Source organism: Aethalodelphis obliquidens, unplaced genomic scaffold (assembly GCF_003676395.1).
Source record: "Aethalodelphis obliquidens isolate GAN/ISIS:26980383/991018 unplaced genomic scaffold, ASM367639v1 scaffold43, whole genome shotgun sequence".
Lineage (NCBI taxonomy): Eukaryota > Metazoa > Chordata > Mammalia > Artiodactyla > Delphinidae > Aethalodelphis > Aethalodelphis obliquidens.
In genome coordinates, this window is record NW_020837987.1 from 7,131,290 (window position 1) to 7,275,468 (window position 144,179).

The 144,179-nt window shown below is 39.0% G+C and overlaps 2 protein-coding genes, 2 long non-coding RNA genes and 4 pseudogenes across 23 annotated transcripts; 4 read left to right on the forward strand and 4 right to left on the reverse strand.

The window, feature by feature from the left end:
• Window positions 1-6,223: 6,223 nt before the first annotated feature.
• ZNF571 (zinc finger protein 571) lies at window positions 6,224-19,855 on the reverse strand. Of its 6 annotated transcripts, none has more exons than XM_027078877.1 (5): window positions 19,187-19,855; window positions 16,036-16,123; window positions 14,171-14,297; window positions 13,801-13,896; window positions 6,224-8,319 (listed from the first exon to the last, which is right to left on the reverse strand). In XM_027078877.1, the coding sequence occupies exons 2-5, from the start codon at window positions 16,042-16,044 to the stop codon at window positions 6,626-6,628; spliced, it is 1,926 nt and encodes a 641-aa protein (XP_026934678.1). In that variant the 5' UTR covers window positions 16,045-16,123; window positions 19,187-19,855; the 3' UTR covers window positions 6,224-6,625. The 6 variants fall into 6 exon arrangements, with proteins under 6 accessions (XP_026934678.1, XP_026934680.1, XP_026934679.1 ...); XM_027078879.1 differs by having other exon boundaries at window positions 14,171-14,280; window positions 19,187-19,854; XM_027078878.1 differs by lacking the exon at window positions 19,187-19,855 and adding an exon at window positions 18,618-18,635.
• A 5,867-nt stretch (window positions 19,856-25,722) lies between these two features.
• On the reverse strand, window positions 25,723-26,092 carry LOC113605594 (60S ribosomal protein L35a pseudogene; annotated as a pseudogene).
• Window positions 26,093-31,611: 5,519 nt separating this feature from the next.
• Window positions 31,612-66,797, forward strand: LOC113605616 (uncharacterized). Its single transcript, XR_003427278.1, has 3 exons — window positions 31,612-31,798; window positions 33,547-33,600; window positions 66,681-66,797. It is a non-coding gene; the product is annotated as an uncharacterized LOC113605616 (long non-coding RNA).
• On the forward strand, window positions 36,076-36,628 carry LOC113605582 (glycine cleavage system H protein, mitochondrial-like; annotated as a pseudogene).
• Window positions 66,798-67,393: 596 nt separating the features above from the next.
• LOC113605618 (uncharacterized) lies at window positions 67,394-69,749 on the forward strand. The gene is made up of 2 exons (XR_003427281.1): window positions 67,394-67,574; window positions 68,483-69,749. It is a non-coding gene; the product is annotated as an uncharacterized LOC113605618 (long non-coding RNA).
• A 20,938-nt stretch (window positions 69,750-90,687) lies between these two features.
• Window positions 90,688-93,796, reverse strand: LOC113605593 (60S acidic ribosomal protein P1 pseudogene; annotated as a pseudogene).
• A 1,817-nt stretch (window positions 93,797-95,613) lies between these two features.
• On the forward strand, window positions 95,614-96,321 carry LOC113605591 (eukaryotic translation initiation factor 1 pseudogene; annotated as a pseudogene).
• A 5,689-nt stretch (window positions 96,322-102,010) lies between these two features.
• LOC113605534 (zinc finger protein 30 homolog) lies at window positions 102,011-122,646 on the reverse strand. 15 transcript variants are annotated; one of them, XM_027078972.1, is made up of 8 exons: window positions 122,490-122,646; window positions 121,979-122,049; window positions 120,563-120,702; window positions 119,990-120,150; window positions 116,719-116,806; window positions 113,349-113,475; window positions 112,264-112,362; window positions 102,011-106,353 (listed from the first exon to the last, which is right to left on the reverse strand). In XM_027078972.1, exons 5-8 carry the CDS (start codon window positions 116,725-116,727, stop codon window positions 104,984-104,986), a joined length of 1,605 nt encoding a protein of 534 aa, XP_026934773.1. In that variant the 5' UTR covers window positions 116,728-116,806; window positions 119,990-120,150; window positions 120,563-120,702; window positions 121,979-122,049; window positions 122,490-122,646; the 3' UTR covers window positions 102,011-104,983. The 15 variants fall into 15 exon arrangements, with proteins under 15 accessions (XP_026934773.1, XP_026934769.1, XP_026934771.1 ...); XM_027078968.1 differs by having other exon boundaries at window positions 120,563-120,847; XM_027078970.1 differs by having other exon boundaries at window positions 121,979-122,140.
• Window positions 122,647-144,179: the final 21,533 nt, after the last annotated feature.

A 144,179-nucleotide genomic window follows, 5' to 3' on the forward strand; every position in this document is an offset into this window, starting at 1 on the left:
ATTGTCTGTTTTCCCCCAGTTGGATAGATTGTGTCATACCTGTCAGACTTCTAAGACTGTTATGTAAGATGCCAGTTCTTTGGGTAGCCCCAGCAAAGTTGGAGTATTGAACACATGGATCAACTCTTTCCTTCCCCACAGTGAAGTTGAGGGCTGGGATTTCTCATCTGCTCACTTTGCTGAACAGAGGCAAGGATCTATGGTGTCTACCAGCCAAAGCCACCGTCTCCATTTTCCACTGGGTGACTAGACTTTGCTGGACCTGTCGGAGCTCCATGACTGGCGAGACAGTAGCCAGTATTTTGGAAAGCTCCCTAGAGTGCAGGATGTATGAACTATCTGCTTTCTTCCCCTGTGTGAGGCTGGTAGCTAGGGGGTTTCTCACTGATCATTTGGTATTGCACCAGGGACTGAGACTTTAGGGGGAGGATGTCCCATAGCTCCCTACAAGTTTTGGTCAGTTGGGTTTTGCATTTTCTTGGTGTGCAGAAGCCTGTCAATTAGTTTCTAGATTTCTCACAAAGAGAATTTTTCCATGAATTGCAGAATCAGTGGGTTTGTTGGGGAAAAGAGGGTCCAGGACATCCTGTTCCACCATATTGCTGACATTCCATTTATATGTATTTTTTTTTTTTTTTTTTTTTTTTTTGTTATGCAGGCCTCTCACTGTTGTGGCCTCTCCCGTTGTGGAGCACAGGCTCCGGACGCACAGGCTTAGCGGCCATGGCTCACGGGCCCAGCTGCTACACGTCATGTGGGATCTTCCCAGACCGGGGCACGAACCCATGTCCCCTGCATCGGCAGGCGGACTCTCAGCCACTGCGCCACTAGGGAAGCCCCATTTATATGTATCTTAAACTTCTTTATATTTTCCCAAGGTCACTGGGGATCTCTTCTTTCAGTCTTTTTCTCTCTGTGCTTCATTTTTCCTGGCATGTTTTTAAGTTCACTGATTATTTTCTTCTATTGTGTTTAGTCTCCCAATAAAATTTTCTTCTTGGATAGTTTTCTCTTCTAGAAGTTCCATCTTGTTCTCTTATATATCTTCCATTTCTGTTCTCATTATGTTTATGGTTTAAAAAGTCTTCAGTATATCGAGTATAACAGCTTCTTTAATAATGTTATACTAATACCATTTTCCCTGCCATTTCAGTCTGGGCCAACTGGTTGATTTTTCCTGGTCTTTTGTCACATTTTTCTACTTCATCATATAGATACTGGACATTGTGAAATTTACATTGTTAAATGGTGGTTATTGTTATTCTTTTAAAGTGTTGAGCTTTGCTCTGCAGGCAGTTACATTACTTGAAGTTGGCTTGATTCTTTTGAAGCTTTTAAAAAGCAGTTTAGGATAGGTCTGAAATGTTTGCTTTACAGATAGTTTAGCTCTACTCCTAATACAAAACTCTTCTGGGCTACCTAATAAATAGTATGGGTGACCATCCCATCAGGGTCAGAATTAGAACATATCTTTGCTCTGTATCAGCTCTGGGCATTTTCCAACTAGCAGCTCCTTAATTACTCTTTGCCTGGTCTTGTAGGATCACACCCTACTTCTTTTAGGAAAGATTAAAATGTACTCTTTTGTACATTTCTGAAACTCTTCTCTGTATAGCTCCCTCCTCAACATAACTACCCTGCAACTTGCAGGCATGTCAGTCTCATGATCCTCATCTTCTCAACACAGTAACAGCAGGATGCTCTGTCTATTTGGGGCCACCTTTCTCATTACCCAGAATGTGTCTCTAGGTGGAAAGTTGGTGTGATCATGTTGCTCACTTCATTTGTTTCTCTCTGTCAGGGATCAGGTCCTGTCCAAACCTGTTATTCCATCATGACTCCAAAGGAATTCCATATTTTTTGCCCCTGCTGATGTTATGGGGAATGGATACTCTCATACATTAATGATGAGAATGTAAATTTACTTTATCAAAATTTGGCATAATCTGTTAATATAAAAAAGTACACATAATTTGATTTAGCAGTCTAATCTGTAGGAATATAGTCTATGGAAATAAAAAACCAACATGCAAAAATAAGCATATAAGGATATTTATTGCACTGGTTTGCAGCAACAAAGAAATAACCTGAAAGGAATGGATAAAGAAGATGTGGTACATATATACAGTGGAATATTACTCAGCCATAAAAAAGAAAAAAATTGTGTCATTTGCAGAGATGGGAATGGACCTAGAGACTGTAATACTGAGTGGTTAAGTCAGAAAAACAAATATGGTATATTAATGCATATATGTGGAATCTAGAAAGATGGTAAAGATGATCTTATTTGCAAAGCAGAAATAGAGACACAGACGTAGAGAACAAATGTATGGATACCAAGGGGGAAGTGCAGGTGGGATGAATTGGGAGATTGGGATTGATATATATACACTACTATGTATAAAATAGATAACTAATGAGAACCTATTGTATAGCACAGGGAATACTACTCGGTGCTCTGTGGTGAACTAGAAATGGGAAGGAAATCCAAAAAAGAGGGGATGTATGTATATGCATGGCTGATTCACTTTGCTGTATAGCAGAAACTGACACAGCAGTGTAAAGCAACTATACTGCAATAAACACACACACACACACACACATACCATAAAACAAAAAACAAACAAAAAACCCCACAAATGACCATGAATTTTAAAATCTCCTGGTTGTACCCTGCAAACAAACAAACAAAAAAGAAAAAGAAAGAAATTACCTGAATACCCAGCTTGGGGGGAATGGGTGGGATATATCATGGCATTGCTGTTACAATGTTCCTGTTTTATTGTAGGCATTTTTAATAAGAAAAGCAAGGTGCACAAGAGACATACCAACCAAATGCAATGTGCAGACCTCATTTAAATCCTACTCAAATAAACCAACTATAATTAATAAAATTTGTAAAATAAGTCAGCTGTTCAAGATACACACTGAAATATGTAGAGGGCAAATGACATAATATACTGGCTTGACTTTAAAATATCCTAGCCAAAAATATTTGGAAGATGAAACAAGAAAGGCAAAAAATGGGTGATTATTAAAAATATGTGGTAAGTTCATGGCTGTTCATTTTACTATTCTATTTTTGTATACATTTGAAATTTTCTACAATAAAAAGTTAAAAGAGGGACTTCCCTGGTGGTGCAGTGGATAAGACTCTGTGCTCCTAATGCAGGGGCCCGGGTTCAATCCCTGGTCAGGGAACTAGATCCCACATGCATGCTACAACTAAGAGTTTGCATGCCGCAACTAAGGAGCCCATGTGCCACAACTAAGGAGCCAGTGAGCTGCAACTAAGGAGCCCACCTGCTGCAACTAAGACCTGGTGCAACTAACTATATATATATATATATTTTTTTAAAGTTTACACAAAATAAAGCAAGTTACAGATAAATGGGTACTTATCCCATTACTTATTACATTCAGATGTGGGCCATATTTGGAAAAAGAAGGAAACAACAAAAAATAAAAACCAAAGTTTTAACAGTAGATGGTTGGGAGATAGTGAAGGTGATTTATTTTTTAATTTTTTTGCACTATTTCTCTGGTATGGCATAAACTTTAATATGGAATGTTGTAAGAGGAATGTAATGGCTTTTGAAAATAATTATATGCATGTAAGGGAAACAAAGCTTAATTTTGAACAGTTATGATGGTATCAATATATCTTAAAGTAGCAACTAAACCAGTATTGCAGCCATGGCTTCCATTTGTCTTTAATAATCCTTTGATTAGTGTACATTCCTATCCCCTCCCACTACCTTAAAAGGTAAACCCTAAGTTTTAAAATTTGATTTATGAAATAAACATAACAGTGCTGAGATAATTAGCATTCATTCAAGTTTCTCCTGTTAAACAATCTTGTAACAACAGCATCAAGAATAAAAACCTTACTAAATTGATCTAGATGACAGAGTAGGGAAACGATTGTGAAAATTTAAGCTAGAAGGATTGTCCCTGTATAGTTTAGTGACTGATTGTAGAACAGAAAAGCATTATGCCACCCACTAAATTTAAATAACTGCAATTATGCCTTAAATTTCCTCTTATAATTATGCCTTTTGGTCAAGAATAGATTTCTTGAAGTGCCTTCACAACACAAAATATTAAGTATTATGGAATAGAAGGGATTCATGGTCAGGACTGGGAAACAATGGGTTAAACAAAGGTAATATTTTCTTTATTGTGAGACTTCTTACAATTTTTTTTTTTTTTTTTTTGCGGTACGCGGGCCTCCCACTGCTGCGGCCTCCCCCGCCGCGGAGCACAGGCTCCGGACGCGCAGGCCCAGCGGCCATGGCCCACGGGCCCAGCCGCTCCACGGCACGTGGGACCTTCCCGGACCGGGGCACGAACCCACATCCCCCGCATCGGCAGGCGGACCCTCAACCACTGCGCCACCAGGGAAGCCCTTCTTACAATTTTTTAATTTGGCTTGTTCAAAGTGGAATTCATTAAGCCAATAAGAAAATTTGGTTATGCATGGCCTTATATGCAATGAGGCAGAACACTTCTTCTCCAAAGGTATTTTGGAGATTTTTTTTTTTTTTTTTTTTTTTTTTTGCGGTACATGGGCCTCTCACTGTTGTGGCCTCTCCCGTTGCAGAGCACAGGCTCCGGATGCGCAGGCTCAGCGGCCATGCCTCACGGGCCCAGCTGCTCCACGGCATGTGGGATCTTCCCAGACCAGGGCACGAACCCATGTCCCCTGCATCGGCAGGCGGACGCTCAACCACTGCACCACCAGGGAAGCCCTGATTATTATTTCTTGAATGTATCTTAGGAAAATCTGGTTCTGGGTATTTTCTGCAAAAGGCTGCTAACATGCATATATATTACTTGTCAGAGGTATTATCAATAACCTATTATCATTGTAGCACATAACATTCTACTTACATTCCATTATTTACATTTTCTTTAAATTTAGTTGGGCAATAATGGTAGTCCCTGAATTGTAAACAACTGACCAATGATGGCATAGTTTGTCTAATCTGAGTGGAGAATGCATGACTGCACTGGCATCACCGTGGTTACACTAATGATTCAGAGTGTTCTAATGGTTCTCATTCACACTTATCTTTTCTGTTGTCGTTGTTTAAAAAATGGTGGATTAACATTTAGATTATAATTTTGTAATATATATGTAAAACCAGTGTTTTTTAGAGTGGGGATAATGAATATTAAGTTGTGAAGACAACTAAGTGGGCTGCAGTGTTCATTACAGACTATGTAATAGAAAACAGCAGAGTGCCTCACATATGGAAAAGTATTGTCTTGGGAAATTTTGTATCAATTCTTCTATCAATGTCTTTTATTTTACTTTTATTATTATTTTCTTTTATTTTACTAATTATTTATTTCCATTATGTACTAATACATTTCATTATATATCATCATAGTATCTGTTCCTTGAAGTGTAGAAGAAAAACATAATTCATACTTTATAATGTTCAAAATAATTGCATGCACAAACATGTCTGCTAACTAGTTACTTGTTAACTGGGTTTTAAATGTTTTATATTATTCAGAAATCCCTGAGAGAATTCATGTAAGTGGTTTAACTTGAATTTAAATTATGTTTGGGAAAATTGGTTAGGGTACTTGAATGCATTGGAAACATTATTTTTCCCATTTGAAGTAACAGGATGTAGGTAGGCTCTGAAGTTTGGGCATCTGAAAATTTACGTTCAACCTGTTATCAGGAATAGATTAGGTTCAGATAATGAGGAAAAAGTGTAGTTGGTAAATTTTGCTTTGATTTCTCATTTAAGACAATATTTTATAGGTTTTTTTTTTAATGGCGTTAACTTGGCTATCATTTTGTTGGTAAATTCTTTTATCCTTAAAGTAGTAATTAGAAAATGTGGAATAATGACTTCTGCTTTTGTAATTTGTTGTAGAAAAGTCACCTCTCCTTGATTTTATAAAAAAGCTCTACAACCGTAAAGAAATTTCTTCCATAGAGTTTCTTTCCAGTATGAATTTTCTGGTGCAGCAAAATTTATGAGCTCTAAAATAGAGGCCTTCATACTCTTATTATGTTCTAAAGCTCTTGTCATAGAATAAATTATTTGGGTTCAAAAGGGGATAGATGGTAATAGAATGTTTACATCTTTCTATGGTACTTATAAAATATTCCTACCATTTGACTTCTCTAATAGCATTAATAATGATGATAATAATAATGATGATGATAATAATAATGATAATAACACTGAGTATCAGATACTGTCCAAAGGGAGTTACATGTGTTTAATCACTTACAATTTGATCATTATTATACCATTATAGTATTTTACACATAAAGAAATGGAGGCACAGAGAAGTTAAGTAACCTATCCAATTTCACAGTTAGGAAATATTAAAATAGAGATGGTGCTCAATAAAGGATATAATTCAGCATTACATTCCAGGGTTATAGAGATTTTTAAAAATGTTTAATGGGTTCCAGAAGTCATTTATTTCTGCATTCATGAAGTTAATATAAGCTTTCTAAAAATGAGTTGATTTTGAACACAATCAAAAGGATGTCCTATTTCATTACAAACATAATATTAGTTCTCTAATATTCCAGAGCTGCTGAAGATGGGTGAAGACTTTCTTATATTAAATCATATATAAAGCTTTCTCAATTATGAAGCCTCATATGTTGAATAAGTTGTGAATGACGTCTAAAGTCTTTACCACACTGTATGCATGCATAGGGTTGCTCACCAGTATGGATCCTTTGATGTAGAGTAAGTTCTGAGCCACGACTGAAGGCCTTCCCACATTCCTTACATTCATAGGGTTTCTCACCATTATGAGTTCTTAGATGTTCAGTAAGGTGTGAGCCACGAATAAAGGCCTTCCCACATTGCTTACATTCATAGGGTTTTTCACCTCTATGAATTCTCTGGTGTTCACTAAGTTGTGAGCCATAAATAAAAGCTTTGTCACATTCCTTACATTTGTAGGGTTTTTCACCTGTATGAATTCTCTGATGATATGTAAGTTGTGTGGTACGAAAAAAGGTCTTCCCACATTCCTTACATTCATAATGCTTCTCACCATGAATTTTCTCATGTTGAGTAAGATATGCACCACGAATAAAGGTCTTTCCACATTCCTTACATTCAAAGGGTTTCTCACCTGTATGAATTCTATGATGTTCACTAAGTTGTTTGCCACAAATAAAGGCCTTTCCACATTCCTTACATTTGTAAGGTTTCTCACCTGTATGAATTCTCTGATGTTGAGTAAGATTAGAATTAGAAATAAAGGCTTTCCCACATTCTTTGCATTTATAGGGTCTCTCACCTGTATGAACTCTCAGATGATAAGTAAGTTGTGAGCCACGAGAAAAGGCCTTTCCACATTCTTTACATTCATAGGGTTTCTCACCTGTGTGAATTCTCTGATGTTCATTAAGTTGAGAGGCACATAAAAAGGCCTTCCCACATTCTTTACATCTGTAAGGCTTTTCACCAGTATGAACTCTTTGATGATAAGTAAGGTGTGAACCAAGAATAAAAGCCTTTCCACATTCCTTACACTCATAGGGTTTCTCACCACTATGAATTCTTTGATGGTAAGTAAGTTGAGAGCCAAGAATAAAGGCCTTCCCACATTCCTTACATTCATAAGGTTTTTCACCACTATGAATTCTCTGATGGAGTGTATATTGTGAACAATAACTAAAGGCTTTTCCACATTTCTTACATTCATATGGTTTCTCTCCTGTATGAACTCTCTGATGTTCAGTGAGTTGTGAACCACGAATAAAGGCATTCCCACATGCTTTACATTGATAAGGTTTTTCATTAGTATGAATTTTCTGATGTTGAATCAGATCAGAACTACGACCAAAGGCCTTTCCACATTCCATACACTCATAAGGTTTCTCACCATTCTGAATCCTCTGATGTTGAATATAGGTTGGCTTCTTGCTGAAGATCGTCCTACATTTCTTAACGTCAGAGTGTTTTTCTTTATTATGACTTTTCTCATGTTGAATAAGGCATGACAAGTAGCTGAAAGCTTGTTTACATTCCTTACATTTGTACAATTTTTCCTTGGTAGGATTTATCTGATGAAGAATAGGGGACATGGAATGGCTTTGAGTGGCCTCTTCTTTACAGGTAATTTTCATGTGCATGTATGGTCTTTCCTGACTTCTCTGTTGATCCTCAAACTTGCCTTTGCACTCTGTATTTTCTCCAAGATCATTGCACTCAAGGTTATGGCTTATAGGTTTCCTCATATTCTCCCATTGCAGTGATTCCATTTCATAAGTTCCCTTTTCTGGACATGACCTTTTGGTCTCACAGATGTATTCCAAGTCTGTAAAATAACAAGAAAGCAAATTCTTGCTGTTTTTGTTTGTAAGAAGAAATGAATTGTCTAAGGTAAAAATGGTAGATAAGGGCTTCCCTGGTGGCGCAGTGGTTGAGAGTCCGCCTGCCGATGCAGGGGACACGGGTTCATGCCCTGGTCCAGGAAGATCCCACATGCCGCGGAGCGGCTGGGCCCGTGACCCATGGCCACTGAGCCTGCGCGTCCGGAGCCTGTGCTCCGCAACAGGAGAGGCCACAACAGTGAGAGGCCCCCGGAACCGAAAAAAAAAAAAAAAAGGTAGATAAAATGATAATTCTCATAAGAACAGAATGGCTTAAACATTGCTAAAAATTTTGTGCAATTTAGAAAAAGGCACAAGGAGAGAACATAGAATGAGGGGAATTTATAGGGGGGAAATTAATTAAGAAAACAGATTAAGTAAGTGGTTCTCAAACTTTGGAGTGGATTAGAATCACCAAGGAAGCTTATAAAATTACAACAAAAACACCCCTGGAAATAAACAAACAAATGCCTGGGTGGATAGCCAATCTATCAACAAATCCTATTAGCTCTCCTGTCAAAATTTATCGAATATCTGACCACATCCACTACAACCACATTAGGCCAAACCACACATCTCTCACTGTAATAGCCTCTTATCAAATTCTTATGCATTTTAGACTCCCTCACATGCTGTTCCATCTGCCAGGAATGCTCTCTGCAAGGCCAGTTCCTTTTCGTCTAAAACGTACTAACTTAAATGCCAGCTGCTCAGAAAGACTATCACTGAAAACTCTAATTGGGTCCACGCCATGTCTTTATTCTCTATATCTGCACCTTCTTCTTCATTCTTGTTTCAATCTTTGCAATTCTAGAATTACATTTTCTTTATTTATGTTGATCCTTCTATTCCTCAAGCTTCACAAGCGTAGGAAAAATATTCCTCTTTATAGCTATTCCCCAGAACACAGAAAGCAAACACAGTGTTTTCTTCTTCCCTTCATGTATTTTTTCAGGTCTTTCTTTCCAGTGCCTTCTACTCAAGGCCAAATGTTCTCATATTTTCGAGAAAACCATAAGGTTCTATAATGTTCTAGAAATAGTGACAACTTTATACACTAAAGAAAATTTTATGTTATTCTGAACAAAGCTGGGAAATGGGTGTAATTTTAAAATGTAGAAGAACACTATCCACTGTGACTGGAGCCCCAGGCACACTCTGGCAACACTGCATATAGGCTGTAGAGTGTAATAGAGAATGGTAGTGGGAAAGAAAATAAATATATATTAGTAAATTCAAGTTCAAATGGTCTTTTAGAAATAAGAGTCAGAAATCTGAGGAAAACGTGCTTTTGCTAAAAAGTACAATGAAATTATAAACCGTAAAGTACAATGAAACTGCAAACTGTAAACAAAAACCCCCACACGGCTCAATTTAACACCAACTCGTCAGCAAAATGTACTGGGATGAGAGTATCTGGCTTTTACTTTCTGTCAGAGAAGCACAATATGGTTTACAAGACAGTAGGAAAGAAACCAACTGGAATATGGTGATTAACGGAACAGCGTAAGGGACCAGATAAATCCAGTTTAGATTCCAAACTGCTCTCCATGTTATAGTAACACGATAATAAAAATGGGAAGAAATATAAATCTAATGATTCTGGGGTGGGAAGCACTGTGAGACCACACAGGGTAAGGTGCTAAATGGCGACCTAGTGTGATAAAGAAAGTAAAGAATACCCAAGTCTTAAAACCAGGCTGAGGTTGAGGAATATGTATGAAATGTATTCAAATAAGTAGTTCTTTTTATTGTCATTAAATCAATGCAAGAATAACTGGGAAAACTGCAAAAGGGGTGATGACTAAAGACAACAAAATGGAGTCTGAAAAGCAGAAGGCATATTGAAAGGCCCCTTTGACTCTTACCCCCTTGAGTCCTACTGAGTCTATCTCCTAAATAGCTCTTGAATCTGTTTCCTTATCCCCAACACCACTGCCAACACTCCGAGGACGCCCAAAGCAACTCTCATTTGAGCCACGACAATAACCTACTCAGTAATGTCATGAGACCCTTCCTTCTCATCTCCATCTGGCAGTCAGAGTAATATATTAAATGTGTAAATCACATTATGTCACTGTCCTATATAAGATTCTTCATAAGCTTGCAAATGCTTTTGCGATAAAATTCGAACTTGTTAGTAGCATCTTTCAAACTGCTTTTGACTGCAACCTCACAATAAGAAATGCATGTTATATTATTATGCGTGTTATATTGTGAGTACACATGCACAAACGTAAACAAGACAAATAGGTCATGAAATTTTCTTTTTTACATGTGATGCATTCTGATATTTTATTTTCTCTTCTGTGTTATTTTATTTATGAAACAAAACCAAACCAAAAAATAAAAACAAATGCTGCTCACATTCAATAAAGATGTTAAAAAACAAACCAACCAAAAACAAATGCTGCTCACAGCCTACCAGGTCATTTCATAACACCTAGAAGGTGCTGCCTGGCCTGGCTTCTGCCAGCTTCTCCAAACTCACACCTGGTACCTCTCCCTTACTAGGCTCCAACTACAAGTGTCTTCTTTGAATATCTCATATACACCAGGCTCTATCCTCTTATAGCCTTCAGTGCATTGTTCCCTCTGCTAGGAATGCTCTTCCCTCTACCCTCAGCCTCCCTACTGGCTTTCCATCTTTTCAGGGCTCATCTGAAATTTCACAGACCTTTGCAATTCCTGAAAAGCCTTCCCCAAACCCAGACTTCTAGCAACACTGCACCTACAATTCTTTCTTCTATTAAGACAACCACTCTTAGTTTCTAACAGGAATAAGCACCCACCTTCCCCAAAGAGACCACTCAGGACCAATCCTGTAATGCTTGAAATCTCTGGGTATCCAGTTACCTCTGAAAAGCTCTGGATTCCTGGGTCCTTGGTCATCACTAGGACTCTCATCCCAATCCAGGTCTGGACATCCTCTTTTATGACCCAATGTTCTACTGCATGCTAACCAACAGATCTTCTGGAACTCATAGTGTACTTTCCAGAAGTACTCTAACCTCAGCCTCCCTTCTGATTCTGCTCTTCACCTTCTTGCTCTGATTGAAACCTTGAGCACACTGCTTCCCCTGAAACACTGTTTTCCTTCACTTCTTTCCACCTACCCTCTCCCACAGTAGATATAATAGACCTTGTTGTTACCAATAATCACAACACCTCTAAAAGTTCAGTTTCGAGCAATCATCATTTTGACCACTACCACACATATTTCATTTACTCTCTATTATTTATCTCCATCTTAAAGACTCTCCTTTGAAATCAAACAAAACAACCTCTCCTTTGATTCTTTGGTTCACTTTGCAGCTCCTATCCATTTACTGTACTCCTTCCTGGCAAAACTTCTCAAAAGAGTTGTTGTACTTCCTGTCTATACTTTTTATTTCCCTTTACTCCCACCCTCATAACTAACCTTTTGCTGTATTTACTTCCAGGTTTTTTCCCTGCACTTTTATGTAGTTACATATACAAACTTGAATCAAACTTCTTTTTCCTCATTATTATATCATACTTCTTTTTCCTTACTATTATAATACTGTTATTTAAAACTTCTAAAGCATTTAAAAACTCTGTTTGTACCTTTGAGAGCTCCTCAAATGGGCCTTCCACACTGCCTGGTGAGTTAACTCACTATCCCACTGTAGTTTTTACTGTTGACTTATTTCTTCTTCATTCTCTTTTTAATCCTCTACAATCAGGTTTTTGCTCCTCTCATTTCCAAACCTACTTTGTCAGTGTCACCAATATCCTTCATCTTGCCAAATCCAATAGTCAGTTCTTAGCCTTCATCTTACTTGAGCTCTTAGCAGTATCTTTCACAGTTAACCACTCTCTCCTTGTGTTTGTCATGGCTTCCAGTACACTGAATTCCCAATTACTTCCTAGATCACAGGTTAATCAGGAAGCTCCTCAATTTCCTTTGCTGCATCATTTTCCTCTTCCCAGCTAAATGTTGGAATGCCCCATGGTTTAACCCTTGGACTTTATTTACCTTGCTTTCCATCTAAACCAATCCCTCCATAATCTCATCTCATCCCATCATACAGAGATTAATCCTATATTTGTCTCTTCAGTCCTGACTACCCTCCTGCAGGCTTTCAAATGTGTGTCTAACTTCTCTATGGAGATATCTAATGGGCATCTCAAATGCGTAACTCTTAACTTCCATCTGCAGGCTTCCAAACTCTGATGCCTCTTTCTATTTCCAATCCTTCAGCAAGTCCTATTAATCCTACCATCAAAATACAACCAGAATATAACCCATTCTCATCACCTCTACATATTAAACCCCATTCCAAGCCACTATTATCCGTAATATAGACTCTTGAACCAGTCCTCTAACTGGTCTTTTGCTTCCATTCTTACCGTCTTCCTACACATAACACCCAGCGTGATCTTTAAACAATAATCCCCTATTCATCTGCACAAAAGTCTCCAAGGGCTCCCTATCATACCTAGGATAAAACCTCACTCCTTGAAATGGCCTACAAGGCCTCATATGATCTGATCTCTGCCTATTTCTCTGACCTCATCTCTAATTTCCACTTTCACTCACTCTGTTCTAGCCACATTGACCTTCTTGCTGATCCTCAAATAAAGGAAGCTCAGCCTCTCCTCAGGGCCTTTGCACTTCTGTTCTCTCTGCCTGAACACACACTTGCCTTATTTTTACACTGCTAATTTCTTTCCGGTCTCAGTTCAAACGTTACCTCCTCTGAGAGATCATCCCTGTCCATCCTAATCTAAGAACACAATAAGCTCTCAACAAACGTTTGCTGGTTGGAGATACCTAGCTAAATTAAAAAAAAAAACAACTGGAAAAAAACTCAATCAAGAAATAGAAAAAAGGATTGTCTTGGAAGAAACCAAAGGTGGTTTCCTCATTAAAGCAAAAGTGGGGGACATCCCTGGTGGCACAGTGGTTAAGAATCTGCCTACCAATGCACGGGACACGGGTTTGAGCCCTGGTCCAGGAAGATCCCACATGCCGCAGAGTAACTAAGCCAGGGCGCCACAACTACAGAAGCCTGGGCGCCTAGAGCACGTGCTCTGCAACAAGAGAAGCCACTGCAATGAGAAGCCCACACACCGCAATGAAGAGTAGCCCCCGCTCACCACAACTAGAGAAAGCCCGTGTGCAGCAACGAACACCCAACGCAGCCAAAAGTGATAAATAAATAAATTTTTTTAAAAGGGTGGGGTGAATGTAGGAGGAAGAGTGGTAAATGGGAGTTGGAAAGGAAGTTCCTTTGGGAACTCATGTCGATATCACCTTCCTGCTCTCCCTAGGTCTCAGGTCTTCTTTCCACAGGCCTTTGAAGGGAGCTTCACACAAACATCGCAAAGTGTTGTCACTTCATAAAGTAGCTGTATTATTATCAGCAATAGCTGATCCTGTGTGGCCAGCTCTTATTCACCTGAGCTCCATCTTGTCATGGCTCTCACCACCATCCAGGGCTCCTTCCCTCGCTCCAATAAGGAAAACACGTCTGGCTTAGGGATCGAACATCCAGCTTAAAAGAAAAGAAACGGGACATGGTCATGGGATGAAGAGTCCCAGATTCAAATCCAGTCCATTGGTCATCAAAGAAGAGAAACTAACAGGAAGTGATGGAGGAAGATGTGAAGGTCCGAAGGGTGAGAAATAAAAAGGTACACAGTGGGGCTGTCTACTTCTACTTTTAAAAAACTCAAACGTTTCCTTAGGGAATAGAAATCAGAAATTCACAATGAAGGAGGCAGAAAGTATGGGAGACAAATTCTGAAAACTGTGTAAAATGATCTTACCCAGTGAGATCAGGTGGCTGTAGTTCTCCACCATGACCTCCCTGTACAAATCCTGCTGAATGGGGTCAAGGCATTCCCATTCCTCCTGAGAGAAGTTGATGGCCACATCCCTGAAAGTTACCAACCACTGAAACAACAAATCCATTTATTATTTGTGAAAATACGATGATGATTTTGAGGTGAAATGAGATAAGAAGGAGGAGGGCATTGAAGGAAGGGGGTGATATAATAAACAATATCCCATGGCCGAACACCTGTAACATTGAAGGAAATTGGGTGCCTGAACTGTAGTGTCAACATGATCCTTGATCACTGCTATTGCCACAGACAAAACTTCCTATGTATACTAGGACAATTCCATTATCCCGAAAGGTCTGGGAATACAAAAGGCCAGAAGATTGCAGTTTCCCAATTGAATGAAATATTGTATGCAATCACACAGCACTTTAAGCTTTCTAATTCTCAATAAATAATAAATAAATTCTCAACTAATGGGTTCTTTCTGAAATTAACTTCTGTCTTTAAAGAAAAGGATAAACAAAATTGACAAAATCTTTCCAAACAATTTTTTAACAACTCTCTGGACTGGAACATAGAATTTGGATGTAACTTAGAATCTTTTTGAAGATTCAAGTTCATTAAGTCACTATATTATGTCACCAAATATAATGGACATACAGTATTTTCACTTTATGGATGTAATGATCTGCTTATTTGGGAGTACTTAAAACAAATTCTTTAATGTCTTTAGCTCTAGAAATCTAAAATTCTCAAAAGATTATACATCTGGCAGATTTTATTTGCTCCTACTTTCTGTGTTCCTAGGGTACAGCAGGCTGATGGATGCCAGTCTAGGTGCACACAGGCATCACTCTGACACATTCTGGCCAACTCCAAGGTAAGCCTTGCCTCTCACTGGTTTCTTGGCAAGAGGGATGTGGCAGGTAGACTAATGACCCCGCAAAGATGTCCATATCTTAACCCCCGGAACCTGTGAGTATGTTACCTTACATGGCAAATGGGACTTTGTAGATGTGATTAAATTAAGAATCTTGGGGAGATTATCCTGGATTTTCTGGTTGGGGCCAATGGGATCACAAGGGTATTTTAAGTGATAGAGGGAGGCAGAAGAGTCAAAGGAGATGTGATAATGAAAGCAGAGATCAGAATGATGTGATTGCTGGCTCTGAAAATGGAGGGGACTCTTGAGCCAAGGAATGTGAGCAGCCTCTAGCAGCTGGAAATGCAAGAAAATAGATATTCCTCTGGAGCCTCCAGAAGGAACACAGACCTACCAACACCTTGATTTTAGCCCTACAAGACTGATTTCAGATTCCAACCTCCAGAAGTATGACAGTAGGTTTGTGTTTCAGTCACTAAGTTTGTAGTAATTTGTTACAGCAGCAACATGAAACTGTACAAGAGGCAAGATCTCTTTCTTCTCAGGACTCAATTCCCCAACCAATTTCAAAGGCCTCACAAAAAAATCTCGCCACACACTGAGACTGGGAACAACCAGCAGAAATGCTGTCACTTCCAAGTGGAAAACCTAGGTTTGTAGAGATCAAAGTCTGTCATGTGTCTCATTTCACTACCTCACTAAACCACTGTGCTAATACTACTCTTAAGGGGAGATACTTCTGCTTCCTCAGGGCTCCTGGCAGAATACCATCTGGTGCAGAGAAAAACACTTAGAGAAGAATGAAGCTCTTTGCTACGATCACTCACTGGAATGGGAGAAATTTGGGAGCAGTTCCTTTACAGGACTAAGCAAGGCAGAAAATATGGGAATAAATATATCTGGTGTTCATATAACCCAACAAAATGATTGCACTTCAGGGAGGAAAGAAGAAACAGCAACTCACGTGAGGCATGGTTTTCAGAACTGTCAGAACTGATCAACTTTCTGGTTCCTCTCCTGGAGATGTGCAGAGTCCTAAGAGGAGAGCAGGGCTGGAGAAGGAAAACAAAGCCATGAGAACAAGCTTGCCTCAGAGCCCACAAAATGAGCACCTTGGAACTACCTTTATTTCCCCTCTTTGAGGGAAGTTTGGGAAAATCTCAGCCCTCTTACAAATCCAGTGGAATCCAGATAGAGCAGAGGGAATTCAGGCCAGACTTTTCCTTAATCCCCATGATGCTGAACAGGACCCCAGAGGGCGCCAGTTTCCATGGGCATCTTACATCTCTAGGATAGGGGAGTACCCAGGGAGCCCTGGGGAGAAGCGCTTCCCCAGGGCCCACATGCTAAGTGAGCTGCTTCACTCCCATGCTTAAAGGCTCAGGCCCACAAGACTGCTCCTGACTTCACAAGCCAATCGCAAATCCCAGGCCACTGTACTTCTGACCAACCAGCTATAAATTGGGGGCTCCTACAATCCCCTCCTAAGGTTCTATACTTTGCTAGGATGGCTCACAGAACTTAGGAAAACACTTCACTTATGTTTACCAATTTATTATAATGGATACAATTTAGGAGCAGATGCATGGAAAAGATGCATAGGGCAAGGTATGGTGGAGGGGGAGCTTGGAGTTTCCAATGCTCTCTTTGGGATTGCCACCTTCAAAGCACCTCAAGGTGTTCACTAACCCAGAAGCTCATCAAATCTAGTTCGAGAGTTTTTATAGGGCTTAACCTCCAGTCCCACCCTCCCCTTTCCTGGAGGTCAGGTCAGTGGGTGGGTTGGAAAGTTCCAACCCTCTAATCATTTGGTCTTTCTGGTGATCAGCTCCATCCTGAAGCTATCTAGGGGCCACTCCAAGCCACCTCATTAGCATAAATTCAGGTGTGATCAAAAGGGGTTCATTACGAATAATAAAAGACACTCCTATCACTCAGAAATTTGCTAAGTTAGGAAAACCAAATAGTTGATGAAAAGTTCTTATTTATAGAACTCCAGCTAAGAAATGCAGAAGGAATTGAGAGAATTTTTTTAAAAAATCACTATATGTAACCCTTAATAAAATAATAGATCTCAGCATCAATCATAAATGGATGTTATAACCTCTATGTCAGTGTTTCTTACCCTTTTTTTCATTATTAGTTCCCCCAAAGCCTTTTAAGACAACTTTTCTCCTGATACCACTTACCTATGAAATTTTAATACCACAGATATACTGTATATGTGTTTATGTACTGTGTCCACAAACCATTATAATATTTAGTAAGAGTTTGGTCCCCCTCCCTGCCAAGAACCAAGTTTCACCCTCGTGGGGGCAATACCCCTCCTTCTGCCATTGAGAATGCATGCTTTAGGTGAAAGAGGAAGAGGACATTTTATAAAGGAAGAATTAAGTGGACAGCACTTGAACACCAATCAACATGGCATCACCAGAAGTGGGACACCAGACTAAAAAACCTCAGGATGTGATGTCACAGGAAGTACACAACATAACCTATGAATTATTTTTGCCTGAAAATGTGATTTAGGCAAAATATGATCTGAATCTGATCAAGGCTCTAGATCTAACTACCCCTTAACAGAAATATGTAGCATAGGGGAACTAATTATATGACACCACAAGGAAGAAATTAGCCAAAAGGAGAATGCACAATATTCTGTAAACAAATAACCTAGTTTTTCTACAAATCAATGGCAACAATTAAAGTAAAAACAGAAAATAGAGAAAACTGTTATGGATTAAAGAAAGTTAAGAGATTTGACAGGGACTTCCCTGGCGGTCCAGTGATTAACACTCCACGATTCCAGTGCAGGGGGCCCAGGGTTCGATCCCTGGTTGGGGAACTAAGATCCCACATGCCGGTCATCCAGAATAAAAATTAAAAAAAAATTTAATAAGAAAAGAGATTTGACAACCAAATGTAATGTGTGGACCTATCTGAATCATGATTTGAACAGACCAATTGTAAAAAAATCTATCTTCCAAAGAATTGGGGAAGTTTGAATATATACTGGGTATATGATATTATGGAATGACTTAGTTTTTAAAGTTGAGATAGCATCATGGTTATTATTTAAAAATATGTCCTTTTGGTTACATAAGCATACATGTGATTAAAATAACACTTTGAAATACTAAAGGAAAAAGGGGGATGGCTAGGTATAAGGATATTTGCAAATGTGTTAAATTACGGCTGAGCGTTGGGCACACTGGGGTCGTATTATTTTCTACCCTGCTTGAAAATTTCCATACAAAGTTAAAACAAAAGTCCACATTTTCTCCAGAAAGTATAGTTATCTTTCATCAAAAATCTTAGACCAGAAAGGGCTGATTTGTCATCAGGTGGGAAAGGAGAGGTAAAGATGTGGTTGGTGAGTAGAGTAGACTGGTGAGGCCATCCCTGGAGCGCCAAGAGTCACAGGGATAGCAATGCCTAAGGACAGTCACTGGTTTCTCCTAAGGTTTCTCCTTAGGGAGATGTTGCAGGAGGTAGCAGCATCTTGAAAAGAAGAAACTCGAGAGAAGAAAGAAAATGGCAACATACTTTAGAAGAGACTTTTAGCTGTGCAATATTTTTTTCCTTTCCTCTGTATGCTTCTGTTGGAAAAAGTAGAACAGAGAAAAAAGAATCAAAGGATATCAAGCCTTTCCCAGAGCCGACCAAACAGTTTAGGACCAATTCCCACAACAACTTCAGGCTGAGAGAGGGATCAGTTTTTCCCCATAGGGTTCTCAAAGTAGAATGGGGCATCCTGTTAGGGTGGTCTTCTGCCTTCCTGGGGCATAAACTCTCATTGTAGGGGCATCTTCAGAATAGCCTCGTTCTCTGTAAAGTGAAGGAACTGCGGCACCTGGAACCGCGCGATTCTCAACTGGCGAGACTCTGTCCCTGTCTCACGGCGGGAGAGTACACAGTCACTAAAGGGGCACAGCAGCCAAGTGCGTTAGAAGGCGGCAGGTGAGCCCGTCACGCTGCCACAAAAGCGCGCGCACACTCACACACCCAGCACTGTGGAACGTTCATGATAACATCTCCCTGCTCCCGTTGGCCGGGAACCAAAGTCACAGCGCCGCTTTTGCCGGAGGAGAGCGACGCGAAGTGCACACTCATACCTGCGGCGCAGAGGAACACAGCTGATAGCACCACGCCTCTGCCGCTAGGAACCGAAGTGACAGGGCCGACGACCAGCGGAGAAGGGCACAGCCACTCCGCACTGGCAAGGCCGACTTCCGTAAGGAATTAACCTGAGTGCTACGAAGTTGGAGATACGTAGTCCAGAGCCAGGATCGTCTCGATTCCTGTCAGCACCGAGCCCCAGCCGGCACACCGGTATTCCCAGCACCTTACAGGAACTTCCTTCTGGATGCTCCAACCCAAAGGCAGCATGCGGGTCCCAGCGAGGTAGTGCACTCACCTACCGCTGCAGACTGGATCCTTAAACCAAGGAGTAACGGAGTAAGTGTACGAAATGGCGCAGGGACGCGGTGGCCTCCGGGAAATGTAGTCTTAAACATGAACCCGGCCCCATCCAACAGAATCCAGAGGCAGTTGGCCACGTCCTGTGGTCCGGAATCGGGCGCGCCTCGGGGCTCCCTTGCTTGAACCCGGGAACTCACGCTGCTGCGGTGTGAGCCGAACTATTTCATTTTACTCAAGTGACTTCCCAGAGGTTCTAGAAAATCGTAAAGAGGTTACCAGAGCTTGAGTCTTGCAGTGATGCCTTTAGAGAAATATAGTCCAGGGCTGAAAAACCTGCAGAAGTCTGGGAAGCAGGGTCCAGATTTCTTAGACAGAGCTCTGGTCCGGACGAGGTGACGGTGACTACCGGGTTGCTGCTCAAAGGGGTTCAGGGGTGTGATGCTTACTTCATGGTCGTGTGTGTGTGTGTGTGCGCGCGCGCGCGCGCGCGCGCTCGCGCAAGGGCAAATGTTCTCTACAGGAGAAGGGAAGACTGGGGAGTGTGATGTGTGTCAGATTGTGCTTGAGACTGTGAGGAATATTAGTGGATAAGCATGTGATCCATTTGGGACTGTGTTAAATGTCTGGGGTTGGTTGTAACTGTAGCTTTCAGGATGATGTATGGGATTAATCAGACAGTCTATGATTAAGTATTTTATAACTTGTAAGAAAATGCTTTTTCTTTGCATGGTTGTGAATTTAGAATAGATTCCATGGAATTATAGAAATGTTAAGTGAAAGATACCTTGAGAGTTCACCTGTAGTAGTGAATGTGGGAAAAGAAATGTGTGAGCATAGTATTGTGAGAGTGGGTATGATTGTCTCATGATGCAGCTCTGTGTAACAGTGGTATCTTTAAGCTTCAGTTTCCTCACCTGTAAAATGAGGTTAACATTCGTGTAACATTTGGAGCAGTGCTGTCCAATAGATATTTCTGCAGAACTGGATTCCATGTCCAATGTCTGTGCTGTCCAATACCATAGCCCTGGCCACATTTGGCTCTTGAGCACCTGAAATGAGACTAGTTTGACTGAGGAGCTAAATTTTTAATTTTGTTTAATTTTAATAAATTTATATTTAAATAGCTATACGTGGCTGGCTAAATTTGACAGCGCAGTCTGAAGTATCAATTTGCCTTCAAGATTTGGAGGGGGAGAAACTTAAGTAATCTCATCTAGCAAATAATTTGAAAAATGAGTTTTACATTGAAATGAAGAGAGATGAAAAATGCAAATTCAGCTTTAGTCTTTATTTTGGGGGGAATAATTTGCATAGAGTCCACAAATATTACTATATACCGCAATGATTTTTTTTACATACCACACACAGATCAACATAAAGAACATTTCGGGAATTCCCTGGTGGCGCAGCGGTTAAGAATCCGCCTTCCTTCCAATGCAGGGAACACGGGGAAGATCCCACATGCCACGGAGCAACTAAGCCCGTGTGCCACAACTACTGAGCCCGCAGTGCTACAACTACTAAAGCCCGGGCGCCTAGAGCCCATGCTCCGCAACAAAGAGAAGCCACCGCAATGAGAAGCCCGCACACAGCAACGAAGAGTAGTCCCAGCTCTCTGCAACTAGAGAAAGCCTGCGCGCAGCAACAAAGACCCAACTCAGCCAAAAATTAATTAATTAATTGATTAAAATAAATAAATAAAATAAAAGGTAAAGAACATTTCAAGGACGCCAGAGTGTTCCCTTGTGCCCCATCCTGGTCAGCTCTGACTCCACCTAGAAGTGACCACTTTTTGGACTTCTAGCACTGTAGATTAGTTTTGTGAATTCTTGAACTTCATTTAAATACAATCAGTGTAATGATATGTGTCCGGCATGTTTTTTAAAAAAAATATTTATGTATGCTGTGCCGGGTCTTAGTTGCGGCATATGGGATCTTTAGCTGCAGCATGCAAATCTTAGTTGCAGCATGCATGCAGGCTCTAGTTACCTGACCAAGGGATGAACCCCGGCCCCCTGCATTGGGAGCTCAGAGTCTTACCCACTGGACCACCAGGGAAGTCCTGTGTCTGGCATGTTTTTAATCAACATTATGGCTCTGAGATGAGTCCTTGTTATGGAGTATAGGAATAATACCTGTAGCCAGCTAGTAAATATTTTAGGTTTTGTGTGCCAGATGTTCTCTGTCACAACTGCTCAACTCTGCCAGTGTAGCATGAAAGCAACCATAGACAACATGTAAACAAATGAGTGTGGCTATATTCTGGTAAAACTTTACAGACACTGAAATTTGAATTTCATATAATTCTTACATGTTGCAAAACGCTATTCTTATTTTTTTTACATCATTTAAAAATGCAAAACCTTTTTTAGGTCATTGGCCATACAAAAATAGGTGAAAGGCCGTATTTTGTCCGTAGGCTGCAGTTTTTCAATTCTTACTATGATTTATTCATTCTATATTAACAGACATTTGTGTGATTTCCAGTTTTTTCTTAACTATGAATAAATCTGCCATGATCAATCTTAAAATATTTTTTGGTAGACATAGCATTCATTTCTATTAGGAATGCAAGAGTGGAATAGTTGGATCATAAAGTAGGTCTACATTTATATGTGTAGGTACTGTCAAACGATTTCCCAAAGTCTTTGTGTTAGTTTACACATACGTCAGCAATGTAAAGGATTCCAGTTGCTCCATATCCTCTTGAACACTTGGTATTGTTAGTCTTTTTAAATTTTTACAATGCTAGTAGGTGGGTAGTAGTATCTCAGTGTGATTTTAATCTGCATTTCCCTGATTAATACTCACTTTAGCATCCTTTCATATATCAACCATTTGGATAACCTCTCTGTTGAACTGCCTGTTTAACTCTTGACCATTTCATTAGAGTCAGTTTGTGGGGGTTTTTTTCTATATATTTATAGCTATTTGTATATGCTGGGATATGAGGCCTTTTGTAGGATATATTTATTGTAGATATCTTTCCCAGGATATGGCTTGCCTTTCACTCTGATAATGAAATCTTTTTTTTTAACATCTTTATTGGAGTATAATTGCTTTACAATGGTGTGTTAGTTTCTGCTTTATAACAAAGTAAATCAGCTATACATATACATATATCCCCATATCTCCTCCCTCTTGCATCTCCCTCTCACCCTACCTATCCCACCCCTCTGTGTGGTCACAAAGCACCAAGCTGATCTTCCTGTGCTATGCAGCTGCTTCCCACTAGCTATATATTTTACATTTGGTAGTATTTATAAGTCCATGCCACTCTCTCACTTCATCCCAGCTTACCCTTCCCCCTCCCTGTGTCCTCAAGTCCATTCTCTACGTGTGCATCTTTATTCCTGTCCTGCCCCTAGGTTCTTCAGAACCATTTTTTTTTTTTTTAGATTCCACATATATGTGTTAGCATACGGTATTTGTTTTTCTCTTTCTGACTTACTTCAGTCTGTATGACAGACTCTAGGTCCATCCACCTCACTACAAATAACCCAATTACGTTTCTTTTTATGGATGACTAATATGCCATTGTATATATGTGCCACATCTTCTTTATCTATTCATCTGTCGATGGACACTTAGGTTGCTTCCATGTCCTGGCTATTGCAAATAGTGCTGCAATGAACATTGGGGTACATGACTCTTTTTGAATTATGGTTCTCTCAGGGTGTATGTATGTCCAGTAGTGGGATTGCTGGGTCATATGGTAGTTCTATTTGTAGTTTTCTAAGGAACCTCCATACTGTTCTCCATAGTGGCTGTATCAATTTACATTCCCACCAACAGTGCAAGAGGGTTCCCTTTTCTCCACACCCTATCCAGCATTTATTGTTTCTAGATTTTTTGATGATGGCCATTCTGACTGGTATGAGGGGATACCTCACTGTAGTTTTGATTTGCGTTTCTCTAATGATTAGTGATGTTGAGCATCATGTGTTTGTTGGTAATCTGTATACCTTCTTTGAAGAGATGTCTATTTAGATCTTCTGCCCATTTTTGGATTGGGTTGTTTCTTTTTTTGATAGTGAGTTGCATGAGCTGCTTGGAAATTTTGGAGGTTGATCCTTTGTCAGTTGCTTCATTTGCAAATATTTTCTCCCATTCTCAGTGTTTCGTCTTGTTTATGGTTTCCTTTGTTGTGCAAAAGCTTTTAAGTTTCATTAGGTCCCATTTGTTTATTTTTGTTTTTATTTCCATTTCTCTAGGAGGTGGGTCAAAAAGGATGTTGCTGTGATTTATGTCATAGAGTGTTCTGCCTATGTTTTCCTCTAAGAGTTTTATAGTGTCTGGCCTTACATTTAGGTGTTTAATCCATTTTGAGTTTATTTTTGTGTATGGTGTTAGGGAGTGTTCTAATTTCATTCTTTTACATGTACCTGTCCAGTTTTCCCAGCACCACTTATTGAAGAGGCTGTCTTTTCTCCATTGTTATATTATTGCCTCCTTTATCAAAAATAAGATGACCATATGTGTGTGCGTTTATCTCTGGGCTTTCTATCCTGTTCCATTGATTTATATTTCTGGTTTTGTGCCAGTACAGGCCCAGCTGCTCCGCGGCATGTGGGACTCTCCCAGACCGGGGCATGAACCTGTATCCCCTGCATCGGCAGGCAGACTCTCAACCACTGAGCCACCAGGAAAGCCCTTTTTGGGTTTTTTTGGCTGCATTCGGTCTTCATTGCCGCGTGTGGGCTTTCTCCAGTTGCGGCGAGTGGGGGCTACTCTTTGTTGTGGTGCACGGGCTTCTCATTGCAGTGGTTTATCTTGTTGCAGAGCACGGGCTCTAGGTGCGCAGGCTTTAGTAGTTGCAGCACGCGTGCCCAGTAGCTGCGGTGCACAGGCTTCAGTAGCTGTGGCGCGGGCTCTAGGGTGTGCGGGCTTCAGTAGTTGTGGCTTGTGTGCTCTAGAGCACAGGCTCAGTAGTTGTGGTGCACGGGCTTAGTTGCTCCAAGGCATATGGGATCTTCCTGGAACAGGGATCGAACCTGTGTCCCCTGTGTTGGCAGGAAGATTCTTAACCACTGTGCCACCAGGGAAGTCCCTGATTTTTGCATGTTATACCAACCTTACATTCCTGGCATAAATACCATTTGGTCATGGTGTATAAATGTTTTTAAAAAATTTTCTACTGGATTCAGTTTGTTAGTATTTTGTTGAGGATTTTTGTGCCTTTTTGTTACTTTTGTGTTGTTGTTTGCTATGGTAAATATTTTGTTTTAAAATTTTACTGTTTAATTACTTGAAGCTAGTATATATGGACATAATTTATGTTTTTATAGTCACATATCCAGTAATCATGCTAAATTTATTTATTCAACTACTTTTATAATTCTTTTGAATTTTCTACATACAAATTATGTCATCTGCAAATATTGTTATATTTCTTCTTTTCCAATCTTTATACCTTTTCCTTCTTTCCTGTTTATTGTACTAGCTTGGGCCTCCAGTATGACGTTGAATGTGAGTATTGGTAGTAGATTTCCTTGTTTTGCTCTCTTGAAGAATCCAGCAAGTATGTTATCTGTAGGTTATTTAAAGATGCTCTTTATCAGATTGATAAAAGGCAATTTTCTTCTATACCACTTTTGTTGAGAGTTTTTATGAATTTGTACATGATTGATATTTTGTATTCCATCAAATATTTGGAAGAATTCACCAGTGAAAATGTTCAGGAGTAGAGTTTTCCTTGTGGGGAAATTTATAATTAAACATTTATTTTTCTTAATGGAATTACTCAAATTTTATATTTTTTCTCATGTCATTTTGGTAAGTTATATTTTTAGAGGAATTTTCCATTATTTGAAGTTGTCAAATTTATTGGTATAAAGTTGTCCCTAATGCCTTCTTATTTATCCTTCAAAACCTATAAAATCTTTTTCCATACCTGATATTTGTAGGGTTATTTTCCTCTTTCTTGGTCAGTCTTGCTAAGGCTTATCAATTTTGTTAAACTTTCAAAGAACTGGTTTTTGGCTTAGTTTATTTTCTCTATTACTACTTTGTTTTCTATTTTAGTGATATCAAACTTATCTTTATTACTTCCTTTTAAATACCTTCTTTGGGTTTAAATTGATGTTCTTTCTTTTAGTTTCTTACAGTGGAGGCTTATACCATTCATATTCAATATTTTTTACTTTTTGATATATGCATTTAGAGCTAGAAACATGCCTCAAATTACTGCTTTTACTACAGCCCAAGTGTTTTTTTTTTACAAGAGAACAAATCCTACACTTTTATTTATTTACTTTTCAATAAGTTTAAATCCTTGAAAGGTACAGCATCACACGGATTCTGTGTCCAATGGCCTTAGCAAGAAGATTGCTTTGGAATTTGGCATGAACCATGCCACTGTTTCCATGAACACCCATTATCTTTCCCCAGATTACTCTGGTTTTGTTAGGCTTTCCATAAGTAGTTACTGTGTTGTTCTTTGCTTTGTACACATAAGTACATCTCTTGCCTAGATAGAATTCAGTTTCATCTTGAGCATATATACCTTCAACTTTCAGGAGAGCTGTGTGCTCCCTCTGGTTCCACAGACCCCACCGATAGCCAGAAAAAGTGGCCTTGGACCATAGCCTTTCAGACATATCTGTCATTTTAGAAGTCCTCTTCCCAACAGGCCCCACTTATTTGCCCCCAAAGTTCAGCTGCGGGAGCTCCACACACCTCCACAGGGTCCAAGATGGTTGAAAAAGCCCAAGTGTTTTGGGTTTTTTTCATTATTATTAAGGTCAAAATATTTTAAAATTTCTATTCTGCCTTATTATTTGACCCATTGATTTTATAGAATTATATTGCTTAAGTTCAGATAACTTGGGAATTTTTCAATATTTTGTTTTGTTATTGTTGTTGATTTTTAGTTTAATTCCATTGTGATCACACAACATACTGCACATGATTTCAATCCTATGAAATGTATTAAATCTGCTTTATGGCCCAGTGTATAGACTATTTTGCTAAATGATCCATGTTCACTTGAAATGAATATATATTCTGTCATTGCTAGGTGTTGTATTCTGTATTTGTTAAGTTGGCTAATTGTGTCATTCTCATATTGTTACTGATTGTTTTGGGACTATTTATATATGAGTTAATAGGACTTGTGTGTTAAAATCATTTATTTATTAAAGTGGCTGTATCTTTTTCTCCATTTTAGTTCTGTCAATCTTTGTTTTCAGAGTAGAATTCTAAAAATTCTCCCACAATGAGATATTATCTCAGTAGCTGATTGGCAAAAAAAGTTTTAAAGTGTTACAAGTGTTGTCAAGGATGTGGAACAACTCTCAACTATGTGGCAGTAAGTGTCAGTTGAAATGATTCTGGAAACTCTTTGACATCACCTAGAGAAGCTGGGAAGCACATGCCCTAGAACAAAGCAAGTCTACCTGTAAGTATTATACTTTAGAGTTAATCTTACACAGACTTTTAAAGGTCTACAGAAATGTTCAAAACAGCACCACTTGAAATAGGAGTGGAAAATCTGGAAACAACTCAAGTATCCATCAAGAGGCTATATAAATAAAATTTGGCAGATGTACACAGTAGAGTGCTGCCCAACATTGAGAAAATGAACAAATTCCCAGAACATAATGTTGAGTTTTTTTTTAAGTGACAATACATAGAATGTCATTTCACTAAATTTCAAAACACATGCAAATCTAAACAATATGTTATTTGGGGATATGTACATATATGGCAAATCTATAAAGAAAACCATGGGAATGACTAAATTCAGGTGATGGTTAACTTTATGGGAGATGGGGGAGGAGCATCTAGGACACTTCAGGAACTTCCCTGGTGCTCCAGTGGGTAAGACTTTGAGTTCCCAATGCAGGGGGCCCAGGTTCGATCAATCGTTGGGGAAATAGATCCTGCATGCATGCCACAACTAAGAGACTGCATGCTGCAACTGAGAGTCTGCATGCCACAACTAAGAAGTCCACATGCCACAACTAAAAGATCCCACATGCCACTACTAAAGATCATGCACGTGGCAACGAAGATCCCACGTGCCGCAACTAAGACCCACAGCAGCCTAAATAATAAATAAATAAATATTTAGGATACTTCAAAGGAATTGATAATAACTTTTTCTTAAGCTGAGTGGTAGGCCCACAGAATTTATTTTCATTCATTCAACTGTACTTATGTTCATATATATATATGCTTGTGTGTGGAATTCTAGGTTAATAAATAGGCTCAAAATGAAACAGGATGAAAATATGAAATAGCTGAACAATTGTATTACTGAATTCAAGCCAAGGAATTCTCTGACACAACCCAAAGAATTAAAGGAATACAAGAAGCAAGAATATAAACCCAGAGAATGTATTCAGGAGAAGTTGATGAAGATAAAACTAGAAAATAATGACATAGAAAATTAAAAAAAAATACAGTTGACCCTTGAACAACACAGATTTGAACTATGCAGGTCCACTTATACATGGATTTTTTTCAATAAATACGTGCTATAGTACTACATTATTTGCAGTTGGTTGAATCCTCAGATATGGGACCTAGGATATGAATATGGAAGACCCACTGTAAAGTTATACACAAATTTTCAATTGCACAGAGGGTCAGGGCCCCAACCCCAGTGTATTTCAAGGGTCAACTGTACAACCAAAACTAGTTTTTTAAAAAATGACCAAAATCTTGTCATTTGAAAAGAGCAAGGGTAGACTTTTGCTTACATACAGTGAGTAGGTCACATGCATTTATTTCCCATCACTATCCAAAAAGAGATGAAAATAACAATGACAACAACAAATGTGAAGACAAAACTACAAAAAATAAGAAAATTCAAGGAACTCTGGTATGAAAGAGCTTATGACCAATTTACAAATTCCCTGAAGGGCCCAGGTTCCACAGAAAAGGACCTTGGTGAGGTATGGATCTGGAAGTAGAGGACTGGTTGAAAATTTATACACAAACTCATTGCCCTGATCTTCCCCCTCTACAGTTAACTTTTCTCCCTTGTCTAAGGTAAAAGTACATTTGATCTCTGGATAAATTGATTTTGAGAAGATGTAGAGGATGCACAAAGAAGGGCAGACAGACACAGTTAGAATGAGTAATAACCACAGTCTGAAATCTTACTTCTTTCCCTATCCTGGTACCAGTCTCCAGCAACTCAACACATAACCTTCACAAGCAGGAAACTGGAGGAGTCCTCTAAGGAGAACTAAAGAGCAAAGAGAATAGAATTCTGGGAGTGTCCCAAAGAAAAGATTGCTTCTGAAATCCATCAGTCGGCAGGCTCTAACTCATGACTCAAAGTAAGGATTACCACGTGGTTGAGAAAAGTACCTAAATGAAAGACAGAGAACAATTCAAACAGGAAAAGGGAATTTGGTCATAACAAAGACGATACATGTAGCTAAGAGAACTTTAAATAAATAATATTTACATAATTGACTATCCTACCTATCACATGCATAATATAATTATATATTATTCATATAATTATGAATCAAATATAATGAATATAATATATATACTATATATAACATTAATATATAATTTCATAAATATCAGAGAAGATATTGCATTCCTAAAGAACAGTATACTATATAGAAAAAAACCATGAGAGAGCTCTAGGAAATTAAAAATATGACTTATTAAAAATTAAATAGAAGTAGAAGATAAAATTCCTAGAGTTGAGTAAAAAGACAGAGAAAATAGGAAGAAAACATTTAGAAGCTTAAGCCATGTAAGTTCCATCAAATAATTCCAGTGAGAGCGAGGAAAGAAGGAAAGAAAGAAAATACAGAAAAATTTTCCAGCCCAGAAGTACATGAGTCTCTAGAATGAAAATATCCACCTGACACCCAGCGTTAAAAAATTTTAAAGAGGGACTTCCCTGGTGGTCCAGTGGTAAAGAATCCACCTTCCAATGCAGCAGGACGCTGGTTCGATCCCTGGTCAGTGAACTAAGATCCCACATGCTGCGGGGCAACTAAGACCGCATGCCACAACTACTGAGCCCATGCGCCGCAGCTAGAGAGCCCGCATGCTCTGGAGCCGACGTGCCACAACTAGAGAGAAGCCCATACGCTGCATGGAAAGATCCTGCATGTTGCAACTAAGACCCGACACAGCCAAAAATAAATTTTAAAATAAATTTAAAGATCCACACCAAGGAACAAAATTACAAAATTTTAGTACACTGTGTGATATATATCACCGTAAACGTTCCAGGAGGGTTGGGAACACAGATTACGCACAAAGAAATAGAAAACAGATGACAAGCCTTTACAAAAGCAACATTAGCTACTGTAAGATTTTATCTGATGTTATGCCTTCAAATTCTAATTTATAGTAGAATTCTCACCACAGGGAATAAGTGAGATTGCAATAAAGGTATTTTCAGACAGTAAGAACTTAAACATTTACCTCAAAGGCATGCATTTGAACGAAGTTGTTGGAGAGAGGCAATCAGCAAAAATGAGAAACATACAAAATTAACAAGACTTGGAACATAGGAATTCAATTCCGGAAAGGGGAGAAGGGAAGTCTTACAGAAACCCTGCAGTCCAGGCTGGAGCTACAAGATGATGGCTGTGAAAGAGATTCGGCAAGGGGGAGAAGAAGTATCAGATAAGTTTGAACATTTGGAAAAATCATTGCTTAGAGTTTGACACTTTGGAGGGGTGGGGGGAACATTTAGAAAAGTGTAGCAATAGGAGCAAGTACATATACATATAAACCAAGTCAGCTAAATCCACAATAAAAAAAATTGTGTAAAAAATATACTTGGCTCTGAAGCACAAAAATATATAATCAGTATATAAATACCAAATACTGCTTTAACCAATAACTGTGATATAGTCATATTTGGAAGTAGTAAAGGGAGAGGACAAGGTGGGAGGGTCTTGTTTTAAATGAGGTTTGAAGTTTTGATCATTAAACAGGACATTTTAATTATTTTAACCACTAAAATGAGACTTTTTTAAAAATAAATTTATTTACTTATTTTTGGCTGCATTGGGTCTTCGTTGCTGTGCGCGTCTTTCTCTAGTTGCAGCGAGTGGAGGCTACTGTTCGTTGCAGTACATGGGCTTCTCATTGCAGTAGATCTCTTGTTGCGGAACTCAGGCTCTAGCCTCGTGAGCTTCAGTAGTTGTGGCATGTGGGCTCAGTAGTTATGGCACACAGGCTTAGTTGCTACGCAGCATGTGGGATCTTCCTGGACCAGGGCTCAAACCCAGGTCGCCTGCATTGACAGGTGGATTCTTAACCACTGCGCCACCAGGGAAGCCCAAGACTGATCTTTTAACGAACAGTGGTAAAAGGAATTTTTTATTACCTAAGAGTGACTAAGGACGTTATTGGGCTCCTATACAAATATATAATTTTTACTCCCCTTCATGTTACTATGTAGTCCTCATTTCTACATTTTGGTATGGGTCCAGGAATACATTATTATGATCCTATCATAATAAAGGAGATAATTTTGTCTCCTTTTCCCCCCAGTATTTATGCCTGAAATTATTTTACTTAAGTGCCAGTCATAATTCTGAAGGCACACCTAACCACCATGTAATTAATCAAAATGCCACACATCCAGCCTCATACACAGAAACAGCGATGCACAAGCGCAGACCCCGTGGAAAACCATAACCAGAGGCGTTGGCCTATCAAAACCATTCCAGAAATGATACACTGTGGAGCACGGCCACATTCACGGATACACACAATCTCACGCACTTCACTAACCAACCGCGCAGACTTCCGGCTTCAGAGCTGGGCATAATCGTCCATTCTCTGCGGAGTCATCGCAGTACCCCATCCAAATAATTACACGCAAGAACAGCCCCACGCACAGAAACAACGCTGTCCAGATTACACACTCAGGCACACAGGCATCCAGCCGGCTCCGGAATCCTGGCCCCTAGCAGGTTTTACCGCCGCGTTCCAAACCCAACAGCTCCCTCTAGAAGAAGCGAAGGAGCACAAGCTCTCCTTTTTGCGCCTGCGCACTAGTGACTGTGCGGAGAATTCCCGGCAATCTCCGGGAGGGGCGGGTCGCGGAGACGATAGCCAATGAAAAAAAAGCCAGAGACCAAGACACTTCCCGCAGGGTAGCAGGCCGGAGTCGGTCTCAGCCCGTAATTCGAGGGTTAGTGTTCAGGATTCTGAGGTTTCCTGGAGCCTCCTCGGCCTTTCACCGCCTCCTACACGCTTGGAGGAGGCGTGGGACTTGCGTCTGACAGAGACAGGCACTTCCCAGAGCCCCAGCGTCACAGCCTTGGGAAAGAGCTGTTCTCCTATGCCTATTCCATTGGAGTGTGGTGAGATGGGAACCCGTGCAGCCGCAGCTTTTCTCGGACACCTGTGTTTGGGAGGGGACAGGCGGCACTCTGGAGACCCGACTGCGCATGGGAAGCAGAGGGTTGAGGGCATTTGGGGTCTAGAGTCTTCTGCCGCTCTATGTTTCCTCCCAGGGTTCCACCAGGTTGGTGCAGGTTGACCTCGTGTTAGGCTGCACCCTGCAGGTCTGCAAGCCTTGTAGTTGCCCAGCAGCGGGTTGCAAGAAAGAGCATGGAGACAGCGGTAGAGACATCAAGGGTTTATTGGACAGGAAATCTTTCAGCTCTGAAGCAAAGGCCCTGGGGTGATACCCCACTGTGTATGGCAGACATCAGGCAGGACACAGGCAGTAGTCTTCCTCTGGGAGAGGAGAAGGAGGAGGAGGTTACCAATTATTGGGGAATTGATGTCAGGTGGGCTCATTAGTTTCCAGGGAAACCAGTAGAAGAGTGTGTCCCTCATTGCCCCTTTGGTTAACAACCATCACTGGGGCAGGTGTTCCCCCTTGATAAACTAGCATGGTGTAGCCATTCTGGTCTTGATCTCAGACAGCAGTGAGCAGTGGCTTGAAGTGAGATTTTAATTCCCTGCCCAGGATTTGGACCTGGGTAGCCCAAAAGAAAACCAGGAATCCTAGCTGCTAGACCACCAAAGGCTAGGGGCTAGAAGCAAAGTTCCCCTGGCTCTTGCCTCATTTGAAAAATGAATTTCTCAAGGAGGCAGAAGCTGCAAAAACAGGTACAAAGTTTATTGTTAGAGACACAACACAACAAGTGGGAGAGCACACGGAGAAACTGTTTATTTAAGACAGAAGCAAGATAGAGATACGCACCCGGAGAGAAAGGGTGTGGGTGTCCTCCCTAATGAGGAAAAGCGCAGTAGAGAGGAGGTCAAATCTTTGGGGCTCGTGCTGTAGCACAAGGGAGCAAAGACGAGGAACAGGCACCCTTGCTCACTCCCTGAGAGGAGCTGCTTTGGTCCTTAAATGGGGTAACAATGGGAGCAGATCCATGGGTTGGGTAGGAGGCGTAGCCTAGGTGGTCAGCCCACCCCCTTGGTGGCGCTGTGTATCACGCTTTTGCTCCCAGCCCCTCAGAAACGGCAGTTGGTTTGTGGCTTTTTGTATTTTTGTTCATAATTGCCCCAACTGCGTGTGTGTGCAGTTATTTTTAGTCCCTTATAGTTTCATTGTATTCCGTTGCTCAAGGAGATGTCTGTCCAGGTGCACGCACTCTGGTAGAGGGTCCCAGGTCCCAGCCTATCTCAGAAGGACCCATAGGACATTTCTGGAGAAACGAAGGCAGTGAACAGCCTCAGGGGTGACCAGCTGCAGTGTCAGAACTGCAGCGTATCCAGAGCTGTGAACCCAGACATTCTAGTCTTCTACTTTCTTTGCGTGCATGTAAAGTGAGGGGCAGAGATGGTAGTGGAGACTGGGTTTTGCCCAATCTTCAAAAAGACCAGATACCGGGCTTCCCTGGTGGCGCAGTGGTTGAGAGTCCGCCTGCCGATGCAGGGGACACGGGTTCGTGCCCCGGTCCGGGAAGATCCCACATGCCGCGGGGCGGCTGGGCCCGTGAGCCATGGCCGCTGAGTTTGCATGTCCGGAGCCTCTGCTCCACAACGGGAGAGGCCACAACAGTGAGAGGCCCGCGTACCACAAAAAAAAAAAAAAAAAAGACCAGGTATCTCAGGCAACCCTTTCCCTGGCTACTGCCATTCTCCACAGAAGTCATGTGAGAAGGAGAGAATTGCTGCTGTACATCAAAAAATCAAATTCAAGGTGAGTTTGTGCTTCCTCTTTGTTCCATGAAACGCATTTCGTTTTTCAGTATGTGGAAACATCTGGTGTCCTCCTGAAACATTTTCATTGATTTACCCTTAAGTCTTCCTTCCACAGGGAAAGTCACAGGTCCTGGGGATAGATTCCATTCCCCAGTGCACCCAGATGTCCTTCTGGTTAATTATTTGCATTTTGCAAATAATTTAATTCTTCCTGTTGACTCTCTTTTATTAAACATTTCTTAGGCTGTAGAAATGCAACTCTGGAGGATAATAGACTATTATTTTAGACAGTGATTTATTAATGAAGAGAATATACCTGCTTGGAATCACACACTGGATATTCTTAATCTTCTACAAAGGCTTGAGATCAAAAGCAAATAGGGTAGGAGATGGTTTGACTCATTTCAATCAGTGACAAGGACCTTGCTTTGTGAAACTTTTAAGAGTACAAATGTAATTGGTGGTTTGAGAGGTCTGTTTCAACTAGGGTGTAGATCCCACCACCACTCTACTCCAGAATACCTAATGGTATTTTTTGTAGTACTGGCCAGGTCTGCTTCCTGGTTTGTCAGCGTAACTTTGTTTCAGGTCACATTTTTGTGTGATGTGTGAGCAGTATGGTATAATGGCTAAGAGTGTGGGTCTAATACCTGGGTTAAAATCCTAGCTCTAACGCTTGCTAGGTGTGTGAGCTGCTTGGGTAGTTTATTCAACCTCTCCTTGCCATAGTTTCTTTTTTTTCTCCAAAATATTTTGTAAAGACTGTTTTTTTTTAAGAGCAGTTTTAGGTTTACAACAAAATTGAGAGGAAAGTACCGACATTTCCTATATATCCCCCGTCCCAATACATACATAGCTTACCCCATTATTAATAACCCCCACCAGAGTGGTACCTTTTTTTTTTTTTTAAACCAAGGATGAACGTACATCAACGCATAAGTCACCCAAAGTCCATAATTTACCTTACTGTTGTACCTTCGTGTTGTACATTCTGTGGTTTGGGACAAATGTATAATGACATATATCCATCATTCCAACGTCATAGAGTGTTTTCATTACCTGAAAAGTCCTCTGTGCTCTGCTGATTCATCTCCACCCACCCCCCACAAACACTGATCTTTTTATTGTCTCCATGGATTTCCTTTTTCCAGAATGTCATATAGTTGGAAGCAGACAGTATGTAACCTCTTCAGATCAGCTTCTTTCACTTAGTACTGTGCATTTAAGTCTCCTTCCTGTGTTTTCATGGCTTGATGGCTTATTTCTTTTTTAGCACTGAATAATAGTCCATTGTCTGGAGGGACCACAGTTTATCCATTCACCTACTGAAAGTCATCTTGGTTGTTTCTGAGTTTTGGCAATTATAAGAAAGCTGCTGTAAACACCTGTGTGCAGGTTTTTGTGTGAATATGTTTTCATCTACTTAGGGTAAATACCAAAGATCTTTATTACTGGGTTGTATGGTAAGAAAGAGTATGTTTAGTTTTGTAAAAAACCACCAAACTTTCTTCCAAGGTGGCTATGCCATTGTTTCTTAACTGGAAAATACCTACCGTGTAGCATTATTATGAGGGTTAGATGAGTTACTAGTGTAAAGTCCTTAGAATAGCCCCTGGCACATACTAAAAGCTCAGAAAACATTGCCTGTTATGATGTGGTAATTCTGGGTCATTCCCCTTCAGCTTTCTGCAGATCAGGAACAATGACAGTGTAAACTTAAATTTCTTGGCACTTGTAGGTAAGAAAATGAAGCAAATGCCAAAGTCCTGTAGAGTGGCATTTAACTCTATGCCATTTACCTTCCTTTATGGGATTCCAGGCAAAAACTGAATCCTTCATTTCCCCCCACACACATTTATTGAGATATACTTGGCATATAACATTGTGTAAGTTTATGGTGTACAGTGTGAAGATTTGGTAAATGTATACATGGTGAAATGATTACTACATAGTTAGCTCTGTGCGTGTGTGTGTGGTGAGAACGTTTAAAATCTACTCTTTTAGCAACTTTCAAGTGTACAATACAGAATTGTTAACTATAGTCACCAAGCTGGACATTAGATCCCCAGTTAGATCTTCTAACTGGAAGTCTGTACCCTTTAACCAACATCTTCCCATTTCCCCAGTGCCCTAGCACCTGGCAGACTCCATCCACTTTTTGTTTCAACGAGTTTGGTTTTCTTAGACTCCATATATATGTGAGGTCATACAGTATTTGTCTTTTTCTGACTTATTTCACTTACTGTAATGCTTTCAAGGTTCATTCATGTTGTCCCAAATGACAGGATTTCCTTCTTTTTTCGGGCTAATATTCCATTGTGTGTGTTTATATCTATATATAAAGAATATGTGTTGTATGCACATATCACATGTACATTTAACCCATTTTCTTTATCCATTTATTGGTGGACAGACAAGCTGGTTGCATGTTTTGGCTATTGTAAATGATGCTACAGTGAGCACCCCTGCGAACATGGCATTGCGAGCGGTGCGGAGCGTGTGGCCCGTGGTCTACAGCCTGTGCGCCGTCTCTGCGCCCAACGCGCCCTGCCCGCCGCGGCCCTGGGGACTGCGGGGCGGGCGCCATCAGGGCGCTGCGCACCGGACCCGCTCTGCTGTCGGGTCGTAAATTCACAGACAAACATGAATGGGTAATAATAGAAAAAGGTGTTGGAATAGTGGGAATCAGCAATTTTGCACAGGAAGCTTTGGGAGATGTTGTTTACTGTAGTCTGCCTGAAGTTGGGACAAAATTGAACAAACGAGGAATTCGGTGCTTTGGAAAGTGTGAAAGCTGCTAGCGAACTATTCTCCTCTATCAGGAGAAGTAACTGAAATTAATGAAGCTCTAGCAGAAAATCCAGGACTTGTCAACAAATCTTGTTATGAAGGTGGTTGGCAGATCAAGAATACACTCAGTAACTCTTCAGAACTAGATGAACTAATGAGTGAAGAAGCATATGAGCAATACATAAAATCTATTGAGGAGTGAAAATGGAACCCCTAAATAAACTAGTTTGAAACAACTTAATCTAGCATAGTTGTCTTAAATTAATGGTGGGTAGATTTTTAAAAAGAACCTTTTAGCAAAAGAAACTACTTGCAACAATGTTGCCTGAAGAAAATACCCCTTAACTGCCTAATGACTTCAGATAAACACCACATCTTTTTCACAACACCCTATAATTTTTTTTTATTTTTATTTTTTGCGGTACGCGGGCCTCTCACTGCTGTGGCCTCTCCCGTTGCGGAGCACAGGCTGCGGACGCGCAGGCTCAGCGGCCATGGCTCACGGGCCCAGCCGCTCCGCAGCACGTGGAATCCTCCCAGACCGGGGCACGAACCGGTGCCCCCTGCATCGGCAGACGGACTCGCAACCACTGCGCCACCAGGGAAGCCCCTCAACACCCTATAATTTTTAGGCTAATCTCCAGTTATAATATTTAGAATTCCTGAAATTATCTGTGGTAAAACTAGTTATAAAAATTATGTAATTCAAGGATAACATTGTTATCTTAACCTTGTATAATATTGTAACTTGCTTACAGCCATCCCTGGATTTGGGTCAAAATACTCAATGATCTTCCCACTGGAAATAAATGGCAGTGGAAAAAAGTTTGTTAGTTGTATAGTGTCCAGTGAAGAACATTACTATCTTAATTTTGCAGTATACTGTGTTTGCTTGTGCTACTTCTATACAGTGAAGCAACAGCCTTGCAGGAAAATAAGAAACAGTTTAATAATAAAATATTCAACTTCTTAATAAAAAAAATAATGCTGCAGTGAACGTGGGGGTACAAATAAATCTCTTTGAGATAGTGATTTCATTTCCTTTGTGTATATACCCAGAAGTGGGATTGCTGGATCATTTGATTGTTCTATTTTTAAGTTTTTGAGGAACTGCCATACAGTTTTCTATAATGGCTGCACAAATTTACATTTCTGCCACCAGTGTACAAGGGCATCCTTTTCTCCACATCCTTGACAACACTTGTTATCTTGTCTTCCTAGGGATAGACATTTCTAACGGGTGTGAGGTGATATCTCATTGTGGTTTTGATTTGCATTTCCCTGATTAGTGATGTCAAGCATCTTTTCACATACCTGTTGACCATTTGTATGTCTTTGGGAAAATGTCTATTTAGGTCTTCTGCCTTTTATTTATTTATGTTTTGGCTGTGCTGTGCAGCATGTGGGAATCTTAGTTCCCCAGCCAGGGATTGAACCCATGTCCCCTGCAGTGGAAGCACAGAGTCTTAACCATTGGAAGGGAAGTCCCTTCTGCCCATTTTTTAATCAGATTTTTTTCTCTTGAGTTGTATGTGCTTCTTATATGTTTGAGTTATTAATCCCTTATCACATGTATGGTTTGCAAATATTTTCTTCCATTCTGAAGCCTACCTTTTTATTTTGTTAATGGTTTCTTTTGCTGTGCAGAAGTTTTTTAGTCTGATGGAGTCCTACTTGTTTATTTTTTCTGCTGTGGCCTGTGCTTTTGGTGTCATGTCCAAAATATCATTGCCAAGGGAATTCCCTGGCAGTCCAGTGGTTAGGACTCCCCACTTCCACTCCTGGGGGCCTGGGTTCGATTCCTGGTTGGGGAACTAAGATCCTGCAAGCTGTGCAGTGCAGCCTATATGTATGTGTGCATGTGTGTGTATATGTGTGTGTGTGTGTGTGTATCATTGCCAACACCAGTTTTCCCAGCGTTTTCTCCTAGTAGTTTTATGTTTTCAGGTCTTACATTTAAGTCTCTAATTCAATGAATTAGAGACTTAATTTTTGTTAGTGGTGTAAGATACGGGTCCAGTTTCATCCTCTTGCATGTGAATATATCCAGTTTTCCCAGCATCATTTATTGAGGAGGCTTCCTTTCCCTATTGTGTATTTTTGGCTCCTTTGTCAACTCTCAGTTGACTGAATATTTGTGAGTTTATTTCAGAGCTCTTAATTCTATTCTGTTGGTCTATGTGTCTGTTGTTATGTCAGTATTAAACTGTTTTGACTAGCTATGTAGTATAGTTTGAAATCAGGACCTGTGATGTCTCCAGCTTTGTTCTTCTTTTTCAAGATTGTTTCAGCTATTCAAGGTCTTTTGGGTTCCATACCTATTTTAGAATTGTTTTTTCTATTTCTGTGAAAATGCCAGTGGAATTTTGATAGGGATTGCATTGAATCTATAGATAGCTTTGGGTGGTATGGACATTTTAACAATATTAATTCTTCTGATCCATGAACGCAGAATACCTTTCATTAATTTGTGTCTTCTTCAGTTTCTTTCATCAGTGTCATAGTTTTCACTGTACAGATCTCTCATTTCCTTGGTAAAATTTATTCCCAAATATTTTCTTGTTTTTGATGCTATTTTAAATGGAATTGTTTTCTTTATTTCTTTTTCAGATACTTCAGTGTTAGTGCATAGAAATACAACTGATTTTTGTATGTTGGTTTTATATTCTGCAGTTTTACTCAATTTGTGTATTAGTTCTATCAGTTTTTGGTGGAGTCTTTAGGATTTTTCTACATATAAGTTCATGTCATCAACAGACAAATTTTACTTCTTCAGTTTTGATTAGGATGCTTTTTATTTATTTTTCTTGCCTGATTGCTCTAGCACTTCCAGTACTATGTTGAATAGGATTGGTGAGAGAGGGCACCCTTACATTTTTCCTGATCTTAGAGGAAAAGCTGTCAACCTTTCACTACTGAGTATGATATTGGCTGTGAGTTTGTTGTATATGGCCTTTATTATTTTGAGATATATTCTATACCCAGTTTTTTTTGTGTGTTTTTTGGGTTTTTTTTGTGGTACGCAGGCCTCTCACTGTTATGGCCTCTCCCATTGCGGAGCACAGGCTCTGGATGTGCAGGCTCAGCAGCCATGGCTCACGGGCCCAGCCGCTCTGCGGCATGTGGGATCTTCCTGGACCGGGGCATGAACCCGTGTCCGCTGCATCGGCAGCCGGACTCTCAGCCACTGCGCCACCAGGGAAGCCCTATACCCAGTTTTTTGAGAGTTCTTACCATGAAAGGAATTTTAATTTTGTCAGTGCTTTTTCTGCATCTAATAAGGTGATCCTATGATTTTTATCCTTCAGTCTATTAATGTGGTATACCACATTTATTGATTTGCATCCCAGGGGTTTATTCTTGCATTCCAGGGATAAATCCCACTTGATCAATCCCACTATGATCCTCTTAATGTACTGTTGAATTGGGCTTATTAGTATTTTGTTTAGAATATTTGCATTTATATTCATCAAGGATATTGGCCTGTCGTTTTCTTTTCTTGTAGTGTCCTTATCTGGCTTTGGTCTCAGAGTAATGCTGGCCTTGTAAAATGAGTTTGGAAGTGTCCTTTCCTTTTCCATTTTTGGAAGGGTTTGAGAAGGCATGACATTAACTCTTCTATAAATGTTTGGTGGGATTCACTACTGAAACCATCTGATCCTGAGCTTTTCAGTATTGGGAAGTTTTTTGTTTTTTAAAAAACATTTATTTATTTATTTGTTGCACTGGGTCTTAGTTGCAGCAGGCAGGCTCTTTAGTTGTGGCACACGGGCTCCTTAGTTGTGGCATGTGAACTCTTAGTTGTGGCATGCATGTTGGATCTAGTTCCCAGACCAGGGATTGAACCTAGACCTCCTGCATTGGGAGTGCAGAGTGTTAACCACTGCGCCACCAGGGAAGTCCCAGTATTGGGAAGTTTTTGATAACTGATTCAATCTCCTTACTTGTTACAATCTCCTTACTCCTTACTATTTACATTTCCTATTTCTTCATGATTTAGTATGGGTAGGTGTATGTTTCTAGGATTTATTTCTTCTAGGTTATACAGTTGTTTCTGTATAATTGTTCATAATAGTCTCTTATCTTTGGTATCAGTTGTAATGTCTTCTCTTTCATTTATAATTTTGTTTGAGTTCTCTCTTGTTGAGTATAGCTACAGGTTTCTCAATTTGGTTCATCTTTTCTAACAACCAATTCTTAGTCTCATTGATTTTTTTTCTGTTTGCCTTTCTAGTGCCTATTTCATTTCTGCTCTTTTGATGAGATTTTGCTCTTCTGTCTGCTACTTTAGTCCTACTCTGTTCTTTTTCTAGTTCCTTGAGATGTAAAGTTAGGTTAATTATTTTGGATCTTTCTTTTTTCTTAATGTAGGCATTTATCACTATAAACTTCCCTCTTAGAATTGCTTTTGCTGCATCCCACTTGCTCAGTTCTCTTAATGAATAATATGCAGAAAGGAGCATACTTATTAATTTAAAGGAGACCAGGACTTCCAACTAGTCAATTAAACCTCTGTGTGTGTAAGAAGGAAATACTAGTAATCCTTATCTAATTTGACAAGCCTTATACGTATTTACACCTTAAAGATTATAGAGATGTCACTAGAATAGCAAATCACCAAGATAGTCATTCAGAATTTCTTACTTTTTTAGAGATGTGAGGTTATTCTCATAGATTTTAGCAATAATCTCTGAAGTCCAGGTATCTTACAAGATTCCATGATAGGAACAACAATTCCAAGGATATATTTTTAATAATATTAGAAAACATAGTAAGGTGCTTATAGTTATAAATATTCACATGCTCTGTATTGGACAGGGTAACAAAGCTAAGCCTTTGTTAATATTCTCTATTTGTCATTTTATCACATCAGAAATTTTATAAGGTAAGAATGATATCTCTTTCATTGTAAATTCTAAGGTTGGGGAGGGGACATCACCTTTTTCTTCTGAGAAACTTTTTTGCTAATATTGTTAATTAAATAGGTTTGCATTCTCCAGACAGATCTCTGAAATTTATTAATTAGTATTATTAGACATGGCTATCAAATCCCACAGAACCTACAAAAAGGATTCTTGGAACTAATAGAAATTTTAGCAGGATCACAGAGTACAAAATCAGTATACAGAAGTCAGTCATGGACTTCCCTGGTGGCGCAGTGGTTAAGAATCTGCCTGCCAATGCAGTGGACACGGGTTTGATACCTGGTCCAGGAAGATCCCACATGCTGCAGAGCAACTAAGCCCGTGCACCACAACTACTGAGCCTGCGCTCTAGAGCCCACAAGCCACAACTGTTGAGCCCATGCACCACAACTACCAAAGCCCACACACCCTAGAGCCTGTGTGTCACAACTACTGAGCCCATGTGCAACAACTACTCAAGCCTGCGCACTCTAGGGCCCGCATGCCGCAACTCCTGAGCCTGTGCTCTGCAACAAGAGAATCCACCACAATGAGAAGCCCGTGCACTGCAGCAAAGAGTATCCCCCACTTGCTGCAACTAGACAAAGCCCGTGCACAATAATGAAGACCCAATGCAGCCAAAAAAAAAATTTTTTTTTAAATAAAAAAAAATTTTTTTAATTTAAGAAAAAGTAAGTCATCTTTGGGACTTCCCCAGTGGTCCAGTGGTTAAGAGTCCACCTTCCAATGCTGGGAGCAGGGGTTCAATCCCGGTTGGGGAACTAAGATCCCACGTGCCGTGCAGTGTGGCCAAAATCTTTTAAAAATAATAAAAAATTTAAAAAACAGTCATTTTTTCTATACTAGCAATGAACACCTAGAAGTTGAATTTAAAAAAACAATACCTATATGTGTATGTATAACTGATTTACTTTGCTGTACACGTGAAACTAACACAACATTGTAGATCAACTATACTCCAATAAAAAATTTTAAAATATAAACATTTTTAAAAAGACATACTTAGGAAATTTCAAGTATTCGATACAGTATGGTTAACTATAGTTGACATGCTGCACATTATCTCTCTAGAATTTCTTCATTTTGCACAACTAAAACCTCGTACTCCAGTTATTTGTGTTAAATGTAGATTCTGTTCATGTCTTGAAAATATTAAATATTGATATTCAATAAAATATAAGTTTAAAAAAAATTTAAAAAATACCATTTTCAATAGCAACCCAAAAGGTGAAATGCTTAGGTATAAATCTAATAAAATATTTACAGAATCTGTGTGGAGAACTACAAAAGAATGATAGAATTCAAATACCTAAATAAATATATTTATTTATGTTTTCACATATAGATTTTTTTGTTCGTGAATATTCAAAGCAGTTTTATTATCACTGGACAAAAACTATAACTCAAATGTCCATCAAAAAGTAAATGGATAGGGCTTCCCTGGTGGCGCAGTGGTTGAGGGTCCGCCTGCCGATGCAGGGGACGCGGGTTCGTGCCCCAGTCCGGGAGGATCCCACATGCCGTGGAACGGCTGGGCCCGTGAGCCATGGCCGCTGAGCGTGCGCGTCCGGAGCCTGGGCTCCACAGAGGGGGAGGCCAGGGCAGTGAGAGGCCCGCGTACCACAAAAAAAAAAAAAAAAAAAGGATAAAGACATTTTTGTACATTCACAAAATGGAATACAAAACAGCAACATAAAAGGGATGAATGTCAAAATAATTATGTTAAATGTAACAAACAAAATACCACTTATATAAAATTGTCGAAAATTTATACTAATATGTAGTCACAAAGATCAGTTCTTGCTTGGGGATAAGGAATAGAAAGGAGGATATATACAAAAATGCACCAAGAAACTTTTGCAGGTGATGAATACATCCATTATCTTGATATTTCTGCAGGTATATACACATGTAAAAACACAACAGACTACACCTTTTTTTTTTTTTTTTGGCTGTGTTGGGTCTTTGTTGCTGTGCACAGGCTTTTCTCTAGTTGTGGTGAGTGGGGGCTACTCTTCGTTGCAGCACGCGGGCTTCTCATTGCAGTGGCTTCTCGTTACAGAGCATGGGCTCTAGGCGCGTGGGCTTCAGTAGTTGTGACACGTGGGCTCTGGAGTGCAGGCTCAGTAGTTGTGGCACATGGGCTTAGTGGCTCCACGGTATGTGGGATCTTCCCAGACCAGGGCTCGAACCCATGTCCCCTGCATTGGCAGGTGGATTCTTAACCACTGTGCCACCAGGGAAGCCCTATTTTTTTTTAATTTTTATTTTATACTGGAGTATACTTGATTAACAATGTTGTGTTAGTTTCAGGTGTACAGCAAAGTGATTCAGTTATACATATATATGTATCTCTTCTTTTTCAAATTCTTTTCCCGTGTAGGTTATTACAGAATATTGAGCTGAGTTCCCTCTGCTATACAGTAGAACTTTGTTGGTTATCTATTTTAAATATAGTAGTGTGTGTATGTCAATCCCAAATTCCCAGTTTATCCCTCCCCCACCACATATAGATTTTTATTCATGTATTGGATCACTCAATATTGTTAACGTGTCAGTTCTTTCCAATTTGAGCTATAGATTTAAGTCAATTCAAATCAAAATACCAGAAGTCTTTTTTGTAGATATCAAGTTGATGCTAAAATTTTATGGAAAGACAAAGGAACAGAAATAGCCAATACAATTCTGGAAAAAAAAGTTGTAGGATTCACATTATCTGATTTCAAGACTTAATGTAAAGCTACGATAATCAAAGCAGCATGTTATTAGTGAAAGAATAGACATATAGATCAAGGGAATAGAATAGAGACTCCAGAAATAGACTCATATCTATATGGTCAATTGATTTTTTTTTTCAGTATAGCACGAAGGCAGTTCAATGGAGAACGGCTAAGTCATTTCAAAACATGATGCTGGAATAATTGAATGTCCATATGCAAAAGGATAAAAAAAGTAACCCTGACACAGACCTTATCCCTTAATAAAAAATTAACTCAAAATGAATTATAGACCCACATATAAAATGCTATAAAACTTATAAAATAGGAAAAATTCTGCATGGCTTTGGGTTTAGCAGTAAGTCAGGTATTTTGTAGGATATTCATCAGTTTGGATTTATCTAATGTTTTCTCATGATTAGATTGAATTGATAGATTTTGAAGGGAAGAATACCTCAGTGGTGATGTACCCTCTTCAGCACATTACATCAAGGGATACAATATGTGCTATTACTGGTGATGTTAGCCTTGATCATTTGGTTACTTGATCACTTGTCTGTTAAATTTTCCATTGTAAATTTACTGTTTTTCTCTTTGGAGTTAATACATTTGGGGAGATACTTTGAAGCTACATGACTATCTTGTTTCTCATTAAACTTTCATTCACTGATTTTAACATTCATTAGTGGATCTTGCCTGCAACAATTAAAATTGTGATTAGCTAATTATGATTTTTTTTACCTTCCTTATTTCTTCTATATTTACTAATAAGAATCCTTCTATAAGGAACTGTTGTTCCTACCTCATTTATATGTGTGTATGTCATTTATATGTGTATGGGTCCATAAATATTTATTATAATACACATACAGACAGATACACAATCCAACATTGTTATTGGGGGGGTGTCAAATTGTTCCTTTAGCCTTCAGGAGCTATTCTATTTTTTATTCTCTTAATTTTTATTTTATATTGGAGTATAGTTGATTTACAATGCTGTGTTTCAGGTGTACAGCAAAGTGATTTATTTATACATGTACATATATCTATTCTTTTTCAAATTCTTTTCCCATTTAAGTCATTATAGAATATTGAGTAGAGTTCCCTGTGCTTTACAGTAGGTCTTTGTTGGTTATCTATTTTTAAAAAAAACTGGTATAGGGAAGTTTATAGCAGCTTTATTCATGATTGCCAAAACTTGGAAGTAACCAAGATGTCCTTCAGTAAGTGAATGGATAAATGAACTGTGGAATATCCAGACAATGGGCCACGTGGCATGAGGGGTCTAGTTCCCTAAGCAGGGATCAAATTCATGCCCCCTGTAGTGGAAGCATGGAGTCCTAACCACTGGACTGCCAGGGAATTCCCTAGTTATCTATTTTAAATATAGTGGTGCATATATGTAAATCCCAAACTCCCAATTTATCCCTCCCCACAACTTTTCCCCTTTGGTAACTGTAAGTTTGTTTTCTAAATCTGTGAGTCTGTTTCTGTTTTGTAAATAAGTTCATTTGTATCTTTTTTTTTTTTTTTTTTAGATTCCACATATAAGTGGTATCTGTCTTTCTCTGACTTACTTCACTTAGTATGATAAACTCCAGGTCCATCCATGTTGCTGCAGATAGCATTATTTCATTCTTGTTAATGCCTAAGTAGTATTCCATTGTATATATGTACCACATCTTCTTTATCCATTCATCTGTCAATGGACATTTAGGTTGCTTCCATGTCTTAGCTATTGTAAACAGTGTTGCAATGAACATTGGGGTGCACATATCTTTTCGAATTACAGTTTTCTCCAGATATATGCCCAGGAGTGGGATTGCAGGATCATATGGTAGCTCTATTTTTAGTTTTTTAAGGAACCTCCATACTGTTCTCTACAGTGGCTGTACCAATTTACATTCCATCCAGCAGTATAGGAGGGTTCACTTCTCTCCATACCCTCTCCAGCATTTATTATTTGTGGATTTTATTTATTTATTTTTGGCCGTGCCACACGGCATGTGGGATCTTAGTTCCCTGACCAAGCATCAAAGCCATGCCCCCTGCATTGGGAGCTCAGAGTCTTAACCACTGGACTGCCAGGGAAGTCCTGTTTGTGGATTTTTTGATGATAACCATTCTTACTGATGTGAGTTGATATTTCATTGTAGTTTTCATTTGCATTTCTCTAATAGTGACGTTGAACATCTTTTCATGTGCTTCTTGGCCATTTGTATGTCTTCTTTGGAGAAATGTCTATTTAGGTCTTCTGCCCATTTTTGAATTGGGTTGTTTGTTTTTATGATATTAAGCAGCATGAGCTGTTTGTAAATCTTGGAGACTAATTCCTTGTCGGTCATGTTGTTTGCAAATACTCTCTCCCATTCTGTGGGTTGTATTTTGAAAAAGATACTGCTGCAATTTGTCAGAGAGTGTTCTGCCTTAGTTTTCCTCTAAGAGTTTTATAGAAACTCACATTTAGATCTTTAATCCATTTTGAGTTTATTTTTGTATATGGTGTTAAGGAGTGTTCTAATTTCATTATTTTACATGTAGCTGTCCAGTTTTCCCAGCACCATTTATTGAAGAGAATGCCTTTCCTCCATTGTATGGTCTTGCCTCCTTTGCCATAGATTAATTGGCCATAGGTGTGTGGGTTTATTTCTGGGTTTTCTATCCTGATCCATTGATCTACATGTCTATTTTTGTGCCAGTACCATACCGTTTTGATGACTATAGCTTTGTAGTATAGCCTGAAGTCAGGGAGCCTGATTGCTCCAGCTCTGTTTTTCTTTCTCAAGATTGCTTTGGCTATTCAGGGTCTTTTGTGTCTCCATACATATTTTAAGGTTTTTTTTGTTGTTGTTCTAGTTCTGTGAAAAATGCCACTGGTAAGTTGATAGGGACTGCATTGAATCTGTAGATTGCCTTGGGTAGTATAGTTATTTTAACAGTATTTATTCTTCCAATCCAAGAACATGGTATATTTTTCCATCTCTTTGTGTCATCTCCCACTTCTTTAATCAGTGTTTTATAGTTTTTAGAGTATGGGTCTTTTGTCTCCTTGGGTAGGTTTATTCCTAGGTATTTTATTCTTTTTTGATGTGATGGTAAATGGGATTGTTTCTTTAATTCCTCTTTCTGATCTTTTGTTGTTAGAAATGCAACAGATTTCTGTGTTTTAATTTTGTAACCTGCAACTTTACTGAATTCATTGATGAGCTCTAGTAGTTTTCTGGTAGTGTGTTTAGGATTTTCTATGTATAGTATCATGTCATCTGCAAACAGTGGCAGTTTTCCTTCTTCTTTCCCAATTTGGATTCCTTTTATTTCTTTTTCTTCTCTGACTGCCATAGCTAGGACTTCCAAAACTATGTTGAATGAAAGTGGTGAGCATGGACATCCTTGTCTTGTTCCTGATTTTAGAAGAAATGCTTTCAGCTTTTCACCACTGAGTATGATGTTAGCTGTAGATTTTTTGTATATGACCTTTATTGTGTTGAGATTTGTTCCCTCTGTGCCCACTTTCTGGAGAGTTTTTATCATAAATTGGTATTGAATTTTGTCAAAATATTTTTCTGCATCTATTGAAATGACCATATGGTTTTACTCTTCTATTTGTTAATGTGGTGTGTCACACTGATTGATTTGTGGATATTGAAAAATCCTTGCATCCCTAGGATGAATCCCACTTGATTGTGGTGTATGATCATTTTAATATATTGTTGGATTTGGTTTGCTAGTATTTTGTTGAAGATTTTTGCCTATGTTCATCAGTGATATTAGCCTGTAATTTTCTTTTTTTGTGATATGTTTGTCTGGTTTTGGTATCAGGGTGAGAGTGGCCTCATAGAATGAGTTTGGGAGTGTTCCTTTCTCTGCAGTTTTTTGGAATAGTTTCACAAGGATAGGAGTTAATTCTTCTCTAAATGTGTGATAGAATTTGCTTGTGAAGCCATCTGGTCCTGGACTTCTGTTTGTTGGGAGTTTTTATTTTATTTTATTTTGTTTATTTATTTTTGGCCACATTGGGTCTTCGTTGCTGCTCGCAGGTTTTCTCTAGTTGCAGCAAGTGGGGGCTCTTCTTTGTTGTGGTGCATGGGCCTCTCATTGTGGTGGCTTCTCTTGTTGTGGAGCACAGGCTCTAGGCATGCGGGCTTCAGTAGTTGTGGCACTTGGGGTCAGTAGTTGTGGCTCGTGGGCTCTAGAGCACAGGCTCAGTAGTTGTGGCACACAGGCTTAGTTGCTCCGTGGCATGTGGGATCTTCCAGGACCAGGGCTCAAACCCGTGTCCCCTGCATTCGCAGGCGGGTTCTTAACCACTGTGCCACCCGGGAAGTCCCTGTTTGGGAGTTTTTAAATCACGGTTTCAATTTCAGTACTTATGAGTTGTTCATATTTTCTGTTTCTTCTTGGTCCAGTCTTGGGAGATTGTACCTTTCTAAGAATTTGTCCATTTCTTCTGTGTTGTCCATTTTATTGGCACATAGTTGCTTGTATTAGTCTCTTATGATCCTTTGTATTTTTGTGGTGCCCATTATGACTTCTCCTTTTTCATTTCTAATTTTATGGATTTGAGCCCTCTCCCTTTTTTTCTTCATGAGTCTGGCTAAAGGTTTATCAATTTTCCTTATCTTTTCAAAGAACTGGCTTTTAGTTTCATTGGTCTTTGCTATTATTTTCTTCGTCTCTGTTTCATTTATTTCTGCTCTAATCTTTATGATTTCTTTCCTTCTACTAACTTTGGGGTTTGTTTGGTCTTTCTCTGGTTGCTTTAGGTGTAAGTTTAGGTTGTTTATTTGAGATTTTTCTTGTTCCTGAGGTAAGTTTGTATTGCTATAAACTTCCTTCTTAGAACTGCTTTTGCTGCATTCCATAGGTTTTGGATCATTGTGCTTTTGTTTTCATTTGTCTCTAGGTATTTTTTGATTTTGTCTTTGATTTCTTCAGTGATCCATTGGTTGTTTAGTAGCATGTTGTTTAGCCTCCACATGTTTGTGTTTTTTACAGTTTTTTTCTTGTAGTTGATTTCTAATCTCACAGCATTGTGACTGGAAAAGATGCTTGATATGATTTCAGTTTTCTTAAATTTACCGAGGCTTGCTTTGTGGTCCAGTGTATGGTCAATCCTGGAGAAAGTTCCATGTGCACTTAAAAAAAATATGTATTCTGCTGCTTTTGGATGGAATGCTCTATAAATATCAGTTAAGTCCATCTGCTCTAATGTGTCATTTAAGGCCTGTGTTTCCTTACTGATTTTATGTCTGGATAATCTGTCATTGATGAAAGTGGGGTGTTAAAATCCCCCACTATTATTGTGTTACTGTCGATTTCTCCTTTTATGGCTGTTAGTATTTGCCTTATATATTGAAATGCTCCTGTGTTGGGTACATATTTATTTAAAATTATTATATCTTCTTGGATTGATCCCTTGATCATTTCGTAGTGTTCTTCTTTGTCTCTTGTAACAGTCTTTATTTTAAAGTCTATTATGTCTGATAAAAGTATTGCTACTCCAACTTTCTTTTGATTTCCATTTACATGGAATACCTCTTTCCATCCCCTTACTTTCAGTCTGTATGTGTCCCTAGATCTGAAGTGGGTCTCTTTTACCCATATATATGGGTATTGTTTTTGTATCCATTCAGTGAGTTTATGCCTTTTGGTTGGAGCATTTAATCCATTTACATTTAAGGTAATTATCGACGTGTATGTTCTTACCGCCATTTTGTTAATTGTTTTGGATTTATTTTTGTACATCTTTTTGCTCCCCTTCCTCTTTTGTTCTCTTGTGATTTGATGACCATCTTTAGTGCTACGTTTGGATTGCTTTTTCTTTTTTGTGTGTGTATCTATTATAGTTTTGGGGTTTGCTGTTCCCATGAGGTTTTGATATAGCAGTCTATAAATGTATTGATACAAGATTGTTTTAAGTTATTGTCTCTTTCCTGCCTAGAGAAGTGCCTTTAGCATTTGTTGCAAAGCTGGTCTGGTGGTGCTAAATTCTCTTAGTTTTTGCTTGTTTGTAAAGTTTTTGATTTCTCTATTGAATCCGAATGAGAGCCTTGCTGGGTAGAGTGTTCTTGGCTGTAAGTTCTTCCCTTTCATCACTTCTAAATATATTGTGCAACTGCCTCCCGGCCTGCAGAGTTTCTGCTGAAAAATCAGCTGATAATTTTATGGGAATTTCCTTGCATGTTATTTGTTGCTTTTCCCTTGTTGCTTTTTAATATTTTCTCTTTGTCTTTAATTTTTTTAAATAAATTTATTTATTTATTTAGTTTTGGCTGTGTTGGGGCTTTGTTGCTGTGCGTGGGCTTTCTCTAGTTGTGGCAAGCGGGGGGCTACTCTTTGTTGCAGTGCACGGGCTTCTCATTGCGGTGGCTTCTCTTGTTGTGGAGCACGGGTTCTAGGCACGCAGGCTTCAGTAATTGTGGCACGTGGGTTCAGTAGTTGTGGTTCACGGGCTCTAGAGCACAGGCTCAGTAGTTGTGGTGCGTGGGCTTATTTGCTCCGCAGCATGTGGGATCTTCCCAGACCAGGGCTCAAACCCGTGTCCCCTGCATTGGCAGGTGGGTTCTTAACCACTGCACCACCAAGGAAGCCCTTGTCTTTAATTTTTGTCAATTTGATTAATATGTGTCTCAGCATGTTCTTCCTTGGGTTTATCCTGCCTGGTACTCTGTGCTTCCTGGACTTGGGTGACTGTTTCCCATGTTAGGGACATTTTCAGCTATTATCTCTTCAGATATTTTCTCAGGTACTTTCTCTCTCTCTTCTCCTTCTGGACCCCTATAATGAGAATGTTGGTGCATTTAATGTTTTTCCAGAAGTCTCTTAGACTGTCCTCATTTCTTTTCATTCTTTTTTCTTCATCCTGTTCCACAGCAGTGATTTCCACCATTCTGTCTTCCAGATCACTTATCCATACTTCTGCCTCTTTATTCTGCTGTTGATTCCTTATAGTGTAGTTTTCATTTCAGTTATTGTATTGTTCATCTCTGTTCCTTAGATCTTATAGCTGTTTATTAAACATTTCTCATATCTTCTCAGTCTGTGTATCTTAACTCTTACATGGCCAGGGTGGAACTTTTTGACATTCCAAAACTGATTCTTGCATGTCTAATTAGAGAAAGTGGGCTTAATAAAACATCTTTTCAAAATTCTGACCCTAAGAGAACAAAAGTAATTTTGGGAGAAAGTTTGAAGTTGTAACTCTTATCATGTCCTTGAAATGTAAACACATCCTACATTTCCTGAGACTACAGTCTTAGCTCAACTAGTAGAAACTAAAACTGAAAAAAGAAAAAAAAAGGGAAAAGAGGCCTTTTAAAACTCGAGCAGGAAAACTATGAGACCTCTGTGTCTATTTGGATATATGTATGTCTGTGTGTACATTATAAATATGATATGTCCCTACCTCCAGATGATATTACCAAAAATAATTTGTAAAAGAGCTGTATTTAATTGACTTAAAAGTGAGTACTTAGAAATCAAATACTTCTGAATGTAACTCAAGCTATCCAAAATTTTTAAGTGTTCATATGATCTAAGATTAATCTTTAATAAGTGAAAACAAGTTTTAGTTGATGGTTTAATTAATATAGACACATCTTTAAAGTCATCAACATTAAATATAATACTTTTATTGTACCTAGGTTTACTAAATGCCAGTAAGCTCATGTTACCTCTGTTATAAAATTTGTCAACAAGATAATTAACTTGGTATGATGATATTTTCATAAGTAATGAAATAGAGATAAATGGGATCAAAGTATTTGGGTGAACTCTTTAAGAATGATTACATTTTATGATGTGTCTACCTGGAAACAGTTTCTCCAGATTTTTGTTAACTTGAAACTTCACAGTTCTGCTACATTAAGTTAAATGATGGCAATTCATTGACTGTCTAGATCACTTCTTTTTTTTTTTTTTGTGGTACGCGGGCCTCTCACTGTTGTGGCCTCTCCCGTTATGGAGCACAGGCTCCGGACGCGCAGGCTCAGCGGCCATGGCTCACGGGTCCAGCCGCTCCGTGGCATGTGGGATCTTCCCGGACCGGGGCACAAACCCGTGTCCCCTGCATCGGCAGGCGGACTCTCAAACACTGCGCCACCAGGGAAGCCCTAGATCACTTTTAATAGGATAAAATACTGAAACATTTATTGCTAAAGAAATCTATATTGACCTACTTTAGACCTCTTATTACAGAGAGACTAAATATGTTTGAGATTATTAATAAATAATTTGTGCATTATTTTTGTACATGTATCTTTTGCATTATTATTGAAAGATTGTACTATGAAGTGGCATGTACATGTAGAAATTCATTTAAAAAAGGGAACTGTGAGGGACTTCCTTGGTGATCTAGTGGTTAAGACTCCATGCTCTCAGTGCAGGAGGCCTGGGTTCGATCTCTTGTCAGGAAACTAGATCCCACATACCGCAACTAAAGGATCCTGCGTGCCGCAGCTAAGATCCGGCGCAGCCAAATAAATAAATAAATATTAAAAATAAAAATACTTCAGGACTTCCTTGGTGGCACAGTGGTTAAGAATCCACCTGCCAATGCAGGGCACATGGGTTCGATCCCTGGTCCAGGAAGATCCCACATGCCACGGAATAACTAAGCCTGTGTGCCACAACTACTGAACCTGTGCTCTAGAGCCCACGAGCCACAACTGCTGAGCCTGTGTGCTGCAGCTACTGAAGCCCATGCACCTAGAGCCTGTGCTCTGCAAGAAGAGAAGCCACTGCAATGAGAAGCCTACGCACCACCACGAGGAGTAGCCCACGCTCTCCACAGCTAGAGAAAGCCCACGCTCAGCAATAAAGATCCAATGCAGCCAAAAAATAAATTAAAAATTTTTTAAATAATAAAAAGGGAACTGTGAGAAAAGAGTTTTAGGCATGGTCAGGACTAAGATTAGATTGAATTTAATTAAAGGTATGAATTTTAATATTGAAAATAAAATGGTACAAAACTAGAATTTGTTTTTTTCTCTGTAAAGAGGATAAAATTTTCTTGTACTATTGATCTGATTTTGGTAGCATATTGTACAGTTTCTTTACCTCTTAGGCAGTCTGTTGTATCTTTCTGAATTTGCCCTTGAAATCTTTTATTGTCACTTTGGTTAAATGAATAAGTATTGTTTCACAGTGACTTATGATCTTACTTGGCCACGTGTTTAAAACCTTTTGATATCTTTGAAAGACTTCCTCAAATCAAATTCTAAATGAAGTTCTTCTGATCTCTAGCTAACTTTGGGATGCTTCAGAGGGCCCCTGAACATCTCAAAGGGAAATATTAAACTAATTAGATTTATCTGGTATGTTAAATTACCTGGGAAACGTGGTGAAATGAGTAATGATAAACCTTCTTAGATTATATTGTATGGGTTGTTAATATAAATATTCTAGAAATTATATGAAGTTCCTAAAATTTGAAATGTCCTGGTATGTAGTCAGTCATAATTCTAGTTATTATCTTAAAATGTTGTATGTCACAGAAATAGTGAAATTTCCATGACAGCGGCATTGTAATCAGGTCTTCAACCATGTTTTGTGTTTTTTTTAATATTTATTAGTCTGCGCTGGATCTTAGTTGCAGCATGTGGGATCTTCGTTGCTATGTGCAGGATCTTCACTGTGGCATGCAAGATCCTTCAGTTGCTTCATGCAGGATATTTTAGTTGTGGCATGTGGACTCTTAGTTGTGGCATGCATGTGGGATCTAGTTCCCTGACCAGGGATTGAACCCAGGCCCCCTGCATTGGGAGCATGGCATCCTAACCACTGGACCACCAGGGAAGTCACTAACCATGCTTTAAATTTTAAGTCTTTTTTCATTTATAGGCAGTTGCTGTCTTACTCTTATGCTTTTGCAAAAATGCTTATAGATGAATTGCCTTTATGCTCCAAAGCAAAATTAGACCCAGAAGTGAAAGGACTTCCACTTTTTATGAGGGCTGTTTCAACAGTGGCTTGCTTGTGTAAGGTTACTGAAGAAATAGAAATGGGGTCCCCTTTAACTATTTATTTTATGTCCCACACTCAGTTGAGAGTCTTCTAAACTCTTACCACACTCAGCAGTATTCTGTAAGCTGACTAACTTCTTATGAAATATTGTTGCTTTCTGCACCTAATATTACTTTGGTTCAATGTAATAACCTTAACCTTGCAACTTTGCTTCCAGAACCACAGAAAGAAAACACATGACTTCATTTTGTTAACTGATTATCATCTTGCTCCCAGGAATGAATTACAAAAAGCTCCTATTGGTAATGCTGATCTAATTTGAATTACAGATGGGTCCTACTTAAAGAATGAGCAGGTACATTATGAAGTTGGATATGTAGTAATGCCCACAGTGGACATAAATGAAAGCTCTTATATACCAAAAACAAAGTCAGCAGAATAACCTCTATTAATTGCCTTAACCAGAGCTTGCCAACTAAGACCAGATAGCAGTTATTTATACTGACAGTCACTATGCCTTTGGAGTAGCACATGACTTTTGAATCCTATGGAAACAATGAGATTTTTTAACCTCTTCAGGACAACCTATTTTTTTTTAATTTTTAAATTTAATTTATTTTTTTATACAGCAGGTTCTTATTGGTCATCAATTTTATACACATCAGTGGATACGTGTCTATCCCAATTGCACAATTCATCACACCACCACTCACACCACCATGCCGCCTTCCCCGCTTGGTGTCCATACGTTTGTTCTCTACATCTATGTCTCAATTTCTGCCCTGAAAACTGGTTCATCTGTACCATTTTTCTAGGTTCCACATATATGCATTAATATACGATATTTGTCTTTCTCTTTCTGACTTCCTTCACTCTGTATGACAGTCTCTATATCCATCCACGTCTCAACAAATGACCCAAATTCGTTCCTTTTTATGGCTGAGTAATATTCCACTGTATATATGTACCACATCTTTATCCATTCATCTGTCGATGGGCATTTAGGTTGCTTCCATGACCTGGCTATTGTAAATAGTGCTGCAGTGAACATTGAGGTGCATGTGTCTTTTTGAATTATGGTTTTCCCTGGGTATATGCCCAGTACTGGGATTGCTGGATCATATGGTAATTCTATTTTTAGTTTTTTAAGGAACCTCCATACTATTCTCCATAGTGGCTGTACCAATTTACATTCCCACCAACAGTGCAAGAGAGTTCCCTTTTCTTCACACCCTCTCCAGCATTTGTTGTTTGCAGATTTTCTGATGATGCCCATTCTAACTGGTGTGAGGTGATAACCTCATTGCAGTTTTGATTTGCATTTCTCTAATAATTAGTGATATTGAGCAGCTTTTCATGTGCTTCTTGGTCACCTGTATGTCTTTTTTGGAGAAAAGTCTATTTAGTTCTTCTGCCCATTTTTGGATTGGGTGATTTGTTTTTTTAATATTGAGCTGCATGAGCTGTTTATATATTTTGGAGATTAATCCTTTGTTGATTCATTTGCAAATATTTTCTCCCATTCTGAGGGTTCTCTTTTCATCTTCTTTATGGTTTCCTTTGCTGTGCAAAAGCTTTTAAGTGTCATTAGGTCCCATTTGTTTATTTTTGTTTTTATATCCATTACTCTAGGAGGTGGGTCAAAAAAGATCTTGCTGTGATTTATGTCAGAGTGTTCTTCCTATGTTTTCCTCTAAGTTTTATAGTGTCTGGTCTTACATTTAGGTCTCTAATCTATTTTGAGTTTATTTTTGTGTATGGTGTTAGGGAGTATTCTAATTTCATTCTTTTACATGTAGCTGTCCTGTTTTCCCAGCACCACTTATTGAAGAGGCTGTCTTTTTTCCACTGTATATTCTTGCCTCCTTTATCAAAGGTAAGTGACCATATGTGCGTGGGTTTATCTCTGGGCTTTCTATCCTGTTCCATTGATCTGTATTTCTGTTTTTGTGCCAGTACCATGCTGTCTTGATTACTGTAGCTTTGTAGTATAGTCTGAAATCAGAGAGCCTGATTCCTCCAGCTCCGTTTGTCTTTCTCAAGATTGCTTTGGCTATTCGGGATCTTTTGTATTTCCATACAAATTGTGAAATTTTTTGTTCTAGTTCTGTGCCAGTGGTATGTTTGATAGGGATTGCATTGAATCTGTAGATTGCTTTGGGTAGTAGAGTCATTTTCACAATGTTAATTCTTCCAATCCAAGAACATGGTATATCTCTGCATCTATTTGTATCATCTTTAATTTCTTTCATCAGTGTCTTATAATTTTCTGCATACAGGTCTTTTGTCTCCTTAGGTAGGTTTATTCCTAGATATTTTATTCTTTTTGTTGCAGTGGTAAATGGGAGTGTTGTCTTAATTTCACTTTCAGATTTTTCATCATTAGTGTATAGGAATGCAAGATTTCTGTGCATTAATTTTGTATCCTGCTACTTTACCAAATTCATTGATTAGTTCTAGTAGTTTTCTGGTACCACCTTTAGGATTCTCTATGTATAGTATCATGTCATCTGCAAACAGTGACAGCTTTACTTCTTGTTTTCTGATTTGGATTCCTTTTATTTCTTCTCTGATTGCTGTGGCTAAAACTTCCAAAATTATGTTGACTAATAGTGGTGAGAGTGGACAACCTTATCCTGTTCCTGATCTTAGTGGAAATGGTTTCAGTTTTTCACCATTGAGGATGATGTTGGCTGTGGGTTTGTCATATATGGCCTTTATTATGTTGAGGAAAGTTCCCTCTATGCCTACATTCTGGAGGGTTTTTATCATAAATGGGTGTTGAATTTTGTCAAAAGCTTTCTCTGCATCTATTAAGATGATCATACGGTTTTTCTCCTTCAATTTGTTAATATGGTGTATCACATTGATTGATTTGCATATATTGAAGAATCCTTGCATTCCTGGGATAAACTCAACTTGATCATGTTGTGTGATCTTTTTAATGTGCTGTTAGATTCTGTTTGCTAGTTTTTTGTTGAGGATTTTTGCATCTATGTTCATCAGTGATATTGGCCTGTAGTTTTCTTTCTTTGTGACATCTTTGGTTTTGGTATCAGAGTGTTGCTGGCCTCGTACAATGAGTTTGGGAGTCTTCCTTCCTCTGCTATATTTTGGAAGAGTTTGAGAAGGATAAGTGTTAGCTCTTCTCTAAATGTTTGATATAATTCACCTGTGAAGCCCTCTGGGCCTGGGCTTTTGTGTTTTGGAAGATTTTTAATCACAGTTTCAATTTCAGTGCTTGTGATTTGTCTGTTCATATTTTCTATTTCTTCCTGGTTCAGTCTCGGAAGGTTGTGCATTTCTAAGAATTTGTCCATTTCTTCCAGTTTGTCCATTTTTTTGGCGTAGAGTTGCTTGTAGTAATCTCTCATGATCCTTCGTATTTCTGCAGTGTCAGTTGTTACCTCTCCTTTTTCATTTCGAATTCTATTGATTTGAGTCTTCTCCCATTTTTTCTTGATGAGTCTGGCTAATGGTTTATCGATGTTGTTTATCTTCTCAAAGAACCAGCTTTTAGTTTTATTGATCTTTGCTATTGTTTCCTTCATTTCTTTTATATTTATTTCTGATCTGATCTTTATGATTTCTTTCCTTCTTCTAACTTTGGGGGTTTTTTGTTCTTCTCTCTCTAGTTGCTTTAGGTGTAAGGTTAAGTTGTTTATTTGAGATGTTTCTTGTTTCTTGAGGTAGGATTGTATTGCTATAAACTTCCCTCTTAGAACTGCTTTTGCTGCATCCCATAGGTTTTGGGTCGTCGTGTTTTCATTGTCATTTGTTTCTACGTATTTTTTAATTTCCTCTTTGATTCCTTCAGTGATCTCTTTGTTATTAAGTACTGTATTGTTTAGTCTCCATGTGTTTGTATTTTTTACAGATTTTTTCTTGTAATTGATATCTAGTATCATAGCATTGTGGTCAGAAAAGATACTTGATATGATTTCAATCTTCTTAAATTTAACAAGGCTTTATTTGTGACCCAAGATATGATTTATCCTGGAGAATGTTCCATGAGCACTTGAGAAGATAGTGTATTCTGTTGTCTTTGGTTGGAATGTCCTATAAATATCAATTAAGCTCATCTTATTTAATGTATCATTTAAAGCTTGTGTTTCCTTATTTATTTTCATTTTGGATGATCTGTCCATTGGTGAAAGTGGGTTGTTAAAGTCCCCTACTATGATTGTGTTCCCGTTGATTTCCCCTTTTATGGCTGTTAGTATTTGCCTTACGTATTGAGGTGCTCCTATGTTGGGTGCATAAATATTTACAATTGTTATATCTTCTTCTTGGATTGATCCCTTGATCATTATGTAGTGTCCTTTTACGTCTCTTGTAATAGTCTTTGTTTTAAAGTCATTTTGTCTGATATGAGAGTTGCTACTCCAGCTTTCTTTTGATTTCCATTTGCATGGAATATCTTTTTCCATCCCCTTACTTTCAGTTTGTATGTGTCCCTAGGTCTCAAGTCAGTCTCTTGTAGACAGCATATATATGGGTCTTGTTTTTGTATCCATTCAGCCAATCTGTGTCTTTTGGTGGGAGCATTTAATCCATTTACATTTAAGGTAATTATTGATATGTATGTTCCTATTACCATTTTCTTAATTGTTTTGGGTTTGTTATTGTAGGTCTTTTCCTTCTGTTGTGTTTCTTGCCTAGAAAAATTCCTTTAGCATTTGTTGTAAAAGCTGGTTTGGTGGTGCTGAATTCTCTTAGCTTTTGCTTGTCTGTAAAGGTTTTAATTTCTCTGTCAAATTTGAATGAGATCCTTGCTGGGTAGAGTAATCTTGGTTGTAGGTTTTTCTCCTTCATCACTTTAAATATGTCCTGCCACTCCCTTCTGGCTTGCAGAGTTTCTGCTGAAAGATCAGCTGTTATGCTTATGGGGATTCCCTTGTGTGTTATTTGTTGTTTTTCCCTTGCTGCTTTTAATATTTTTTCTTTGTATTTAATTTTTGATAGTTTGATTAATATGTGTCTTGGTGTGTTTCTCCTTGGATTTATCCTGTATGGGACTCTCTGTGCTTCCTGGACTTGACTATTTCCTTTCCCATATTAGGTAAGTTTTCAACTATAATCTCTTCAAATATTTTCTCAGTCCCTTTCTTTTTCTCTTTTTCATCTGGGACCCCTGTAATTCGAATGTTGGTGCGTTTAATGTTGTCCCAGAGGTCTCTGAGACTGTCCTCAATTCTCTTTATTCTTTATTCTGCTCTGCAGTAGTTATTTCCACTATTTTATCTTCCAGGTCACTTATCCGTTCTTCTGCCTCAGTTATTCTGCTATGACCCCTTCTAGAGAATTTTTAATTTCATTTATTGTGTTGTTCATCGTTGCTTGTTTCATCTTTAGTTCTTCTAGGTCCTTGTTAAACGTTTCTTGTATTTTCTCCATTCTATTTAGAAGATTTTGGATCATCTTTACTATCATTATTCTGAATTCTTTTTCAGGTAGACTGCCTATTTCCTCTTCATTTGTTAGGTCTGGTGGGTTTCTGCCTTGTTCCTTCATCTGCTGTGTGTTTCTCTGTCTTCTCATTTTGCTTAACTTACTGTGTTTGGGGTCTCCTTTTCGCAGGCTGCTGGTTCATAGTTCCTGTTGTTTTTGGTGTCTGTCCCCAGTGGCTAAAGTTGGTTCAGTGGGTTGTGTAGGCTTCCTGGTGGAGGGGATTAGTGCCTGTGTTCTGGTGGATGAGGCTGGATCTTGTCTTTCTGGTGGACAGGTCCATGTCTGGTGGTGTGTTTTGGGGTGTGTGTGGCCTTATTATGACCATATAATTTTATCATATGATTTTATGATTTTGGGGGGTGTGTGGCCTTATTATGATTTTCTGCTAATGGATGGGGTTGTGTTCCTGTCTTGCTAGTTGTTTGGCATAGGGTGTCCAGCACTGTACCTTGCTGGTCATTGAGTGGAGCTGGGTCTTGGTGTTGAGATGGAGATCTCTGGGAGATTTTTGCCATTTGATATTATGTGGAGCTGGGAGGTCTCTTGTGGACCAGTGTCCTGAACTTGGCTATCCCACCTCAGAGGCACAGCCCTGTCACCTGGCTGGAGCACCAAGAGCCTGTCATCCACATGACTCAGAATAAAAGTGAGAAAAAAAAAAAAAAAAGAAAGAAAGAAGAAGATAAAATAAAAAAGTTATTTAAAAAGATAAGTATTTTACAAAAAAAAAAAATAAGTATTTTTAAAAAAATTTTTTATGTAATTTAAAAAAAGAAAGCAAGAAAGAAGAGAGCAACCAAACCAAAAAACAAATCCACCAATGATAACAAGTGCTAACAATTATACTAAAAACAAATACAAACCAAAAAAAAAGGACGGACAGAACCCTAGGATAAATGGTAAAAGCAAAGCTATACAGAGAAAATCACACACAGAAGCATACACATACACACTCACAAAATGAGGAAAAGGGAAAACAATATATATGTCCTTGCTCCCAAAGTCCACCTTCTCAATTTGGGATGATTCTTTGTCTATTCAGGTATTCCACAGATGTAGGGTACATCAAGTTGATTGTGGAGATTTAATCCGCTGCTTCTGAGGCTGCTGGGAGAAATTTCCCTTTCTGTTCTTTTTTCGCACAGCTCCTGGGGTTCAGGTTTGGATTTGGACCCGCCTCTGCGTGTAGGTCACCTGAGGGCGTCTGTTCTTTGCTCAGACAGGATGGGGTTAAAGGAGCAGCTGATTCGGGGGCTCTGGCTCACTCAGGCCATGGAGAGGGAGGGGTACGGAGAGCAGGGCAAGCCTGCGGCGGCAGAGGCAGGCATGACGTTGCAGCAGCCTGAGGCGTGCCTTGTGTTCTTCCAGGGAAGTTGTCCCTGGATCACGGGACCCTGGCAGTGGCCGGCTGCACGGGCTCCCCAGAAGGTGGGTGTGGATAGTGACCTGTGCTCACACACAGGCTTCTTGGTGGCGGCAGCAGCAGCCTTAGTGTCTCATGCCCGTCTCTGGCATCTGCGCTGATAGCTGCGCCTCGCGCCAGTCTCTGGAGCTCCTTTAAGTGGCGCTCTTAATCCCCTCTTCTCGCGCAACAGGAAACAAAGAGGCAAGAAAAAGTCTCTTGCCTCTTCAGCAGCTCCAGACTTTTTCCCAGACTCCCTCCCGGTTAGCTGTGGCGCACTAGCCCCTTCAGGCTGTGTTCACGCAGCCAACACCAGTCCTCTCCCTGGGATCCCCCTGAAGCCAGAGCCTCAGCTCCCAGCCCCAACCCATTCCGGCGGGTGAGCAGACAAGCCTCTTGGGCTGGTGAGTGCTGGTCGGCACTGATCCTCTGTGCAGGAATCTCTCCACTTTGCCCTCCGCACCCCTGTTGCTGTGCTATTCTCTGTGGCTCTGAAGCTTCCCCCTTCCCCCACCCACAGTCTCTGCCCACGAAGGGGCTTCCTAACGTGTGGAAACCTTTCCTCCTTTACAGCTCCCTCCCACTGGTGCAGGTCCTGTCCCTATTCTTTTGTCTCTGTTTTTTCTTTTTTCTTTTGCCCTACCCATGTATGTGGGGAGTTTCTTGCCTTTTGGGCAGTCTGAGGTCTTCTGCCAGCGTTCAGTAGGTGTTCTGTAGGAATTGTTCCACATGTAGATGTATTTCTGATGTATTTGTATTTCTTGCCTTTTGGGCAGTCTGAGGTCTTCTGCCAGCGTTCAGTAGGTGTTCTGTAGGAATTGTTCCACATGTAGATGTATTTCTGATGTATTTGTGGGGAGAAAGGTGATGTCCATGTCTTACTCTTCTGCCATCTTGAAGCTCCTCCTCTTGTTATATTCTAATTGGCCTTACATTACATTTCTTAATGAACTAACATCTTTATGATGTTTAGTCTTCCAATTATTTACCTAAAACAATATATCAGCCAGTTATTTTACCAGCAAAATGGGTTTATTTGGGAACAGCAAAGAATTGCGATTAAGGACATGCAATCTATGGCAAACCACAGGCAAGTCCAAAGGAGATAGTTTTTTTGTTTTGTTTTGTTTTATAGAGGAGAAGAGGGAGTGGGAGTGGCTATTACAAAGAGTTCATTGGAGGAAACCAGGAGTTTGAAGTGAGTGGCATTTTATTGGCTGAGTTGTGACAGTCGCTCACTGGCTGGGCTGTTGCCAGGAAAGGAAAAACTCTTCCTCCTACTTGGTAGTAAAGTAGTATCCTTCTTCCTGTTGGAGATGCAAAGTACCTCTCTTCCTATTGGGTATGCAATTGACATGAGTGGTTGGTTTTAAGAACTCCGCCTCCTGGCCTCCCAACTCCTTTTTAAATTAGTTTGTTTGTTAATTTTCACATTTTCCCCTTTTGATCATGATCTTTCTCTGACACCTGAAACTAACACAGCATTGTAAATCAACTGTACTTCAGTTAAAAAAATAAAAGATCTTTCTCTGAAAGCATTGCTGATCAAGAGTCAGGTTTTTCCTGGTTCAGCAGCCTTTTCTCCCTCAGTGCTAGGAAGGACCTTTCCTGGGTGTCTTCACACTGGATGGAAAATGCACAGATTGGAAATCTGTTGAGATTTGAGTAACAAATACATTTGAGTAACAAGGAGTATATTTACAAATTTTTGTTAAGTGTCTACTTAGGAGTGGAATTTGGTGACACTGGATATATATGTTGAACTGTGATACTTTCAATTTTCCTAAGCAGCTTTGCTAGCATGCATTCCCACTATTAGTGTATAAGAGAATTCTTCTTGTTATGCAACCTTAAAGGCATTTGATATTGTTTCTCTCCCATCTTTTCATTTTAGCCATTTTGTTGAGTAGTTGGTAGCATTGTGTTTTAATTCGCATTTCCCTGAAAATTGCAGTACTGCTTTATTTTTGTTGACTATTTGGATACCCTCTTTTAAGAAATGCCCATTGAAGTCTTCCACACAGTGTTCTATTTGGCTGGCTGGGGTTTTTCTTACTGGATTTTAGGAGTTGATTTTTATTCTGGATACAACTTGAGATATATCTGTATCTGTATAGCTAAATATCTATGTATAGCTATCCCTATCTATGTATACCTATATCTCCACACATTAATCTACCCATCACCCATTAATCTTTGAAATCTTCCTTGCTTTTTTGGTACAGGAAATCCTGGACTCAACTCATACCTTCTCTGCTTCAGATCAGAAATCCACAAGTACTCCAAAGAAACTAGGGTTGGGGTGTATGTGTGTATTTCATATATAATATCTTGCATATGATGGCTTACCTTTTACTTTCTTATTGATGACTTTGAACAGTAGTTCTTAATTTAGAAAAGCAGAAAATGTGCTTTTTTTTCCTTTTGAACTATCAACTTTCCAAGTACAGTTATTTAAATAGCCACCTTGCTGACATTGGAAATGCTCTTTCACATATATATATATATATATATATATATATATTCACATATATATATATATATATATTCATTGATTAAATGCATTTCAATGAATGATCATCCATCTCCCTCCCTCACTCTTGCTCTCTCCTGTTGTCTCACTGTTAGCCTGGGTTGCTTCTTAAGCTGTTTCCTATGTTATTTTGACATCACTCACTTCCTTACTTTTTGGCATGGGAAATCATGGACACACATACCTTCCTTGCTTTAGATTAGGAATCTGCAAATTCTCCAGAGAGCTCAGGTTGATATTTGTAGGGAATAATACTTAAAGACCACAGTTTGGATGATAGGAATGTGCATTACTGTTACCTTTCCTAGGGAATAATTCATTGACGGGCTTCTCTGTTCCTTCAAGAGAAGTTGGTCTATTTACATTTTATTTATTTATTTATTTATTTTTGCGGTACGCGGGTCTCTCACCGCTGTGGCCTCTCCCGTTGTGGAGCACAGGCTCTGGACGTGCAGGCTCAGCAGCCATGGCTCACGGGCCTAGCTGCTCCGCAGCATGTGGGATCTTCCTGAACCAGGGCACGAACCTGTGTCCCCTGCATTGGCAGGCAGACTCTCAACCACTGCGCCACCAGGGAAGGCCAACACTTTATCTTTTTTAGAGTTGGTTTTGATCAGTTCTTTTCCTAAAAATAAAAAACTGTTTCACATATAGATTAAAATTCATTTACAAAATAATCTTGCATAATTAAAAAAATATATTCTTTTAGACATTTCCCCTTTGTCATTTAAAAGTTTTCTCTTCCTCTTTTTTCTTTATTAGGTAGGCCAAGAATTTATTTCTCTTACTGATTTGTTTTTAAGAATGAGCTATTTTATTTGTTTACCCCATCTTTTTGTATTTTTTGACTGATTACATTTTGTCTTTGTTCCTTTCTTTTGCTTTACTTCAGCTTACATGCCTTTTTTATCTTTTTTGTAGGGTGCTTAGTTCAGTCTTATATTTAGGTTAATATAACCATTTAAGTCTTTGACTTTTTTTCTGAGCACTAAATTGGTATGCCATCCATTCTGATGTTATTTTTGTCATCAAAATTTTCTAGAAAGTCTGATATTTTAATTGTTTTTAATATTTATTTATTTATTTAGGCTGTGCCGGGTCTTAGTTGTGGCACACAGGATCTTTGCTGCGGCATGCAAACTCTTAGTTGTGGCATGCATGCAGTTCTAGTTCCCCAGCAAGGGATCGAACCCAGGCCCCCTGCATTGGGAGCACAGAGTCTTACCCACTGGACCACCAGGGAAGTCCCTGATATTTTAATTTGTATTTCCTCATTGAAACAACAGTGGCTTAGTTAAGTACATTGTTTACAAATAGAAAAGCTTTTAATTTTTTGCTGTTATTATTTAAATTTTTATTGTGTTATATTCAGAGATTGTTTTGTTTCAAACACCCTCCTTTTTAATTTTTTTTACTTTTTTATTTTATTTTATTTTTTTGGTGGTACGCGGGCCTCTCACTGTTGTGGCCTCTCCCGTTGCGGAGCACAGGCTCCGGACGCGCAGGCTCAGCAGCCATGGCTCACGGGCCCAGCCACTCGGCAGCATGTGGGATCTTCCCGGACCGGGGCACGAACCCGTGTCCCCTGCATCGGCAGGCGGACTCTCAACCACTGCACCACCAGGGAAGCCCCCTCCCTCCATTTTTATACTTATATTGTAATCACAGAAAACTACTTCTCCATTCATTTCAAATTGAACCTTACAACCACTATTTAGATTTTTCATAGGCTCTTCTTTTATCTAGATTGCCACCCTCCAGGTTTTATCCCAAATATCCTTTTTAATAGATTCCCTGACACTCCTAGTTTCCCCAGACAATTTCCTCATACCATTCACTTACTCTGCTCTCTCCAAAATTATGGTCTCCTTGTTCAGTTTTTAAATAACTGTTTAATATGATACATAACTGCTATAATATCTAAAAATCATTCAGATACTTTTCCATAAAGAATAAGAATGGTTGGTTCTAGATGTAAGGGGATAGAAGGGAAATCTGTGAAATGTTATGAAGTAAGCAGACTGAGCATCTAGGAGGGTTGAATAATAGTGAAACTCAACTGAATATATGTTCATTATACACATCTCTATGCGCAGCAGGGAATGAACAATATTGGTGGAGACATCTCTGTTTGATTGGATAACTGCTTAAAGAATTATTAGGTAAAACAAGGACCTTTTTCCTTTTACACATTTGGCTGAGCTACCTTGAATTTCCTTTAGTTCCTATATATATATAGGAAGTAAAGTAGGAAAAAGTGCACTTAATCACTGCAGTAAGATATGAGAGATTAGAGGTAGGGAGAAATGTCTTTTGAGTGTTGTGAAATTATTTAAGTGATTATTATGATATTCAACTGCATTACAGTGACTTTGTAATATTTTCATTTAGTATCATAGTTTGACAGTTATCATTTTATTCTAAAGTTAATCATTTAACACCTGCTATGTCCCAGTCAATTTATTTATTTTGAACGAAATAGGAATTATATATTCCTTTGGGATGGTTTGGGGATCAGAAACAGCAAAGCAAAGTGAAAATTTATGTATATGTGTTGAAAACTGTGACATGAAGAAAAGAATCATGATGTTGTGATTGAGAATAAACATGGATCTACTTATAGTCAGCAGGGCAAGCATTTCTTTGCAAGAAATGTTTAACCTAAGATGAAAGGATGAATAGTCAGCCTTTCATTGAGCCCAGGAGAGGTGATTCTTAGGAGATGAAATACCCTGTAAAAAGCTGTATGAAATGGAAAGGTTGTGGGCATAATCTAGGAGCTGAACAGTAGCAAGTGTCCTAAGAGAGTAAAGAGGACAGTTTCTTCCAGAGAAGTCTTTAGGTAAGCAAAGGCCATATTATATTCTATGGTAACATGTTTGGATTTTATTCTAAGAGTAAAGGAAATGATTAATACTATTAAATGGGAACTCCTAAACTTTGATTTATATTGGAATCATCTTGTGAAGTTACTAAACATGTAGATGCCCAATTACTCCTTTAGATTTGATTCACCTTGGTCTGGGGTGGTACCCAAATAGCTGTACTTGTAAGAAGCTCTCCAGATTATTCTGATTGACACCTAAATTTCAAATCACCACAATCTTACATAATCTCTCATTATTCTCTCAGCTCATATTGTTTTGATTTAAAACTACCTAATTATATTGAAAGTTTTAAGCCATTTATTTCTTTTCAAGAATTGTTTTCATTTTGTATCCTATTTTTAAGATAGAAACTGTATGTTTTGCTGGCTGCTAGAAAGTTATCTTTGTTTGCTTTTTTGTTTTCTTTTAGGTTTACTCTCCAGGTATAAGACCAAGAAGTTATCTCCAGAGGACATTTATGAAATCAGTTTATCCTGATGGAAGATAATAGGAGGAAGTAAAACTCCTTGTCTTAAAGGATCTATTTTGAGAAATGAGTGGCAGAGCAAAAGTGAGTTTGAGGGTCAACAGGGACCTTGAGATAGATATCTCAGTCAAGTGAAAATCATCTATAACATGCCAACATGTAGAAAACATTCATCTTTTACTCTGAATCAGAGAATTCATAATAGTCAGAAACTTTATGAATATAGGGAATGTGGAAAACCCTTTAGCTGTGGCTCAAATTTTGTTCAACATGAGGAAATTCATTCTGGTGATAAACTTTTGATTGTAAAGAATGTGGGAATACCTTTAATAGTGTCTATCGGGAGTTCCCTAGCTGTCCGGTAGTTAGGACTTGGTGCTTTCACTGCCGTCGGCCCAGGTTCAATCCCTGGTCGGGGAACTAGGATCCCGCAAGCCACGCGGTGTGGCCAAAAAAAAAAAAAAAAAAAAGTGTCTAAGTGTACATCAGAAAATTCATACTGGTGAGAAACTATGAATGTAATGTATATGGGAAGGTCTTTAGTTGTAGCTATCAGCTTACTCTGCATCAGAGATTTCGTACTGGTGAGAAACCCTATGAATGTCAAGATTGTGGAAAAGCTTTTCTACTTGTTTTTTTCCTTACACAGCATCAGAAAATTCATACAGGCAAGAAACCCTGTGAATGTAAGGAATGTGGGAAAACTTTTAGTGCATGTGGTCAACTTACCTGTCAGCAGAAAATTCATACAGGCAAGAAGCCCTGTGAATGTTAAGGAATGTGGGAAGGCCTTTAGACTTGATTTTTACCTCATTGAACACAGAAGAATACATACAGGTAAGAAACCTTATGAATGTAAGCAATATGAAAAAACCTTTAGTGTGTGTGAACAGTTTAATTGACATAAAACAGTTCATACTGGTATAAAACCTTTCGACTGTAAGGTATGTGGGAAGGCTTTTAGTTGTAATGGCAACCTTAGAGTACATCATAGAATGCATACTGGTAAGAAATCATATGAATGTAAGGAATGTGGGAAGACTTGTGGGAGTATATTCTCAAGCTAGTGTACATAAGAAAATACTGATGTGAAACCCTACAAATGTATAGAATGCGGGAAGGCCTTTAAATTTAGTTTCTATTTTACTAAGCATCAGATAATTCACACTGGTGAAAAGCCCTATGAATGTAAAGAACATGGAAAGGCCTTTATTCATAGAACAGATCTAAAAGAACATCTGAGAATTCATTCTGGTTTAAAACTCTACGTATGTAAAGAATGTGATAAGGCCTTTAGTTGATGTGGACAGTTGACTCAACAGCAGAAAATTCATACGGGTATAAAACCCTATGAATGTAAGGAATGTGGAAAGGCCTTTAGTCATAGTGGAGACCTTAGACCATATCAAAGAATTCATATTGGTGAGAAATCCTCTGAGTGTAAAGAATGTGGGAAGGCCTTTAGACTTAATTCATACTTTACTGAACATCAGAGTTTTCATACTGCTGAGAAACCCTATAAGTTATGTAGGAAGGTCTTTAGACAACATTCACATCTTTATTGGCATCAGAGAATTCAGAATGTAACGGAATATAGGAAAGCCTTTCCATGTCATTTTCTGTTTACAGAATAGCAAAATATTCATGCCAGAAAGAAGTTCTGTGAATGTGACTCTTTCCAGACATGTTAATTTAATAAGTGTGTAACAGCCTTCTAATACCTCTCAATCCTTCTTAAATTTTAGGAAGTTCGTATTAGGAAATAAACCTGTTAATGTAACTGTTAACCAAGAATTCCAAGAACAGAGACCTGGTTGAAGAAAAAAAGGAAAAAAGCGCTTTTATTTGGGGTTTGTTAGAACTGCAGCCCAAGAAACACAACCCACTCGAATTGTGTTCTGCTGGACTATAAAATGGGGTAGGCTTAAAAAGGTAAAAAACTGCAAAGTTACATAAGTTGTCAAGAATTAGGATGTGAGCTGGCGCAAGAGGTAAGGGTGCTTGTTAAACAAGGATGCTTTGGGGTTACATAATTGTGTCAGGGGGTGGGAGACTTTTAAACTACAAGGTTGCAACTAGCAGCTGCTAGCAAATACTGTTTTGAAAACAGCTGGTGCTGTCCTTGAGTTTAATACAATTCAGAGAAAATTCAAGTTCTCAGTGATGCATGAATGTGTCTCAGACCAGATCCTCAGTGTCTGCCAGATTACATTTTTGTATGCCTGAACTATGAATACTCCATTATAATTTCAATTTGTCATCAAAATAATTGTGGGGAAGTTTTTAATCAATGACATATACTTATCATCATTGCCTTTACTATCTGTGTGATAGTGGGCAACATATTTACCCTTCTGTGTGTCATTTATAAAATGGTACCCACCTAAAAGTGTGGTTGATAGTTTATAACATGTACAATTTTGCAAAAACTACCTGGCCAAAAAACTCCTTTGAATGAAAAATAGATATGATAATTTTTATTATTATCAACATTATACTTAATGAGTTTCTTAATATAAAGACATAATGAAGGTAACAAATTTAGAAAGCCATTCATCACTTATTGTATTTCAGGAAATTCATCTTTGATAAAATCCATAAGAATATAAAGAACATGTAAAGATCAAATGCAGACTTCATTGCTTAAGTTCTACCAGAAAATTAGAGCTGAAAAGTAACCCTAAGGATTTAATGAGTGTGAGAATATTAAGAATATAGCTGGTGAAACATCAGGGAATGGTGTGAAGGATTTTACCAATAATATAGAAGTTAAAAGGATAACAAAGAGCAAACTGCCTAGAAAATATTTACCAACTTTATTATGAAAAATTTCTGACAAAAACATAGAACGCATTCTGTAATGAACATCCATTTACCCTTCACCTAGATTTGAAAATTTACACTTTGTATATTTGCTTCATTTTTCTATAAAATATAATTTTTGCTGTACCATTTAATAATAAATTGTAAACATTGTATCACTTTACCCTCAATAAATCAGTTTGTATCCTAGAAGTTAGGATATTACCAAAATATTATAATCATACCTTAAAAATTAATTCTATACATTCTAATATTCAGTCCATATTTAATTTTCCCTAATATTCTCAAGAATATCTTTTAACAAGGATTCACTCTCCAGGCTCATACTTGTTAGTGGTTATGTCACTTTTAAACTGAACAGCACTCCCCCATCTTTGTTTCATGGTTATGTTTTTTTGAAGAATCCATCACAGTTGTCTTAGAATGTCTTAAGTTCTTGGTTTGTCAAATTTATTTCCTCATAATGTTGTTCATCTTGTTACACTGTTTCTAAATTGGAACTTAAGTAGAAGCTTGATTTGCCTCTTGTTAAACATTTTTAGCAAGAACACTTCACAGGTATCTGTGACTGCCAGATCTCTCATTATAAAACTAGCTTATTTTTTTGCAATTAGTAAGTAATTGGGTAATAATTTGCACCTCCTCTTGGAAATGTATAATAATCTATATGTATAAAACAAGTAATAGATTAAACTGAAAGTCAAATTTTAAATTATAACCCATTCAGAGAGGACTGGTACTAAAATGTATTTCAAAATTTGTGAGATGTAGCCAAACCTCTACTCAGTGTGAAATTAACATCCTTCGATGCATACAGAAAACTAAAATTAAGGGATGGGACTTTTTGTTATCTCCCACCTCAGCTCCTATTCCAGTGTCTTTCTCATATATTAGGCACTTGATAAAACTTGAAAAAAATAAGCAGTCAAGTGAAAAAGTTAAAATAAAACGAATGCTAACAGAAGGAAGTAGTTAATGCAATTTAAACTAGAAATTAATTTTAAAAAACACTCGTAGACTTATCCAATTTTTCCAATTTAAATTAGAAATTAATTTTAAAAAACACTCGTAGACTTACCCAATTTTTCCAATTTGATAAAAGAAAAGAAAAATGACACAACTATAGCAGCATGAATAACAAGAGGGATATTATTAACACAGATACTGATGTTGTTCTTTGTGAGGAAATATTATGTAAATTTATTTCAATATATACAAAATTCCAGTTAATGAATTATTGTCTAGAAAGTGAACTCTATTGAAATTGATAAAACATAATCAAGCCTGAAAAGACCATTAATGAGTGGGAAAGTTAAATTTAGCAAAAAAGCTCCTTTTTATGAGCCAGCACTTACAATCTGTTAGCTCCTTGGATAAAAACTTCAAGGAGATAATCCTTAACAGAATTTTCCCAGTTCATGCTGCATGACTGATGTAATCCAGATGACAAAACTAGAGAATAGTTATTAAAAGGCAAATCTAGATGAGTTCTAATTAAATAGAAAAGGCAAAAAGCTAAATAGAATATTTGTCAGCAAAATGATATAAAAGCATTATGCAGTAAATTCTCATTTATTTGAAATAAACCAGCATTGGAAATTTCTAATTATGTACATATCTAGCTTAAATGATTGAAAACAGAACTTGATTAATTCTCTTTTATCTTCTAGATTCATTCTCTTAGCCTTACTATCACTGATGTTGTCCTGATTTCTCAAAATGAAAAAGTGCTCTCTCATTTTAACATTTTGAAGGTGATACAATTTAACAATCAGTGGCATCCTGTAATTACTTTCAAGCAAATACCAACCAAGATTTTTATGTGTATGAAAAGCTTTCATTGGTATTTTCTGGTAAGATCAACAGTGTTCCAGTATCAAAACATTTTATATTTGATAGAATGTATTGTATGTATATACACATGCCTATACACACTCTAGACATAAGGATTTAAATTTAATTCTTTATAAGAGTTTCTTGAAAATAACCGCCAAAACAAAGGCACTTCAATGTTTTTGTTTAGATTTTAATAAATGGTGCTGGGACTCTTATACATACAATACATACCACATACAGGCAGCTCCTGAAAATCTAAATAACTTCTGGTGAATATCAGAGAATACCTGAAGTACTTGGCATTAGATCGTCTTAGGAAACCCGATGATCTAAGACCAGAACACGAGAGAATATACACCACAATTTAAAAAGTAAGTGTGGCATAATGTGATCTATGTCTAGGGTTTGTCACAAGGAGCATGAGTGGAGACAATGGCAACAGTGAGATTGCTGGGAGAAGTAATTTCACTTTCTTAAATATCACTCCTTCTTAAATTTCACTCTTTCTTAAATATCACTCTTTCTTAAACTAGTTAGTAAGTACTATTGTTTGCTTCTGGGAGAATGTGAGAGGCTACTGATTGGTATTAGAAAAAACAGGAGCATCCCTATACTTAGGACTAGCTGGCAAGGAATTTTGTACCACAGTAGCCCTCCTGCTAGCCTGTCTCTCTCTAAAAACAAATCAGAGTACAAATCAAGGCAGCACATCCTAGTCCTTCCCTGAGGCAGATTACATCAAAAGGATCCTCAAGTGTAAAACTGAGTATATGTCAGAATACCAAACATTTGATAAAAGTAGATTCTCATATAATAGAGAAACAAAGCTAACCAACTGGAAATACTACCAGTAGAATAAACAGAACAGGACTTTTAAGTATGAATAGCATCCTCAAAATGATGTGAACATATATACTATATCCCCAAAACAGAATCTACTAGAGATTACACAAGTTATTTAAATGTTTTTGTGAAAATAACTCAGTAGAGGGACTTCTGTTTCTAAAAAGATGGAATACATGTCCTTTTCCCTGTTCTTCCTGCTAAATACAACTCAAAACTCTGGACATTATATATAAAACATACAAGATGACTCTCAAAGATGAAGAGAAGCTAGGGACCACAGGACCTAAGGAGCAACATGGGGTGAGTTCCACAGGTTTCATTTTTATCCCAAACTTGGAGCTAAAGAAGCTGGTAATTGAAATGCTAATGTGCAGAGACTGAAAAAAAGTCTCAAGAAAAGCCTGTTCTCTCCAACCAGAGAAACAGGAAAGGACAGCCTAACAAGTCAGGAAACTTTTAAACAACTGCTCTACTTCAGGCAAACACCACCAAAAAATCTGTGGCCCTATCCCCACCACTGACACCAGAGGCCAAATGGAGACTCTAGCCCTCTGACCTTTATTAGGTTGTAAAAAAGTATCCCCAATGTCCCCACCAGATTGTGTCAGAAAAAGTTGAGTATGAAGTCCACCCTTTAATGGGCCCCTCCACTACCAGTACAATGTCAATGGTGCCTAAATGGGGAGCCTGACCTTCCATAACCAATGAAAATATTGTTCAGGAAATGAGAAATCGAGAACAGCCTCAGATGAAAATGATTTTTAACAACAGGCATACCCTCAAAGAATGACTTCCAGGATTTGTTGCCAACAAAACTATCCCCAAAGAATGCCTAAAGAAATACCTGTAAACAAAAATGAAACATTAAAGAATCGTGGAAAACAAGGAACGTAGACAGAACACGATAAGAGCAAAACTGTGGGTAAAATAGATTTTCCTTTCCTTAATTATGTTTGACAGTTTAAACAAAAATCATAACACTGTCTAATGTGGTCTTCAAGAAATATTCAAGTCAATTAGAAATGAGAGAGAAAAAAGGAAAGTAAGGTTTCTACACTTACAGTGGATAAATGTTGAACCATTATACTTCAGTATGTACAGCTGGCCCTCCATGTCTGTGGGTTCCATATCCACAGGTTGAAAATACTTGAAAAAAAAATTCCAGAAAGTTCCAAAAAGCTAAACTTAAATTTGCCACATGCTGGCAACTATATACATAGCATTTACATTGTATTCCCAACTATTTACATAACATTTATATTTTATTAAGTATTATAAGTAGTCTAGAGATAACTTATAATATACAAGCATGTGTGTAGGTTATATGCAAGTACTACACCATTTTATGTAAGTAGGGAATTGGGCATCTGTGGATATTTGGTATATGCAGTGGGTCCAGGCATTAATACACTGTACCAGGGGACAACTGTATATATTATGTCATGCCTAGAACAACTCTTAAAAAAAAATATAAGAGACCCCACAAATACTCCAAACAGAAAAATAGCAGAGTAGGAAACTACAGCAGTCCATCCAACCACAAAAGTAATTAATAGACTGGCAAAAACAGAATCAACTTTTTCAAAAATCTGGTAACTAATCAAAAGCGTACAGCATTCAGAGAACTTCTGAATCAAGAGAAAAACAAGTGTTATCATAATAAGTGAAGTAAGAAAGACAAATACCATATGATATCACTTATATATGTAGTCTAAAATATAACACAAATGAACTTATCTATGAAACAGAAACAGACTCAAAGATATAGAGAACAGACTTATGGTTGCCAAGTGGGTGGGGGAGGGATGGATTGAGAGTTTGGGATTAGCACATGCAAACTATTATATATAGAATGCATAAACAAGTTCCTACAGTATAGCACAAAGAACTATATTCAATATCCTGTAATAAACCATAATGGAAAAGAAAAAATAACCAAGTGAATCTCAGAGCTTTGTGGTATTTTAATTTACCCTGGTCCCATGCCTCATTCCCCAGCTCAGCAGCAGTCTTGACTACAACAGCCCACACTCCCAATACTGCTATCTAGAATCTATAGGAAAGGGGAAATCACAATAGGAAAGGCAAATATATATTAAGGATTGAAGATTACTTAAATAACCCAGTATGTAGATTAAAAATAAATTTTTAAAACTGTAAAAGTGATAACTACAATAAACAGTAAAAGGATAAACATGAAGATATAAAAGAGAACATCAAAATAAAGTCTGAGAGGAGGGAAATATAAAAATATATATCTTTTAGAACATGACTAACTTGAATGATTATCAGTTTAAAGCAAGTAGATATAGTTATGGGTCAACATACTTGAACTCCACGGTAACTACAAAGCAAAAACATACAATAGATTCACAAAATATAAAAAGAAAGGAACTCAAGCATATCACAAAAGAAAGTCATCAGAAAAAAAAAAGGACTGCAAAAACAACTGCAAAACAAGGATTAAATGGCAATAAATATACACATATCAATAATTACTTTAAACATCATTGGACTAAATGCTCCAATTAAAAGACATAGAGTGGCAGACTGGGGGAAAAAGAAAAAGAACCTGCAATATGCTGCCTAAAGACACTCACTTCAGGGCAAAAGACACAGACTGAAAGTAAGGGGATGGATAAAGATATGTCATGCAAATAGAAAAGAAAAAGGGGGTAGCAATACCCATATCAAAATAAAGGCCATAAAGAAAGACAAAGGCATTACATAATGATATAGGGATAAATACAAGAGGAGGATATTACATTTGTTAACATGTACATACCCAAAACAGGAACACCTAAATATATACAGCAAATGCAGACATAGAGGAAGAAATAGACAATGCAATATTATGAGACTTTAACACCCCACTAACATCAATGGATGGATCATACAGACAGAAAATAAATAAGGCAAGAGATCCTAAATGACACCAGTTGTACTTCAATTGATATCTACAGGACACCATATCCAAAACAAACAAAAACAAACAGAATACACATTCTTTTCAAGCACCCATGGAATGTTTTCTAGGATAGACCACATACTAGGTCACAAAAGCCTTAGCAAAGAAGAGGATAGAAATTATTTCAAGCATCTTTTCTGACCACAACGTTTGAAACTAGAAATCACCGACAGAAAGAAAACAGGAAAAGAAGGAAAACATAGAGACTAAACAACATGCTACTTTAAAACCAATGGATCAATGATGAAATCAAAGAAATCAGAAAACTTGTGGCAAAAGAAAATGAAAACACAACATTACCAAATCTATGATGCACCAAAAACAGTTCTAGGAGGGAAGTTCATAATGATACAGGACTTCCTCAAGAAATAAGAAAAAAATCTCAAAAAAAAAAAAAAACCCAAAAAACAACCTAGGGACTTCCCTGGTGGTCCAGTGGTAATGAATCCACCTTACAGTGCAGGGGACATGGGTTCAATCCCTCGTCAGGGAACTAAGATCCCACATGCCGTGGGGCAACTAAGCTCGCACGCCACAACTACTGAGCTTGCATGCTTCAACTACAGAGGCTGCAAACTACTGGGCCCACACACCCTGGAGCCTGCGCACCACAACTAGAGAGAAAATCCACATGCCACACCTAGAGAGAAGCCCGCAAACTGCAACAAAAGATCCCACATACCTTGACAAATATCCCGTGTGCCACAACTAAGACCCGACACAGCCAAAAATAAATAAAATAAATAATAAATGAATCTTAAAAAACCAACCTAAACTACCACCTAAAACAATTAGAAAAAGAACAAACAATGCCCAAAGTCAGCAGAAGAAAGGAAGTAATAAAGATCAGAGAGGAAATAAATAAGAGATTTTTAAGCTTCCCTGGTGGCACAGTGGTTAAGAATCCGCCTGCAGGGGACATGGGTTCGAGCTGTGGTCTGGGAAGATCCCACATGCCACGGAGCAACAGCCTGTGCACCACAACTACTGAGCCTGTGAGCCACAACTACTGAGTCCACATGCTATAACTACTGAAGCCCGCGTGCCTGGAGCCTTGCTCTGCAACAACAGAAGCCACCGCAGTGAGAAGCCCACGCACCGCAATGAAGAGTAACCCCCATTCGCCACAACTAGAGAAAGCCTGCGCACAGCAATGAAGACCCAATGCAGCCAAAAATAATTAAATTTAAAAAAAAATAGAAAAGATCAATAAAACCAATAACGGGTTCTGTGAAAAGTTTTTAAAAGTGGACAAACCTTTAGCCACACTCACCAAAAAGAAGAGAGACAGGATCCAAATAAAATAAGAAATGAAAGAGGAGAAATAACCAATACCACAGAAATACAAGAAATCATGACAGAATACTATGAACAGTTATATGCCAACAAATTGGACAAGCTAGAAGAAAGGGACAAGTTTCTAGAAACAGAGAGCCTGCCAAGAATGAGTCAATAAGAAACGTAATTTGAACAAACTGATCACTAGAAGTGAAATAGAATCTGTAATTTTAAAAACTCCCTACAAACAGAAGTCCAGGACTGGACGGCTTCACTGGGGAATTCTACAAAACATGTAAAGAAAATTTAATACCTATCCTCAAACTATTCCAAAAAATTTAAGAGGAACACTCCCAAATTCATTTTTACAAGGCCACCATTACCCTGATACCAAAACCGGACAAAGACACTACAAAAAAAGAAATTACAGGTCAATATATTTGATGAATATAGATGCAAAAATCCTAAACGTATTAGCAAACCAAATCCAACAATACATAAAAAGGATCATACACTATGATCAAGTTTGATTTATTCCAGGGTCACAGGGATGGTTCAACATTAGCAAATCAATCAATATGATACACCACATTAACAAAAGGAAGAATAAAAATCACATGATCATCTCAACAGACACAGAAAATCCATTTGACAGCATTCAACATCCATTCATGATAAAAAATTCCTATCAAAGTATGAGAGTGTATATGGAACATATCTCAGTAAAATGAAGGCCATTTATGACAAACCTACAATTAACATAATACTCAATGTGAAAAGCTGAAAACCTTTCCTCTGAATATTCAGAAACAAGTAAAGGACACCCGCTCTTGCCACTTCTATTTAATATAGTGTTGGAAATCTTAGCCACTGCAATCAGATAAGAAGAAGAACTAAAATGTATCCAAATTGGAAAGGAACAGGTAAAACTCACCATTTGCAGATGACATGTTAATCTATAGAAAATGCCAAAGTGCCCACCCCAAAAATATAAAAAGTAATAAATGAATTCAGCAAAGCTGCAGAATACAAGATTAATATACAGAAATCTATGGTGTTTCTTTAATAATGAAATATAAGAAAAAGTGGGAAAAAAATCCCATTTAAAAGTGTCAAAAACAATAAAATAACTAGGAATAACCTTAACCAATGGGGTGAAAGACCTATACACTGAAAACTATAAAACACTGATGAAGGAATTTGAAGATGATACAAAGAAATGGAAAGATACCACCATTCTTGGAAGAATTAATATTGTTAAAATGGCCATACTTCCCAAAGCAATCTACAGATTCAATGCAGTCCCTGTCAAAATACCCATGACATTTTCCACAGAACTAGGACAGATAATCCTAAAATTCAAATGGAACCACAAAAGACCCAGAATTGCCTAAGCAATCCTGAGAAAAATAACAAAGCTGGACGTGTCACCTTCCTTGACTTCAGACTATACTACAAAACTCCAGTAATCAAAACAGCATGATAAACTTCACTGTAGCACTATTTACAATAGCCAAGACATGGAAGCAACCTAAATGTCCATCAAGACATGAATGGAGGGGGCTTCCCAGGTGGCACAGTGGTTAGGAATCCACCTGCCAATGCAGGGGTCACAGGTCCAAGCCCTGGTCTGGGAAGATCCCACATGCTGCAGAGCAACTAAGCCCATGTGCCCACAACTAATGAGCCTGTGCTCTAGAGCCTGTAAGCCACAACTACTGAGCCCGCATGCCACAACTCCTGAAACCCATGCACCACACCTAGAGCCCATGCTCCGCAACAAGAGAAGCTACCGCAACGAGAAGCCTGCAAACCGCAACGAAGAGTAGCCTCCACTTGCTGCAGCTAGAGAAAGCCCGTGTGCAGCAACGAAGACCCAATGCAGCCAAAAATAAATAAATTTTAAAAAGAGAGAGAGGAATGGATAAAGAAGATATGGTATATATATACAATGGAATATTACTCAGCCATAAAAAAAGAATGAAATAATGCTATTTGCTGCAACATGGATGGACCTCGAGATTATCATAATAAAAGTAAGCCAGACAGGAAAAGGCAAGTATCATATGATATCACTTATATGTGGAATATTAAAAAATAATACAGGGACTTCCCTGGTGGTCCAGTGGTTAAGACTCCATGCTCCCAGTGCAGGGGGTCCAGGTTCAATTCCTGCTCAGGGAACTAGACCCTGCATGCCGCAACTAAAAGATCCCACATGCTGCAATGAAGACCTTGCATGCAGCAACAAATATGCTGCACACCGCAACTAAGACCCAGGGCAGCCAATAAATAAATAGATAAATATTGTTTTAAAAAGATACAAATGAACTTATTTACAAAACAGAAGCATACCCACAGATACAGAAAACAAACTTATAGTTACCAAAGGTGAAGTGGGGGAGAGATAAATTAGGAGTTTCGGATTAACATGTACACACTACTATATATAAAACAGATAACCAACACGGGTCTACTGTATAGCACAGGGAACTATACTTAATATTTTGTAATAACCTATAAGGGAAAAGAATCTGAAAGATGTTATATGTATAACTGAATCACTTTGCTCTACACCTGGAACTAACAACATTGTAAATCAACAATTCGTCAGTAAAAAAAAAAAAAAGAAACAACAACAACAAAACAGCATGGTATTGGCACAAAAATAGTCATGCAGGTCAATGGAGCAGAAGAGAGTCCAGAAATAAACCTATGCACCTATGGTCAATTAATCTATGACAAAGGAGGCAAGAATATACAATGGAGAAAAGACAGTCTCTTCAACTAGTTGTGCTGGGAAAACTGGACAGCTAAATGTAGGACAATGAGATTAGAACATTTACCTCACAACATACACAGAAAAACTCAAAACGGATCAAGAACCTAAATGTAAGACCGGAAACCATAAACTCCTAGAAGAGAACCTAGGCGAAACATGTTTTGACATAAATCATCACAATATTTTCTTAGATCAGACTCCCAAGGCAAAAGAAATAAAAGCAAAAAAAACTAAATGGGACCTAGTTAAACTTAAAAGCTTGTGTACAGCAAAGGAAACTTTCAAAAAGACAAAAGAACAACCTACAGAGTGGGTGAAAGTATTTGCAAGCAATTCAACCAACAAGGGGTTAATATTCCAAAATACACAAACAGCTCATATAAATCAATATGAAAAAACAACCCAATCAAAACATGGGCAGAAGACCTAATTAGACATTTCTCCCAAGAAGACATACAGATGGCCAACAGGCACATGAAAAGATGCTCAACATCACTAATTCTTAGAGAAATGCCAATAAAAACAACAATGAGATATCACCTCACAATGGTCAGAATAGTTATCATCCAAAAGTCTACAAATAAATGCTGGAGAGAGTGTGGAGAAAAGGGAACCCTCCTACAGTGCTGGTTGGAATGTAAATTGGTGCAGCCACTATGGAGAACAGTATGGAGGTTCCTCAAAAAACTAAAAATAGACTACCATCTGATCCAGCAATTCTATCCCTGGTATATATTTGGAAAAAACTAAAAACACTAATCAGAAAAGGTACATGCACCCCAATGTTCACTGCAGCACTATTTACAACAGCCAAGCTATAGAAACAACCCAATTGCCCATGAACAGATGAATGGATAAAGAAGTTATGGTAGAAAACAAATGCTGGAGAGGGTGTGGAGAAAAGGGAACCCTCTTGCACTGTTGGTGGGAATGTAAATTGGTACAGCCACTATGGAGAACAGTATGGAGGTTCCTTAAAAAACTAAAAATAGAACTACCATATGACCCAGCAAGCCCACTACTGGGCATATACCCTGAGAAAACCATAATTCAAAAACAGACATGTACCACAATGTTCATTGCAGCACTATTTACAATAGCCAGGACATGGAAGCAACCTAAGTGTCCATCAGCAGATGAATGGATAAAGAAGTTGCGGCACATATATACAATAGAATATTAGTCATCCATGAAAAGAAACGAACTGAGTTATTTGTAGTAAGGTGGATGGACCTAGAGTCTGTTATACAGAGTGAAGTAAGTCAGAAAGAGAAAAACAAATACCATCTGCTAACACATATATAAGGAATCTAAAAAACAAAAATGGTTCTGATGAACCTAGGGGCAGGACAGGAATAAAGACACAGACGTAGAGAATGGACTTGAGGACATGGGAAGGGGGAAGGGTAAGCTGGGACGAAGTAAGAGAGTAGCACTGACATATATACACTACCAAATGTAAAATAGATAGCTAGTGGAAGCAGCTGCATGGCACAGGGAGATCAGCTTGGTGCTTTGCCACCACCTAGAGGGGTGGGATAAGGAGGGTGGGAGGGAGATGCAAGAGGGAGGGGATATGGGGATATACATATGCATATAGCGGATTTACTTTGTTATACAGCAGAAACTAACACAACACTGTAAAGCAATTATACTCCAATAAAGATGTTTAAAAAAAGAAAATGTTATGGTAGAGATTGGTCTACACATCAACAAGTCCCTCCCATCAGGAAGCTTGCACAAGCCTCTTAGCCTCATCCACCAGAAGGCAGACAGGAGAAACAAGAAGAACTACAATCCTGCAGCCTGCAGAATGAAAACCATAATCACAGAAAGAAAGACAAAATGAAAAGGCAGAGGACTATGTCCCAGATGAAGGAACAAGATAAAACCCCAGAAAACAACAAAATGAAGTGGAGATAGGCAAACTTCCAGAAAACAAAATTCAGAATAATGATAGTGAAGATGATCCAGGACCTCAGAAAAAGAATGCAGGCAAAGATTGAGAAGATGCAGGAAACGGTTCACAAAGACCAAGAAGAATTAAAGAACAAACAGAGATGAACAATACAATAAGTGAAATGAAAAATACACTGGAAGGAATCAGTAGCAGAATAACTGAGGCAGAAGGATAAGTGACCTGGAAGACAGAATGGAAATCACTGCCACAGAACAAAGAAAAAACAATGAAAAGAAATGAAGACAGCCTAAGAGACCTCTGGGACAACACTAAACACACCAACATTCACATTATAGGGGTCACAGAAGGAGAAGTGAGAAAGGACCCAAGAAAATATTTGAAGAGATTATAGTCAAAAACTTCCCTAACATGGCAAAGGAAATAGCCACCCAAGTCCAGGAAGCAGAGAGTCCCCTACAGTATAAAACCAAGGAGAAACACACCAAGACACATAGTAATCAAATTGATAAATAAAAGACAAAGAAAAATTATTAAAAGCAGCAAGAGAAAAACAAACAACATACAAGGGAACTCCCATAAGGTTAACAGCTGATTTCTCAGCAGAAACTCTATAAGCCAGAAGGGAGTGGCAAGATATATTTAAAGTGATGAAAGGGAAGAACCTACAACCAAGATTACTCTACCCTGCAAGGATCTCATTCAGATTCAGCAGAAAAATCAAAAGCTTTACAAACAAAAACTAAGAGAATTCAGCACTACCAAACCAGCTCTACAACAAATGCTAAAGGAATTTCTCTAAGTGGGAAACACAAAGAGAAGAAAAGGACCTACAAAAACAAACCCAAAACAATTAAGAAAATGGTAATAGGTACATATCAATAATTACCTTAAATGTAAATGGATTAAATGCTCCAACCAAAAGACACAGACTTGCTGAATGGATACAAAAACAAGACCCATATATATGCTGTCTACAAGAGACTTACTTCAGACCTAGGGACACATACAGACTGAAAGTGAGGGGATGGAAAAAGATATTCCATGCAAATGGAAATCAAAAGAAAGCTGGAGTAGCAATACTCATATCAGATAAAATAGACTTTAAAATAAAGAATGTTACAAAAGACAAGAACGGATGCTACATAATGATCAAGGGATCAATCCAAGAAGAAGATATAACAATTATAAATATATATGCACTCAACATAGGAGCACCTCAATACATAAGGCAAATGCTAACAGCTATAAAAGAGGAAATCGACAGTAATACAATAATAGTGGGGGACTTTAACCCTCACTTACACCAATGGGCAGATCATCCAGACAGAAAATTAATAAGGAAACACAAACTTTAAATGACATAACAGACCAGATAGATTTAATTGATATTTATGGGACATTCTATCTGAAAACAGCAGATTACACTTTCTTCTCAAGTGCACACGAAACATTCTCCAGGATAAATCACATCTTGGGTCACAAATCAAGCCTTGGTAAATTTAAGAAAATTGAAATTGTATCAAGCATCTTTTCTGACCACAATGCTATGAGATTAGAAATAAATTACAGGGAAAAAAAAGTAAAAACACAAACACACGCAGGCTACACGATACGCTACTAAATATCCAAGAAGTCACTGAAGAAATCAAAGAGGAAATAAATACCTAGAGACAAATGACAATGAAAACACGACAATCCAAAACCTATGGGATGCAGCAAAAGCAGTTCTAAGAGGAAAGTTTATAGCAATACAATCCTACCTCAAGAAACAAGAAACACCTCAAATAAACAATCTAACCTTACACCTAAAGGAACTAGAGAAAGAAGAACAAACAAAACCCAAAGTTAGTCGAAGGAAAGAAATCATAAAGATCAGAGCAGAAATAAATGAAATAGAAACAAAACAATAGCAAAGATCAATAAAACTAAAAGCTGATTCTTTGAGAAGATAAACAAAATTGATAGAATTTTAGCCAGACTTATTAAGAAAAAGAGGGAGAGGAGTCAAATCAACAAAATTAGAAATGAATAAGAGGAAGTTACAACGGACACCACAGAAATACAAAGCATCGTAAGAGACTACTACAAGCAACTCTATGCCAATAAAATGGACAACCTGGAAGAAATGGACAAATACTTAGAAAGGTATAACCTTCCAAAACCAGGAAGAAATAGAAAATATGAACAGACCAATCACAAGTAACGAAATTGAAACTGTGATTTAAAATCTTCCAACAAACAGAAGTCCAGGACCAGATGGCTTCATACGTGAATTCTATAACACACTTAGAGAAGAGCTAACACCCATCCTTCTCAAACTCTTCCAGAAAACTGCAGAGGAAGGAACACTCCCAAACTCATTCTACGAGGCTACCATCACCCTGATACCAAAACCAGACAAAGATACTACAATAAAAGAAAATTACAGACCAATATCACTGATGACTATAGATGCAAAAATCCTCAACAAAATACAAGCAAACAGAATTCAACAACACATTAAAAGGATCATACACCATGATCAATTGGGATTTATCCCAAGAATGCAAGTATTCTGCATTATACACAAATCAATCAATATGATACACCATATTAACAAATTGAAGAATAAAAACCATATGATCATCTCAATAGATGCAGAAAAAGCTTTTCACAAAATTCAACACACATTTATGATAAAAACTCTCCAGAGGGACTTCACTGGTGGTGCAGTTCTTAAGAATCTGCCTGCCAATGAAAGGGACATGGGTCTGAGCCCCGGTCCAGGAAGATCCCACATACCATGGAGCAACTAAGCCCATGTGCCACAACTACTGAGCCTGAGTGCCACAACTACTGAAGCCTATGTGCTTAGAGCCCGTGCTCTGCAACAAGAGAAGCCACTGCAATGAAAAGCCCGTGCACCACAACAAAGAGTAGCCCCTGCTTGCCACAGATAGAGAAAGCCCACACACAGCAATGAAGACCCAATGCAGCCATAAATAAATAAATAAATAACCAAATAATTTTATTTATTTAAAAAAAGACTCTCCAGAAATTGGGCATAGAGGGAACCTACCTGAACATAATAAAGGCCATATATGACAAACCCACAGCAAACATCATTCTCTATGGTAAAAAACTGAAAGCATTTCCTCTAAGATCAGCAACAAGACAAGGATGTCCACTCTCACCACTATTTTTCAGCATAGTTTTGGAAGTCCTAGCCATAGCAATCAGAAAAGGAAATGAAATAAAAGGAATCTGAATCAGAAAAGAAGTAAAACTGTCACTGTTTGCAGATGACACATAGAGAATCCTAAAGATGCCACCAGAAAACTACTAGAGGTAATCAATGAATTTGGTAAAGTTGCAGGATACAAAATTAATGCACAGAAATCTCCTGCATTCCTATACACTAACAATGAAAGATCAGAAAGAGAAATTAAGGAAACAATCCCATTCACTATTGCAAGAAAAAGAATAAAATACCTAGGAATAAACCTACCTAAGGAGGTAAAAGACCTGTACTCAGAAAACTATAAGACACTGATGAAACAAATCAGAGATGATACAAACAAATGGAGAGATATACCATGTTCTTGGATTGGAAGAATACTGTGAAAATGATTATACTACCCAAAGCAATCTACAGATTCAATGCAATCCCTAACAAATTACCAATGGTATTTTTCACAGAACTACAACAAAAAAATCTTAAACTTTGTGTGGCGACACAAAAGACTCCAAACAGCCAAAGCAATCTTGAGGGAAAAAATCTGAGCTGGAGGAATCAGGCTCCCCAACTTCAGACTATACTACAAAGCTACAATAATCAAGACAGTATGGTACTGGCACAAAAACAGAAATACAGATCAATGGAACAGGATAGAAAGCCCATAGATAAACCCATGTACCTATGGTCAACTAATCTATGACAAACGAGGCAATGATATACAATGAGAAAAGACAGTCTCTTCAATAAGTGGTGCTGGGAAAACTGGACAGCTACATGTAAAAGAATGAAATTAGAACACTCCCTACGCCATACACACAAAGAAAACCTCAAAATGGATTAAAGACCTAAATGTAAGACTGGACACTATAAAACTCTTAGAGGAAAACATAGGAAGAACACTCTTTGATATAAATCACAGCAAGATCTTTTTTGACCCACCTCCTAGAATGGTAATAAAAACAAAAATAAACAAATGGGACCTAATGAAACTTAAAAGCTTTTACACAGCAAAGGAAACTATAAACAAGATGAAAAGACAACCCTCAGAAAGGGAGAAAATATTTGCAAATGAATCAACGGATAAAGGATTAACCTCCAAAATATATAAACAGCTCATGCAGCTCAATATCAAAACAACAACCCAGTCAAAAAATGGGCAGAAGACCTAAATAGACATTTCTCCAAAGAAGACATACAGATGGCCAACAAACACATGAAAAAATGCTCAACATCACTAATTATTAGAGAAGAGCAAATCAAAACTACAATGAGATATCACCTCACACCTGTTAGAATGGGCATCATCAGAAAATCTACAAACAATAAATGCTGGAGAGAGTGTGGAGAAAAGGCAACCCTCTTGCACTGTTGGTGGGAATGTAAATTGATACAGCCACTATGGAGAACATTGTGGAGGTTCCTTAAAAAACTAAAACTAGAATTACTGTATGACCCAGCAATTGCACAACTGGGGATATACCCAGAGAAAACCATAATTCAAAAACACACATGCACCCCAATATTTATTGCAGCACTATTACGATAGCCAGGACATGGAAACAACCAAGATGTCCATCAACAGAGGAACGGATAAAGAAGATGTGGTACATATATACAGTGGAATATTACTCAGCCATATAAAGGAATGAAATTGGGTCATTTGTACAGATGTGGATGGACATGGAGACTGTCATACAGAGTGAAGTAAGTCAGAAAGAAAAAACCAAATATTGTATATTAACACATATGTGGAATCTAGAAAAATGGTACAGATGAACTGGTTTGAAGGCAAAAATAGAGACACAGATGTAGAGAAAAAATGTATGGACACCAAGGGGGAAGGGTGGGGGGGAGATGAATTGGGAGACTGGGATTCACATATATACATTAATATGTATAAAATAAGTAACTCATAAGAGCCTGCTGTATAGAAAAATAAATAAAATAAAATTCAAAAATTCAAAAAAACCCAAAAACCTGCTGTATAGCACAGGGAACTCCACTTCGCTGTACAGTAGAAACTAACACAACATTGTAAAACAACTATACTCTAATAGAAAAAAAAGTTATGCTATATATACAAAATAGAATACTATTCAGCCATAAAAATGTATGAAATTCTGCCATTTGCAGCAACATGGATGGACCTAGGGAATATTATGCTTAGGGAAGTAAGTCAGAGAGTGAAAGACAAATACTCTATGATACCACTTATATGTGGAATCTAAAAAAAAAAAAAAGAGAAACTAGTGTATATGTAAAACAGAGACTGACTCACAGATAAAGCAAAAAAAAAACTAGAGGGTACCAAAGGGGAGAGGAAAGAGGGAGGGGCAAATTAGGAGTATGGGATTAAGAGACACAAACTACTATGCATAAAATAGATAAGCAATAAGGATATATTGTATACACAGGAGATTATAGTCATTATCTTGTAATAAACTTTAATGGAGTATAATCTGCAAAAATACTGAAGCACTATGCTGTACGCCTGAAACGAGTATGATACTGTGAATGAATTATACAAATAAATAAATAACAAGGCATAATAAATAAAACAATAAATGAATCATATTACATGGATCAATTTAATGAAAAACAAACAAATACTAATCATTATGAAATAGATAATTTGAATAGCCCTATATAACTATTAAGGAAATTGAATTCATAATTTAAAATCTCCCCAAAATACAATCTCTAGGCTCAGATAATTTTGGTAGAGAATTCTACTGAACTTTTTTTTTTCCTTTCATTTTAGCTTTCCACAGGATCAGTTGAACTGCCAAACATTTAAAGAACCAACTCCAATTCTAGACAATCTCTTCGAGAAGCATAGGATCACTTATGGAGCCAGTAAGAACTTTATACCAAATGCCAGTATTCATTCTATGAAGCCAGTATTGACATGACACCAAAACCAGACAGTCCAAAAAAGAAAACTACCAACAAATATTTCTCATGAATATAGCTGCAAACTCCTTAGCAAAATACTAATAGAATTTAGCAGCATATAAAGAATTACTATTAACCATGACAAGTAGGGTTCATTCAATACATGCAAGGCTGGTTCAATATTTGAAAATCAAGGTAATCTGCCATATTAACAGACTAGAAAATTACTTGATCATATCAATTGATGTAGAAAATGTATTTGAAAAAATTCATAACCCATTCATGATTTAAAAAAAAAACTTTCTGAAGCTAGGAATGATTGGGTAGCTTCTTCAACTTGATAAAGAGTATCTACAACAAATCTACAGTTATCATCATATGTAATGGTGAATGACTGAATGCTTTACCCATAAGACTGGGAACAAGGCAAGGACGTTCACTCTCACCACTGCTACTCAACATAACCCCGTAAGTTCTACGCAGTGAAATAAGGCACAATAGGGATTTAAACATTTACAGCTCAGAAAGGAGTGCCTAAAACTGTCCCTTTTTGCAGATGATGTGATGATTTATGTAGAAAATCCCACAGAATCTACTACAGATGAACTTCTAGAAATAAGTGATTTTAGCAATGTCATAAGATACTAGATCAACTTGCAAAATCAGTTGTATTTCTATTACTAGCAACTACAGTACCATTTACAACTGTGTCAAGAATTAAATACATAGGTGCAAATCAAACAAAACAAGTACAGAACTTATAAGCAGATAAGTACAAAACACTGATAAGAAATTTAAGATCTAAATAAATAGGTATTCCTTGTTAAGAGATTGGAAATTCAACATAGTCAAATGTCAGTTCTCCCCTAACTGATATACAAGTTTAATGCAATTCCTATCAAAATCTCAGCAAGGTTTTTAATACAATATTCTAAAATTTATGTGGAGAGACAAACAGCAGTAGCTAATACAATTCTGAAAAAGAAGAATAAAGTGGTAAGACACCCTCTACCCAGTTTTAAGGCTAATTACATAGCTATAGTACTCTACTGGATGATATTGGCAGGGGTTGGGTATAAAGTCAATGCAACAGAACAGAGGATAAAGAAATAGCCCTACACAAGTATGGAAAATGGATTTTTGACAAAGATGTAACTCAGTACAATGGAAGATGGATAGTCTTTTCAACAAATGGTGCTGGAACAATTGAATATCCATAGGCAAAATAATCTACCTAAAAATTGCACCATATACAAAATTTAGCTTACAATAGATAATAAATTGTAAAAGTATAAAACTTTTAGAAGATAAAACAGAAAATATTTCTGACCTAATTGGTGGTGACACATTACACATGACACAAAAAGCATGATCATAAAAGAAATAAGGGATAAATTAGACTTTATCAAAATATAAAACTTTTGCTCGGCTAAAACCTTGTTAAGCAGATGAAAAGACAGGCTACAGACTGGAAGAAAGTATTTGCATATCCAACCAGAAATCCAACAAATCCCAATAATCTAACAGAGAACTCATAAATAGAATATATAATGCGCCCAAAACTCAGCAGTTAAAAACAACAACAACAACATTATATTTAGAAAATGGGCAAAAGGCATGAAGAGATATTTCACCAAAGAGAATTTATGGATGGCAAATGAGTACATGAAATGATATTCGGTGTCACCAGCTATTAGCTAAAAGCAAAATTAAAACCACAATGAGAAACCACCACATGCCTATTAGAAAATCCAAAATTGAAAATAGCAACAATACTATAAATTCTGGCAAGGATGTTGAGAAACAGATCTCTTGCATATTCCTGGTGGGAATGTAATATGGTACAGCCACTCTGGAAAAATAGTTTGGCAATTCTTTAAAAAATAAATGGCGGGGGTGGGGAGTAAATTAAGAGTTTGGGATTAACAAATACACACTATATGAAACAGATAAACAAGGACCTACTGTATAGCACAGGGAACTATATTCAGTATCTTGTACTAACCCATAGTGGAGAGGAATCTGAAAGAGAATATATATATGTACACACACAAACTGAATCACTTTGGTGTACACCTGAAACTAACACAGCACTGTAAATCAACTATACTTCATTTTAAAATACATATATATATGTATAAACTTACCATATAACTCAGCAGTTGTACTCCTGGACATTTATCCCAGAGAAATGAAAGAATTTGCCCACATAGCATTGTGTGCCTGATTGTTCATAGCAGCTTTATCTGTAGTAGCCTAAAATGGAAACAACAAAAATGGTTCTCCATACCATGTAATACTACTTGGCATTAAAAAGGAATAAATTATTGATACATGTAACAATTTAGATAGATCTCAAGAACATTATGTTTAGTTCTGGAAGCCAATCTCAACGGGTCATGTACTACACAATTCCATTTATATAACATCCTTGAAATGATGAAATTATAGAGATGTGAAACAGATTAATGGTTTCCAGGGATTAGGGATGGTGGGGTGGGGTGCAGGTGTGATTTATAAAGGGGTACAGAAACATCTTTGTGGGGGTGGAATAGTTCTGTATGTTGATTGCAGTGGTGATTACATGGATCTATGCACATGATAAAATGACATAACTATATAAACACATTGTACCAATGTCTAATTCTGGGCTTTGATATTGTACTGTAATTATGTAAGATGTAACCATTGGTAAAAACTGCGTGAAGTATAATCAGGACTATCTCTGCACTATCTTTCAACTCCCTGTGTATCTATAATTATTTCAAAGTTTAAAAGTTAAAAAAAAAACTTTCAATAAATGGGCTGAAAAGCAGAATGCACACAGCTGAATTGTGAACTAGGAAGCCAGGGATTAAATTGCTATACAGCCCAGAAGAAACCAAATGTAACAAAGAGATGCAATGTATGGAACAAAAGGACATAAAAGATAGAAACTGATTTTCCTCCAACCATTTAATATAAGTCCCAGAAGACAATAGAGCTAATTGAGGAGAGATAGTAGTAATCAATGAAAATTACCTCAAAATAAAGAAGGATGTAAGTCCTTAATTTGAGAGAGGCCTACCAAGTTAATAAAATTCTATTTAATAATTATTCTGACATATTTTTCATTTTAACATCTATGAAACTGAAATGCATCTTTATATCAGAGACATGTCATAGTTTAATTCAATGTTTTCTTTCCTTTTCAATGGTACATAAAATAACTGTGGTCCTAAACGTGACATCTATGAAAAAATTAAGTAAAAAATAAGTACCAGGCTTCCCTTGTGGCGCAGTGGTTGAGAATCCGCCTGCCGATGCAAGGGACACAGGTTCGTGTCCCGGTCCGGGAGGATTCCACATGCCGCGGAGCGGCTGGGCCCGTGAGCCATGGCCGCTGAGCCTGCCCGTCCGGAGCCTGTGATCCGCAATGGGAGAGGCCACAACAGTGAGAGGCCCGCGTACCGAGAAAAAAAAAAAAAAAGTACCTACATCTAGGCACATTTTAGCAAAATTTCCAAAGAGAAATAAAAAGATAAAATACTGAAAGCTTCAAGAAAGATTTTTAAAGTTTACTTTCATGGGAATAAGAAATCAGTTTGGGACAGAAATCTGTTTGCCGCTGAACTTGGTCCTCTCCCTCTCAGACTGCAGTCAAGGTGTCAGCTGGGGCAGCAGTCATCTCAAGGCTCAAATGGGGAAGGATCTGCTTCAAAACTCACTCATATAGTTGCTGATAGAATTCGGAGTGTAAGCCTTGGTTCCTCACTGGCTGTTGGCCAGAGATCATCCTTAGATCACAGCGTGGAAACTTGCTTCATCAGAGAAAGCAAGAAGAACCAGAGTGTTGTGAGCAAGACAAAGTTACAGACCCTAATCTCAACAGTGAGCTCCCATCACTTTTGCCATATTTTATTCATTAGAAGCAAGTCACTAAATCTAACCCACACTAAAGCAAAGGAATTACAGAAGGATATGAATACCTGGAAGCAGGGATCAGCGGGAGCCATTTTAGAAGCATCCTATCTACCGTATCTTATTACTTGCTACTCCATCTCCCATCCCCCCCCAGACAATTTTCTCATTTCTGAGCCAGAGAATACTGTTACAGGTTAATCCAGAGTCACACATATATCACCTGAAATCAGTACATGCTCTTCAGATAAAAAATGGACCCTACTATAGGTTTTCACCTCTCAGGAATTCCCAGCATGGATCTGTAAGCAGGCTCTAAATCATTTCCTTGCCCACCCCTAAAGGCCTCACAAAGCCTGGGATTTCACCACATTCTTTTTTTGTTTTGTTTTGTTTTAGAGAGTTCAGCTTTTTATTGAACATGTAACAAAAGAGGTTTAGTCAAAGAGATCAAAGCCCATGTCAACATCAGACTCCTCAAATTCTTCTTTCTTTGCTTCCACTTTCCCCTCCTCAGCTGGGGCAGAAGTGGTGGAGGGGGGAGGACCTCCTGCTCGTGCAGGATCAGCTGCTGGGGCAGGTCCCTGAGCCCTTATATTGCAGATGAGGCTCCCAATGCCAGAGCCTTTGCAAACAAACCTGGCCAGAAAGGTTCAACATTTACACTGGCTGCTATAATTAGGGCATTGATCTTATCCTCCATGACCGTAACCTCATCGTTGTTGAGGATGAAGGCCCAGTAGATGCAGGTGAGCTCTGAGATGGAGGCCATGGTGTGGGTGAATGCTAAGCGGGGAATGCTGGGCGCAGTGCTAGCCTCAGGATGAAGTGAGGGCCTAAGCCTAAAGCGGCCTGCAGCTTCCTCAGAAGGACTGAGCACCTTAGCAGCAGCTGAGGCCAATCAACACTAAATCCTATTTTATCTACAGACATGGGTCTATGGAAAAGTTCAGAACTTTCCCATGTGCAAACGAAATCATCCTTTATCATCAAATTGCAGAACTGACAAGAGATGGTCAAGTATCTCTCTGAAGGGACTTTGTTTTTGCTTCACCTCTGGTCTAGACAGAAGACTGAGTACTTAGGAGATGCTGATTTCTCCAGTACACATTTGAACAGTGGTTTGAGAAGATGGGGGCACAGAGGAGGGACCTGGAGTGCATTCCTCCAAAAATAGGAGGAACTGGGGAAGTTTCAGAATAAAAATTTAAAGTCTTCACATAACCTAAAAAATGACAGAATTTAACACCGAAAACCAACTTACATGACCCATGAGTTTAGAATTGCAAGAATTAGACAGTCTTCCTTGGAATTCATCTACTCAAGAATCCTAGAATCCAGGGAATTCTTATCTGGGAGGAGGAAAAAAAATAAGGCAATGAGACCAGATTTGCCATGGAGTTCACAAAATGTCAAGGTTTTTCTCCTCCATTTTTTTCTTCCAAACCACCCTCCCCCCATATATACATTGGGAAGATAAGGTGGAGTCTAGGGACCTCTATGCTTTCTGCAAACCCCAGGGAACACTGATGTAAACAGATGGATTCCTAGCAGATGTTCTCCTGCATTGAAACAGAAGTGTGGGCACTTTAACAGGATTTCCACCAGTACTGCGTTCTGGGATTCTGAGCTACACTTGGGACTAGACTGTTCAAACTTGCTCTTCCAGGCCAGAGGAGGGGCCATATCAGCCATATAGAACCTCCTTTAAGGTTTCTGGAGCCTGGTTGATCTTCCACATCTGAAGTGAGAAAACTGCACAGACCATGCGTTCTTCTAAGCCTACATTACAACTCTCAGATTCTCATGGCTCATCACCCTCATTTAGTATCCAGACTGGGAAGGATGAAATCATGCCCACTGTAGCCAGCCAAAAATGAATACATTTTTGTCTTTTTTTCTCTTTTAGTCCTAATCATCAGACCCTGCTATGAGATTAAGAATCATCAATTAGCAGGCTTTGTTGAAGGGCCAGGTGTCCATGAGCCACACACATTAATCTACACTAGGGAGACATCAAGAGTCTATTATTAAATGGCCCCATCCTTCTTCCCCTTGATTATTTAAATTGAAGTATAATACACATAAAGTATGTAAAAGACACTGATCTTAAGTATACAGCTTGATTATTTTACGTGTATAGGAGGGTGACTACCACCCAGATTGAGATACAGGGTTTTTCTAACATACAAGTTCCAGTCATGCCCCTTCCCGGTCTGTACCACCTGGGTGACCAATATTCTGACTTCTATCATAATTGGTTAGTTTTACCTACTTTTGAACTTCACATAAATGAAATCACACAGTACATACTCTTTTGTGACTGACTTCTTTCACTCAGCATAATACCTTTAAGACTCATCTATGTAAATGTACCAGTACTTTCTTTTTTCATATTGTTATGTAGTACAATTTTCTTATGCATCCTGCTAGGGCATTTTGGTTGGTAACATTTTTGGGTTAAAATAAACAAAGCTGCTATTAACATCCTTACCCATGTAACTTTGTGGATAAATGTAATCATTTCTCTTGAATATATACTTAGAAGTGGCATTGGGACTTCCCTCGTGGTGCAGTGGTTGAGAATCCGCCTGCCAATGCAGGGGACACGGGTTCGATCCCTGGCCTGGGAAGATCCCACATGCTGCGGAGCAACTAAGCCCATGTGCCACAACTACTGAGCCTGCGTGCCACAACTACTGAAGCCCACGTGTCTAGAGCCTATGCTCTGCAACAAGAGAAGTCACCACAATGAGAAGCCCACGCACCACAAAGAAGAATAGCCTCTGCTCGCCACAACTAGAGGAAGCCAGCGCACAGCAATGAAGACCCAATGCAGCCAAAAATAAATAAATATATAAATTATATTAAAAAAGAAGTGGCATTAAGGATCATAGGATAGTATATCTTTCTCTTGATTTCGTAGAAAAGTTAAAGATACTCTTATAAGAGCTAGTGTATTTATGCTGAATGACTTTTCTTTACCCCTTCGTGTTCCAAATACATATCTGAACAAATCTATGTTTCCTAAGTATAACTATGTTGGATTACTGGGTAGAAAAGTATGGCTAGAAGTTCCTGAGTAATGAATGTATTGATTAAGTCTCATTGCTGTTTTTCTTCATATCTTCCTGATCTTCTAGCCATAATGTTCTTCAAAAGCTGCTGAAACATCTTATACTAATAATCTCACTTTGCATCTAACATCAGTGTAATACAAAATGTAAAAGACGTGTAGCTTGCTGCATGAATCCATTCATTTCCAGAGAGTCCATGAATTCAAAATAATTTTCAGCTTGCTAGAATGTCTTCCATCTATATCTTCAGAGGTATATCATCTTAATTTAGTCTAGAGGCCTTTATCACCCCCTACTTTAGATTTATTCCTGTAAGGATTACATTTTTCTTACTCAATTATAAAGATCTGAAGGATAGCAACTACACTTTTAATGCTAATCTTCAAACACTAGCCCAGGGCCTGCCATATTGTTAGCAATTACTAAATATCTGATAGTCATTCAGAAATATAACTTCTAGGAAACTGTCATTGGGAAAGAGTTATAAACTGCACAGTGATACATGCACAAGGATGTATATCAAAGAATGATGTACAATAAGCACAAGTTAGAAACATAAATACCTAATAAAAGATTAAATAAATTATTATCACCAGTAAGGTGATATATTATGCCATCAATAGTGGTGGCATATTCCACAGATCTGTTAATTCATCATATTCCTGATGAAGTACTGAGATGGAAGGCATTAAAAATGCATGACATTGAGAGGTGATATTCAATCATAATTTTTTTTAATGGGCTTTGTCAAACTTCTCAGATGTGAATCTCAGCTATCACAATAACTAACCATGTGCCCTTGGACAATTTAGTTTTGGGGGCCAATTTCATCGTCTTACTTTAAAATGGAGATAATAATTTAGGGCTAAGTAAAATACAATGAACAGGTTTTAAACACACACAATTGAAGACGCAGAGGGAGAAAAGGGGCAGAAGAATATTTGAAAAAATATTAGTTGAAAAATGTCCCAAACTAAATCCATCAGGCCATAGTTCAAAGACGCTGTCAAAAGGCCAAGAAGAATAAATACAAAGAAAACTCTGTTGAAAAACCAAAGAAAAAGGAAATCATAAAAAGTAGTGAATGGGGCTTCCCTGGTGGTGCAGCGGCTAAGAATCCACCTGCCAATGCAGGGGACACGGGTTCAAGCCCTGATCCGGGAAGATCCCACATGCCGTGAAGCAACTAAGCTCCTGTGCCACAACTACTGAGCCTGTACTTTAGAGCCCGTGAGCCACAACTACTGAAGCCCGCGCACCTAGAGCCCATGCTCCGCAACAAGAGAAGCCACCGCAATGAGAAGCCCGCACACCGCAACGAAGAGTAGCCCCCACTCACTGCAACTACAGAAAGCCGGCACGCAGCAACGAAGACCCAACGCAGCCAAAAATAAAATAAGTTAAAAAAAAAAGTAGTAAGGAATCACTAAGCCGCTGCCATGGACTAAGCAGCCTCCCCCTCGAGCCCCCTCGCTTCCCGATGATCGGTCCTCCGCGCCCGCTTTCTCCAGCCGCGGCCTTCTGCAGGCCGTTTCCACAGAGGAAAAGGAATTGTATCGTATGTCTGCTATCCAGAAACTCCACTCTTTCGACCCCTTTGCTGATGCAAGTAAGGGAGATGATCTGCTTCCTGCCGGCACTGAGGATTATATTGATAAAAGAATTCAACGGAGAACCGGCAGGAAGACACTTACTACAGTCCAAGGGATCGCTGATTACGATAAAAAGAAACTAGTGAAGGCATTTAGGAAGAAATTTGCCTGAAATGGTACTGTAATTGAGCATCCAGAATATAGAGAAGTAATTCAGCTACAGGGTGAAAAGTGCAAGAACATATGCCAGTTCCTCGTAGAGATTGGACTGGCTACGGATGACCAGTTCATGGGTTTTAAGTGCGTTTGGCTCACTGAAGCTTAAGTGAGGATTTCCTTGCAATGTGTAGAATTTCCCTTCTGGCCCTTGTCACAAGTTTAAAAACCTCACAGCTTGTATAATGTAACCATCTGGGGTCTGCTTTTAACTTGGACTAGTGTAACTCCTTCATGCAATAAACTGAAAAGAGCCAAAAAAAAAAAAAAAAAAGTAGTGAGAAGTAACAGTAAGACTGAGAACTGACTTCTCCAAATCAACAAAACTAAAGCCATAACAATTAAGTAATCTGGGACTTCCCTGGCAGTCCAGTGGTTAAGACTGTGCTTCCACTGCAGGGGGCACAGGTTCGATCCCTGGGTAGGGGAAATAAGATTCCACATGCCATGGGGTGTGGACCAAAAACAAAACAAAACAAAACAAAACCAAAAAAAAAAAACCATTAAGGGATGTCTTCAATATGCTGTATAAATGTCAAACCAGAATTCTATACTACATAAAAACAGCCTTCAAAGAAGTGGACTGGGCACTTATTCTTGAAATAGGTTTGCCTTATCTCACTTATAATTCCACAAAACTCAATGTATTGTTCATCATATTATCCCACTCAACACTGATTTTGACGATGGAACTTACTGTACAGAAAAAGTGAATCAATGAGCTAAAATCCATGGATTCACTAGGTTTAGGTATACATCTCCTCAATTAACTGATATTATACAATGGTGGAAAGAACTACTAAAGAGTCAATTATGTTGTCAGCTAAGAGGAATACCATGTGATGTTGGGGCACTATTCCTGTAAAATGTATTTACTTGAACCAGAGATCAGTACATGGTACTATTTCTCCAATAAACTTTTATACATGGATAGGTTCAGGTAGCAAGGGTAGAAGGAAGTCAGACTAGATATTCTGTGGCTCACCACAAATTTTGGTTCCCATCAATATTGGGTTATGCTAATTTAGAGATCTTACTGGTATTTCGATAAAATTGTAATTCTCACTTTCCATTCCTAGCCAACAAGAATCACAATATACAAGATAAAGACCTTTTGTACTTTTTGATACAAGCAGATGCTATCATTCGTGGAAGATGTGTCAGATAGCTAAAACTGTCACCATCCTGTGCCAGCAATAATGAGGCAGCTCCATGACACAGTCTATGGAAATCTGCTAAGGCTGTGAGTTTTGAGCAGAATCCTGACTGCCAATCTGTCCCAGGAGTAACCTGCCTATGTCTTCCTCCCAGCTGGTGGACAACTTCAAATGCTACGTGTACATGGAGCCTGTCTACTACCCTGACCTTGCAGTAACTAGGAACTTGATTTAAGTGTGAAATAGAGACTCATAAAACAAAACCCCAAATATCCAGGATACAATAATTACACACACACACACACGCATATCAAGAACTAGGGAAAATCTCAAAGTGGATGATAAAACATAATCAACAGATATCAACAGGAAGTTAACACAGATATTGGAATTATCTGACATGGATTTTAAACTATGAAAACTCATCCAAGATGAATAGTCTGATAACTATTAATTAAATCCATAATTTACCATCTTCAGAAGAAGAAATCTCCAGGCCTGTATTAGGGTTCTTCAGAGAAACAGTACCAATATGATATCAAAGGAGATTTGTTTTAAGGAATTGGCTTATATGATTATGGAGGCTGAGAAATCCCACGATCTGCCATCTGCAAAATGGAGACCCAGAAAAGCCAGTGGTGTAATTCAGTCAACAGCCCAAAGGCCTGAGAATGAGAGGAGCCAATGATGTAAATAAACCCCAGTCTGAGGGCAGAAGATGAGGTGAGATGTCTCAGCTCAGAAAATAGGGGAGGAGAGAATTCCTCTTTCCTCTGCATTTTTGTTCTATTCAGGCCCTCAGCAGATTGAATAATGCCCACCCACATAGAAGAGGGCAAACTCACTTTACCAAGCTCACTGATTCAGATGCTGATCTCATTCGGAAACATCCTGACACACCCAGAAATAATGTTTAGCTCGGTATCTGGGCATCCTCTGATCCAGCCGAGCTGACACATAAATTTAACTCTTACAAATGCACACTGTCAAATTGGCACTCATACCGCTCTCCTTAAACCATACTTAATCTCCAAATAAAAACAATAACAAGGTCATAATTTCACCTAACATGATACAGCTATTCTGGGTACAACTGAAAACTCAGTAAATTTTTCCCAGAAGAGGATGCAAAGTCCTTGGGTGATCTTTACACTTCTTCTAGGTACCCTGTAATTTAAATATGATGATGTAAAATTAACAACGTTAAATACTATGATATAAAGTCAATACTTGAATACTGTGATGTAAAGTTACAAGGTATGGGATCAAGAAAGAAAAGAATATAAGCATAAACAAACAGGTTCATAAGAAAACAAGGAGGAATACTCATGACAATTACAGTCCTCATTTCTGTAACTGGTCACATGATTATGCTTCTTTACCTGGTGGAGTGACACAAATTTTCATTCCTGCAGGGTCTGGATCATTGGTAGTCCTGCCCGGATTGGGTTGTTGTTTTCCACTGACCTTAGTCACAGGGCCATGGTGATAAGAGATGCCCTAAGTGATCTCTTGTATTCCAGATGTATTCTTCCTTACCTCCATTGTGGGATAGTAGTCCAATTTCCCCTCAGTAGTCAGGATCGATCATCCTAGCCAACACCGTAACTCTCCTTTGCCTGTTGATTCAGAGGTATGAGACCAAGGTGGCCAGGTGGCAGTCTGAACATCCAATTCACTGGAATCATTACTGTGCCACCTGCTGGAAGCAGTCTTCCTCTGGAACTAAAACCTCTAACCCAGAAGGGCATAAAGTCATGGGAATGGGAAGCAAAAATTTTGATAGTGGATCACTAAGGGTAATAGTTTTACCACTACCATTTCCACCTGTAAAGGAAAACCCACAGTTCTTCCCTGTGTTTCTTCCTTGTGCGTCTTCTTTACTATTCACACAGAACACTTCACTTCTGGTCGCCAAATGTCGGGGGTGGGGCCGCGGTGCATGGCGGGGTGGGGGGGGGTCAGCTGGGTGTCCTACAATTTAGTGTCAGACACACAGGTTAAGGGCTCAGTCCCACAAGGCTGCTCACCACTTCAGATGCCAATTACAAGTAGTAGGTCCCCATGTTACAACTTCTGTCTGATTTGGCTACAAATTCAAGGTTCCCACGACCCCCTCCTCAGGTTCAGGTAATTTGCTAGAGCAGCTCATGGAACTCAAGAAAGCACTTACATTTACCAGTTTACTGAAGGATGTGATAAAAGGATACAGATGAACGGCCAGATGAAGAGAAACACAGGGTAAGGTGTGGGAGGTCCCAAGCACAGGAGCTTCTGTCCTTGTGGAATTTGGGTGTCACCCTCCCAGTGTGGATGTGGTCACCAGCCTGGAAGTTCTTTGAACCCTGTATTTTGGGGATTTTTATGGAGGTTTCTTCATGGAGGCATGATGGATCATTAACCCCATTTCCAGCTATTCTCCCTTCTCAAGAGAAAGGTGAGCAGGGTTGAAAATTCCAACGTTCTAATCATGCCTCCTCAGTCTTTCTGGAGACCAGCCCTCATCCAAGGACCATCAAGGAGCCCACCCAGAGTTGCCTCATTAGAACAGAAGATACTCCTATCACCTAGGAAATTACAAGGATTTCAACAGCCCTTTGTCAGGAGCCAGGTCAAGGACAAAATATTAGAGTAAGAGATGCCCCTAGTGTTCTTATCACTTAGGAAATTACCAGAGTTTTAGGAGCTCTGGGCCAGGAACTAGAGGCAGAGACCAACATATATACAGTTAACCCTTGAATGGGTTTGAACTGTGAGGGTCCACTTATACATGGATTTTTTTCAATAAATACCACAGTACTACACAATCCAAGGTTGGTTGAATCCACGGATGCAGAAACACAAATACAGAGGGCCGACTATAAAGCAGTATGCAGATTTCTGACGGCACGGGGTATCGGCACCCCTAAACCCTGGGCTGTTCAAAGGTCAACTGAATTTTGTTATCTCACACTATTCCTCGACTCCTGTATCCATGAATCCTGGCTACTAGAGAAACTATCACATATTGGATTCTGCTTCAGAGCATATACAGCCTTCTGGAGAACCCAGACTCAGCCTGCAAGGTACTGCCACCAGCTGGATCTATAACTGAGTCTTCAAAAGGCCATGCCACCATTCTATCAAGCGAGCTGCTTCAGGATGGTGGAGAACATGTTAAGACCAGTGGATTGCATGAGCATGGACCCATTGCTGCAGTTATTTTACTGTGAAAGGAGTTCCTTGATCAGAGGTGATGCTGTGTGGAATACCATGACAGTGGATAAGGCACTGTATGTATGTAAGTCCATGGATGGCAGTTTTGGCAGAAGCACTGCATGCAGGGATGGCAAATCTGTATCCAGAGTAAGTCTCTATTCTAATAAGGACAAAGCGCTGCCCCTTGCACAATGTAAGTGATACAATGTACTCAACCTGCCACCAGGTAGCTGGTTGAACACCTCTCAGGGAATGCTGCTATATTAGGGATTCAGTGCTTGTCTCTGCTGGCAGAATGAGCACCCAGCAGTGGCCACAGTCAGGTGGGCCCTGGTGGGTGGAAGTCCATGTTTCTGAGCCCATGCATAATGTCCATCCCTGCCACCACTATGTTCCTAAGCCCACTGGATGATAATGGGGGTAGCTGGGAAAAGAAACTGTTATCCACAGAACAGGCCATCCTATCCACTTGATTATTAAAGTCCTCTCTGCTGAGGTCACCCTTTAGTAGGTATTTATACAGGGCACAAATACCTTCAAATGTTTTGCCCAGAGTGGTCTATCCACACATCTCTTTCCCAGATTTCACTGTCACCAAGTTTCCAATCATGTTCCTTCCACCATTATTCCACATCCTTAGTATCCATTCCCATACTTGTTCCCTAGATTTGCCTGTAAAAATTAGAAAACTCAAGTAATTCTTTTGGAGTGTAGCACACCTCCTCCTGGGTCACACTTTGTACTTCACCTTTAGGAGTCTGCTGGGATTTGAGTCTAGTGATAGGCCCATCAGCATCATCTTGCATGGCCACTGCCTCAGGGGAGGTCATGGTTTCTTCAGGCAATGCGGGCTTAATCCCCTCAAATGGAGGTGGAAATGCCATTGCCACTGTGGATGGGGATGCCACTTCCATTAGTAAAGCAGACTCTAAACTCAGGAGCTCAATGTCCCCAGCTTCATCCCACATGTCTCCCAACCAACTTATAGGATGCTATTCTTTCCCAATCTATGCCCTCACTTTAACACTATTTACTCAGCTAAGAATTTTCCAAATCTTTACATTCTGCTTCAAAAACTCCATCTTTAAGTCATTTCTCTCTTCTTGCACTTCATTATAATCAGCCAGGAGGAGGAAAGCCACACATTAAATTTCATTGCTCAGAAGATCTACTTTCCACAAAATACTAGAACACAAACACAATTTAGCCCTGTTCTTTGCCACTATAAAAAGAATGACCTTTCCTCCAGTTTCCAATAATACGTTCCTCATTTCCATCTAAGACTGCGGCAGAATGGTCTTTACTGTCCATATTTCTACTAACATTTTGTTCATGATTATTTCCTAAGACTGAGGTTTTCTCTTCAGCTCTCCTCTTTTCTGAGATTTCACCAGAATCACCCTTAACATCCGTTATTTTTTGCATGCACGTCAAAACTCTTTTCAGCCTTTATCCACTCACTATTCAGTTCCAAAGCCACTTCCATGTCTTTTACATTAGTACCCACTTCTAGTACAAACTTGTCTTATTCAGCTTGGGCTGCTATAACATGGTACCACAGACTGGGTAGCTTGTAAACAAATTTATTTCTCACAGGTTTGGAGGCTGGAAGTCTGACGTTAGGGTGCTAGCACAGTTAGTTTTGGTGAGAAACATCTTCCAGATTGAAAACTGTCATCTTCTTGTTGTATCCTCCTCACATGGCAGGAGAGGGTGAGAGAACTCTCTGGGGTCACTTTTATAAGGGTACTAATCTCATTCAGAAGGGCTCCACCCTCATGACCTAATTATCTCTTGAGAGGCCCCACCTCCTAATACCATCACATTGGGGGTTAGGATGTCATCACATTTTAAGGAGACACATTCAGTCCATTGCAAGGCCCAAATGGTTTCACTGGAATATTCTACCATTCAAAGAATAATTAACACCAATTCTACACTACCTCTTCCAGAAATTAAAAGGAAGCAACATTTCCAAACTCACGTTATGAGAACACCATCAACCTGATACCAAATGAGACAAAAATAGAACAAAACTATAGACCAGTATCCTTCATGAATACAGATGCAAAAATCCTCAACAAAACATTAGTAAATCATAGCAATCACAGCAAGTACAGCAATATATATACATATTTAAAGTACATACTACAGACAAATGGAGTTTACTCCAGTGATATAAGGCTTAATATTTGAAAATCCATGAAGGTAATCCATCATATTAACAGAGTAAAAAAAAAATCATTCTATTCATTATATCGATTGGTGCATATTTCAAGTAGAATTTCAAGGAAATAGAGGGTTCATGACAGTGTTTACAGGTAGCAAAGGGTTCTCAAAGTTATAATGGGCCTGAGAGGGGAGGAAAACTCAAATATGTGGTGCTGTCCTGAAAATGTCACCCCAGGGTAAAGATAAAGCCAACTTGCATCCTTTCTGTGAAACAGCGTGGCTTCTAAGAATTTCAAAGTCGTTTTTCCACAGTAGCCTCACAGGGAACCCAATACAGAGAAGAGCCTGTTGATCTTTTGTCTAATTGAATGAACCCTAATAAAAATCATAGAAAACACAGTCTTAAAGAGAATTGTACTACTTGAAGCACTGCAAGCTTGAACTTAGTGGGAAACAGTATAAAGTAAAAAAGTGCCTTTGGATGCCGAAACATCTACAGGCTATAAACAGTCTGAGAAAACTACTCAGCTGTAAACACAGGCAACGTTTTATGAAAAGAAAAAAAAATTCAGCATGACTTGGGGTAGAAGCAAAGAGACCAAAGTGTGTAAACATGCTGCTACTTGGGAGCAGAGACATACTTAAATTGGGTTCTGTATTATGCAGTAATGCAATCCGCTGAATATCACAGCTTCCCAACAACAGCAGAGAAATGCTGTGAGAAACTGACCTGTTAGATATTTTTTTAGAAGTATTCAAAACTTGTGTGTTTTTTACACTTAACACCATCTTAATTTGTACTAACCGCAATTCAGGCTCTCAATAGCTCAATTTTAAGTGTTCAACATGTTGCCAGCAGCTACCTTATCAGATAAAACAGTTCTATTCCATTAATTTCCACAAGTAGTTGTAATTGCTCTTTTTACTCACTCTTGAAATATACGAAGTACTATGGGACAGGCACTACAACAGATGTAGCATTAGGTGAACTAGATAAAATCTGGATCCTCAATCTTAATTTCCCAAATACATTATAGCACATTTAATATCCCTGTGTGTAAAACTTTAGCAACATCCGTAAGTTCTGATATGTAGCCATTTACAAACATCATTCACTTTAAGTGGGTTATAATTTCACAGATACTTTATCTTTAAAAAAAATTATGGAAAATTTAAAATACATGAAAATAGAGAAAAGAGCAAAAACAAAATAAGCAAAAACCACACACCTGACTCATCTTACCATGATTTTGACAAACAAGTTATCCATCTTCAATTTTCTTTTGCATGAGCATTTTAAAGGTAATTCTAGACATATCATTTCATGTGTATAAACTTGCTAATTTATCTCTAAGACACTTTTACATAAACACAATGCTATTTGCACATCTAACAAGAACATAATTCTTAATATTATCTAATACTGTCAATAGTCCCATTTCCCCAACTGTCATAAAAATGTCTTTTTTACACTTGTTCAACTTGTGATCTAAATGAGAACCACTCATTCATTGCATTTGATTGATACATCTCTTAAGACTCTTAATATCTAAGAGTTCCACCTCCCTTTTTCAATCCATTTTATTGGTTGAGAAGCTGTCATTACTCTTGTAGAATTACCCACATTTTAGATTTGTCTGCTTCTTGCTGTATCATGTAATTTGTTCCTGTTTCCTGAATTTTCTCTAAACTGGGAGTTAGATCTTGATGCTTTAATTAGATTCAGGTTCAATATTTTTTGTCAATGGTATGTCTTATTGTATCATATCAGGAGGCACAAAATGTTTTGTCCTATTTTTGATGAGATTAAAATTGATCAGTGGGTTCAGATGTTGTCAACCTGATCTATTCACTATGAAGTTGACATCAACCATTCACCTAATGGTCTTAACACCTCTACTGAGAATTGTGCCTAGATCCATTATTTCATTATGTCCTATAAAAATCTCTAATAAAGAACTTTACCTCATCAACTTCTAGTTGCCTTGAAATATAGTTTATACAGGAAATGCAGGCTAAATCACATTTCCTTCCTTTTATTTATCAATTTCCAGAATGAGTTGGCAACTTCCATAGGTATACTGTACAGATGAAAGAACAGAGGTGATAACAGGTAAGATCAAAAGCTTTTCCACATTCACTCCTTTAAGAGAGTTTCTTTCTAGAAAGAACTTCCTAAGGTTTAACATGGTTTGAATGGTGACGAAATATTTCTATATATTAATTAAATTAACCTATTCTTTTAAAACCTCTTATTTTAATTTTGAGCATGAAGCAAAAGGGATTCCTACATTCAAACACTTTTCCTCCAGGATTTATTTTCTACTGCCCCTTAACACAAAGTTCACAATGGATGGCTTTCTAATAATTATTTAGTGACCTTATGAACTCGCTGATGGTAAGTAAGATGTGAATGTTGTCTAAATGCCTTCTTACATTCCTTACATTTGTATGGTTTCTCACCAGAATGAATTCTCTGATGTTGAATAAGTGATGAATGTAGTCTAAAGGCCTTTCCACATTCCTTACAGTCATAGGGTTTCTCACCAGTATGAATACTCTGATGTTGAGTAAGTTGGGAGAGCAGTCTAAAAGTCTTCTCACATTCCTTACATTTATAAGGTTTCTCACCAAAATGAATACTCTGATGTTGAGTAAGTTGTGAGAACAGTCTGAAGGCCTTCCCACATTCCTTACAATCATAGGGTTTCTCTCCAATATGAATACCCTGATGTGAAATAAGTTCTGAGTAACGACGAAAGAACTTCTGACATTCCTTACATTCATAAGGTTTCTCACCAGTATGAATTCTCTGATGGAGAGTTAGATGATAGGCACGACTAAAAGTCTTCCCACATTCCTTACAATCATAGGGTTTCTCGCCAGTATGAATTCTCTGATGGAGAGTAAGTTGTTGCCGTACTCTAAAGGCCTTCCCACACTCCTTACAGTCATAGGGTTTCTCACCAGTATGAAGTTTGTGATGTACTCTAAGGCCTGTACTACACAGAAAAGCCTGCCCACATTCCCTACATTCATAGCATTTCTCAGCAATATTAAGTCTTTGATGTCGAGTAAGGTGTGCATATTGTCTAAAGGTCTTCCCACATTCCTTACATTCATAGGGTTTCTCACCAGTATGAATCCTTTGATGGAGATTAAGTTGTCCTCGCACTCTAAAGGCCTTCCCACATTCCTTACAGTCATAAGGCTTCTCACCAACATGAATTCTCTGATGTACACGAAGATCTGCACCACATGTAAAGATTTTTCCACATCTTTTACATTCAAGGAGTTTGTCAGAAGCATGAATTCTCTGATGTCGACTAAGGTGGGCACACTGTCTAAAGGCTTTTCCACATTCTTTACATTCATAGGGTTTCTCACCAGTATGAATTCTCTGATGGAAAGTGAGTTGTTGGCGTACTCTAAAAGCCTTCCCACAATCCCCACATTCATAGGGTTTCTCTCTATTGTGAATTCTCTGATACAGAGTAAGAGATGTGCGTTTTTTGTTCTTGGGCATTTTTTCAGAGGTGGTTTTTTTCACTTGCCTGAAATACGCCTCCTGAGGACCCTCTTGTCCCTCAAACTTTTTATATTCACAATCTTTCCTGAAAAAGGAATCTTCAAGGCCACAACTTCTAATTCTTTCCATTATCTCCCACTGAGATACATTCATTTCACAAACATCCTTTACTTCAAATAATTTTTTAGTGCCATATCTGGATTCCAAATCTGAAAGAAAATAAGATAAACACATGTTATTTTCTTATTCTAGAAAAAGTAAACAAATAAGCAAATAAAAATTTTATAATAGGAAAGTCCAGTTGAAGAAAATGTGCTTAAAAACTCTTTAAAAATCATGTAGCTTGAAAAAAGCTAAGAGGAATAAAGAAAATGAGTTAAGACCAGATAATTCAGAAGCAAATCAAAGTCTGAGATCTCTACCTAAACTTTTTAATGATTTCTCTTTTTAATAAGAATACAGTAGAAACACTTTATTATGAATAACATGGCCTTTGTTTACCAAAAGATGTCATCTCAAGCTACTGCCCCCTTTGCACCCTACATCTGTCACACTTACCTCCTTTCAGTTGCTAAAATATGTTACAATCTTTCCATTTCTTAGAGCTTTTTACTGGCTGTTAAATCTCCCAGGAATGCTGGCGGGCTCTCCACATGGTTGGGTTCCTTTCATCCTTTAGGTATCATGATAAAAGTCAGAAAAAATACCTGTGCTGACTTCATCTAATTTATATCCTTTATTTTCTATCCTAATAACTTGTTCCTTGCTTAAAACTTTTTTTCAATTCTGCTGTGGTATATTCATTAACTTTCCCAGTTTTTATTCTATTTTCTTACCCCAAGGGCAGAAACAATCTTTCACTTATCACTGAATAACAAACCCATAGCACACAGTAACTATTAATTATTAAATTTCAATAATTAGTTAATAGTAAAAATGTATATTTTGCCTTGCCTCCAGTCTTACACCTTCTTTTTTATCACTTCCTATAGAGATGGGAAACAAAGCACATCTAAGCTATCTCAATCAAATACATACATGGAAAAATTTCTTTACACCTGATCATCCTTCCAATGGCCTCTCCACTTTCACTTGCAGATATCTCCACTTCAGTTCATTTTCTACGTTGCATAGTTGTGAGTGAACCTCACTTTCACGATCAAGGTAATAAAAGGTTCTACTTATTTATCTTCATTTGAGTTTATTAACTATACACACTATGTTACAAATACTCAACCTGTTTTGTTCCTTCATACCCTTTCCTATATTCTCCCTGAAGTCTTCATAGCCAATGCCATTTAGGTACTGCCTAAAAATATATTAGTGATTTTTCAGTCACAGCAACAGGTTTATAAAAGAGTAACATGCTAATGAAATTCTGAGCAGAGATGTATTTTTCTCAAATGTATATTTTCTCAAAATTTTTGAAATAAGATTTCAATATTTTTCAAAAAGAAAAAGGTATTTTAAACAATCTACAATACAGCAACATTATTTTTAATATACCCAAACTGGAAAGAATCTAAGTGTTCATCAACAGAAGAATGACAAAGAAAATTAAGATATGTGGATACAATGCAATAAGAGCAATGAGACAAACTGTAACAGCAATGAGAATGAATAATCTACAAGTACACACAACAACATGGATCATTCTCACAAACATAATGGTGAGTAAACAAAGCCAGGCATAAAAGAATTTATACTATTCCATTTTTATAAAGCTTGAAAACAGTAAAACTAATCTATGGACTTGTTATAAGTCAGGTTAGTAGTTAACTTTGGTAGGGAGGAATGACTGGAGAAAGTTAGGGGGGAGCTTCTGATATACTAGTAAAGCTCTATTTCTGAATCAATGTGTAATTACTTTGTGAAAATTCAGTGAGCCACATATTATAATTCTGTATTTTTTATATCTGTTCGTATTTCAATAAGTTTACTTTAAAAAGGATATACTAAAAAGACGTTAAAAGGCAATAATGATTTAAATAGTGTAGATAATTTGTGAGCAGAGACAAAAAAATGAATGGCACAGAAAATACTCCTATGAAATCTGAGTGTCTTTCTCCATGCTTCCCCCTCCCTTCCCTCTCTCCTGTTCTCCTTCCTTTACTCCTCTCTTTCTCTTTCTCCCCCTCCCTCTCTCTCCTCCTGTCTGTCTGTCTCTATCTCCCCATTCAAGAAAGCAATATAAAACTATGAAAATTTTGTAGAAATTTGGGGGAAAAAAACAATTTAAGGTCTCATTAAGACAAATAAGATATAAATTATACATAAAATGAACAGTAATTAGCTAGTCATAACAGTAGTAAATAAGCAGGCAGGTACAAAAGTATGACAGTTGTTATTAAGATGGTGATTTCAAAGGATTTACTTGCAAATTAAAAATTAAAAACCAGTGATCTAAAGGAAAGTCACAGTCAAAACCAAAAGTGAAGGCCCAAACATTTGTAAGAAAAATGAGAAATTGTATACAGCAGAAAAGCCCATACAAACTGTATAAGAAACATTAAACAATGGAAAAAGTAATGGAATAAAGGAAGTGAGTAGAAAATGCACAAAATAAAAGTATAAACAAACTTAGGGCAAAATGTCCATATTCACTCATAAAAAACAAAGTAGAAGTTATAAAACTTATCCTATAGAAGTTGAACATTTTAATTTAAAGAACAAACAAAATATTCCCAGTGTGGATATAGAGACGCTTATATGGCTTCCCCACCTAAATGACGTGTCAGATTAAGGCTTTGGCACGCTGAACATTCTCATCTAGGAGACTATACTACAGTTGACCCTTGAACATAGGGGTTAGAGGGGACAATACCACCCCCTCCCCCGCCCCCCCACTGAAAATCTGTGTGTAACTTTACAGTTGGACCTCCATATCCGCAGTTCTGCATCCACAGATTCAACCAACCCCAGGTCATGCAGTACTGTAATACACATTTATTTTTTTAAACCCATGTATAAATGGACCCATGCAGTTTAAACCCATGTTGTTCAAGGGTCAGCTGCATAAACAACTGAAGTGTAATCTTAAGATTTCTGTTAAAAGTCAGCCATAATTGTTCCCAAATTTGTTTATGCCAGTTCTTTCCCCTTCAAGAAACTGAAAGACAACCATTTCTATCTATGAAAACTAGGTTCAGTGCTTTGCAAGTTCTGGCTAGGGATGCACATTGCATTGTTCTCAAAATAGGCATGAGTGAGAAAATAGTAAAGATTGATGGGAAATGTAAAGAGTCATGAAGGATTCTGCACACAGTTTGCTTTACAAGTATCTTTAGATTCTTGTTCTACTTTAAATAAATTGAAACTGGAAATAATAGCCTATGCATTATATGTATGATTTAATCAAGAAAAAACTGACTGGACCAACTCTAAAACAAAAGGCCAAACTAAACATCAAAAGACATATATAAAATATTTAACTACTCAAAATTAATAAACCAAATATTAGTTTGTATTCTACTGAATCAAAGGACTTTATTCTAGTAAATAATGCTAATGTGAAAGCAAAATATTAACCTATCTTAAAGCAATGTAAAAGGAGAAATATTATTTCCATTTGCAGGATACCAGCTTTAATTAAAAAGAAAATATGAATTACCTGTTCATAGAGTTAATTAGTTTCCTGAGATATGATGTCTTCAATAACCTTTGCTGATACAAGATGATACGGATACAGAATATTTATGACAGAGGCAGTTTTAGGCACATTAACACCGGGGTAAATGCAACCAGAGATCTGTAAATGTTAAAACCCTATAACCACAGAACTGTACTTCTGAAAATCAAAACTGATCAAATATGGTGTTGGCCTAAAAGTTCATTCCGGTTTTTCCATAAGATGTTATGGAAAAACCCAAATGAACTTTTTGGCCAACTCAATATTAAATAATCCATACTGAATTCCAAATAACCTTCACATTCTGCTGATAATTTTACTGCTAATTTCATTAAGAAATAAGAAGCAATTTAAAGAAAAATGTTATTCTCCCCTTCACCACGTTATCCAACCAACCTGTGTCCATATTCTTATCATATGCATTGGTTTTCCTTCATAAATTGATTCCTACCCATTTACTGAAAGTCATTGCTTACAGAATTCCCTCTTTCTCTACTCCATCAATTTTCCCTCTTTGAAATCATTCCCTTCAGCCTATATACATGTTCTAATACCTCATCACATCTTAAGATACTTTCCCTGTACCCCATGTGTCTGCTTTTATGGCAAAATTCCTCCAAGAGTTATATATATTTATTTTCATCACTGCCTCACTTCTCACTTTCTTTTCATCTCCCAATAACTTTAAAAGAAACAAAATTTTATTACAGAGCATATCTGACATACACAAAAGGAGAAGAGTAATTATAAATGTCCATGTATCTATGGCCAGCCTCAGCAACCACCAACCAAGCCCAGTACTGGCCTATGCAGACCCTAATCCACTCTCCTCACATTTTCTGAAGCAAATCCCATAATCTAATGTTTTTTGTTATCACTTCAGGATGTATCTCTAAAAGGATTTAAAAAAATAATCATAATACCATTATCCAAACCTGAAAAAATGAACAGTAATTCTTTAAGAACATCAAAAATCAGTGTTCACACTTCCAATTACCTCATACATAAAATTTTAAACAATTTAAAAATAATAACTGATCCAAAGCCCATAATGTACAATGGTTGACATGTCTTCTACGTGTCTAAAACCTACAGACTGTCCTACTATCTTTTAAAAATATTTATTTATTTATTTATTTATTTATGGCTGCATTGGGTCTTTGTTGCTGCACGCAAGCAGGTGCTACTCTTCGTTGTGGTGCACGGGCTTCTCATTTCAGCGGCTTCTCTTGCCGCGGAGCATGGGTTGTAGGCGTGCAGGCTCAGTAATTGTGGCATACGGGCTTAGTTGCTCTGCGGCATGTGGGATCTTCCCGGACCAGGGATCAAACCCATGTCCCCCGCATTGGCAGGCAGATTCTTAACAACTGCGCTGCCAGGGAAGTCCCTGTCCTACTATCTTTTGATTTCCCTTACAATTTATTTGTTGAAGAACTGTTTTTGACCCTATAGCATTTCTCATATTCTGAATTTTTCTGACTATATTCCCAAGGTGTAATAGAACATGCTCCTCTATCTTCCTCCAATAAATTGGTGGCTTTAGATGCTCCATTAGACTTAGGCCCACTTCATAGGTCATATTGTATCCTTTCATTCACCCCTTCATTCATTGTCTCTATTTCTGTGATGCTATCAGCACTGATGTTCAGTGCCTAGATCCAATAGCTCACTATGGGTTCCAAAGTGATAATATTCTATCATTCTTCATTTATTCACTGAATACTTTTATTAAGAAAAACATCCCTCCATCTATTACCTATTGGTACAGTTCTTACAAGGAAGACAGGATAAACGCTTCTTTTTTCTTTTAAATTTATGCTTTCCAAATAAGTTAGTTCTTTAGTAGTTTCCAATGGTGAACAATCTGCTGTTAGCATCATTAAGAATTTATGGAATTAAGCATGCGGTATTTTATGTGGTTGCAATACATTGCAGTTATGTATACAGATGCTCAAATGATTCCATCTTTGACAAGTTGAAGAGCCTCTGCTAACTGGTTCTTCTTCCCTGACCACCCTATCTAAAATTACCCCATTAACCCATCATAATTCTCCATATTCTTATCCTACTCACTTTTCTTTATAATACTTAATCACTTCATGATATTTAGTAATCCACTTGTTTATTGTATGATTACCCTACTAAAACGTAAACTCCATGAAAAGAAGGCAATGAAGAAATACATACATAAAAGCCAAATACAAAAGATGAGCTAGAAAGAAATTAGATGCAAAATACAGGTAAAATGGTGGTCTTTGGTGAAGAAAGCTTTCCCCCATTGAAATGAGAAAGAAACAGGACAGTGAAGAAAGAAGAGGTAAATGGAAGTAAAGATGGAATTTCTTTGGTGGTTCAGGCTGAAATCTAAGTTTTCTTCCCAGGTTTCAGGTCTCTCCTTCATAATCAACATCTAAGTGGTGTGTCTCCTTCCCAATCAGCAGGAATATGCCATGCCACAATAGCTTACCTTTCCTTATTATCACTTACTCACCTAGGCTCCGTCTTCTTTTCTCATCCCTCACAACCATCCAGGGTTCTTTCCCTTGCTCTAACAGAGTAATTACATCTGGTTTAGAAACGGAACATCCTCCTTGAGAAAACATAATACAGAAAGGATATACTTGACTAAGCCTTCAGAACAAAGAAGAGTAAATGAACAGAAAAACATTGATATTAGAGTTACTTCAGGATCACAAGAACAGAGAGATAGGAATAGTGCCTTATTTTAATTGCCAATTCATACAGCCTCTGTCTCTTGAGAAAGTAACCACTGACAGCAGTGGTTTCAAATCCTGCCTCTGTCACCTGAACAACTTACGGCCTCAGTTTTCTCAGTTGGAAAAATAATATATACCCATATGTAAATAATATATAAAATAATACATAAAAATATATAAAATAATAATGTATACCATTATTATAATAATGTATAGGATTGTGTGAGGTTTGACTTAATAAACAAAGTGGTTGGATGAGTGCCTAGTACATAGTAAGCAGTCTACATGTTTATTAGGTACTATTTTTGCTTTTCTTTAAATACTTTGCTAAAAGGAATATAGTTTCTTGCCAGTATATTCATCCAATGTTAAATGCAAAGTTCATATATTTTAAACTTTTAATCATAAATCAATTAAAAGATAATGTTTGTTGCAATAAATTGAATGTGTCCACTTGAGTTTTTACAAACTACTGATTTAACCCAGTATCATATACATTGTATAAGCTTTTTCAATAGGTATGTAGAGCCAGACACCTCTGTCTTCCTACTCACATTGCAGGTAAGTTAATAGATAATAGACCATCTACAGCAGTATGAAACCAGATTTCTTTGAAAATGGTTTTGCTCTGAGCGTCTAAGAATTTATATCAAACTGTCATTCAAGAGAAGCAATTATGGAAAAGGCAAAGGAAAATGTAAATGTCACTGATTTATGGGGAAGCTAAAGGTGCTATTTAATAGTTTAACAGCTGAAGGTGCCTATTCCCAAACTACAAAGCAGATATTTGGCTTTTAGAAGGATAGCCCTGAAATTCAGTCATGTGAATTTCTACATTACTTGACACAGATAAACTTACCCAGTGACACCAGGTTGCTATAGTTCTCTAATATCACATCTCTGTACAAATTCCTCTGATTTGAGTTCAGACATTCCCACTCTTCCTGAGAAAAGTCTACAGTTACATCTCTGAACATCACCAAATCCTGAAATGACAAACCCATGTTTTATTTGTAAAATTATTTATTTCTGTATAGGGCCACATGCCACATATTGTCACTATTTGTATATCCTTCTCCTTTCCCTACTTTTTTAAAACAATTCTTTCAAAAAGTAATTAACTCATAGATTGTACAAAAACAGGCCATGGGTTGAATCTGGCTCACAAGCTGTAGTTTGCCTACTACTGCTACAGACGAAACTTCCTATATAACTGTGGGATACCTAATTTTACTTATTTCCAGATACGTTCAGGTAATTAATCAGAGTTTCACTAAATTGTAGCAATATTTTCTTAGATCAGTCTCCAACAGCAAAAGAAATAGAAGCAAAAACAAACAAATGGGACCTAATCAAACTTAAAAGCTTTTGCACAGTGAAGGAAACCATCAATCTTCTGTTGATGGGCACAAAAGGAAACAAAACAAAAAGACAGCCTACCAAATGGGAGAAAATATTGGCAAATGAAGTGACCGACAAGGGGTTGATATACAAAAAATACAAACAGCTCATACAACTCAGTACCAAAAAAACAAACAACCAAATCAAAAATGGGCAGAAGACCTAGATAGACGTTTCTCCAAAGAAGACATCCAGATGGCTAACAGGCACATGAAAAGATGCTCAACATCACCAATTATTAGAGAAATGCAAACCAAAACCACAATGAGGTATCGCCTCACACCAGTCAGAATGATTATCATCCAAAAGTCTACAAATAATAAATGCTAGAGAGAGTGTGGAGAAAAGGGAACCCTCCTACACTGTTGGTGGGAATGTAAATTGGTGCAGCCACTATGGAGAACAGAATGGAGGTTCCTTAAAAAACTAAAAATAGAGCTACCATATGATCTAGCAATCCCACTCCCGGGTATATATCTGGAGAAAACAAAAACTCGAAAATACAAAAATCTGAAAAGATACATGAACCCCAATGTTCATAGCAGCACTATTTACAATAGCTGAAACATGGAAAACAACTCAAGTGCTGATCAACAGAAGACTGGCTTAAGATGTACAACTGAATGCTAGCCATAAAAAAGACTGAAATTTTGTCATTTGCAGCAACATGGATGAATCTAGAGAATATCACACTAAGTGAAGTAAATCAGAAAAAGACAAATACTATATGATATCACTAATATGTGTAATCTAAAAAAATAATACAAATGAATTACATACAAAACAGAAACAAACTTATGGTTGCCAAAGGGGAGGGGGAGGGAGGGAGAGACAAATTAGGAGTACTAACAGGTACAAACTACTCTATATACATAAAATAGATAAGCAACAGGATTTACTGTATATCACAGAGAATTATATTCATTATCTTGTAATAACCTATAATAGAATATAACCTGAAAAAAAATAATTGAATCACTTTGCTGTACACCTTAAACTAACACAATATTGTAAATAAAAAAGAAAAGAATTTCACAATTAATTGAAAGTGTCCATAAAAATACTGCTAGCAACGGGCCTAAAAAAAATAAATATGATTTACTATAGGGACTTCCCTGGCGGTCCAGTGGTTAAGACTCCACACTCCCACTGCAGGGGGCATGGGTTCAAAACCTGGTTGGGGAGGTAAGATCCCACATGCTGCAAGGTGCGGCCAAAAACAGAAATGTGATTTACTCTAATCGCTTTCCCTTTAAGGGTTAGAAAAAAATAATCAATGGAATTTTTCCCCCCAGATGAACCATAAGATCTCTATTTTTAAAAAGTAGAGTTTGCACAAAATTAAAGAATTTCTTCCAGACCCAATTTCGTCACTATATGTATCATTAGCACTTTCCCTTATTATAACAAATCTTTTTTTTTTTTTTTTTTTTTCCGTATGTGGGCCTCTCACTGCTGTGGCCTCTCCCGTTGCGGAGCACAGGCTCCAGATGCACAGGCTCAGCGGCCATGGCTCACGGGCCTAGCCGCTCCAGGGCATGTGGGATCTTCCTGGACCGGGGCATGAACCCGTGTCCCCTGCATCGGCAGGTGGACTCTCAACCACTGCGCCACCAGGGAAGCCCTATAACAAATCTTTTATTGAATATTTTAAACTTATTATAAAATACTCCATTTAATAGATATGTTGGACTTAATAATGATTCTATTTAGATTATTTCTATACTCTTAAACATATTAAATTATATTTACAATTTAGGTTACACAAAATTTCTAAAGCTACAATGTCCAATATGCTACCTTAGACACATGGTTACTGAGCACTTGAACTGTAGCTAGTACAAATTTAGATGTGCTGTAACTATAAAATATACACCAGATATTGAAGACTTTAGAGGAAAAAAAGAATGTAAAATACCTCAATAATTTTTATACTGATTACATTTTGAAATGATAGTATCTTGCTATATTGGGTTAAATAAAGCATTAAAATTAACTGCACGTTTCTTTTTAAAATATGACACTAGAGACTTCCCTAGTGGCACACTGGTTAAGAATCTGCCTGCCAATGCAAGGGACACTGGTTGCAGCCCTGGTCTGGGAAGATCCTACATGCCGCAGAGCAACTAAGCCCATGTGCCACAACTACTGAGCCTGCACTCTAGAACCCTTGAGCCACAACTACTGAGCCCATGTGCAGCAACTACTGAAGCCCACGCGTCTAGAGCCTGTGCTCTGCAACAAGAGAAGCCACCACAATGAGAGCCTGCGCACCACAAGGAAGAGTAGTCCCTGCTCGCCAAAACACTAGAGAAAGGCCCACGCGCAGCAACGAAGACCCAAGGCAGCCAAATAAAATAAAATTAATTAAAAAAAATTTTTTTAATAATAAATAGAACGTGACACAAAAGATTACATATGTGCCTTGCATATTATTCTCTACTTATTATGAGACTGCCATGAGGCCTACTGTGCTAATAAGGCACGAATTTTGTATTTTTAATATTGGACAGTGCTGCTCTAAAGTGTTCTCCAGTCCTGAGAGTCTCCTATCAGTTGTCTCCCTCTAGGGACTTCATTTCTGCTTTATCTCTGCTCTAGACAAAGAATGAACACACAGGAGACCCTGAGTAATTTGGTAAATTCACACAGAGAGGGGCACACAGGAGGGGCCAGGCTGTCTGGCTCCATCCTTCACTAGAGTGGGAGCAACTAAGGAAAAGCTGTTGGATGGGGCTCTGTTAGGAAGTTTTGGGATAATTAATGAAAATGCTTACATAACCTGAAAACAATTACAGCATTTCAAAAAGAGAGAAATATCAACTTACATGAGCCATGATTTCAGATTTGCAAGAAACTGGTTAGTTTTTCTCAAGGGTCATTTGCTGGAGAAGCAGAGTCCACAGAAGCTAAGAGCTGGGGGAAGAATATGAAGCCATAAGAACAAAATTGCCTCACAGCTCCCAAATTTTAAAAACTCACACCACTTTTCCATTCCTACATGCAACACCCCTCTACCCGCCCCTCCCAACACACAAACAAGTGATGAAAGGTAAGAGGTAATCTAGACAAATACATGCCCTCCCCAAAATGACAGGAAAATCGTTGCACAAGGATAGACATAGAGCAGACGCCCCTGCATGGTAGGACATATCCAGCCATTTTAGCAGGAGAGATTCCAGTTACTTCCCCACCCCAGCGAGGCCCATCTGGACCTGAGCATAGGCTGTCCAGACCTGTCCTGAGCAGAGCCACCTCCCCTCGTTCCCACCTTCCCCAGCTGAGAAGTGGCTACATCATCTAAACCAGAACTTCCTTCTGAGAGTCAGGAATCTGACTTGCCTCCCTAACCCTGAAGGCAGAAAACAGTACAGACAAGAATTTCCCAAACTTTGCCACACACTGGAATCACCAGCAGATCTTTAAAGTATACTGATGCCTAACTCCCATCCCCCAAACATTCTGATTTAATTAGCAGGGAGTGTGACCCGGGAATCAGAATTTCTAAACCTTCCCCAAGTGATCATAATGGGCAGGTTTGGTAATCAAACTTTGTATGCATCAGATCATCTGAAAGGCTTATTAAAATACAGTTTGCAGGCCCCCACTCCTCAAGGTTGGCATTTACTAGGTCTGGGGTTGGGCTTGAGAATTTGCCTTTCGAAAAAATTCCTAAGTTGATACCGATGCTGCTGGTCCAAATGCCACAATTTGAGAATCACTTGCACAGATCATGCCTAGCAGTTTTTATAATGGCAAGACTGTACTTGCACACTGGGATCCCATCCTCAAGGCTGAACTATCTTTCCCAGAATCCTCAGAGCTCACTGTTCACCATTTTCCTATTAAGAATCATCAATACTGCCTACATGATCTCATTTACCAACCCAATTCTCTTGGTATCCAGGCTGGGGAAAAGTGAATTTGTAAAAGTGAGTACAGATAATTCTCTAGAAAGTAGAAATAACCCACTAGTTAAAACTGACTAGTAACTAAGGAGTTGAATTTAAAGGAATTTGATTAGCAGATTTTAAAAATGGATAATACTTCAGAGTATCACTAAGGCTGTGGAGAAATGGACACTTGTGGTATGCAGTAAAAAGAATGAAATGATATGTGGAAAATGGTTATAATGGGACCAAAAAAGCCAGAAAGAACCTAAATATCCTTCAACAAGGTTAAATAAATTATCATGCATTCACACAACAGAAAACTAAACACCCACTAAAAATACAAAGGTAAAATTCTTATTTGATGTCATGGAAAGATGGTCACTACATATCGTTGGGAGAAGAAGATAGTTTAGAAAATAGTATTGTGTGTGATTCTATTTTTGGCAAGAAAACTACATACATATGCATACATGTATATATTATGCATGTGCATGAAAGTCTGTGGATGGACTTGGAATAAAATTTTATCATGTTACCTCTACTGGATGGTATCCCAGGTGATCTTTATTTTGTTCTCCTCTGGAGACTCTTAATTTTTTAATCAAAAAATTTTAAATTTGTATCACTTGTACCTGGCCATAAATTTTTTTTTTTTTTTTTTTTTAAAGATCTTTAAATTTATTTATTTATTTATATTTGGCTGTGTTGGGTCTTTGTTTCTGTGCGAGGGTTTTCTCTAGTTGAGGCGAGCGGGGGTCACTCTTCATCGCGGTGTGCGGGCCTCTCACTATCGCGGCCTCTCTTGTTGCGGAGCACAGGCTCCAGACGCGCACGCTCAGTAGTTGTGGCTCACGGGCCTAGTTGCTCCGCGGCATGTGGGATCTTCCCAGACCAGGGATCGAACCCGTGTCCCCTGCATTAGCAGGCAGATTCTCAACCACTGCGCCACCAGGGAAGCCCCTGGCCATAAATTTAAAACAACCCTACAAGGAATATCACAAAAAGCCCCAACAATTCCATCCCTGCTACTCTTTCTTTCTCCCATCTTCCAAATCAAGAGGCAACAATTTTCACCTCTTTTAGCTTTTTCTTTTGTTACTTAAACACCATATATTCAAATAACATGCTAATATTGCTACTTCTGAATTTTCAGTTTTAACCATTATCTACTGACTTCCTACTATGGAAAGCACAGTTCTGGCTGTCTTTTATCCACCCATCTCCCACTGCACGTATGTGTAGCTCCATCTCCCTATCCTTCCAATATGGTTTTGTTCTATTACAGGGTAAATGGATATTCAATTTCCATTATTATGACTATGTAAATACCATTTCCAACTGAGCTATACAGTATAATTAGATTATTTCGCCTTCCTTTCCCAAGTCTTCTCTGAGGTTAAAATAATTTTGTTTTTTGTAAGATTATCATTAATTCATTTCTCAAACTCTCACTCAAATGAAGGATCAGGAGGATGAAGCTTCTGGCATAAAATAGCAGAACTGTCCATTTCATATTCTAAGACTCTTTCAGAAATTCAGCCAAATACTTCAGAGTTATCACCTGAACCTCAACTTGGCAAAAGTCAATGCCATGTTCCTAAATGTTCCTACCTCTGAAATCCCAAGTGATCTTGAAGTGAAAAGCTGATTAAGTAATAGGACCTAAGAAAGGCTGTTTAAGGAATTGCTTAGGCAGTTTTGAACATCACTTCCCAACAACTGATTTCTTAAATAATTTATAAAACATCCACAAAATAGAATAAAGTAATCATTAAATGCTAAGTTTTAGAAAACTGTTAAGGAATGGAAAATATCCAAGAAACAAATGAAAAAAAATCAGTTTAAAAAATATATGGGGCTTCCCTGGTGGCGCAGTGGTTGAGAGTCCGCCTGCCGATGCAGGGGACGCGGGTTCGTGCCCCGGTTCAGGAAGATCCCGCATGCCGCGGAGAGGATGGGCCCGTGAGCCATGGCCGCTGAGCCTGCGCGTCCGGAGCCTGTGCTCCGCAACGGGAGAGGCCACAACAGTGAGAGCCCCGCGAACCGGAAAAAAAAAAAAAAAAAAAAAAAGCTATTCCCATTAAAAATAATTTTTTAATGATTTGGGAAGGTGGGTACCTTATAGTCATTAAAAAAAACTGATTAAATAGGCCTGCATAAGTAGTAACAACAGGGAAATCAATGTCACTGAAAAAATAATTCTTACCAGTTCTTCAATGTTGTAGTTCATTAACACCCAGAGATCCTTCTGTGAAGGATCACAAAGCTGGTTCGTGACATTTCCAAAGATTAAGAGACAGTATGCACAGCAGACAGAAAAAAATGCTTATTTCACAGCAGCTGCTCAATCATTTGAGTTAACCCCTCCTGCGTGCCAACGAATAACCAATTATTAAATCCTTGCAAAAGATCTTGTTAATCCTTACCTTAGCGTTCAGGACACATATGTAACTTAACAATTTCTTTCAAATTTTTTATTCAGAACAATAAGTACTTCCCAATATTACATTATATGGTTTTTTCTTATGACTTTATAAACCTAATCTTTATTATCGCATAACATTCCATCACATGTATGGACTGTGAGTTACTTAACCAAATTGCTAGATACTAATTTTTTAAGATTATCCCAAAAGTCATTCCCAGTTATCCCAGACTTTGATTCTAGACCAGTGAGAATCAATCTTGTTGGGTCTTATACAACTCTGATAATATGAAATGATAGACTTCTTCCCCCAAATTACCCATTGACAAATATATACAATATTTCTGTATATACCTTAGACTTTTCTTGTCCTGAAAACTCATAAACAGAGTCCAAAGACTTCATATTAAGAATCCCTGTTCTGGTCCACCTGAGCGGGATTCATTTTCCTGCTTGCAAGTATTCATCCTAATTAACTTCACGTTTCCATTATTCTTGGGAATATACAAAGTTGATAGGGAAAGACTAAGAATCATCACTAACAGCAACAGCTAATATTAATTAAGCACTCTTCTAATGTGCCAGGTAATCTTCTAAGAGGTTTAACGGATATTAATTCAGGTAATCTTCAAAACAACCCTGTGAGGTATATAATAATTCCGATTTTACATATTAAGAAACTGCAACACAGAAAGACTGCCCAAACTCACTCAGACTTAAGTGGTTGTCAGGATTAAAACTCTCTAGGTTCAAAATTTTCAACCACTACACACACCTCTCTTCCTCTATCCAAAGACATACCCAAAACAAACTACAAACTTTCAGTTATAAGATAAATAAGTTCAGTTATAAGATAAATAATGCACAGCATGGTTACTATAGATAATAATAATAATGTATTATATACTAGACATTTGTCAAGACAGTATATCTTAAGTATTCGTGTCACACACACAAAAAAAGGTAACTAAGAGAGGTAATGGATATGTTAATTAGTCGGTGTGGTTAGCATTCCATTCCACAATGTGTACATATATGAAAACATGTTGTACACCTTAAATACATACAATTTTTCATTTGTCAAAAATAAATAAAACAAACTCATGCTATCAAACCTCTAACTACATCAGGCTGGTACCAAAAATTTCCACTCATGGATTCCCCTGGGAAAAAAAAAATCCCCACTCATACTCCGTAATAATTACAGATGTCTAAAGCCCTAAACTACTACTCAACAAATCACAGTCAAAAAGAAAACATAGGCTTCCCTGGTGGCGCAGTGGTTGAGAGTCCGCCTGCCGATGCAGGGAACACGGGTTCGTGCCCCGGTCCGGGAAGATCCCACATGCCGCGGAGCGGCTGGGCCCGTGAGCCATGGCCGCTGAGCCTGCGCGTCCGGAGCCTGTGCTCCACAACGGGCGAGGCCACAACAGTGAGAGGCCCGCGTACCGCAAAAAAAAAAAAGAAAACATAAACGTTAACTTCCAATAGGGCTATTTCCATCATTAGAATCCTTGGAAAAGCTGTGCTCACAGAGCAACTTAATTTATAGCACATGGTTAACTAACTGCAGAACTGAATTAAGTGGGCACTAGAATGAGAATCTATAAATTAGGTCCCTGCCCTTAATGAGGTAGAGAAATCCTCAGGCCCAAATCAATAAGTAGATCATTCTTTTAAGCAGGATATTCCAAGGGAAGGAAATTAAAAAATCTCGTGTCCTGAAAACCAAATGCATTTCACGGAAACAAAGAAGCAGCACAAACTCACAAAGAACCTGGCTTTTAGAGCTGCAGCAGCGATTCGGTTCACTTCACAGGCCTCCTCTGGAGACTGACGGGCTGGGGGAGCAAACAGGGTTCATTACACCGCAGGCGTTTCTTGTCTCGGTCAACAAACGTCCACGTCCCCTTGACCCTCGCTACCCACCACCTGCATACAGGAAATGGAAACAGGGAGACGGAGGAAGGTCCTTGGTCACCCTTGTCCGGGTTCGCGGCTCTGGGTCCGCTGTAGTTCCGACACCACAACCGCCCACCCCCGGGGCTGCCCACCGCGTCTTTGCAGGGCACTTTCACCCATAGGCTCCACCTCCCACTTCCTTCCCAGACCTTTCCTCTACGCCTGGGCCTGGGTAGGTGAGGCGAGGAAAGTGAAGCGCAGGACCTCCGGGTCGCGCATTACAGAATAGGCCGGGGAGGCGCCCGATTACCGCCGCCAGAGCTTAATCCCGCGGCTCCCGGTCTCAGAACTACAAGCCCTCACTCCGGAGGAAACGCACAGTGGCCTGAGGCCCTCGATCTCGTCCGCAGAACCTGGCCTGTCCCGCGCTCGTTTCCTTCAGAAGAGAAGCGGCCGCCTCCGAGCCTGCCTCACCGCCCTGAGGCCTCGCCTGCCTCGGAGGACAGCCCAGCGCTCAAGACTTCGGCGCTGGAACTCCGGGGAGTTCCTTCTCAGTCCCGGGTGCGCAGGCGCGCAGGGGGCGGGGGCAAGTCCCCAGGCTCCTCACTTAGCGCTTGGAGAGACGGATGGGGCCAGATCCCCGTGGGGCGGGGCGGGCAGAGAAGCAGGGTTTCCTAATAGGCCGGCTCCCCGCCTGTAAAGGTGACCTTGTGAGTGACCCATGCTGTCGAGCTGACCTGCTCCCCTATTGGAACTGTAGTCCAAAATCAGAGCAACTGTATATTCCGCCTTTTCTCACTTGGTTCTTGGCTCTGCAACGGGCGCAGGCCCGGAGCTCCGCCCCCACCCACGAGAGTCCTGCGCTCAGGCTCCTGGGAGGTGCTGTTTCTGTCCCGCGTGCGCAAGCGCACGGGTGGACCCGTTCGAACCTGGGGTTCTCCGTGGGGCTGAGGATGCTCTTGCGGCGACACACGTTGAGGGCTGGAGGGTGGGATGAGTAAGGGGGGCCGGTATGAAGAGGTTGGGGCCAGGATTCCAAGTTGGTCTAGGGTGTCCAGATCTTTAGGCTTTTAAGAGTGATTGTGATATCCCAGTGTCCCAAGCATGGTCCCTGTGATATTTGCCAAGGGACTGGCGTTGGCGTGGTGCCCCGTGCGCCTGAGTGTGTGATCATGGATGGGGTTGTGTTTTCATGCATGGAGTTGTTTATTGAGTGTGTGCCACTCATTGGATGCTGGACTGAAATGGTGCCACAGAGAAATGAAACTAAGCAGGACACTGTGGGGCCCTCCTGGCTGCAAAACCCTTTCAGTTTCAGCCTCCTACAACTTTCCAGAGTACCAAAGGGCAGATTGAAACAGTTGCTAATCAGAAAAGTGAGGCAATGCAGAAACAAAGGAGAAGCAAATCAAGAAATGACAGTGCAGGGACTTCCCTGGTGGCGCAGTGGTTAAGAATCCGCCTGCCAATGCAGGGGACATGGGTTTGAGCCCTGCTCCAGGAAGATCCCACATGCCACGGAGCAGCTAAGCCCGTGTGCCACAACTACTGAGCCCACGTGCCACAACTACTGAAGCCGGCGCGCCTAGAGCCCGTGCCCCACAATAGCAGCAGCTACCGCAATGAGAAACGTGCACACCACAACAAAGAGTAGCCCCCGCTCGCCGCAACCAGAGAAAGCCGCACGCAGCAACGAAGACCCAATGTGATGAAAAATAAATTAAATTAAATTAAAAAAAAAAGTGTAGCAGTAAAACAGTGCTAGTCCTTCCTCGAGGAATACACATAATAATATATCTTTGAGTTCTTCTGCAGGAACTAAACCCACCCCCACCCCCCCACCTCCCAGTTGGAGGATGGCAACTTCAGGCTGAGCACAAATGTCCTGGGACATTGTCCTGTTCTCTCACCACCAACCGATCAGAAGAAAGTCACACACCATGCAGCCCTCACCCCAAATTTTGCCTATAAAAACTTCTCCCAGAAAACCATTAGGGAGTTTGGGGTTTCTGAGCACGAGCCACCTGTTCTACTTGCTTGTCCCTACAATAAACCTTTCTTTGTTCCGACGTTTCGGTTTGGCCTCACTGTGCTTTGGGTGCACAAACTTGTGTTGGACGACAGAAGGTTGCATGCTTTTACGCTGGACTGTGACGCCGGGTTTAGGGGTGTCTGGTTGTGTCGAGGAGGAGGAAATTTTCCTCCATGCTTCCAAGTTCTGTCTGGTCTTATTACCTGAAAACTGGGTTCGCCTCTTGGTGGGTGTCGAGCCAAAAGACACAACCAAGCCAAAGGTCGGGAGAAGGAAGGAATTCTTACTTGCAGCATGTAAGGAGAATACTGGGATCTTTCCCAATGTAGTGTCTCCCTAAACAGCAAAACTGGGGAAGTTTTAAGTTAAGGGTACATGCATATTCATGAAGGGGCTTGAGCAGAGGAGAATTCAACATAGAATTGGGGCAAAGGTCAACAGAGTCCAAGCTTTAGTTGACTGGTCAACATCATCATTCTGTCCTCCACCTCAGGTGGTGGGGCCTTAATTCCTGCAGAACTCAAAGATATGTTATTATGCATATCTGAGGCAGGAGACAGATGGGCTTCAGGCTAGGCATTTACAACTGACCTCCTGTTTACATTTCTTGGGGCAGAAAAAGATGCCTTCAGACTGGACACTTAGAACTAGCCTCCTGTTTGCATTTCCTGAGAACAGGAGATAGGTAGGCTCCAGGTTAGATATTTACACCCAGTCTCCTGTTTGTACTTCGAAATAGAAACAACAACAGAAACAGAGTAAATAGCCAGGCTTTGCCTCCTGAGGACACTTGAAGATAACGGTCATGGCAGGAACAGAGAGGGGCTAAACCCTGTCTGAGTAAAGGATCAAGAGGTCATAGATCTCCCATCCTTGGGGCAACAGAGACATTGCACATGCACAGAAAGCCTCCTCAGGGTCAAAAAGGAGCGGTCACCGCCCCAGAATAGGTGGTGCCAAGGCCTCACACAGGCCTCTGGGCTGGAATCCATCTTGGAAAAAAGTTGCACACATATGTTGGGGAGGGTCCTAGGGCAGGTCAGGTGCGGAAAAAGAAACCATATAGTTGGCCAAAGGTAAACAAGGAGAGGATGACCACATCCTTTCTCTCTGGGTGTGTATCTCTGCCCTGCTTCTGTCTTAACTAAACAAACTCTTTCTCTGTGTGCTCTCCCACTTGCTGTGCTGTGTCTCTAATAATAAACTTTGGACCTGTTTTTACAGTTTTTGCCTCGAGAAATGCAGTTTTCAATGGAGGTGAGAGCCAGGGAAAGTTTGCTTCTAGCCTCTAGCCCTTGCTGGTTTAGTGGCTAGGATTCCTGGTTTTCATCCAGGCTACCCAGGTTCAATTTCTGGGCAGGGAACTAAGATCTCGCTTCACGCCGCTGCTCACTGCTGCTGCCTCTCCAATATCATATCCCTTGAGGAGGAACTAGGACTCTGTTTTATCACTACACTATTGTTTGACTGCCTTTTCTCTGTTCCTACATTCCTTTGTTCCCTTAAGATCATTTATTACTTAGCCTGTTCAAGAGCAAGTATTGTGGCCAGGCTCAGATCACAAAATGGCTTAGGCCAAAATTGCCTCTCTTATGTCAAGAAAGCCATTCCTGGTTCTCTTTCTCCAGGGACCCCTTACCCTGTCTGCTTACAGTTTAAGAGTTAAGTTGACATGAGACAGGTTAACAGAATAAAATCAAACAAAATTTTAATAACATGTATACTTGGGAGAGATCCAGGAAAACTAAGTAACTTGCCAAAATAGCTGAAGCCCTTCAGCTAAAGACAAAAGAGGATGTTGGGGGTAGTGGTTTGGGACTTCAAAGGGAAAGAAGGCAATTCACACGGAAAAGCAAACATTTGGTAAGCAAATGTTTGCTGAGCTACTCAGAAACAATGGGACTTGTAGTGGACTCATCTCCAGTCCCTGCCAAGAGTTTCCCCACCACACTTAGCCCCTGTTCTTTGCAGATATCTCTGGTGAGATATCTGCTCTATTCTGGGAACAGCCCTTTATCTAAACTCTTTAGGCAGCTCAGGAGGAGATAAAAAGAAAAACTTCCCGAGTCTTCTGTTTCTTAAAAATAATCTGCCTAAATTAATCCTCATGCCAAAGATACACATTTTGGCGTGGCAAAGTTTGCTGCCCTACAGTTGCTTCCTTGTGAAGTGCCTGAGATTATGTGTATCTGTGAAGACTGTGCCCTGAAGAAAACCACAGTATGTCACCCCACATATGCCTCTTTGACATAAAAATAGTTTTAAGGGCTTCCCTGGTGGCGCAGTGGTTAAGGATCCGCCTGCCAATGCAGGAGACAAGGGTTCGAGCCCTGGTCCAGGAAGATCCCACATGCCGCAGAGCAACTAAGCCCATGCGCCACAACTACTGAGCCTGCGCTCTAGAGCCCGCGAGCCACAACGACTGAAGCCCGTGTGCTTAGAGCCCGTGCTCTGCAACAAGAGAAGCCACCGCAATGAGAAGCCCACGCACCACAACGAAGAGTAGCCCCCACTCACCTCAACTAGAGAAAGCCCACACGCAGCAATGAAGACCAAACGCGGCCAAAAATAAAAATAAATTAATAAATAAAAATTTAAAAAAAGAACAGTTTTGAGCCAAGGGCAATTTAGAAGCATCAAATGCAGGAAAAGCTCTCTCTACCCTCCCCCATTTCTGCCTAAAAGCAGGATATAAATTCTCCTTTACTGGAGACAACTCTAGATTCTTAGCCCATAGATGGCACCAAAGGAATCTACAAATAAACTTTACTCCATTAGTTTCCTCCCACAGTTTGCCACCCTTGGAAGCTGAAAACTGCTTTTCTTTATCCTGTCATTTCTCTATAAATTTATGTTCTTTGTTGAAGATGCTATAAGAGATGGAGTTCTAAGCCATACTTTGAATTGCTCTTGTTAAGGCTTTCCCATATGACATGTGCACACAAATTAATAAATTGTTTTTCTCCTGTTAATCTTTTTTAAAGGGCCCCTGCTGAGAACGTAAGATGGCTAGAGGTAAGATTTTTCTTCTCTTATAGCCCTATTGTGTGTTATTTCTGGGATGGTTTTGATAGGCCAGCACTTCTGGTTCTTGCTTTCCATGGGCACTGTGTTTGAGGGTCACTGTGTTACTGGGTGTTAGATTTTTGATGATCAGTGTCTTAAGTGTACCCTCAGGAATGTGGTGATTTGGCAGTTGGATGAGTAATTACAAGCACAGGCAAGACTGGAAAAGAAGAGGCAAGGTTATCATTATTGTTGAGACCTAGAATTGTAGGAGTATACTGATGAGAGAGATTTTCACACATTGAGGTATGGGGAAATCCTTCTGGCTTATACATGATTTAACTCAAACTTTATGCTAACTAAAACAGGCTGTTTGTGGCCTATCAAACATACATTGTACATCTGCTTCAGTTATTAAATAAAAAGGTGCAGTGATCAGAAGAATGTCTGCTTTAAAGATAAATATTAAATGCCTCCCTTCCTGAGACGCCAATGTTGGTACTCCTTTGACAATAAGACTCACTTCCTTGGTGCCAAGGCCATACTGACTCACTGTGTACATGCTGATCTGTTTTTGTTTTGTTTTCTTGAAACCTTGAAGGAATGTATCCCTGACTTGTTTGGTGTTCTTTGTTCTGACAAGATATAAAACTGTGCTGAAAACCATGCTTCTCCAGAGCAGTTCCTCCAAGTTATCTGAGAGGCTGTCTTGAAGAATATAGTCCTCAGTTTGGCTCAAATAAAATTCTTTTCTGTTCCTATTATAGTTTATTCATCATTTTTGTGGACAATTAATCAGAAAGTAAAGTTGAAATTAATAGGACTTCATAAAACAAAAGAGAGGGGCACTTTATTTTCTCTCATAATTGCACTTGTAATATTCCTCTGTGGTTGAGGGGTATTTTTCCCCTTGCTCCTAGATGAAATCTTGGATGAATTCAATGTCTTCACTGGATAATAAAAGTTTCTTTGAACAGTTTTTGTTTGTTTGTTTGTTTGCGGTACGCAGGCCTCTCACTGTTGTGGCCTCTCCCGTTGCGGAGCACAGGCTCCGAACGCGCAAGCTCAGTGGCCATGGCTCACGGGCCCAGCCGCTCCGCGGCATGTGGGACCTTCCCGGACCGGGGCACGAACCCGCGTCCCCTGCATCGGCAGGCGGACTCTCAACCGCTGCGCCACCAGGGAAGCCCTCTTTGAACAGTTTTAAGTTAAAAGATCAGTCTCATTTTAGTAGTTAAAAATATCCTTAGTGTCAACTGAAAAAAAATATGTACAACCTAAATGTTGAGAATTTTATTCAGGACATTACTGAGGAAGATAGCCTGGGATACAGCCTCTCAGGTAGCTCTGAGGAATTGTCCCAAAGAGGTAAGGGAGGAGCCAGGAGGTATAAGAGATTTTTGCTGAAAGAAAACAAAAATCAAAAACAATAAAAGGAGTCAAACATCAAAATATTACTGCTAGGGCTTCCCTGGTGGCGCAGTGGTTGAGAGTCCGCCTGCCAATGCAGGGGACACGGGTTCGTGCCCCGGTCCGGGAAGATCCCACATGCCGCAGAGCGGCTGGGCCGGTGAGCCATGGCCGCTGAGCCTGCGCGTCCGGAGCCTGTGCTCCGCAACGGGAGAGGCCACAGCAGTGAGAGGCCCGCATACCGCAAAAAAAAATATATATATATTACTGCTAATCACAAAAACCAGATATGTCAAGTTAACGATTTTAGTGCTTTTCTGTGTATGGGAAGATGCAAGAGTCTGGGTTCATTGAGATGATTCCTTTGATATGCATCTTGACTATCTAGGGCCAGTATCCTGTTTTCCTCCATCCTGAATTCTCCACAGGTCTCACCTTTGGGTGTGGCTGCAATGGCAGATGGCTTGATGGTGGGCAATATTTTCTGTTTACTGAAATGGCAGGCAACATTTTTTTGTCCACCTTAGCAATAAAAATGTACAGTGTAACAATCAGTACTTCATTTAAAGCAAAACAACTTCTACCTTCTTGTTTCTCCTTGACCACCTTCAAATATGGTTATATCTCAATTATTGGTTATGTCAATATACAAATTATGTAAATTATTTTAAATTCAAAACCAAGTATATTTTTTCAAAGATACATTTTTGTTTATTAAGGATTTAGTTAGCTTCCTTTGTACCTGTTGCTAGTTTTTAGAGATGTTCCAGTGGATGTGTTAAGTGTCCACTGATTTTTTTTTCAGTTGTTCAAATATCCAATTAGAATCTCTCAGGCTTCCATTCTGTGGCTCTCATTTCAAGACTGTACACTTATCATGAAACTTACTTCCATTGTCTTCCTAAATTGGATTCCTGTTTCCTGGAATTAAGTTAATTTTTGCTAATTTTTCATTTCTGCTCAAGTTCTTTTTCCAACAGCTTCCTTAAGATGCACGTGTTAGAGGGAATTCTCTGGCGGTCCAGTGGTTAATACTCTGCCCTTCCGAGGGCCCGAGTTTCAATCCCTGGTCGGGACACTAAGATCCCACAAGCCGCGCTGCCAAAAAAAAAAAAAAAAGATGCGTGTGTTACAGATAAATTTTTGAGTCTTTTGTGCTTGAACATGTCTTTATTCTACCTCACACTTTGCCAGTATTCACAATTTGGAAACATTACTTCAAAGTTTTCTGGTAGCTCATGTTGTCAAGTCTAATGCCAATTGTTTTCTCTTCCTTTGTATGTAATCTTATGACTCCTTCTCGTTCACCTCCCAATACTTACTGCTATTTATATCCCCAATATACTGAGATTTCATGATTTATGTTGTGGATTTTTAAACATTTTTTATGCTAGGTATAAGTGAGCACTTTCAGTCTATAGGATCTAGTTCTGTGGGTGTTTCTTGTATTTTTGCTTTTTGACAGTCTTCTCTATTTCAAGTTTTTTGTTCTCTTCCTGGAATTAGTATTTGATAGAAGAATTTTTCATGAGTTGTGCCTAATTTTTCCTTCTTCATAGCTTTCTATTCTTATTTACAGAAGCAACGTAATCTCTGATCTCTCAGAGAGTAATTATACTTGTTTAAACTTTCCTTGTCCATTTTTGCCTTTTATGTCCAAATCAAAAAAAAATTAATTTTTTGAATTCTCCTCTCCCTTTTACATTGAATACTTTCCTGAAACGTGTAGCAATTCTTGCCTCCAGTCAGGAGGTAAAACTTCTCAACTGGTAGACTTCAGAGCCAGCCTTTTCATTGGGATACTGCCAGAGCTCTGTTCTCTGTTTTTTAGTTTAGAGCAGAGAACAGTTCCTGTCTCCTAAGTTACTGGTGTTTGGGGCCAGGATGGGGAAGGTCCTGAGAGGACCAAAGTCTGGGGTATGGTTTTTCACTCTGTCTATCCCTCAGTACTGTCTTTCTTTGTGCAGGTATACGTCCTCTCCAGGTCAATACATCCAGAGATCAAACCCCCCGTTTAGTGTATTTGATTACATAAGACAAGAAAGTAAAGCAGGAGAGCAACCAGTTGTGTACAAATCTTCAACCACTCTCCTGTTTTCAGATCCAATATCTCTACAGAGTCATCACTTTCGTACCTGAGCCTTCAGAGGTTTTATACAGTTAAATTGCCTCACAAATAGATGTCTAACTGTGTAGGGCCTTTGATACCAGAGTTCTTCAACAGTTCCTATTTGCTGTCATCCTCATTTTCTTTGGTTCTCACATGTTAATACATTTTGTATTTCTCAACTAAATGAACTCACTTTAATCTTTTTTTTTTTTTTTTTGGTAAAGGAAAAATGGGAAATAAATGCATCCACTTGTTCTGTTTGTGGGGAAGCCTTTCTTACTCTTCTTAAATAATAAGATTTTGCTTTTTGACTAGAAATTTTTTCTCTTATACCACATTTGTTCTTTTAGCTACTGCTTTCCTTATCCATTTCATTAATTTCCACTTACATCTCTATTAATTTCATCTTACCACTCTCTCAGAGTATATTTTGTCAATGAAAAACAAATTAATACTCAATCTAAGAAAGAAATAGAGGGACTTCCCTGGTGGTGCAATGGTTAAGAATCCGCCTGCCAATGCAGGGGAAACGGGTACGAACCCTACTCTGGGAAGATCTCACATGCAGGGGAACAACAAAACCCATATGACACAACTACTGAGACTGTGCTGTAGAGCCCTGGAAGCCACAAATACTGAACCCGCGAACCTAGACCCCATACTCCACAACAAGAGAAGCCACTGCAATGAGAAACCCCTGCACCACAAAGAAGAGTACCCCAGCTTGATGCAAATAGAGAGACACCCTTGCAGTAAGAAGACCAAACGGAGCCATAAATAAATAAGTAAATGAATGAATGAATAAATAAATAAAGCATTGATTATAACCCCTGTTGACAGAGGAAGGTGCCAGGAAAATCGTGTGCTCCACTTTGGCTCCAAACAAATGACTTTAGCTCCAATAACTCTGTTCTTTTCCTATGATGGATTGTTTCTTGATGATAATCATCATCAGATGGATGTATGGTTCAAAAGGCAAGAAGGACTGACGGATGAGTAGATGGACGGATTGTTGGGGCTCCCAAGAGTGGAGGAAAGGCCGGCAAGGGCCAGCCCAGGCTTACCAAGCAGGATGGAGTGGGAGGGGCGCGGGGGGGCGTAGAAGGTGGGGGCTAGTTGGGAAGAACTGTGCGGAGTAGGGCCTTGCATCACATCCCTGCAAGGCACTGGGAGAGGCAGAGGCAGGGACCCCCGTCTCACCCGCCACCCCAAACCAGTGTGGCACCAGGGCATGGGCCTCCTCTGCCCACGTCTAGGGGAGGTACCACTTTCGGGGTCAGTGGATTTTCTGGTGACACGACCACAGTTCACATTTCGAGCCGGGACTCTGGGATGTTCCTCGCCCCCGCCTCACCAGATGAGATCGCACACCCTCTTCCCATTTGACACCATTCCCACCCATGCCGATCGAGATTTGGATACACAGAGGTACCCGGTGTGCTTTGGTCTGCCCACCAGCTTTGGCAGCCACTGGCGGAGACGGTGGCAGAGCCCAAGAGATCTAGGATGTCCAGAACTGAGGACAGGAGGGCTGGCGCACACTCCCTACAACCCTCGCTGCCCTCCGTCCTCCTCTCTCCCCTCCCTGGGCTCTGACAACCAGCATTCTACTGGTGGAAGTCTGCCCTCGAACCATGCGGGCGCAGACAAACGCCTTCGTTGCCCCGGGTTTCCCGTTTGTTGCACTGCCGGGTTACTCAGTAAACGGGGCCGGGGCTCTGCGTGATAAGGGTGCGCCCTCTGGCGGCTGGCCGGCGTAGGGGCAGGCGCCGCCTGCGGCCCCTGTGCCTTTGGCACATGGATGGAAGCAAGGATAGATGAGCGGATGGAAGCAGGCAAGGAAGGAAGGGAGGAAGGAAGGAAGGGAGGAAGGAAGGGAGGGAGGGAGGGAGGAAGGAAGGAATGAAGGAAGGAAGGAAGGAAGGGAGGGAGGAAGGAGGGAAGGAAGAAAGGAAGAAGGCTGGCTGGCTGGCTGGCTCTGGGGCCGGCTGGCTCTGGGGCTGGCTGGCTGGCTGGCTCGGGCCGTGTCCAGTGCTCTAGGAAGGGCCTGGGGCCTAAGTCTTCCAGTGGTCTAGCAGATCGATAGACGGAAGAAAGGATGGACGGATCCACGGCTCAATGGAAGGCTGGAGGAATATACGGACCGACTGTTGGGGCCTCGCAGAGTGGAGGAAAGCCTTGCCGAGGGGCGGCAAGGGGAAGGGAGGAGAAGAGAGGGGACTGGATGGGAGGGGAGAAGGAGGCGGGGAGAGGTTGGGGGCCTAGTGTGGAAGCATGGCGGAAAGAAGAGGCTTTCCACAGTTTCCTGCAAAGCAATGGAAGAGGCAGAGAACCCGCCCAGTGTGATGGCAGGGCACGGGCGGCCTCTGCCCAAGTCTAGAGGAGGTTACCGCGCTCTCTCCGGGTGAGTGGTTTTCCCGGCAACGTGACCGTCAGTTTGAGCGGGGACATGGGGATCTTCATGCCGCTCGCGGCCTCACCAGGCACCAGATTCCAAGCCACCCCCCTTTCTCCATACAGTGGACTCCAACAGTATCAACTTCTTAGGCTCATAAAGAGGATCATCCAGCTGCACTCAAGCCTTGAGAAAACTGCAGCCTCATGGGAAACCCCAAGCCATAATCGCCCAGCCACCTATTCCCAAAATTCTGACCTGTAAAAATGATGAGAGATAATAAATGTTACCGGTGTTGCTCAGGAGTAGATATTACAGAACGTGTTAATTAAATTAAAATATCCAACAGATCTCATGGTGTGAATGTTGCAAGCATAAACAAGCAAGAATCCCTATCTGTTGTGAATTTATCTCTATTTCAAATTGTCTGATGTTCGATTAATACATGAGTGACAATTGGAAGCTCTTTTATGTTGAGTAGATTATATTATCAATTCTTTGATATGAGAAAATTTGGAGTATTTGCTAAGAGAAGAGTTGGAATATTTGCTGAAGGCCTATCAATATAATTCATAATCAGAAATTTCCCAGTAGTAGGAATTATCTGATGCTAAGCAGAGATTGGCTATGCCTAAAGGAATTCCTATATTCCTTATATTCTAATCAATTCAGACCAATATGAATAACTCGATGTGCTTTAAGGGCTGAACCATCTCTAATGGCCAACCCACATTTCTTTCACCTATAGGTTTTATCACTAATATGAATTTCTCATGTTGAACAAGATATGAGACATGATGAAAGGCCTTCCTTCATTCCTTTCATTCATAGGGTTTCCCACCAGTATAACTTTTTGATGTTAAGGCTCCCGTGTACTCTAAGCACCTTTCCACATTCCTTACATTTCTGGAATTTTACATAATTTTAATTCTCTTTTGTATAATAAGGGTTGAAGTAAATGCAAAAATCTTCCAACATTCAAAGTATTTCAGATCAGTATGAATATTCTCATATTCAGGAACTTGACAGTTACTTATAAAAGCCTTTCCACATTTCTTAAATTTATAGGGTCTTCCACCAATATGAATTCACCTATGTCAAACAGGTCGAGAGGCATATGTAATGCCTTCCTACATTCCTCATGTTTAGATTTTCACACCACTGTGAATTTTTGTGTTGGGTAAGTTTTTCATGCATTCTGTATTTCTTTTCACATTTCCTATATTCACAAGGTTTTATATCATCATGAATTATTTTATGTGCATTAAGGTTTGAACTAAGTTTAAAGGCCTTCTTGTGCTTCTTGTGATCATTTCTCACCAGGAAATATTTTTCCATGCTTCAATAAGAAATTAACCCTTACAAAGGCCTTCCCACAGAGTGTTTCTTTTTTTTTTTTAATAGCTTCTCTTTTTTTTCCTTTAATTTTATTATTTTTAAAATTTTTGACTGCTTTGGGTCTTTGTTGCTGTGTGTGAGCTTTCTCTAGTTGTGGTGAGGGGGGCTACTCTTCGTTGCAGTGTGCAGGCTTCTCATTGCGGTGGCTTCTCTTGTTGCAGAGCACAGGGTCTAGGCACGTGGGCTTCAGTAGTTGTGGCTGGTGGGCTCTAGAGCGCAGGCTCAGTAGTTGTGGCACACGGGCTTAGTTGCTCCACGGCATTTGGGATCTTCCCAGACCAGGGCTCGAACCCGTGTCCGCTGCATTGGCAGGCGGATTCTTAACCACTGCACCACCAGGGAAGACCATCATTAACTTTGAAAAAAGATTTCAACCTTTGTATTTGATGTGAACTCTCAAGGGGAGTTAAGTAAATAAAAACTCAGTATCTCATTTGAAAAGAACACATGGCTGTGCATAAGAGGGAGTGAACCACAGTGGGGGAGACATTTGTAATTTTTAGTGGCATTGTAATTATAGAATCACCAGGCATAGATATTCACCTTTTATTATTTATACATTTGTATATACCTACATTGTATATGGGAGTGGTGTGTTAGAGCTGGGCAGTAATGTCATGCCAGGGCCAACGATGCACATCTCTCCCTAACTCTATGTTCACTGAATTATATCAGTACATTGCTATTGGCCATGGTAGGAGTATTTACACTGTGAACACTGGTAAACACTACAAAACAGGGGTGTCTCTCTGTGTGTGTAGAGCTGGTTGTTAAATACTTAACAGCACTTCACTCCATAAAATGTTTTTTTGAGCTCTCCTTTCAGTATTTCAAATTTTATAACTGTTCTCTGACCCATCTCTACTGGGGAAGATTTTGAAATTTCTATTAATTGTACTATAGAACATTTCCTTTTTCTTGCCATGGAATGGTAATATTTTTTTTCTCATTTAGTTTAGATTTGGATTCAAGTTATATAATAATCAGCCATAGAAAAACGTTTATATATGAAAAACATTCATCTCTTTTTCTGTATCAGATAATTCATAGTGGTGAGAAGCCCTATGAAGACGAAGAATGTGGGAAGGCCTTTAGTTGTGCCTCAAACCTTGCTCAACATGGAAGAGTTCATATTGGTGAGAAATCCTGTGTATGTAAGGAATGTGGTAAAGCCTTTAGTGATGCTCCAATTCTTAGATTACATCATAGAATTCATAGTGGTGCGAAACCTTTTGAATGTGACAAAAGTGGGAAATCTTAAGTACATTTCAAGCTTTAAAGCACACCTGAGAATTCATACTGGTGAGACAACCCTATGAATGTAAGGAATGTGGGAAGACCTTTAGTGTATATGGACTTACTCGGCATTAGTATTTGTACTGATGAGAAACCCTACGAATGTAACACGTGTGGGAAGTTCTTTAGTGCAAGTTCAACCCTTAAAATACATAAGAGGATTCATACTGGTGAGAAACCCTATGACCATAAGAAATGTGGAAAGGTCTTTAGAAGATGTGAAGGACTTATTTGACATAATAGTGTTCATACTGGTGAGAAGCCCTATAAATGTAACAAGTGTGGGAAGTCCTTTAGTGCCAGTTCAACCCTTAAAGTACCTCAGAGGATTCATACTTTTGAGAAACCTTATGAATGTAAGGAATGTGGGAAAGCCTTTCACACTGCCTCATACCTTGTTATATATAAGAAAATTCATACTGGTGAAAAAACTTTTGTGTGTCAGGAGCTTTGGAAAGCTTTTAGTTACAGCTATCAACTTACTATACATTATGGAGTTCATAGTGGTGAGAAATCTTATGAATGTAAGGAATGTGGGAAGACCTTTGGTCTGTGTGGAAGACTCACCAGGCATCAAACTACTCATAGTTATAAGAAACGCTTTAGGGCTTCCCTGGTGGCGCAGTGATTGAGAGTCCGCCTGCCGATGCAGGGGACGAGGGTTCGTGCCCTGGTCTGGGAGGATCCCACATGCTGCGGAGCGGCTGGGCCCATGAGCCATGGCCACTGGGCCTGCACGTCCAGAGCCTGTGCTCCACAACGGGAGAGGCCACAACAGCGAGAGGCCCACTTACTGCAAAAAAAAAAAAAAAGGAAAAAAAATTGTGATTTGATATAGCATATTAACACATATATGTGGAATCTGAAATAATTGGTATAGACGATCTTATTTACAAAGCAGAAATAGAGACACAGACGTAGAGAACAAATGTATGGATACCAATGGGGAAACAGGGGGTGGGGGTGGGATGAACTGGGAGATTGAAATCAACATATATACACTATTGATATTATGTATAAAATAGATACCTAATGAGAACCTACTGTATAGCACAGGGAACTCTACTCAATCCTCTGTGGTGATCTAAATGAGAAGGAAATCCAAAAAAGAGGGGATGTATGTATAGCTGATTTACTTTGCTGTACAGTATAAGCTAACACAATAATGTAAAGCAACTATACTCCAATAAAAAATAAATAAAATAAAAATTGTGATTTGACTTAACATAAATGTTAGACAAAATTTGATACTTATTTTTAACAATTAAAATGAACACACAGATAATTTTAATATTTTTCATTCAATAAGATAATGGTGAATAGTCTAAGAATAGGGAATGAGGATAAGTTCACTATTTAAAACACTAGAAATACAAATTATCAAGGTATATATCAGTGTCAAAACTAACCATTTAGGTTCATCCTGCTCTCCATAATGAGTAACTTGTAAAATGTTGATGACTTCTTTTTCCTCAACTCACTTCATGCTCCTGGATCAATAGATGAATTTTCATGTTCTATTTTTTTTTAGCATTTTATAAATTTATTTATTTATTCTTGGCTGCATTGGGTCTTCGTTGCTGTGCGGGCTTTCTCTAGTTGCGGTGAGCGGGGGCTACTCTTCCTTGCAATGCGTGGGCTTCTCACTGTGGTGGCTTCTCTTGTTGTGGAGCACGGGCTCTAGGCACATGGGCTTCTGTAATTGTGGCACACAGGTTCCGTAGTTGTGGCTTGCAGGCTCTAGAGCGCAGGCTCAGTAGTTGTGGCGCACGGGCTTAGTTGCTCTGCGGCATGTGGGATCTTCCCGGACCAGGGCTCGAACCCATGTCCCCTGCATTGGCAGGCGGATTCTTAACCACTGTGCCACCAGGGAAGTCCCTCATTGTTTTTCATAATTACTTTCTGTAGCTTCTTTCTCCTCAGCTGAGACATTGCCTACATTCTCTATACTTTTTAATAAGTCACGCAGTCTCCTCATTAGCATCTTTAGTGAATTCTATATGTGTGATGACAGTAAAAGGATAAATTATCAAGGAAGTTTCCCTTCGGTTCTTCCCATTAATGAAGAAACTCCTGCACCTAGCAACAGTCCAGGAGGTATTCATTACACTTTAGTCAGGTTAAACAAGAAAGAAAACAAAATCTGAACTCTTCCTTTCAGTTTTCAAATGTAATGAGCATGGAGTCACAACGATAAGTTGGAAATACCTGACGCATGGTTAGGCAGAGTGAGGACTTTGTGCTCTCTCACAAGAAGATGAGGTTGTTCAGTCATATTGAGGAAAGAGCATATCTCAAATGGAAGTAAGAGGGTTAGGTTGTGAGGTCTTGAGAAGTGGTTCCAAGCCCTGACCAAATCAGTGGCCTCAAGTACTATGAGTAGAGTAAGTTGTTGGAATTGAGAGGCAGCCTCCTACCCTTCCACATTCACAAATCCTGACATGGGGCATACTTAGGGAATAAAAACAAAAGGAGAACCTGGGCAAATTAATACCTCAATCATCACCACACACACCAGAGGCTAATTTTAAAATTTGACAGTATTAACTGTCAAAAGAAAGTGATGTTTTGTGAATTATGATATATTTTGGGACTGTGAATAGTTTATTTACTTTGGGGGAAATAGAGCAACATCTAGTGAAGCTGAAGATAGTAACCAGGATACATACATGAGAATGTTCACAGCACTGTTTTTTTGGTAAGTTCCAAAAATGGGAACCACATTCATTATTAATCTTTTTTTATTTTGCATAATTTTATTTCTTAAAAGCAGTTTAAGTTTTAGAACAAATTTGAGAGGGAGGTACAGAGATTTCCTATAGAGTCACTGCCCCCACACATGCATGGCTTCACAGATTATCAACATCATTCACCAGAGTGGTACATTTTTTACCAAGGATGAACACATCATAACCACCTAAAGTCCATAGCTTATCTTAGGGATCACTCTTGGTGTTGCACATTCTATGGATTTGAATAAATGCATAACGATATACATACATTATAATACCAAAGTTTACCGTGTGTGTGTGTGTGTGTGTGTACATACACACACAAATACAATATACAGAGGATAGTCACTGCCTTCTAAATCCTTTGTGTTGGGACTTCCTTGGTGGTGCAGTGGTTAAGAATCCGCCTGCCAATGCAGGGGACATGGGTTCAATCCCTGGTCCAGGAAGATCCCACATGCTGCAGAGCAAATAAGCTGGTGTGCCATAACTACTGAGCCTGTGCTCTAGTGTCTGTGAGCCACAATTACTGAGCCTGCGAGCCACAACTACTGAAGCCCACATGCCTAGAGCCCACACACTGCAACAAGAGAAGCCACCACAATAAGAAGCCCGCGCACCACAACGAAGAGTAGCCCCTGCTTGCCGCAACTAGAGAAAGCCCATGCATAGCAACGAAGACTCAAAGCAGACAAAAATAAATAAATTTATTTTTAAAAAAATCCTTTGTGCTTTCCCTATTCATCTGTCTCCTCCTTTGGCAACCACTAATCTTTTTATTGTGTCCTTTTCCATAATATCTCATAGTTGGAATCATAGCAGTATATGGCTTTTAAAACTTGGATTCTTTGACCTAGCAATATGCCTTTAAGGTTCCTCCATGTCTTTTTATGGTGTGATAGATAATTTCTACTTAGTGCTGAATAATATTCCATTATCTGGATGTTTCACAATGTATTTATCCATTCACCTACTGAAGGACATCTTGGTTGCATCCAAGTTTGAGCAATTATGATTAAAGCTGGTATAATCATTTGTGTGCAGGTTTTTGTGTTGACATAGTTTTCAACTACTTTGGGTAAGTACCAAGGAGTGCAATTGCTGGACTGTATGCAAAGAGTATGTTTAGTTTTGTAAGAAACTTCAAAATGTCTTCCAAAGTAGTTGCAGCATTTTCCATTCCCATTAGCAGTGGATGACAGTTCCTGGTAATCCACCTCCTCACCAGTTTTTGGTGTTGTCAGTATTTTGGAATTTGACCATTCTAATAAGTGTGTGGTGGTATTTCCATGTTTTAATTTGTACTTCCCTAATGACATATGATGGTGAATACCTTAACATATGTTTATTTGGCATCTGTATATCTTTGGTAATGTTTCCAGGTGTTTTGCCCATTTTTTAATCCATTTGTTTTCTTTTTCTTTTTTTATAACTGATAGAATTAACATGTAACACTATATTCGTTCCAAGTGTACAGCATAATGATTCTTGCGTACATTGTGAAACAATCAACACCATAAGTCTAGTTAACATGGGTCATCGTTCATAGTTACAATATTTTTTCTTGTGATGAGAACTTTTAAGATCTCTCTTAGGAGCAGACAGCCAGGACTCCAAGATGGCATCGGTTGTACCACTGAAGAAGCTCCTGGATGTCAAATTAAGGGAGCTGCCAAGCTGGATACTAATGCAGGATTTCATCCCTAAAGGCATTGCTGGAGCATTCAAAGAGGCCAGAGCCTTATGGGCATGTGTAAATAAAAGCAAATCTCTGGGTCTTTCATGTCTCTTTTTGCCCTGAATTAATCTGGCCAGTAAAAGCCTTCTTAGACCAGTAAGTTATGTAGAGAAGGACAGGGTGAGAGATTGTTAGCTCTTGAATTTCCATGTTTGATGGGTCCTATCAAAGGCTGGCTCTGAGGTATTTCAGACAAGGAAATGTTTTCTGTTGCTTGGAATCGGTACCACTGCCTCCATCCATCTTAAAGAAATGTCATAAGACTTGGGGAAAATGAGTTTGAAACATAAGGAGACATCATTCTGTCTCCCTGCCAGACAAAACTGAGACAAATATTTGAAATGGTCTATCCTTCAGCTCTGTGCATTTTAAAGTGCAGGACTAGTCAGGTCAGTCCTGTGGAACCCACGTCATCATCCTTTAGGGGCCTGCGTGGTCGCCAGCCTCCTCAGGGCCCCCCTCCTTCTGTGTTTTTCTTTATAATTTTGGCCACCCTGTGGCTCTCTTTTGCGTACTGTTTCCTCCTTCCCTGAGGCCTTTCCTCAGCTTTGCCCTCTCATATTAGAAGGTGTAGAGTGTGCCCTCAGAGAAGTGACTTCCTTTCCTGTTTGCAGGTTATTACTGGTATTACAACAAGTATTTCAACATGAAGAAAGGGAGCGTTGCTGGGCCTTCTATGGTGCCGGCAGCTTATGTGCTTTTCAACTACTGCCATTCTTACAAGGAACTTAGTGAGTCTCTTGGGTTGCTTTGTCTTTGGTGGGGTTTCCCTTGACAGGGTGGTATTGGTTCCCTGTCAAATTGACAAGTCCTTCATTCTCCTGACAACTGAAGAATTGGACGGACTTATCAGAATACAGCATATTTTAAGTGAGAAAATTGTGGCAAAGACAAAGATAGGAAAAATAAGATGAAGCTGGGATAAAGGTAATACTTAGGAAGCATTCTATAAGATACTGTAGGCTCTACCAAAGGTTGGTGGAAAACTTGGCTTTATCTTCCTAGCAGCCAGTGTGAAGAGGGAAATAGGTCAGTGCTACAGTCCGATGTCTGTGTAGTGCTCTGGAAAAGCCTGGCTATTCCTGGTTCTGAGACCTGAGGGGAGTTTGTCCGGCGGGAGATGCTGGGAACAGTTTCAGTGGTGGCCACTGGCTGGGTTTCATGGGCCCTTTCTGACAGCATTCAGCCCCTTGCTAGTCTGTTGCATCCAGAGCAATGAAAGATGGGCTCTTGGGTGCTGTTTTTCTGAGTTGGGTGTTACTTCAGGGAAGGAAGAAGCTGGCCAGGTGGCAGATCAGCTCCTAATTCCTCAAGCGGGTTCTGGATCATCTCCTGAAAGGAATTTTCAGGATGGCTTCATGTGATCTTAGCCTGTTGCCTTCCCCGGCATCCTGTGCTTTCACCATACCTTTGAAGAAACTCACCGTTTTACCTTTCTAACTTCAGAACATGATCGGCCAAGCGAGTGCCACTGAAGAGGGCGCACTCTGCATTCCTGACCATGACCTTTGCGGGGCACCCCTGAATCCTTTCATAACCTAATGGATAGCTAACACCCAATAAAAGATGACTGGTTAAAAAAAAAAAAAAAGATCTCTCTTAGCAACTTTCAAGTATGTAATACAGTATTATTAACTATAATCACCATTCTGTATGTTACATCCCCATGACTTATTTTATAATTGGAAGTCTGTAGCTTTTGACCACCTTCACCCATTTCCCCCGCTGCCTCTGGCAACCATCAATCTGTTCTCTGTATCTATGGCTTTGGTTTCATTTTTTTGTTTCTGATTTTTTTTTTTTTTTTTAGATTTCACATATAAATGAGGTCATACAGTATTGGTATTTGTCTTTGTCTAACTTCACTTAGTACAATGCCCTCAAGATCCACCCATGTTGTCACAAATTGCAGGATTTCCTTCTTTTTATGATTGAATAATAATTGTATATATGCCACATTTTTTAAAAATCCATTCATCTCTTGATGAACTCTTGTTGTTTCCATGTCTTGGCTATTGTAAATAATGCTGCATTGAACATTGGAATGCAGTTATATTTTCAAGATAGTGATTTTGTTTCCTTTGGTTAAATACCAAGAAGTGGAACTGCTGGGTTATATGGTAGTTCTAATTTTTTTGAGGAATCTCCATACTGTTTTCCATAATAGCTGCACTAATTTACATTCCCTCCAGCAGTACATAAGGGTTCCCTTTTCTCCACATTCTTGCCCACACTTATTTCTTGTCTTTTTGGTAATAGACATTCTTACAGGTGTGAGGTGATATTTTTATTGTAGTTTTGATTTGCATTTCCCTGATGATTAGTGATGTTGAGCACCTTTTCCTGTACCTGTTGGCCATTTTTATGTCTTCTTTGGAAAAATGTCTATTCAGAGCCTCTCCCCATTTTTTAATTGGGTTGTTTGTTTGCCTTTCTATTAAGTTGTATAAGGTTTTTTTTCTTAATATATTGTGGATTGTAAATCAACTATACTCCATTATAAAATAAAAATTTAAAAAATATATTGTAAAATTGTTTTATTATGATACTTAGTGCCAAAAGCAGGAGATATTATATACTAAGCAGCAGTGCATTAAAATGTACATTAAAAAAATCCTTGTAAGAAACATTTTGAAATGTTCACACTGGTTTTTATACAAGAACTGTATTATGCATGATTTGATTCTCCTTTATGTGGTTTTCCAAAATTTCTTAGATAATTTTATTAATCTTTGTAATGAAATCACAAGAGAGCAAACATTTCACGTGCTTCCCTCCTTCTCTTGTATTGCAAGTCCTAAAATTTCATGTGCTGTCTTAATATCTTTGAAGCTCACAGGGCCCGTAAGCCTAACCATGAGTTCCCCTCTTCTCACCAGACATGCCCACCAAGCAGTGGGAAGAAAACTAACCACGCTGTTAGTTCCCGTATCAGCCAAACCATCTCCCTGTCAGCCACAAATTAATCAAAGAAGCCAATCACGTCCTTCCACAGCAACCAGGGGACACCTCATCCTCTTGTTAGTAGAAATCCTGCTCCCAAGTGACACCACCCTGTGACATGTTGTGTCCTTCTCCTGTAGGATTTGAGGATACTCAACTCAGACTGCTGTCAATCTCATCTGTCTAGTATCTAGGTGTGTGTTAGGATATCTTCAGAACCCTGGGGCAGGACTCTCTCCATCACCGCTAGCTGAAAAAACACCTGCCTACTCATTTTTACTGCTATTCCGTGAGTTTTCAGTATCTACACTGAGAAAGATTTTATAAAGCTCAATTAACCTTCAAATAGGAACGCTAGATCATGTTGTCAACCTATATGTTTGTGATTGAAATTTTATTTTGCTGAGCCTACAAACTAATATTAAACTTTTGCCCTATTTGTAAGACAGATAAGGCTAAAATTATAGGTATTATAGGTACATATCCCTCATTAAGCTTGGACTCAAATGGAAAAGGAGTCTTTTAGATTATTTCTTCAGGTTGGGTGACAGTGGAGCTTTAGAATTAGAAGTGCGAGTTAAAGGGGGAGAGGGGGAAAAAAAGAACTGAACGTTAAAATGGGAAAATGTTGGTAGTAGAAACAGATATTCTTACACTGCTGTGAATATGTAAAATGGCATAATCACAGTGAGAAATTTGTCAGTATCACAAGTTAATGTGCAAAAAGCAAGACCACTTTCGAGAACTTAAGTTACATGTAAGCCTACATAGGTGCAAACTGAAGTTTATGGAGGGATATTAACTGAGCATTGTTTGTGAGAAAAAAAATAGGAAAATCCATAATATTTATTTGTAGAGTTTTGTTTCTTAGAGAAGGTTTCAGCTACACATACTGTGGTCTATTTTGCAGTTGTTTAAAATGATGACACTCCTTAAGTACTGATATGGAAACACATTTGTGTGAAGAAAAAGAAATACATACTTTCATATGCATATAGCAAACATAGTA

What these genes read in the sequence shown, in the direction of transcription:
- ZNF571 (XM_027078876.1), bottom strand. Translation starts at nt 18,824, where the DNA reads ATGCCCCATTCTACTTTGAGAACCCTATGGGGAAAAACTGATCCCTCT. An exon ending in AGCTAAAAGTCTCTTCTAAA is followed by an intron (nt 16,124 to 18,617) that starts GTATGTTGCCAT and finishes TTCCTTCTCCAG; the next exon opens with CCCTGCTCTCCTCTTAGGAC. An exon ending in TTCTGAAAACCATGCCTCAC is followed by an intron (nt 8,320 to 16,035) that starts GTGAGTTGCTGT and finishes GTTATTTTACAG; the next exon opens with ACTTGGAATACATCTGTGAG.
- LOC113605534 (XM_027078966.1), bottom strand. Translation starts at nt 113,493, where the DNA reads ATGGGTTTGTCATTTCAGGATTTGGTGATGTTCAGAGATGTAACTGTA. An exon ending in TAGCAACCTGGTGTCACTGG is followed by an intron (nt 112,363 to 113,348) that starts GTAAGTTTATCT and finishes TGTTTTCTCAAG; the next exon opens with GAGGATGTTCCGTTTCTAAA. An exon ending in GAAAAGAAGACGGAGCCTAG is followed by an intron (nt 106,354 to 112,263) that starts GTGAGTAAGTGA and finishes ATTTTCTTTCAG; the next exon opens with ATTTGGAATCCAGATATGGC.